Source organism: Bidens hawaiensis, unplaced genomic scaffold (genome assembly GCF_021521415.1).
Source record: "Bidens hawaiensis isolate Kalapana, Puna unplaced genomic scaffold, B.hawaiensis_p1.1 tig00024620_1, whole genome shotgun sequence".
NCBI classification, from domain to species: domain Eukaryota; kingdom Viridiplantae; phylum Streptophyta; class Magnoliopsida; order Asterales; family Asteraceae; genus Bidens; species Bidens hawaiensis.
This window is the reverse complement of record NW_027493887.1, coordinates 19,200-163,378: the sequence shown is the minus strand read 5'-3', so window position 1 is coordinate 163,378 and position 144,179 is coordinate 19,200. Positions and strand designations below refer to the sequence as shown.

The following is a 144,179-nucleotide window of genomic DNA, read 5'->3' as shown; positions in this document are numbered from 1 at the left end:
ACATGCTTTCTAGGTACACTCAAATCGGAATGAGTGATATGTGTTGGATGCTGTGTGCTATTTTGTGGAAGTCTAGAGATCTATATTTTGCATTAAATATGATAATGTACTATCGGTAACACTTATGTGATAACGCTTAGATGGTTATGAAACTCAGAACAATGTAATATGTTTAAATTAATGTAGTGGTGTTTTCTTTATAAACAATGTTGTTGATATCAGATGTGTCTGTTGCATCCCATGTACGTTTCCGCTGCGGTTACGGGGTGTTACAAAAACGAAAGATGGAAAACGGGGTATGAAAGTACTCACATTCAAGTAAGAAACTTGGTTCGGAAAAAGTCGGGTATCGGAAGAACGGGTCTAACGAGCAAAGCCTAAATAAAAGTAAAAGCCTTGAATTAGAAAGGTTGTTTTGGGAAAGCTTTAAAATAAAAGACGAGAAATGTAAACAATTTAAGTTAAGGTTTATAAAGTAACTATTTAAGAATTTATAGAAATAATCCTTTAAAAAGTAAGTTTGCTCGAAATCGGGTTAGAGTATCTAACCCTAATATTTACTCAACCTATGTTAAGTAATAAGGTGGGTAAAAATGCAAGAATGCAAGTCCCTTTAGAATAAAGATACTAAAACGGGTTTTAACGAGTGTTCGGGTTGTTTGTTCGGGTCTTGATAATTGGTCAAACCCAAAGTCAACTTTCTCAAATAATGAATGTTATGAGATAACTCAATAAAATATTTTAACACTTAACCAAGTATGTAGTTCTATTGTTTTAGAACTAACAATGCACGTTAAGCGAGTGTTCAGTTTTGTCGGTCCAACTTTGTTATAAGATCAAGTTGGATTCAACATTGCAAGTACTTAAAACAATTATTTTTAATCAGTTTGTAAAGTATTTTTAGAGAAATATACAAGTCTTTATAGCTAAAAACACACTTGTGTGTCTTAAGCGAGTCAAAATTGGTTTAGTTCGGTTTGGTTGGGTTTCCATCTTACAATAAGTTCATAGATGGTTTCCACATGCCCAAATATCAAAGAACTTTTTAATAACTTATAAATGTTGATACTTAAGTTTTATAACCAAAAAGTTAACAATAAAGTCTTTAACCGAAAGTTCGGTTTTTGGTTCGGATCTTGGTTCGGGTTAAGACCGATGTAAGATTCTACAAACCCATAACCATAGAACTTATAAAAATGTATTTAGAAACTTAAATCTAACCTAAAGCATGTTTAAACAACTATTTAACAAAACTAGTAAACAAAGTTCGGTTTACGGTTTAGAGATATTTACGGTTAAACCGAGGCTAGGCTATTCAAACCCATAACCATGGAACTTCATAAATATGATAAACAAACTAAAATGAGCAGAAGTTAGTCATGTTTAGTATGTATAAACAAGTTATATAGTTATATATACCTATATATTATATATATATCAAGAACACGAAGTCTTCAATGTAACCTTGCCTTACGAGGCCTGGAACTTAACTAACCGAGGCTGGATAAGTAACTACCAAAGGTAAAAAGGGGTGTATATTATATATATGTTGTGCCATATGCTTCAAGTATTAATTTAGACTAAGTAAACCAATTAAAATTGCAAAACTAACTCAGTTTGACTTTGGAAGTCAATCTTTACATAAACTTGAAAATAACCTTGAATGATTCTCGAATTTGAGTGAGGAAAGAGTTTATGAGCAGGGATTAATGTGGGAAAGGGTTGGGTATTTATAGGAGGTGATTAAAGAGGATAAACAAGAGGTTTATTGGTTAAAACTCGGATTTAATGGACAATAAAACAAGCAAGGAGACAACATATGCAGGTCTGGTCTAGGGACCTTCGTGTCGCGCAACGTCAATGGCTTCCCCCATCGCGTAGCGCGATGGGTGATGGTTGGAATAATTTAAAATGTTTCAAAAGTGACATAATGGCCCCCGGAGTTCGTTTTAAGTGATTTTAACACGTTTTAATGACCGTAAAGGATGTTTTCAAGACCCAAAAAGTGTAAAACAATATTGTAACATAAAATCCATCATTTTGATTAAATCATAAGTTTCGGTTTACAAAACGGGTCGGTTAACATGATAAACGGATCATAAACGAGTACAAGCGGGACCCGATTTTGACGAATGTCACATTATGACACACTTGTTGCGGTCAACAAGTGTTTTCAAATTAGGCGGCTATGGTTATGGACTTGGGATTATTATTTATGCTTGTGTGGTTGATGTATGTTTTGTTTTATCATATTTGGATATGTATGTTAACAATTAAAATCAACAACTTGCATAAAAATGATTCCTTAGAAATTATTAAGTAATAAAATTGGTTCTGGAGACCTTCGTGTCGCGCAACGGAAATGGCTTCCCCCATCGCGTAGCGCGATGGGTGATGGTTGGAATAATTTAAAATGTTTCAAAAGTGACATAATGGCCCCCGGAGTTCATTTTAAGTGATTTTAACACGTTTTAAGGCCCGTAAAGGATGTTTTCAAGACCCAACAAGTGTAAAACAATATTGTAACAAAAAATCCATCATTTTGATTATATCATAAGTTTCGGTTTACAAAACGGGTCGGTTTACATGATAAACGGATCATAAACGAGTACAAACGGGACCCGATTTTGATGAATGTCACATTATGACACACTTGTTGCGGTCAAAAAGTGTTGTCAAATTAGGTGGCTATGGTTATGGACTTGTGATTATTATTTATGCTTGTGTGGTTGATGTATGTTTTGTTTTATCATATTTGGATATGCATGTTAACAATTAAAATCAACAACTTGCATAAAAATGATTCCTTAGAAATTATTAAGTAATAAAATTGGTTTTATTAACAATTAATGATTTCATAATAAAATGGGTTTTATTAAAGGAATTTTTAAAATTAGTTTTTTAATGGTACCATACATTTGAATGCATCCTTTTTACCGAAGTAAGACACTTTAGACACTGAAGATGAAACCTTTTTACAGAAGTTTGTCTGGAAGGTACATAAAGATTTTTCCAATCTAGAATTTAGAAAACACAAATCCCTTTTAAAATAAGTTGAACACCATCCTTTTATACGACACTCGAATCACTTGTGAACTTGATGTGGGATAAAGGTCACCTAACCGCATTGAAGGAAACTTGTGAGTTTGAGGTGGATTTGCAAATACTTGTGGGATAAAGGTCACTTAACCACGTGTGCGTGTAAGTAGGATGACTTGATTTAGAAACCATGTCAATAGGGTCACCGAAGCATGGCGTACAAAGGTGTTGATGGGATTAAACATGCCAACTAAACATATGATGTTTAACCGATCCCATAAAACTAGAAGTTGCAAAGGGTTGGAATTGTGAAATGTTGACTACCTTGTTAATTTGAATAGTGGGATAAAGGTCACTTAACTACTATTTGAATGAAACGTTGGGTTATAGATTGTAATCATTAATTGTCTTGGAGACATTAAAGGGTATTAACGATTAAAATTTGTTAATGATATCGAAAATACTAAAATTGAGCTTTGTTAAATTTATAGATGGCCACAAACAACCCACCGAACGCAATTATCCCACCTGTGCATAATCTATCACTAAGATCCATTCTGGACAAGGATCGTCTGAATTATAACAATTTCATGGATTGGTATCGAAACTTGAGAATTGTTCTCAAGCAAGAGAAGAAATCCTATATTTTGGACGATCCTATTCCTGATGAACCTGATGATCCTATTCCTGATGAATTGTTCTCAGTCGGGATATGTTTTCGTTTTAAATGGTGGAGCTGTCTCTTGGAAGACCGCAAAACAAGATGTGGTAGCATTGTCCACCACTGAATCTGAATACATCGCCGCCTCATTGGCAGCTCAAGAAGCTACATGGATTAGAAAGTCCGTGGCCGATCTAGGGGTAGTCCGTACCATTCAAGACTCTCTAGAAATCTTTTGTGACAATGAGGGTGCGATTGCTCAAATCAAGGCCCCCGTGCACATCAAAAGACTAGGCACATTGAGCGGAGATTCAACTACATAAGGGATGAAGTTGAAAAAGGAAAGATATTTATTCGCTAAGTTCACACTGATCAAAACATTGCGGATCCACTCACGAAGCTCCTAAAAAAGGCCAAAGCATGAAGGTCATACGTGTGCCTTAGGACTTCGATATTCTAGTGATTGGATTTGAAACAATTTTGTATTTGGATATCGGAACAATTTTTATTTTGACTCAATTATATGATTATGGTTTGTGATTATGCTTTTGAGTTATGTTCCATTTTAGCATGTTTAAATCCATGAATAATTTAATTATTCTAAATGTTTGTAGTCGATCATATTTGTGGGAACAAATGTGAAGGTAAGACTATTATGAACTTGGATTGGTAGATATTCATGAGGCATGAATATAGCAAGGGTTTGTTGCCAAGGTTCATAAATATTTATGAAATAAATATTGGACTGACCCGCTCTCAAATTTTAATAAATGGAATCCTTGTGATTTGTGATCATAAGTAAATTTGAGTAAAGGTGAACATCATAGTATCCTCTGACCTGAGATACATATTGGGTCTAGATATTCACCAAAAATTATATTTTGACTTAGTTCTTCGATGCTCTGAAATATGTCAGTACATAAGGCTAAGCTCAAGTATAATATGAGGTGATAGTGAGAGACGTATGTATTCAATAGGGGATTTGTCCCTCTTATTCGCTGAGAGTTAAATGTCTAAGGCCTGATAAGTTAAATCAACAGAGAATGATCACTCTGTGTCTCTGGATTTATCATGACATTTGAGGCAAAAGGATAAATGATAGTTTCACTTAATTCATTTTCAAGTAAGGGACTTGAAGGGGATGATGTTATTGAATGGAACTTCATCATACGTATTAGGGATAGTAAACCGTTGTTAGGCAGAATTTGCTATTTGCATCAATCTTCTATGTATCTTGTGCAAGTGAGAGATTGTTGGAATCGATCTGCCCAAGACACATATTTGATGTGGCTATTACGTTATGATCCAAGTCGGGTCATACCCAATAATTAGCTAGACAAACACCACGGTATTTATAATTAGATATGATCTAGTTAATAAATATCAAACACGTATAATATTTGGAAAAATGGTTTTCCTAATATTTTGCACTTGTGTGATATGTAAATTATGTGGATAATTTATATATTTAGGAGATGTTATTTATTTGGACAAATAACTTGTATGTATTAATTGAAATATAAATTTGGTGGGTTTTTGAACTGGGTGGGGACCCAAGTGGCCGGCCGCTCCCCCCCCCCCCCCCCCCTCTCTATCCCGTTTTATTGTTTCCAAGACATGCAAGATTGTTGGTTGGTAGATCAATATTATTGAACAACTCCAACACACCTTCTCACACACACACAAGACTCTCTCTTTTCTCTCTTCTCTTCTCGGCCGAAGGCAAAAGGTAAAGAACAAGAAGTCGGAAAACAAGGAGATTTGCAAGTGTACAAATCCTAGCAACTTGGTGTTTGTTGAGAGGCTTGTAACGGGTATACATGCTTGAGGTTTTCTTATTTGGAGACTTGTCATTCACAAATTCATCCCTTTCAGTTTCAGGAAATTAAAGGTATGTAATCAAACACCCTATGGTTGTATTTGATAGCATGATATATCGTATATGGATCCTGGTTTGGGTTTAACATAAAACGGGTTTTATGTGTATTCGGTAAACAATATTTAAAATAAATTTCCGCTGCATTTTCCATATAATGGGTTATATGGACTTTGATAATCTTGTAAAAACCCAACAATGGTATCAAGAGCCGCTTATACGATTACATGCTTCAAAAATGGGACCTAAAGTGTTTGGGTTTTATGGTATTTTTTACCATATTGGCCGAAAACTTTAGGCATATTGGTTACCCCTTGGTTTCTCAAGATTGTACTACAAATGCATGTGGAAATCTGGAAAAATTAAGTTATTTGAATGACAAATTTTGTTTAGACAAAACTGGGTTTTTCAGCTTTGGCCGAGACCCTTGGTTGGAAACCATGGTTCTCGGTCTGGCCGAAAACACCAAAAGACCTTGTTCTCGGTTGGCCGAGAACTCATGGTTGTGAACCATGGTTCTCAGTCCGAAAACGCGTTCTCGGTTGGACCGAGAACTCATGGTTGTGAACCATAGTTCTCGGTCAAGATTTAAAACAAATTTCCACTGCGTTTTCCATATAATGGGTTATATGGACTTTGATAATCTTGTAAAAACCCAACAATGGCATCAAGAGCCGCTTATACGATTACATGCTTCAAAAATGGTATCTAAAGTGTTCGGGTTTTATGGTATTTTTTACCATATTGGCCGAAAACTTTAGGCATATTGGTTTACCCCTTGGTTTTTCAAGATTGTACTACACATGCATGTGGAAATCTGGAAAAATTAAGTCATTTGAATGACAAATTTTGTTTAGACAAAACTGGGTTTTTCAGCTTTGGCCGAGACCCTTGGTTGGAAACCATGGTTCTCGGTCTGGCCGAAAACACCAAAAGACCTTGTTCTCGGTTGGCCGAGAACTCATGGTTGTGAACCATGGTTCTCAGTCCGAAAACGCGTTCTCGGTTGGACCGAGAACTCATGGTTGTGAACCATAGTTCTCGGTCAAGATTTAAAACAAATTTCCACTGCGTTTTCCATATAATGGGTTATATGGACTTTGATAATCTTGTAAAAACCCAACAATGGCATCAAGAGCCGCTTATACGATTACATGCTTCAAAAATGGTATCTAAAGTGTTCGGGTTTTATGGTATTTTTTACCATATTGGCCGAAAACTTTAGGCATATTGGTTTACCCCTTGGTTTTTCAAGATTGTACTACACATGCATGTGGAAATCTGGAAAAATTAAGTCATTTGAATGACAAATTTTGTTTAGAAAAAACTGGGTTTTTCAGCTTTGGCCGAGAACCCTTGGTTGGAAACCATGGTTCTCGGTCTGACCGAAAACACCAAAACACCTTGTTCTCGGTTGGCCGAGAACTCATGGTTGTGAACCATGGTTCTCGGTTGGCCGAAAACGCGTTCTCAGTTGGACCGAGAACTCATGGTTGTGAACCATAGTTCTCGGTCTTGACCGAAAACATTGTTCTCGGTCTTGGCCGAGAACTCAAAGTTCTCGACTGACCGAAATCTTCGGGCCGAAAACTCTGAAGCTTTGGTCTTCTGGCAGAGAACTCAAAGGGTCAAAGGGGAACCATTCTGGTCAAGGGTTGACCTGTTTGTTTGGATGTTCATAACCTAGCCATGATCTTGGGTATATTGAAGTGATGTGTTGTGATTTATTCAATTTGATTGTAGTATTCTTTTATTCGGGTTTGTAATTTATTTGTTTATTTCAAATTGTTTTGTAATAATAACTAGAATAGTTGTATTTCTTTTACTAGAAGAATGTATTAGGATATGTTTTGTAAAAGAAGATGCAACTACAATACCATTTTGGTTTTGGGCCTTAATGGACCTAATAGTCCACTATGGGATTTTAGCCCAATGGCCCAAGCCCAAAAGAGGCCCAAGGAAGCAAGGAGCTTAAGTTAGAGCCCAAATAAAGAGAAATGATCACAACAAGAGGTGGACACTTGAAGCATGTGGATGCGGAGTCAAGTGGGAGTTTACCATCACATACCTTATGTCATGCTTGTCCCTTAGGAGAGACCTTATGTCACACTTGTTTTGGTTAACAAGTGTTGTCAAATTAGGTGGCTATGGTTATGGACTTTTAATTATTATTTATGCTTGTGTGGTTGATGTATGTATTGTTTTATCATATTTTGATATGTATGTTAACAATTAAAATCAACAACTTGCATAAAATTGATTCCTTAGAAATTATTAAGTAATAAAATTGGTTTTATTAACAATTAATGATTTCATAATAAAAATGGGTTTTATTAAAGGAATTTTGAAAATTGGTTTTCAAAATGTACCATACATTTGAATGCATGCAAATGGAAGGTACATAAATAGTTTTCCAATCTAGAATTTTTAAAACTCAAATCTCTTTTAAAACAAGTTGAACACCATCCTTTTATACGACACTCGAATCACTTGTGAACTTGATATGGGATAAAGGTCACCTAACCACATTGAATGAAACTTGTGAGTTAGAGGTGGATTTGCATATACTTGTGGGATAAAGATCACCTAACCACTTGTATGAGTAAACTCACACGTGTGTGTAAGTAGGACGACTTGATTTTGAAACCATGTGAATAGGGTCACCGAAGCATGGCATACAAAGGTTTTGATGGGATTAAACATGCCAACTAAACATATGATATTTAACCGATCCCATAAAGCTAGAAGTTGCAAAGGGTTGCAATTGTGAAACGTTGACTACCTTGTTAATTTGAATAGTGGGATAAATGTCACCTAACTACTATTTGAATGAAACGTTGGGTTCTAGGTTTTAATCATTAATTGTCTTGGAGACAGTAAAGGGTATTAACGATTTAAATTTGTTAATGAAATCGAAAATACTAAAATTGATCTTTGTTAAATTTATAGATGGTCGCAAACAACCCACCGAACGCAATTATCCCACCTGTGCATAATCTATCAATGAGATCCATTATGTACAAGGATCGTCTGAATTATAACAATTTCATGGATTGGTATCGAAACTTGAGAATTGTTCTCAAGCAAGAGAAGAAATCCAATATTTTGGACGATCCTATTCCACTACTTATTTTATTTTCCACTACTTAATTTTAAGCGTTTCAAAAACGATTTAATTTACGCGGGTAGGTTTATTTCAAATTTTCTCGTAAATTATTTTACCACTTAAGCCGACCCGACATATCGCACTCTCATTTTAGTGCAAAATTTTTGGCAAGGAAATTGTTGTAATTCACAAACTTGAATCTCAATATTTAAAAAAAAAAAACTTTTAAGTTTCAAACATTTGTAGGAACCTCCTAATAACTTTCTCTAACTGTTATAACAACCTTTTCACGAACATGAGTTTGCTAAAACGCGAACAATCCGTGGTGGTTCACGAAAGTTCCGTTGTCGTGCAAAAATATTAACTTGTAATTTTATTATCAAAAATCTCATGAACGTTTCAATCATTATTTTATAAATTATAATACTTTCATTTTTAATATTATTATTAGTCAAAATTTCCTTAAACGCAACCACAAGGTTCCAAACACCCGTATTCCATCTCAAACTACCACCTTAAATCAAATCATCCTTCCACTTCAAAAGTTTTCCCACACAATCAAATCTTTCCTCAAGATGAACGAAACCTAACATACCAAAGTTATACCCTCACCAACTCAAACCCCATGCAAATCCAAGATGTACAAAATCAACCCAAAAAAAATCTCTAAATACCAGCACTTTTACGCCATGAAAACCTATTAAACTCATTGTCCTGGTATTTCAAAGACACCGACAAACACATCTACAAATGCCTTGAACGAACATATACAAACCAAAGTTTACCCAACTATGACTCAATCCTTCGACCCATGCTATGTCAAATAACAAACCATATCGTCACACAGTTTCCATCCAACCATACAGTTTTGTATCGAAATAGTAACCCAAACACTCCTTGCAAAATACATGTATAAACCGAATCTCAACCCAAACTATTCAAGGTCGACTTATCCAACCCATCAACTTGACCGTAACTCAAATAAGCAAACCTTATCCAAATGCCCAACCACTACTCACACAAGTCATCTAAGCCTAACCTACTCAAACGACCTAAACTCAACAAACCCATCAATCCAACTCATGAAAACCCAACTACGCAAGACACCCAAAACACACTCAATCTTCACCAAATTCCAAACCATTCACCATTCAAAGACTAAAACGTATCCATACACACGCAAACTTCATTTTTACCCTAAATATATATATATATATATATATATATACAACTAGTGTATTTATAACGGCCTCATGTGCTCAAATATTTATAAAATTATAAACTCTTTCAAGAATAACGATTTACGCTCATATTTTATAAATCATATTTGTAGAATATAATATTGTCATGACAACTATACACACTCAAAATTCTATTATGAGGATTTGTTTTCAAAGATTATCAAACGATTATGTGCGTGTTTTCAAGATTATAAATATTGTCACCTAAGGTGATAATCCCATAATAACTTTATAAATATGAGGTACCATCTATGTTAGATAGCATAGCTCCTAGAAGAAGATGTTTTGGTTCCAGAAGACTTATCAGCATCATTTCCATTTTTCCCAGACAAACTTCGATCTTGACTTCTAGGACCAGTATACTCCTTCTTTGGTTTATCACACTCTTTGGCAAAATGTCCAAACTCTTGACAATTATAACACTTAACTTTCAATTGATCGAACCCAACCTTCTTGTTTAATGATGGAAGATCATTGCCAGATATTTGCATAAACCTCTTCACCTTTCTGACTATCATTGCCATATTCCATTTCAAATCCATGAGTTCCAAATCATCAGGATCGATTTGGTCATAAACTTCATCAGTTAACTCACTTGTGGCAATTTACTACCAACCAAATTCTCATAAGAAGACATGAAAGCACTTAAGAAGGCAAAATTTTGTTCAGCTTCCTTCATATTCACAGTCAGTGGTGTTGAAAATTTATTTGCAGCAGCTGAAGTTCCAAAATTACCAGAAGATCCAGAACCTCCAGAAGCATAGAAACAAGCACGCGAGTCACTATAAGTTGTTGTGGAGTTTTCTTGTGCATTTTGACAGAGAAATGTAGTGATTGGAGCATTTGTCGAGCTTAAAGGCATGCTAGCACCATAAAAGGCTGGATCTTGACTTTATTTAGAAGACTTTTGACATCTCAAGTCATATTCTCGAGCTTCAAATTTTTACATAAACTCAGAAGCAGTCAAATCCTCATTCTTGAAATAATTATTCTCTTTCAACACCATTAAAAATGTCAAGTAAGAACTAGGTAAAGCATTCTTGACTGTATCAATCTTTTCAGATTCCGATGGTTCAATCTTTAACTTATCCATCTCAGCAATTAAATGATTGAAACGAGTAGTCATTTCCTCAATAGTTTCACCTTTGAGTATATTAAAGTTTCTAAACTGAAACTTTAACATCACCTTTTTACTTTCCTCAGTGTTGAAACAACAAAGCAGTAATCTTGATACTTCCCACTTGATGAAATATGTTATTTGGTAAAGCCATAGTGAGAGTCGAATGAGCTTTTTCTCGATTTCTGATGCCTTTTTCTCCTATTGAGAATATTGTGAAATAGCCTGAGGAGTAAAACTGATAGTCTCATCTCCAATCAGCGGTACAGTATAAACCTCATCAAGACAATAAGAACAGTCAGGATGAACAAAACCAAGATGAGCACGAAAACGAGGTTCCCATTTAGCAAAGTCACTAAATATTATCAATCGAGGACACTTGGAATGAGATCCAATTTCAGTATCCAATTGTAACATTTGTTGCATGAGTGCGTTTTGAGAAGGTAACGCATAAAAACCAGCCATCCTGATAACAAATTTAACGAACTGTGAACACTAAGTACAACGAACTAAGATAACGAATCAATTATACGAATTGAATGTTATCTGAGTAACGAACAAGGAACAGTATCACACGAATTAGCTTATAACGAATTGGTAACTAATCACTAACGAACTGAGTCAACGAATTAGGTCAAGTTGACGAATCAGTCTAACAAATTAGATTAACGAATCTAAATTCATTGTAACGAACCAAAGTAACGAATCTGCGATTCAACTTAACGAATCAGAGTAACGAATCTCTGATTCAAGGTGACGAATCAAAGAGTACGAAGTAGCTGCAGTTGGTAACAAATTAACTACAGTTAGCTAACGAATCAGGTTGTTATAACGGTTATAACAAACTCTGACAAACTTTGCCACGTGGCAAAAGTTTGTTAGATACGCGGCTAATGAATCAGATCACGTGTCTGACGAACTAAATAACATGAATTGAACTTGGTAATGAACTAAGTAACAAATTAAGTGACGAGTTAATGAGGCTTAACGAACTACAATAACGAATTTCTTGAAGATATAATGAATCTTCAACAGATGATGAAGATTTTCAAATCTTCATCATCAAATTCCAGTTTTCTAGAAATCCGATAAATAACAAAAACCAACACAAATATGTAATTCTTGCTCAATACACTACCAAATCGTGCCAATCATGTATCAAATTATTCACAACCTCATCGCGAAACAAACTCATAACCTCTCGTAAACCAATTAAATCAATTCCAAATCCAATTGAGCCAAAATCAAACCTCTGTTTTGGCCAATATAAGATACAACCAAAAACAATACCAAACCAATTCAATTTCCAATTCCACTCAACCACACACTTTCAATACCTTACCGATCACAAATCCATCTTAATTCAGTCCATAACCAATCAAATCAACACTTAATTTGATTAAATCCAAACCGAACCTAAATAAAACCAAACTTATACGAATAGACCTTCAATTAACAAATTAAAACACTAGATCAAGAGCAATAGAATCCCGAAAGCTCTGATACCACTTGAGAGCGTCTCAGATCTGAGATCTAAAACCTAAATACGAATCAACGGATCTAGTTCATGTTACTCTTAATTAGTATATATATATGTTATATTAGGTGTATTATATATATGTATATTAGTAATAGGTTAATTATATGAAGCTTTGATTGAGAGAGATGATGGACAGAGATTCAATACGTTAATGTCAAAACTTAAATTAACAGATGGATCTAGTTCGTTACACATTCCGTAACGAACTAGCTTCCACTTTGTTACAATACATTATAGACTAATAACCTTAACGAACTAAGCTCCAATTCGTTAAACATCCTTAACGAACTAGTCTATAATAATTATGTTTTACATTATAATAATCAAACGATAAATACAAAGACTCGAGACGTAAAACCGTGCACCAACATAATTGAAGGGCCAAGTGAATTTAATTCTGAGAGTCCAAGAGTGTTCGTGGCAAGCCAATCTGGAAGCCAAAATGGACAGCAAAGGTTCAATGTCTAGATGTTGGATGATAGTGATACCTCTTCAATAGCAAGTGGGCATGCTTCTTATGTTCCAGTAAACACAACTCAAGGGAATGATTAACAAACACTATTCTCAATGTTCACTGAGTCATACAAAGCATCTGTGGCCAAGAATTTGATACACACAAGTGTGTTGCAAGAAGACTTAGAACAAATTGATGCTGATGATTTAGAAGACATGGATCTTAAGTGACAAGCTGCAATGTTGGCTTTGAGAAGCAAGAGACTATACCATAGAACAGGAAGGATAACATTTTCTAGACCAAGTGATAGAATTGGCTTTAACAAATCCAAAGCAATATGCTACAACTATCTACAACCAGGTCATTTTACAAGAAAATGTAACCAACCAAGGCAATTCTAGAATAACAATCAACAGAGAAACCAATTCCAGTATCAAAATTAAAACCAAGGTCAGCATATACAATTCAACAACAACAACATCAAGCAACATAATCAACAACAAATTGTTCCTCAACAACAGCCTTTTCAAAGAAACCAACAAATCCCTCCACAAGTTCCTACTAATCAAAATAGAAACAGTGGCACTCAAACTAGAAACCAAGGGAATGTTGTTGTAGCTCAACAATTACAAGATGGTATATTTGACTGGAATAACCATGATGAAGACATTGAGAAAGCAAACGTTGCTTTTATGGCAAAGATTGGAGATCAAGTTGAATCTTCTTCATCACATATATATTCAAATACTACAACTTTTGAATAACTTGAAATGAATGATATTTTGAGAAAGGAGGTTGGTGAGTTGAAAACTAAATATTTCAAGAAACAGAGTATAATCAATGTGTATGAGATGAGTGAAATAACATATGAAAATCAAATCAAAAGCTTAGAATAAGACTGCATGGACAGTTATGAAACTCAGTCCAGATACACTACAAAGATTGAAGGATTAAAGAAGATGTACCTTGATGAGAAGTTGAAGAATACCTAACTTCAAGTTGAAGTTGAGTTTCTGAAAAATCTAGTGTCTACTGGTAACATCTGTGGACCCCGTTTAACGTATTGCGTAATTTAAATATTCAAACGGACCCCGTTTTCAATACTTTTTGTCAGACATTGAACGAAATCAAATTCATGACAGTGTGGACCAGAAAAAACCATTTTCTTGAAAATAGTTTATGTGGGGTCCTTTCCGGGTCCTGTACTGGCTCGTGTTTGCTTATTTTCCAATTTTCGTGATTTGAGTCTTCCTAAATTATATTTTTATGTTGTCTCACATTCTTTCATATATAATTTTAATTTTAAAGATTGTTTAATCAATCTAATGATTTATTTACTTTCGGGCTCGCTGCCCGAGGTTTTTGCACGTTTTTCTCATTTTGTGCCGAAATTTGGACTTTTTATTGACTTTACAAGATAATGAACCTTAATAAAGAGAAATTTTATTAATAAAACGATATTAGAATGGATAAACATGATTACATTAGTGAAAATTTTTGCCAGGTGTTACATTCTCCCTTCCTTTAACAAATTCCGTCCCGAAATTTAGGAAGTGTCACTGGCTTCAGACTCTATTGGAAACAGATGAGGATATTTTCATTTCATCTGGTCTTGTCGTTCCCAGGTGAACTCGGGACCTAGTCTTGAGTTCAAACGAACTTTGACCAGCTTGATTTGATTCCGTCTGAGCTTTTGTATTTTCCAGTCCATGACTTCTACAGGCTCCTCGACGAATCGAAGCTTGTCGTCAACTCGTATATCCCCAACAGGAACAATCAATGATTCGTCGAATAAGCATTTCTTCAAGTTTGATACATTGAATACATCGTGTATTCCGTTCAATCCTGAAGGTAATTCGAGTCGATAAGCCACTGGACCAATTCGATCAATGATCTTGAATGGTCCCACGTATCTAGGACTCAGCTTTACTTTCTTCCCGAATCTGATTACTCCTTTCCAGGGTGAGACTTTCAATAGAACTTGATCTCCCACTTGGAATTCCAACGGTTTTCTGCGATTGTCAGCATAGCTATTTTATCGGTCTGATGCAGCCTTTAACCTGTCTTTGATCTGGAAAACCCTGTCGGTGGTCTCCTGAACAATTTCAGGACATGTTAGTTGTTTCTCTCCAACTTCTGCCCAACAAGAGGGGATCGGCATTTTGTCCCGTATAAAGCTTCAAACAGTGCAGCCTTAATACTGGAGTGGTAGTTGTCATTGTAGGAAAATTCAGCTGACGGTGAATGAGTATCCCAGCTTTTGCCGGAATCGAGAACGCATGCTCGTAACATACCTTCCAAGGTTTGGATGGTTCTCTCGCTTTGACCATCGGTCTGGGGATGATAAGCGGTGCTCATGTCTAAGCGTGTGCCTAAGGATTCGTGCAGGGATTGCCAAAATCGAGAAATAAAACGACTGTCTCTGTTAGAGATTATGGAAACAGGTACGCCATGTTTAGCCACAATCTCCTTCAGATAATCGAGTTAACTTTTCCAGGCTATATTTCTTGCGGATAGGAATGAAATGAGCGGATTTTGTCAATCAGTCTACAATAACCCAAATGGAATCGTGGTTATTGGGGGTAGTTGGCAATTTAGTCACAAAATCCATTGTAATGTTTTCCCATTTGCACTGTGGAATCTCAGGCTGCTGTAACAGTCCAGATGGTTTTTGGTGTTCAGCTTTTACCTTTGAACATGTCAGACACTTGCTAACGTAGACCGCTATATCTCTTTTCATGTTTGGCCACCAATAGAATTCTTGGAGATCTTTATACATCTTGGTTTCTCCTATGTGAATTGAGTAATTGGATTTATGAGCTTCATCCAGTACTAGATTCCTTAAATCTCCATAACGTGGTACCCAAACTCGATCGATCAAGTATAATGTACCATCAGACTTCAAATTGAATTAACACTCGAGACTCGATTTATGAGCTTCATCTCCATAACGTGGTACCTAAACTCGATTTATGAGCTTCATCTCAGTTCTTATGTTCTGAGGTTTCAAAGCTTCTTTTTTAGCATCACGGATTCGAGTGGTAAGGCTCGTTTGAATCGTCAATCCTAATGCACGGACACGAAATGGTTTTTATCTTTCCTTTCTACTCAAAGCATCAGCTACAGCATTTGCTTTACCTGGGTGGTAGCGAATGTCACAGTCGTAATCATTGAGTAGTTCCACCCACCTTCGTTGCCTCATATTTAAATCCTTTTGATCAAATATGTGCTGGAGACTCTTGTGATTGGTGAAGATCATGCATTTGGTGCCATAGAGATAGTGTCTCCAAATCTTGAGTGCAAAAACAACTGCTCCTAATTCCAAATCATGAGTTGTGTAGTTTTTCTCGTGCACTTTGAGTTGTCATGATGCATAGGCTATCACCTTCTCTCTTTGCATGAGCACGCATCCAAGGCCTAGTCGTGATACATCACAATAAACTATGAATCCATCAGTTCCTTTTGGAAGGGATAAGATTGGTGCACTACACAACTTTTGCTTAAGAAGTTGGAAAGCTTCTTCTTGCTTTTTTGTCAACTCATATTTCTTGTCTTTCTGAGTCAATTGAGTTAAGGGTTGAGCTACAGAAGAAAATTTCTCAATGAATCAACGGTAATAACTAGCTATCCCAAAAACTGTCGCACTTCAGTGGGTGACCTTTGTGTCACCCAATTCTTAATTGCTTCAGCTTTTGCTGGATCAACATGGGTACCATTTTCATTAATTACATGCCCTAAAAATTGGACTTCTCGAAGCCAGAAATCGCACTCGGAAAATTTGGCATATAGCTTTTCTTCTTTTAGTAATTCTAGAATCAATTTTATGTTTTCTTCATGTTCTTTCTTGGTTCGTGAGTAGATAAGTATGTCATCGATGAATATTATCACAAATTTATCCAAGTATGGCTTACAAACTCTGTTCATAAGGTCCTTGAATACAGCGGGTGCATTGGTTAGACCAAATGGCACGACCAGAAATTCATAGTAACCATAGCGAGTTATGAAAGCAGTCTTATGAACATCTTCTTCTGCAACACGTAATTGATGATACCCGGATCGCAGGTCGATCTTTGAGTAATACCTTGATCCTTGCAACTGGTCGAACAAATCATCAATCCTCGGTAGTGGGTACCGATTCTTAATGGTGAGTTTGTCCAGTTCTCTGTAATCAATACACATTCGGAAAGAGCCTTCCTTCTTTTTCACAAATAAGACTGGAGCTCCCAAAGGTGAGAAACTTGGTCTTATAAATCCTTTGTCCAGTAATTCCTGAAGCTAATTAGATAGCTCCTGCATTTCCGATGGTGCCAATCTATATGGAGATCGAGCTACCAGAGCTGCATCCTGAACCAGATCGATTCTGAATTCGACTTTACGCTGAGGAGGTAATCCAGGCAAATCTTCAGGAAAAACTTCTGGGAAATCTCGGACTATAGGGATATCGTCTATTTTTCGTTCCTTAACCTTTGTGTCGACCACGTTGACAAGAAACGCCGGACATCCTTTCCTTAACATTTTGCGGGTTTTTGTGAGGTTAGAGAGTTTTACCTCTGTGTTACTCCGATCTCCTTGAATATTCAGACATTGACCAGTTGGGGTTGGTAAATGAACTACCTTTTCGGAACATACGATCTCGGCTCCATTTTCGGATAACCAGTCCATTCCTACTACTATATCAAAACTGCCTAATTCTACGGGTAGAAGATAGGTTGGAAACCTATGGTTTTCTAACAGAATGTTGCAGTTTCGAACTACTTCACTGGTCTTGATTAGTTTTTCGTTAGCTAATTCAACTGGATAGTTATTGTCTAACTTCCTAGGTTTAATACCGATAAGAGGTTCGAATTGGTTTGAAACAAATCTTAGATCTGCTCCTGTATTGAATAGTAAATAAGCATATTGATTATTAACGAGAAGCGTACCGGTGACTACGGATGAGTCCTTCCGGGCCTTCTTCGCGTTCATCTCAAATGCTTTGCCCCTAGCGTTTTGACTTTTGAGTTTGGGGCAGTCTCTTCTAAAATGTCCTACGACACCACATTCAAAACATCCGGGAGTTTGGCTTCCCACAGACGTTGCTATCCTTGCGTAATAGTCATGGGTCATATGGCCAAATCGATTGCATCTGTTACACTTCCAGCATTCCCCACCATGGGTCTTCCCACACTTGTTACAAGTGAGTCCCTGTCCTGAGCTTCCTCCTGGTCCTTTTGTGTTTGCTGCAAACATCCTTCTTTCTCCTTGGTTTCTCTTGAACTGTCCTCCTGAGTTACCATTCCACTTTCGTTTGAGTTCTCCGGATTTCTGATTCTCGGTAGCTGTTTTTCATTCGGGTTCGGCGGTGGCAGCTTTCTTTCCGGAATCTTTCAGAGTTCCCATGAGAACTGCATTATCAGTTAAAGATTTTGCCAGCTCTCGGGCTGACTGGATGGCGGTTGGTTTGGAGGAGGTGACCATTCCTCGAATCTCGGGATCTAATCCCCAGATATACCTCTCAATTCTTGCATATTCAGGCGTAACCAGTCGGTGTACAAGTTATGCCAATGTGTTGAATCGGGAAGTATATCCTCCGATGTCAGCACCTTCCATCTTTAACTACCAGAAGTCATATTCGATCTTCTGAAGTTCGTTTCGGGGACAATATTCTTTTAGCAACATTTCATTCAGTTCTTCCTAGGTTAGACGGGAAGTGGCATCTTCTCCAAGATTTGGAATAATAGAGTTCCACAACTCGAGTGCTTCATCACGGAATGAACACACTCTGTATTTAATTCGTTCGAGAGGAGTGCAATCATTGATTTTCATGACAGATTCCATCTTCTCGATCCATCGGATAATTTCCAAAGGTCCTTCGGCACTGGTAAATTCTTTTTGTCTGCAACCTTTGAAAGTTTTGTATGAGCACCCGCGTACCGACTACCCGAGGGGTTTTCGTTTAGATTTTCGGTTCTAGGTGTTCCTCTATTTAGGTTATTAGTTGTATTTTGGGGGTTTTGGTTTGCGTTGTGATTAGCCTCATGTTGCTCGAGTGCCGTATTTACATGTTAAGCGATTAATTGAGCTAACTCGTCTTGAGAGGATGGTAATACGGACTCTTGATTATTAGTCGCTCGTCTTGTTTTGGGCGCCATGTTCTTTTTAGGAAAAGAATATAATTTTGTTAGTTTTGGAAAAAAGAAATATTTTCTAAACTTTTATGAGATTAACAACATGATTTATAACACACATATATATAGCCATCAAACTAGGGAGGTTTATATAATTATCAAATCCTACCAAAATTAGGTGTAGTACATACTTACACGTTTAATCACCCACCATAGTTTATAAGTACCTACCAAAGTTATCACAACCATACAAAATTCATAACTAAGTTACACAACATACTACCCAAACTACCAACATTACTTATGAGCTATATCTAGTGTATGCTCATTAAGTAACACAAGCAAGGCTCAATCACACCATTCTTCATCTCTAAATCTCCCACCCTAGCCTCCGTATTCAGCCCCTGATTCTTCATATCAAACACATACTGGCACAAAGCGTTGTGCGAGTGGTCGTCGGTGCCTTGTTTGTTTTCTATGGCGAGGACGCGGTTTACGAGATTGTGAACGATATTCTCACAAGCCGCAAACTTGCCTAGAAGAATCATGGTCATCTTGTGATCAGTAGGTCCTTCCTCTACCACGGGCTCCGGTAGGGAGGTGGTGGTGGAGGTGGGATCACGACAAATGGGGTCATAGTAGTGGAGGCAGGTGCATCACGGGTGGCTCTGGTTCTCTTTTGGGAATACACATTCAGAGGTGCGGTTCCTGAAGTAGAACCAGTGTGCCCAGATGCAACCACCGAACGAAACTCGACAAGTGATAATGGGGTGTTGTCACTGCTGGAGTCGGAATCGGTCACAATCACTAGTGATGTAGTCATCTGAAAAAGAACATATATCAATTCAAGTTAGTAATAATCAATTATTAACATATATATTGTTACCTTTCTGTTTCAAGAGGCAGGAAAGGAGCGTGTGTTTGAACATACGGTTATAGTTTAGGAAACATTCTATTTTCTAATTCTCTATAACTATTGGCTCTGATACCAACTTCTGTCACACCCCGAAATCTTAACTTAACACAGCGAAAGACTTAACTTAAGTCATTCGGGTTATGAAAGATGTCGATAGCCAATAACAATAGATAATTAATAATAAAAGCATTATCTTTTATTAAAGAAAATATTTTACATTATCAGAGTTTCTTACCCGTGCTATTGCACGGTTTACATTATTCCAACTTTATTCAAACACGACACGCCTTCCTTTCCATGCCTTCTCGAAATCCTCACTTACCTGAAAAGCATATTAAAATATTGATCAACACAACGTGTTGGTGAGTTTCCCTTTATATCAAAAATAGTCCATATGTATATATATATATATATATATGAATCGAAAACAACATCCATAAAATGATCTCTCGTCATTATATCCGATATCAATTCGTGTGTAATCGTCACTACACCCCGAATTATATCCATAATATCTCGTGTATAATGGCTTACCACCATTATAACACCAATCGTGTGTAATGATCTACCGTCATTACATCACGAAAAACAATAGGCATTTTACTTCTTAAACAAATCGTGTTGTTGTAAACTAGCTAAGAAAACAACATTACGTATGACTATCATAGTTGATAACACGATACATACCAGACTCAAAATATTCCCACTTTTAACCCAACGAGATTGGAAGTGGGGGGGCGTCACCCCAATAGATCTACCAATATTTTTGTGCTCCTTTCTAGGGTTAACCGTTATTTAGCCAACTAGACTCATCCCGAGTTTGACACGGTTTGTAAAATATGCCTTAACAATATCAATAAAATACATATGAAATGAAGAATATGCTTTTCCCCAAAACACAATTAAATATCGATTTGAAAACAATTCCAGTTAAAAATCGAGGGGGTTCGATAGAGAAACTCACTGTTTGTAGCTTTTTGTTTCCAAAAATCCCTGGTCTTTTAATAGTACACGTTTTGTTAATAAAAACTTGATTTTAGTTTTTATACAATACTCTTTTTTGTTTATTAGTCCTACTCTAGTATTCACATAAACACATAAGCACATAAGTGAGTACACATAGTTCGGTTTGCCGTTAACTATTATTTAATTAATTAATGAACAATTAAAATATGGTAAAATATTTTAAGTTTCAGTTGCTGGAAATTTTTTAAGAAAATATTATTCTTCTAATTTTCACAAAACTTGTTGGTTTTATGTTTAAAATGAATCGTGTCGGTTTTTCGTTTAAAATGTAACTTATTTTCTTGTAAAACACTTGTTGCATATATCTTAATCAAGTTTTACAAGTTATCTTGTGAAAATATATTATTTTCATTTTTGTTAATATTTTCTTAAAATAGCAACTTTTTAACGTTTTCGTGTCGATTTTCGCGACACGAACCGTTTAAGACTAAGTTTTATCATCTTGTCATTTTCTCATGTATTAACTTATGTTATACATGAGTATTTTACTACTTTAGAGGCTGTTTTAAAACAGTCCCTAATAGGTCTGTCGGTTTCGTTTTAAAAGCCGATTTTTCAACCGTTAACATTACCGACAAGTCAATTAAATTGTACAAATCTATACTAATCATCTTATGGACTAAACACACATATAATGACACATAATTCACCATAAATTTCAGTTTTAGCCATATAAGTTCATAAGACACATTTAATCGAGTTTAGGTTCCTAGTTCGTATTTTAGGTTTCATTAGCAATGTTACTAGTTAAGCTTGTTTTTTTATATATGCAATTTTTATTAAATATTTTTAAAAATCCAGATCTTTAACCTATTTTATAAATTCACAATAATCCAAAATTTCACTTTTAATTGAAGGTTCTTATTCTCTATTTAAAAGAATCTAATTTTCATGATTTTGAACATTGTCTTTTTCAACAAAGTCAAGTGTGATTCTTTTAGATGATTCCATTCTTTCTTATCTATCATTTTTACATCATTCCTACCTTTACCAATCTTTATTCAATCACTTAATTCACAAGATTATGGATTTTCATAAATTTTCTAAGTATGGTTCTAACAAAGTTTCCCATTTTAGTAACTTTTATTATTTGATAATTCTAATATAATTCTTCCACTTTGATTAAATGAAATTCTAGGTTTAATTCATTCAATTAGTTTGATAGGGTTTCATATAACCTAGGTGTTCTATTTTCATTTTATTCTTTTCAATTTACCATTCAACAAAGTTTCTATCCTTAGTAAGTTGTTTATTTATTTTAAAAATGTGTTTCTTAATCCAAGTTTCTAATAAGCCATTCTATCTTAGTTTAAGTTGTTATTAATCACTTATTGATTTCATCTATTACAAGTATTCACATTAAAATCCAATTTTCATCTTTTCTTAGATTAAAGTTTCCCTATTTAGTAACTTTAACATATTTTCAAGTTCCATCTATTATTTCTAACATACAGCCTATCTTATTTTCAATTAAGTTGTCCCACAACACCTATTGATTCAAAAATTCATTCAAAACCTCCTAATTAATTCAATACCAAAAATCCCCAATTTCACAATTATGAAAATGTTCTTATTTTATCCATTTCTAATAACAATATTTAACAATCTAAGTCCATACTAACAAGTTTATGAACAATAATTAATCCAAACTTCATTCTAACAACAAACCCTAGAATCAAGTTCCTTCAAATTCATTAAATATTCAAGAGATTACTAATACCCAATATCAAATCTAATAATCAATGTGAGGTCTTTGAGATGTATGTATACATGTGTAATCGGTTTTGATCCTCCCATACATATATACATATACCCACGGCACATACATACATACATACATACATACATACATACATACTCATTCACATTGTCAAACTTTCAAGCTTTCAATCAAACTCAAGAACATTAACCTCATACATTCATATCAAATAATCAATCATTCATTACTTACTTGTTTCCTTAAGATTGTTAAAGATGAAAATGGTGTTAATAGTGAATGATAGTAGTGTGTTCCCTAGCTTTAATCCTTCCTATTGATCTTCAAATCTCTAAACCTCCATTGATCTTGATCTTGATTATTATGTGTGTGTGTGTTAATATTTGAATTTGTGTTTGTGTGTGTGTAGAGGGTGTTTGGGCCGTAGCTTATAAGGAAGAGGGAGAGGGAGGGGTAGAGTGTAGATCTCTGAACTATTCCAATTGTTGTTCTAAAAACCCCTCTCATCCCTTTTGTTTCTAAAAAACCCATTTTGTTCCAATTGCAGACCTGTTTCTTGGCCTATCAACAAGATCCCAGACATGTAGATCTCTGAACTGTGCCAATTCCTCCTGCATTACCTCCACCCAACTATTGTCCTTTAAAGCTTGAACAATGTTCTTTGGTTCTATTTGGGATAGAAAGCAGGAGTACAAACAGATATTTGTAGTTTCAGAATGGCTTCTTGTGACTCTTTCATGTATATTTCCAATGATGTTTTCAGAAGGATGATTCTTTTCAATATAAGGGGTTTGAACTATCATATCAGCAGACACAGTTGTTTCAAGATTTGATTCATTGAGTTATGGTTCATCAATGATCAATTCAGCATCTGCATCATGAAACTCTGGTGCTTCTTCATTGTTTTGTCTTGAAGTGGATGCACCATTGTTTTCCATATTCAATCTTTCAAACAGATCTTGAAATCTTGCTGTTGTTACAGCTTCTTCTTCATTTGTTTGGTTGCTTAGGTTTCCCTCAGTCTGAACTTGATCATTTTGTACTTCTTGATTGTCTTGATTGAAATCTACATGATCTTGTTCTGGACTGTGATAGTTCTCTTGATCATTGTCTTGAACTTGTTCAACAATATCACTTGAGGGATCCTTTACAAATGTATACTCCTTTTCTTTACAATCTACCTTCTTCCACAAATCTTCTAAGTCCAATGTTTTCTTCTTTTTCTCTTCAAACACACTGGTCTTGTAGAATGAGTCATCAAAGTCTTCAGGATAAATCTTGAAAGACCTTATCAATTTCTCATGATCAAACAGCCATGCTGCACCATCAACTGTGTTGAACTGATTTTCATTAAAGATGATGTCAGATGATTCAATAACACTCAAATGGTCCTTCACATATACTCTGTATGCTTTTGAGTGTGTAGAATATCCAACAAAGAAACAGTCCAATGATTTTGTTGAAACTTGCTCAAGTAATCTCTGGTGTTTAGAAGAAAACATTTGCATCCAAAAGGCTTGAAAAACTTGATATATGGCTTTCTATTAAAGAAAATTTCATATGGTGTCTTGTTATGCCCTTTGTTGACAAGTACCCTATTCTGAACATAGCAGGTAGTATTTATGGCTTCTTCCCAAAATGTAACTTGTAGATTAGCATCTGCTAACGTGGTTCTTGCAGCTTCAATAAGTGTCCTGTTTCTTCTTTCTGCAACACCATTTTGTTCAGGAGTTCTAGGAGCTGAGAATTGCTGAAGTATTCCCTTTCCTGCACAAAATTCTTCCATGACTCCATTTTTGAACTCAGTACCATTGTCACTTCTCATCATTTTAACCTTCTTACTCAGTTTGTTCTCAATCATTGTCACACAGCCCTTAATCAACTCTGCAGTCTCATCATTTGTGCTTAGGAAATAAACCCAAGTATATCTTGAGTAGTCATCAATGATCACAAGACAATATCATTTCTTCCATATACTTGGCACACTCACAGGACCAAAAAGATTCATGTGAAGTAATTCAAGTACTTGATCAATTGAATTGATGAGCTTTGTCTTATGAGAGGATTTGTGTTGCTTGCCTTTCTGGCATGAACTACAAAGATCTTCCAATTTGAATTCTCTTGTAGGTAAGTCAATTACATGCTCACCTTTCACAAGTCTGTTCATGTTCTTCAGATTCACATGACACAATTTCCTATGCCACAATTTTGACTCATTTTCAGTGGCTTTGGAAACAAAACATGTGCCACCCCTTGAAACAGCTTCTTTCATATTAAGCTCATATAGGTTGCCATTTCTTGGGGCCATCATCATAATCATTTCAGGTGGGATTACAAATTCAGGTTTTAAGATGAAGCAGTGTGAGTCATCAAAACCAAATTTGTAACCCTTATCACACATTTGTGATATGCTCAGCAGATTATACTGTAGACCTTTAACATGAAACACATTATCAAATGAAACCTTTCCATTTGTTAAAATTCCCTTTCCAACTATCTTTCCACCATTCTCATCACTCTCAAATGCCACAGGACCTTCAAACTTTTCTTCATAGTTGACAAGTGATCTCCTGTCACAAGTCATGTGCCTAGAACCTCCACTATCCATGTACCATATTTCATTCAGAGGAGTGGACTGTTCCTACACAGAAGAAAGAGTTTGATTAGTTGAGTGATGAAGTGCAAGCTATCTCAACTTGCAGATCATCATATTCAATTTTAGTGGCAGCATGGGAAGTGAGTGTTGTTGGTTCAGGATCTTCATGAGTGACTTCAATATTGTCTGAATTTTCGGTTTCATAGCCACACTCTCTTGGATTTTTAACAAATGAGGTTGTGCTCTTGCATTCTTCTTGTGCAATGTCATACTCTTGTACCACATAGTCTTTCTTTTCTGTGTAGTCTCTTACATCAGCAACTTTATCCACCTTAGCCTCAACCTTAGGTTTCCAAAGGAATCCTTCAGGTTCATAACCATGTTTCAATAAAAACTTCTCATCACTAGTAAGTTCAGTTGGTTTCTTTCTAGGAAAGATACCTCTGATTCTTGTCTTCTCACTGCTTGGTGATCCTTGAGAGCTATCAGCCTTCACTGATTGTGTATCCCTTTTAGGAATGATTCTCAGGGGCTGAAAGTTCTTCTTGACAGCTTTCTCAGGTTTCTTAGGAGATCTGCTACTTTTAGCTTGTTCAGCCACATGTTTCTTGGTTTCTTCATCAGTCTTCTTTTCTCTCTTGGTCTTTACTGATGGTTTCAAACTATCTTCACTCAATGACTCCTTTTCACAAACCTTTCCCTTTACTAGGTATTCATCATATTCTTGCTTGTACAGAACAAAGTCTTGTCCATACTTTATCTCATCTGGGACATTAAAAGGCTTGAATTTGAGTCTCTCATTACAAGAATCTGTGTGATGATCATACTCATCACATTTCTTGCACCAAACCTTTCCCTTGTATTTTTCATGATCACTTCCCTATCTGAATGTAACGATTCCGGCAAATTCAGGTATACCCTAGCCGGTATATACTATTTACATGTTATTTAATACCGAATATATGAATTATAATGTGTTTATACGAGTATATAAGATTCACAGTACGAATTATACTCGAATGTACAGCTAGTCGTATTGGAATTACGATTAACCGATGAACGGTTATTGAAACCCGAACGAATCGGGGATTACATTATAGAAGAAATATATGATGTTTAGTAAGGTTTACGAAGTATTAAAGCTTCGGGATAAGTGAATTATAGCACAGAAAAAGGATTTCGATTTAATGGTACGTCGGTACGTTAAACGAAACCTTTAATATCAAACCAAGCAAGAGACGATCGATCAAGCCGAAAAAGATGCACAATTACCGACAATATGATGTGTTAAATCAATAAATGTCATGGTTTAAATTTTTAAAGTTTTTAAATTGGTTTTATATAAATTTCATTTTTAAGCCGAAAAACGACCGTTTTAACCTCGTTTTAAGCCGAATTAAACGTTTAACCGAAAAAACGAACTGAACCAGATTATCCAAAACATTATCCAGATTGCGTAATCTGAATGTGTGGCTAGTATTGAAGGTGTGGGCCCCACCCCACACCCTTTAACCAAGCCGATCGGACCAAGGGGTAATCCCCTTGGCCTTCATTTCTTTTTTCCAACAACAAAAAACAAACTCCATCACTTTCTCTCAAGTTCTCATCCAAAAACCCAAGTTTTTAAGCAAGAAAATGGGGTAAAGATCGGATTATAGTCGTGTTCATCTTCTTTTCTCGAGTCATTTACAAGAAAATGAGGTTTCAAATGAAGAATGGGTGAAAACCCGAGATGAAACCGATTCTTGCAAGATCAAGTGATGTATACAAGTTATACAAGGGATCTTGGTCCAAGAAAGGGGTTAAAAGAGTCAAAAACGAATTTTTACGGTTAAAATCTTTGTTTTGATGTCTTAACCGAAACCATGAAAGAAATGGCTTGATTGTGGGTGTAACTTGCTTGGTGTGGTGTTATTGTGCTTGTAGGTGTTATATCTAGTTGCTAGCAAAGGCTAGAAAGCAAGATCTTGGCGATCTAAAGCTAGAAACACAAGGTAGTTCGGTTTTTCGTATGATTTATATGATTTGGACAGATTGTGATAGACTTAGAGTTGGGTCATAAAATTTCACAGAGATGATCTACACATGAAAATATGAGATCTGTGAAAATTTGGTAATTTTTGGATAAAGTATGAATATTTGGTGAATTTAATGCTCGGATTTGGCTAAAAATGGTGAAAAATAGCTAAACATCAGGAAAAATTCTGGATAATTCCAGATAAGCTTTTTATAACATGTAAAAGTCACACACAAAATTTCAGGTCCATTGGAGAAGTCTAAGTAGGCTTTTCGGTAAAACGAGTTCTAGGGTTTTCTAGCTCGGTTTTGGTGAAAATGGCTTGAAAAATGAGATTTTGGTTCTGGAAAAATTACAAGGAACTATGTGGATGGCAGGGGTCATACCAGAAAAATTTGGGATTTTTCTAAGGTCGTTTGGTATTTTCGACATATTTGGTGTTTAAATGACGTTTAAAAATAGATAAATAAATGTTAAATATAAAAATTAATTCTGGAAATATTTTTATAAAATTCCTTACTGTCAAAAAGTGATTTGTGCAAAATTTCAAGATCCGAGACTAAACGGATAATTATTTGTGCTAAAAAGAACATAAAAACAAACTTTTAAAGCTTAAAACGCGTAAACCGGCAAAGTTCGCCTAAGCGAGCTGACTGGTGTATAAAAACCCAAAAAATGGACTATTTTCATGAAACTAAGTAATCAAGTAAAAATAAATCATCCGAAAATAATTCGGATGATTTGGGTAATTTTACCCGATTTAGCAGTTTCCGGTGTATTAACGACGGAAACGGGTCCCGCGGCCAAACGGGGCGTCTAAACCGAGCTCTAAATTCACGGCTTTAACTAAAAAATTAGTCAAACACTATTTTCGGGTCGTGTGTGACCAAACTCATTTTTGAAACATAAAAACAGATAACAGTGCTAGGCACGCAAAACGAGGAAAACAAAATAATAATAATTTTGACGGTCAAACTCTAACGATATCACAATCTAAGTCCTGAGAAGTGTTTCGGGGTTAACATTGTCCCCGGATCGTGTACGGTACTGGGTTAACAGTGTCCCAGACGTACCGGTTAACACGAATTCAAGTTATATTAATAGAAATTGTATAGTAACGACTTAGGGATCGTATTACAGATCCGGACCGGTAGCCGTGCACAGTGTTACATATTTGCTCACGAAAAGGTGAGTTTCACGAGCCCCTTTTTACTGAACTGTTTTAAATATTTTCCCGGGGCGGAAAGCATGTTTCTATCAAAATGTTTAAGTACATGCTGATCGCATGGAAATGAATGTATTTATATAATGTTTATTGTACGGGAATCGTACGGTAATGTATTAAGATGGTAATTGTCTGAGTTGTTAACATTGTAAGGCCCGAAACAGTGTTCTGGGTTAACAGTGTCCCCAGAGGATATTAAATGGGTTTCTGGGTTAACAGTGTCCCCAGAGGGTATTAAATGTGTTTCTGGGTTAACAGTGTCCCCAGAGGTTATTAGATGTGTTTCTGGGTTAACAGTGTCCCCTGGGGTTATTAAATGTGTTTCTGGGTTAACAGTGTCCCCAGAGGTTATTGGATGTGTCTCTGGGTTAACATAGGTTTCACTTGTGGACTCAGCATAATTTCATCGCTAATATATGATTACTATAATGATTTTTCATGGTTTATTTAAATTAGTGAAACTCACCAACTATTCGTAGTTGACCCGTTTTCTTTACATGCTTTCTAGGTACACCCAAATTGGAATGAGTGATACGTGTTTGATGATGTGTGCTATTTTGTGGAAGCTTAAGGATCTTTACTTTGTATTAAATATGTTAACGTACTATCGGTAAAACTTATGTGTTAACGACTAGACGGTAACGAAACTCGGAACAATGTAATACGTTATAAATTAATGTAGTGGTGTTTTCTTTATAAGCAATGCTGTTGATATCAGATGCGTCTGTTGCATCCCGTTTACGTTTCCGCTGCGGTTACGGGGTGTTACAGAACTTGGTATCAGAGCCATTGGTTATAAAGAATTAGGATGTCTTTAAAAGATACCTAAAATATAACCAGTAGCTCAAGTGTTATAGGATCTGAATATCAACTAATAATTTATTGTGACGAGATCGGGATGAACTTGGATGGACAAGTGAGTTATTATGGTCCGGAACATAATAACAGACTTGTCCGCACAAGGGAATTCAGGGGAAGTCACGGGGGACTTTAATAGGTAAAATTGGCAACATATGTGTAAATATATGATAATATTGTTATGTGGCAAAGTTGTATAATAAGTGTATATTGATTTGATTATGATTTACACTATGGAAAGAACTATATGTTTGTTAACTTGTGTGCAGGTAAGAATGTCGAGAACTCCTAGTTTATCAATGGAGGAGGACCCGGAGGAAGTCAGCTCCGGGAACTCTGGGAGTCTACGCATATCATCCAGCTCTGAGCCTAGCGAGGCTAGTCGTAGGAGCTCTAGCCAGTCCTCTCCAGTCAGGATTGCCAGATCCCCTACCCCACCCGCACCACAGGCCACCCCTATCCCTCCCGGATTCGGACCCCGCCTCACGGCGCGGATCAGTGTCCCGCATGTCCCACCTACCTCTCCCCCACCCAGACCTGCTACCCGTCGGGGCGAGTCCTCCCGCTCCCAGCCCGAGCCTGTGACTCCACCTGTGTGGGGTCTCCCTAGGCAGGAAAGGGACGCGGCGGCATGGCTTCGAGTGCTCACCGAGCAGGTGAATGAGCACTCCGCCGCCTTGACAGTGGGAGTGCAGAGGCGGATGTATCTGGGGGACTGCATACTGGACCACCAGTATGCGATTGCGCAGTTGAAGAGGGAGTGCTCATACTCCCAGTGGATGATCGGCCGGATGGAGATGCGGATCCGGCGTATGTTGGCCGTGATGGTGGTGTTGGTGGCTGTGTTGGTGGGGTTGGTATACCACCGTGTTTAGTTGTGTTAGGATGGGAGTAGACATGGACCGCTTTTTGATACTCTGTGTAAGCAGTTAGTGGTGATGCTAACATAGAGTGAATCTTGGGTAGTTATAATACAACCACTGGCCCTTAGGGGGTCTCTTATGGGGTATATCATTATAGATACTTTTGGGTATCATTCAAGCACTGACCCATTGTGGGTTATGTCGAGATGATGCCGACATAGGCCCTATGTATGAAAACTTAACCTATGTAATGGTGACAGGGAAGTAATGTGAACGGATGTTTGTGTAATATGTACTAATGTTTATTAATGAATGGAATGTGGGTTATGTTTTATGATTGGAATTTGTATTAATTACATGTATTTTTCTGAATGTTGTGTAGAATGGCACCAAAACGATCAGCTCAAATGTCGGAAGTGGATGTGAGCCGTTTGATTGCTCAACAGTTGGAGGCGGCGATACCGGATATAGTATCGCGCATCGCCGCCAGTATTAACAATTCGACCAATCCAACCCCTCCGAGCAATCAAACGACCACCAATAATGACGGGGAACAAAATGCTAATCCTCCACAGAACGATAACACGATTCCGAGTAATGACGCACCGCCTAGGGTGGTCGTTACGGACAGTAATTGCCCTATACCAACTGTAGAAACGAACCGCACTGAACCAATTCCTGCATCCAGGGGTTGTTCAATCAAAGACTTTATGTTGTGCAAGCCCCTAGAGTTTAGCGGGTCTAAAGGACCAAATGGGTTGATAAGTGGATCGAGAAAATAGAATCAGTTGTGAACATCAGCAACTGCCCCGAGGATTGTGTTGTTAAGTACGCCACCTGCACATTCACGGACCATGCCTTGACATGGTGGAACACCATAGTGCAGACTCGCGGTCAGGCGGCGACAAACCACATGATCTGGACAGAGCTCAAGGCTCTTGTACTGGAACACTTCTGCCCGAAAAACGAATTGCAGAAATTAGAAAATGAATTGTGGAACCTGGAGATGCAGGGGGCAGACCACTTGGGTTACACGAACCGGTTTAATGAGTTATCGCGATTGGTGCCATGGCTGGTCACCCCAGAGTCGAAGAGGGTTGAGCGTTATATTTGGGGACTAACTCCAGTTGTAAGGAGTATAGTCAATTCTGGGGGACACCAGACGTATGAGGGGGCGGTGACGCAAGCTGGTATCGTCACGTATGATTTCGTAAGGAGCGGATCACTGAAGGTGACAGGAGAATCCGCTGGGGGAAAGCGGGGTACAGATGACCATAGGATCCAGGAAAAGCAGCAAAATAAACGTGCTAGGCCCACTGCCCAGAACTACGCCATGACTAGTTCGGGCGGAAGGCAGGAACCGCAGACAAGGACGTTTCCCAAGTGTGGGAAATGCGGTTACCAACATGGTGGCGAGTGCAGGGTGGTAGTGTGCCATCGGTGTGGCAGGGAAGGGCACTCCGCACCGAGATGTAGGACAAACCTGAACAATCTGAACCGACAACCTCAACCTATCCGTGCGCAACCAGTTAGGACCCAACCAGCCCGACAACAAAACCCACAAGGAAATCAAGTGATGACCACCAGCCGTGCTTGCTTTGAATGCGGCAGCACAGATCACTTCAAGAGAAACTGTCCGAAACTGAACCAGGGAGGAAATGGGCGGCAAACCGCGAGTCAGGCATCGTCGTCCAACCCGGCAAGAGGCCGAGCATTCTTGATGGGGGCGAACGAGGCACGCCAAGACCCCAGCGTAGTGACAGGTACCTTCCTCGTCTCTGATCATTACGCTTCTGTATTATTTGATACGGGCGCCGATAGAAGTTTTGTCTCCGTTAAGTTCCTATCGATAGCAAACCTTCCAATTGGTGAAACCATAGAACCTTATACCGTAGAAGTCGCTAACAGTAAAACCATGATAGTTAATCGAATAGTTCGGGATTGCCCTTTTATTCTGAACAATCAATCCCTTCCGATTGACTTGTTACCGGTAGAATTGGGTAGTTTTGACGTGACAGTGGGAATGGATTGGTTAGCACGTAACAAAGTAGAAATAAACTGTGAAAAGAAAATCGTCAAGATCCGGGTGTCGGATGACGAAGAGGTATTAGTGCAAGGAGAAAAGTCAGGCACCATGATACCATTTATATCCCACCTCAAGGTGTTAAAATATATACGCCAGGGATGCGTGGCGTATCTAGCAAGCTTGACGGCCACTGATTCTGAGGAGAAACGAGTGGATGATATACCAGTGGTACGCGAATTTCCACAAGTTTTCCCAGAAGAACTTCCTGGATTACCGCCAACCCGCCAGGTTGAATTCAGAATCGATTTATTACCTCAAGCTGGCCCTGTTGCTAAGGCGCCCTACCGGCTTGCACCGTCTGAGATGCAAGAACTATCCAATCAGTTGCAAGAATTGTTGGATAAAGGGTTTATACGTCCTAGTTATTCCCCGTGGGGTGCACCTGTACTATTCGTGAAAAAGAAGGACGGGAGCCTTAGAATGTGCATTGATTACAGGGAATTGAACAAGTTAACAATCAAAAATAGGTACCCTCTTCCCCGAATTGATGACCTGTTCGACCAACTACAAGGTGCGAGCTACTTCTCAAAAATAGATCTTAGATCGGGATACCATAAGGTTAGAATTCAGGAGGAGGATATCCCAAAAACCGCATTCCGGACTCGCTACGGCCATTACGAGTTCTTAGTTATGCCTTTCGGGCTAACAAATGCGCCAGCAGTGTTCATGGATCTCATGAATCGAGTCTGTAAACCCTACCTCGACAAATTCGTCATCGTGTTTATTGACGATATTTTGATATACTCGAAGAGTAGAGAAGAGCACGAGCAACACTTAAGATTAATTTTAGAGCTTCTTAATCAGGAGAAGTTGTATGCAAAATTCTCCAAGTGTAACTTCTGGTTACAAGAAGTGCAATTCCTTGGTCACGTTATAAACCATCAAGGAATACACGTTGATCCGAGTAAGGTGGAAGCAATTAAGAATTGGCAAGCACCTAAATCTCCAAAGGAAATCCGCCAATTCTTAGGCTTAGCTGGATACTATCGTCGATTTATAGAGAACTTTTCCAGCATCGCCCAACCTTTAACCCTCCTGACCCAAAAAGATCGAAAGTATGAATGGGGTGAAGAGCAGGAAACGGCATTTCAAACGCTAAAACAAAGATTGTGCCAAGCGCCGATCTTAAGTCTTCCCGATGGAGACGATGGTTTTGTCGTGTATTGTGACGCATCCCGTAGAGGGTTAGGATGCGTGTTGATGCAGAATAATAAGGTCATAGCCTATGCTTCCCGACAGTTAAAAGTACACGAGAAAAATTACACTACTCATGACTTAGAACTGGGAGCAGTTATCTTCGCACTAAAAATCTGGAGACATTATCTCTACGGTACAAAGTGCACCATCTTCACCGATCATAAAAGTTTGCAACACATATTCGATCAGAAAGAACTGAATATGAGGCAACGAAGATGGGTCGAGTTATTAAGCGACTATGACTGTGACATCCGTTATCACCCCGGCAAGGCTAACGTCGTAGCCGATGCCTTAAGTAGGAAGGATCGGGTTAAGCCGTTGCGAGTGCGAGCGCTGGGAATGATAGTCCAGTCGAACCTTTCGGACCTGGTTCGAGTCGCTCAACGCGAGGCGTTGAAAGAGGAACAATTGGAAAAAGAGGGACTTTACGGTAACGAGAAGAATTTCGAACAGCGCGTGGACGAAATTCTCTATTTCAAAAATCGGATTTGGATCCCGACCCTCCATGACCTTCGTGAATTAATCATGGACGAAGCGCATAAATCAAAATATTCCATACATCCAGGATCGGATAAGATGTACAAGGATGTGAAGGAGTTCTACTGGTGCCCGGGTATGAAAAAGGATATAGCCACATACGTCGGCAAGTGCACGACGTGTGCGAGGGTTAAGGCGGAGCACCAGAAACCCTCGGGGATGTTACAACAACCGGAAATTCCCGAATGGAAATGGGAGAAAATCACGATGGATTTTGTGACACATCTCCCTAAGACGTCCCGTGGACACGATGCAATTTGGGTAATCGTGGATCGATTAACCAAGTCGGCACATTTTATTCCGATTAGAAATAATTATAACACCGAGAGACTTGCGCAGATTTATATAAATAAAATTGTGTCTCGTCATGGTATACCCATCTCGATCATCTCCGATCGGGATAGCCATTTCACCTCCAATCTTTGGCAAGCTGTCCAAGAAGCGTTGGGAACGCGTATTGATCTAAGCACAGCTTACCACCCTCAGACCGATGGTCAGTCTGAGAGGACCATTCAAACCCTGGAGGATTTGCTTCGTGCATGTGTACTGGATTTTAGGGAAATTGGGATCAACATCTCCCACTCGTTGAATTTTCCTATAATAACAGTTACCATAGCAGCATAAAGGCAGCACCTTACGAAGCATTGTATGGACGGAAGTGCCGATCACAACTCTGCTGGACTGAAGTGGGCGACACACAGGTTATTAGATCAGACTTGGTCCAGGAAACGACCAGCAAAATCCTTGAAATTAAGAGCAATCTGAAGGCCGCACGGGATCGGCAGAAGAGTTATGCCGATACCCGTAGAAAACCGTTATCATTTGAGAAAGGTGATAAAGTGTATTTGAAAGTATCACCTTGGAAAGGAGTAGTCAGATTTGGAAAGGCGGGGAAGTTAGCCCCTAGATACATTGGACCATTCGACATTACTGCAAAAATCGGTCCTGTAGCATACCGATTAGAACTGCCTGATGAACTGAGTGCAGTTCACAATGTGTTTCACGTGTCGAACTTGAAAAGATGTCTGTCGGAGGAGACATCGGTGTTACCCTTAGAGGGTGTCCAAATAAGTGATAAGCTTAATTTCGTAGAGGAACCCATAGAAATAGTGGACGGGAAAATCAAGCAACTTAGACACAATAAGATCTCGTTGGTCAAAGTTAGATGGAACTCGCAACGAGGCCCAGAATATACATGGGAACGAAAGGACAAATTTCGGAAGAAATACCCCCACCTATTTCCTCAAAAGGAAGTAGTTGACGCATAAAATTTCGAGGACGAAATTTTTGTAACGGGGGGAGAATGTAACGATTCCGGCAAATTCAGGTATACCCTAGCCGGTATATACTATTTACATGTTATTTAATACCAAATATATGAATTATAATGTGTTTATACGATTATATAAGATTCACAGTACGAATTATACTCGAATGTACAGCTAGTCGTATTGGAATTACGATTAACCGATGAACGGTTATTGAAACCCGAACGAATTGGGGATTACATTATAGAAGAAATATATGATGTTTAGTAAGGTTTACGAAGTATTAAAGCTTCGGGATAAGTGAATTATAGCACAGAAAAAGGATTTCGACTTAATGGTACGTCCGTACGTTAAACGAAACCTTTAATATCAAACCAAGCAAGAGAAGATCGATCAAGCCGAAAAAGATGCACAATTACCGACAATATGATGTTAAATCAATAAATGTCATGGTTTAAATTTTTAAAGTTTTTAAATCGGTTTTATATAAATTTCATTTTTAAGCCGAAAAACGACCGTTTTAGCCTCGTTTTAAGCCGAATTAAACGTTTAACCGAAAAAACGAACTGAACCAGATTATCCAAAACATTATCCAGATTGCGTAATCTGAATGTGTGGCTAGTATTGAAGGTGTGGGCCCCACCCCACACCCTTTAACCAAGCCGATCGGACCAAGGGGTAATCCCCTTGGCCTTCATTTCTTTTTTCCAACAACAAACAACAAACTCCATCACTTTCTCTCAAGTTCTCATCCAAAAACCCAAGTTTTTAAGCAAGAAAATGGGGTAAAGATCGGATTATAGTCGTGTTCATCTTCTTTTCTCGAGTCATTTACAAGAAAATGAGGTTTCAAATGAAGAATGGGTGAAAACCCGAGATGAAACCGATTCTTGCAAGATCAAGTGATGTATACAAGTTATACAAGGGATCTTGGTCCAAGAAAGGGGTTAAAAGAGTCAAAAACGAATTTTTACGGTTAAAATCTTTGTTTTGATGTCTTAACCGAAACCATGAAAGAAATGGCTTGATTGTGGGTGTAACTTGCTTGGCGTGGTGTTATTGTGCTTGTAGGTGTTATATCTAGTTGCTAGCAAAGGCTAGAAAGCAAGATCTTGGCGATCTAAAGCTAGAAACACAAGGTAGTTCGGTTTTTCATATGATTTATATGATTTGTACAGATTGTGATAGACTTAGAGTTGGGTCATGAAATTTTACAGAGAATGATCTACACATGAAAATATGAGATCTGTGAAAATTTGGTAATTTTTGGATAAAGGATGAATATTTGGTGAATTTAATGCTCGCATTTGGCTAAAAATGGTGAAAAATAGCTAAACATCATGAAAAATTCTGGATAATTCCATATAAGCTTTTCATAACATGTAAAAGTCACACACAAAATTTCAGGTCCATTGGAGAAGTCTAAGTAGGCTTTTCGGTAAAACGAGTTCTAGGGTTTTCTAGCTCGGTTTTGGTGAAAATGGCTTGAAAAATGAGATTTTGGTTCTGGAAAAATTACAAGGAACTATGTGGATGGCAGGGGTCATACCAGAAAAATTTGGGATTTTTCTAAGGTCGTTTGGTATTTTCGACATATTTGGTGTTTAAATGACGTTTAAAAATAGATAAATAAATGTTAAATATAAAAATTAATTCTGGAAATATTTTTATAAAATTCCTTACTGTCAAAAAGTGATTTGTGCAAAATTTCAAGATCCGAGACTAAACGGATAATTATTTGTGCTAAAAAGAACATAAAAACAAACTTTTAAAGCTTAAAACGCGTAAACCGGCAAAGTTCGCCTAAGCGAGCTGACTAGTGTATAAAAACCCTAAATATGGACTATTTTCATGAAACTAAGTAATCAAGTAAAAATAAATCATCCGAAAATAATTCGAATGATTTGGGTAATTTTACCCGATTTAGCAGTTTCCGGTGTATTAACGACGGAAACGGGTCCCGCGGCCAAACGGGGCGTCTATACCGAGCTCTAAATTCACGGCTTTAACTAAAAAATTAGTCAAACACTATTTTCGGGTCGTGTGTGACCAAACTCATTTTTGAAACATAAAAACAGATAACAGTGCTAGGCACGCAAAACGAGGAAAACAAAATAATAATAATTTTGACGGTCAAACTCTAACGATATCAAAATATAAGTCCTGAGAAGTGTTTCGGGGTTAACATTGTCCCCGGATCGTGTACGGTACTGGGTTAACAGTGTCCCCAGACGTACCGGTTAACACGAATTCAAGTTATATTAATAGAAATTGTATAGTAACGACTTAGGGATCGTATTACAGATCCGGACCGGTAGCCGTGCACAGTGTTACATATTTGCTCACGAAAAGGTGAGTTTCACGAGCCCCTTTTTACTGAACTGTTTTAAATATTTTCCCGGGGCGGAAAGCATGTTTCTATCAAAATGTTTAAGTACATGTTGATCGCATGGAAATGAATGTATTTATATAATGTTTATTGTACGGGAATCGTACGGTAATGTATTAAGATGGTAATTGTCTGAGTTGTTAACATTGTAAGGCCCGAAACAGTGTTCTGGGTTAACAGTGTCCCCAGAGGTTATTAAATGGGTTTCTGGGTTAACAGTGTCCCTAGAGGGTATTAAATGTGTTTATGGGTTAACAGTGTCCCCAGAGGTTATTAGATGTGTTTCTGGGTTAACAGTGTCCCCAGGGGTTATTAAATGTGTTTCTGGGTTAACAGTGTCCCCAGAGGTTATTGGATGTGTCTCTGGGTTAACAGAGGTTTCACTTGTGGGCTCAGCATAATTTCATCGCTAATATATGATTACTATAATGATTTGTCATGATTTATTTAAATTAGTGAAACTCACCAACTATTCGTAGTTGACCCGTTTTCTTTACATGCTTTCTAGGTACACCCAAATTGGAATGAGTGATACGTGTTTGATGATGTGTGCTATTTTGTGGAAGCTTAAGGATCTTTACTTTGTATTAAATATGTTAACGTACTATCGGTAAAACTTATGTGTTAACGCCTAGACGGTAACGAAACTCGGAACAATGTAATACGTTATAAATTAATGTAGTGGTGTTTTTTTTATAAGCAATGTTGTTGATATTAGATGCGTCTGTTGCATCCCGTTTACGTTTCCGCTGCGGTTACGGGGTGTTACACTGAACCTTTTACTTGGTCTAGGTGCTTTGACTCCAAGTGTCTTCTGAGGTTTTAGACTATCAAAATCAATTGAGAAAGGAATAAATTCCTCAATCTTGATGTCTTGTCTTCCAATCTTGCTTTTTACAAACACAATTTTCTGCATGTTCAAAGGTTCTTCATCTTGACTTTCTCTATGTCTTGACTGCCTCTTCTCATATTTTTCCATTGTTTCCACCTCCCCAATGTCAAACACCTCATGACTAGAGAAAACAGGATAAACTGGAATAAAGTTCTCAACATTAAATTCTTCAATTTGTCTTTTCTTTTTGTTTTTACTTATTCTCTCCAATACATCCTTGCTTGGTGGCTTGACTGCATTGTAGTTTACCTTCCTTTTCTCACATATATCAAAGGATACATGTTCTCTTCTAAGTTTTTCATTCATTTTCTTCATCTTTGGTGTCACTGGTGGCAGTTTTGGCAGCTTTTCTATTGAATCTGGTTTCTTGTATATTCTTCCTCTTTCAGCAGCTTTAATTTCTTCATCAGTGATTTGATCACTCAAATCACTTAAGTCATCTTGATTCAGATCAACAGAATCAAAGTCATCTTCAGAGACTTGAACTCCAATTGACTTGTCTTCTTTCACTTCCTTTACCACAAATTCTCCTTTTTCATTCACCTCAACTGTCTTGTACAAATCAACAAACTCTTCTTTATCTTGAAGACATCTCTGAATTGTTGTAGATATGCATCTCTTTTCTCTTTATCAACTTTTGGCATAAAGTTGTTGTTGAATGGTGGTGGTATTGCTTTGTATTTGTCTTCCTCTTTTACTTGGTTTAGAATTCCAAAAATATTTCCCGTGGAAACCAAGTTTTTCAAGAATTCATTTTCAACCTGCATTTTTGTGTTTTGCACTTTTTCTTCAACAATCATCTTCTTCAACCCTTCTATTTCAGTGGTGTACCTTTTCTGAGCTCTGTAGCTGCTTACACAGTCTTCTTCTAAGCTTTTCATCCTTTCTTCGATTAGCTCACTGGCCTCATACCCATTGATGATACATTGTTTCCTAAAACACTCACTTTCCAACTTGCCTACTTTTGCTTTTAAATCAACAGTAGGAGCAGAGTGTACCTGAGATGATGATCCAACTTCTTTCTCAATCAAGGCCATAAATGCCACATTTGCTCTCTTGATGTCATCTGCAATATCTTCTTCATGATTGCTCCAGTCAAAATTACCCTCATGATGTGTAGTTACAGCCACATTTCCTTGATTTCTGGGTAGATTTTGGTTGGTTTGGACTGAGTTGCTTGAAACAGTTTGAAGGTTTTGGTTGTTGTTTCTTTGAAAACTTTGACTTTGTGGCATAACTTGATGATGATTGTTCATTTGAGGCTAGAAGTTGTTGAAGTTGGGATTATAGTTATTGTTGTTGAAGTTGTTGTTGTTGGGATTGTTTGTTCTCTGTTGGTTTTGTTGATATTGATGCTGCTGGTTTCTTGACTGATTTTGGAATTGGTTCATCTGAAAGTTTCTTGGCATGTTACATTCTCTGGCAAAATGACCAGGCTGTTGGTAGTTATAGCAAATGGCTTTTGACTTATCAAATCCAATTCTTTCATTAGCCCTGATAGAAGAGATCTACCAGTCCTATTGTATAACCTTTTGCTTCTAAGAGCCAGCATGGTTGCTTGCCATTTCAAATCTATTTCCTCCAAATCATCAGCATCTATCTGCTCAAGGTCATCCTGGATGACACTGGTATGAATCAGATTCTTTGCTACAAAAGCACTATATGATTCTGTAAACATGGACAACAAAGCATGTGTTTCACTTCCTTGGCTATTTCCACCACCAGTGTAAGGTACATACCCACTTGCCATTGAGGCAGAATAAGTATCATCAATCAATTGGACATTGAACCTTTGCTGGTTACCAAGGTGACTTGTGCTACCACCAACAAAAGACTTTGGTGTATCAACACCATACTCAACTAGTTCCTCTATGATGGGAATCGGTTGTTGGTTTTTGAAAGTTGCCCATAGGCGCAATGAGAGCATTGGTGACCTGGAAACATGGCTTTTCTTCTTTGATAATCTCATTTTCAATCATTTCTATTTCTGCAGCCTGAAGGAAGCACACTACATCATCCACTTTCAAATCATTGAAATTGGGCTTTTGAAGGATGAATTTGCAGGCAGTGTACCATTCCTTAGGCATTGAGTTGAGCCGCTTGGTATTCAAGTCATAATCAGTCATGACATAGTCAGTTGTTCTTAGCTCATTTACAATTTCTAGAAATCTTTCTGGAATTGACTTCAATCTCTCTCCATCCTTGTACTTTAACCTTTCTAGCTGCTGTTTTAGCCTTTGCTTTTTGATGTTCTTCAACTCAGTGTTTCTCTCAAACATCTCAAGAATTGCATCATACATTTCCTTTGCGGTAGGATGATGTGCAACCTTGGTCAGTATTTCCCAAGACAGTCCTAGGTTTATCATTGCTAAGGCCATGTCATCTACTTTCCTCAATCTTTTACGCACAGCTGCAGTTGCAGCTGGATTTGCACCCTCAGTTGTGTCTTGTGGACCATTCTTAATTGAGTTCCACATATCCACATCATTATAACAAACAGCTGCTTCAAATAAGACCTTCCACTTTGTGAAATTTTCTTGTCCATAAAGTCTAGGAATCTTATTAGTAGACACCTCTTGTTCTTCGTAACCAGACATTTTTGAAAATTAGAAACAGTTAATTTGAAAAAGACAAATTTAAAAATAATCAGATCTGAGAACCGGTTTTTCAGATATGATGAATCTGGTGTGATTAGAACAAGATTTAGAAGTAAATATTCAAACTTTAATCGAAATAAGGAAAAGAAAACACCGGAAAGTTGTAGATCTTGACGGAAAAGAAGAACAGAGCAGCTGATGTCACTCTCCAATGGAACAGGTCATTGTTCTTCAGATCTTCAATCAGCAACAAATTTCTTACTAAAATAGCAGTGACACGGCTTTGATACCACTTGTCAGGTCCCCGATTGTAGGTAGATATTAAACAAATCAAGTCATAACTCACACAATAATGTGTTGACAAGAGAGTTAATGACGGGTTGCTATATTTAGAAAGAAAACCGTTTGATAAAGGCGGAATCAATAACAAACGATTCAGTTTCTGAACAATTAATCAAAGGTAACTAACACACAAGATTCACTCAACAGACCCTAATAATATCTTCGAATGAAGAGAACAGACCCTAATAATATCTGCGAATATAGGGAATAGACCCTAATAATATCTACGAATGTAGGGAACATACCCTAATAATATCTGCGAATGTAGGGAACGAGTTATCAATAGTTGTGTTACTTAAATCCAATTTGAGTCTTTTGGTGCTAGATTGGTACAACGAGTTATCAATAGTTGTGTTATCATGAACTAATTCATAAATTCCATTAGACGGCATTGCTTTAAAATAAAAGACATCATTTGTAACACCCTTGGCAAACACAACATCGTCCCACTCTTAGGCTATCCCACATCGGCCGTGGACAAGAGAGATCCCTAGTTCATAAGTAATGTCCTGTCTCTTAACATCACCAATGCGTTTTGGGCAACCAAAAACAAATCCGGTGAGCTCTTCGTAGGCAGAGCGGAAAATATTGGTGGTGCGAGGGGCGGGGTGTTACAGGTGGTATCAGAGCCACCCTTGTGTCGTTCGAGATGATGGGACATGCCTCATCGAGGACGATGAGTCCAAAGGGGGGTTGTTTGTAACATCCTTGACAAACACAACATCAAACTTATTAGATTAGTTCAGAATCAAACTATTTATGAAATCTAAAAGTATGAAAAGGATATAATTAGTTAATTGATACTTGCAATTCATATACAGTTAGCCGTGCATGATTAAAGAAAGGAATTACCACTAACTCCGAAAGTAACCGCATTTAGGTGAGTTTCTAGCCCCATTTCCTTGTTATGCTTTCGGGGCTGTGTGCATACTCGATGTGAATAGTTAATACACTTACTTTAAGTGGTAAGTGTATGCCATATGATATGTGTGATAGTTATCAAAGTTATGAATGAATGCTTTTAGGTACGTGAACGATCTTCGGATATTGCACGTATCGCCAAGGAAGGTGAGTGTTAGAATATGTAAATGTGTATAATGTATGTATGAATGATAAAGCAGGGTATGCATGAAATCGTATGAATTATAGTATGAAAGTATGGTTAAGCGAAAGTATGGAACAGACCCTAATAATATCTGCGAATGTAGGGAACAGACCCTAGTAATATCTGCGAATGAAGAGAACGGACCCTAATAATATCTGCGAATGTAGGGAACATACCCTAATAATATATGCGAATTGAGGGAATATACCCTAATAATATATGCGAATGTAGGGTGCATACCCTAATAATATCTGCAAAGGTTATAGGGCCATTCGAATAGAAAGTCCATTAGATTAGAATATGTCATTCGAATAGAAAGTCCATTCGAATAGAATCTGCCATTCGAATAGAAAGTCCATTCGAATAGAATCTGCCACTCGAATAGAAAGTCCATTCGAATAGAAAGGTGAGAATTCGATTAGATTAGTTCAGAAACAAACTTATAATGAAATCTAAAAGTATGAAAAGCATATAATTAGTTAATTGATACTTGCAGTTAATATACAGTTATCCGTACATGACTAAAGAAGTGGATTACCATTAACTTTGAACGTAACCGCATTCAGGTGAGTTTTTAGCCCCATTTCCTTGTTATGTTTTCAGGGATGTGTGCATACTCAATGTGAATAGTTAATACACTTACTTTAAGTGGTAAGTGTATGCCATATATGATATGTGTGATAGTTATCGACGTTATGAATGAATGCTTTTTGGTACGTGAATAATCTTCGGATATTACACGTATCGCCAAGGAAGGTGAGTGTTAGAATATGTAAATGTGTATAAAGTGTGTATGAATGATAAATCAGGGTATGCATGAAATCGTATGAATGCTAGTATGAAAGTATTATTAAGCGAATGTAGGGAACAGACCCTAATAATATCTGCGAATGTAGGGAACATACCCTAATAATATCTGCGAATGAAGGGAACATATCCTAATAATATTTGCGAATGTAGGAAACAGACCCTAATAATATCTGCGAATGTATAGAACATACCCTAATGATATCTGCGAATGTAGGGTACAGACCCAAATAATATCTGCAAAGGTTATAGGGCGAAATGTTCTTTAAAACATATAGATAGTTATGCATGAATGAAAGTATGAAAGAAAGAAAGTATGAGAGTATGGAACAATGCAAGTATGAAAATATAGAAGTATGAATATATGTATGAGTGTATGTATGATTGAAAGAAGCAAGTTAAGTATGTAATATGTATCTACGAAAATGTATATATATATATATATGAATGTAATGTATGTTGTCTGATTAACTAGAACTCACTCAACATAGCTGACTTTTAGTATGCATGCATGCAAATATGATGAAGGAGCTAGCTTGAGGGGAACACATGGCGTGGACTAAGCTGACTGGCATTTAATGAAGAAAAGTTATGATATTTTATGTAAAGATAATTTGAATGTTTCAAACAAGAATGTTATGAATTTTTAAAATATGGTTGAAGTTATTATATTCCGCGAAAACTTTTAATTCACTATGATATTTAGAACTGTGTTTATGAGTAAATCCAACGCTAAAGTAGGGTACCGGAACCGGGTCCTTACAAGTTGGTATCAAAGCATTAGTTCGAGAGACTTAAGCATCCTACAAGCTTAGACTCGAACAAAGAATGGGACTTAATGAAGAAAAGAAAGAAGAAGCCATATCATGAACCATGTGTCTCTCGGGCAAGCTCGATAAATATAAGCTATGTGTTTAAGTTCATGTAAAGATTTATAAATATATGTATATGCATCTTATATAAAAGAGAATGAATGTATGAATGTTAGCTTAATTTCTAAAGAAAGAATGTGTGTATGCTAGCTTAATTGCTAGGGATAATAATGTTGGTTATATGTATGTTTACATGATTGTGTGAGAAGCTGAAACTAGCATAAGTGAAATCATAAAAGGAAGTACTTAGAACCTGAGGAGTAATATAAAGAGTTAATTACACTTGGCCACTGTCATTAACTACTTACCTTACGAATCATGTGCTAAATATTTCCTAGAGTGATAAAGTTTGTGTTTCCTTAGAGATAAGATAGCATTACTGAGGAAAACGATCAAGCACGAAGAAGTCGTACTGGACGCTGTGGTAAGACATTTGCCAACAAGACACCGTCTTTGAAGAAGGTGTGACAAAGCGACATACGAAAGTAGTTGGACTCCGACTTTAGGAAGCAATGAAGAAGGATTACACTTGGAGCTTGTAGTCATATACACTAAGGGAGTTGCTCAATTTTTTTTCACTACAATGCCAACAATGTTCGCTAAAGCTTCAAAGGCAGCCCGAACTGGGAAGTCCAAATGGAACCAACATGATAGAAAAGGAGATAAGCCAGCTAGAATGAGTCAAGACAAGTAGTATGTCTGCAATATTTAACTCCATAAAGGAACTTGTTGGGATCGTGAGTAACGAAGCGAATGATGCGAAAGTAGAGATGATCTCGAAGGACAGGTGATTGTCAAGGTATCCTAATTGAAAGGCATAAAAGGATGAGGCTACATAGTGTAGCGAATATGAAAGGAAGACGCCAAGAAGAATGTAGTTGTGTACATGAGACTTTATGGAAGAGACCACTAGCGATGCTTTGATTGAAATATGAGAATGGTTAGGAATCTAAGGTAGAACTAGAGGGATGTGAGTTCCATGCTACTCTTTATGTTTGACCTTAAGAGAGTCTGATGTTGTTTGGGTATGGATTTTGAGTTTGAGGCCCATATAGCATGTAAGAGTAAGTTGATAAGGTTTAAGTCTTCGGATGGCGGTACAGTGACGGTTTATGATATTAAGGAAAGTTCAGGGCTTAACGTCATTTCGATGATAAATGCCGAAGGTTTGTTAAGGCGAGTGTGCCGTGCCTACTTGGTGTATGTTGATGTGCTAAAAGTAGTTATAATATTATTAACTAAAATTATGCTAATCTAGACACTAAGTAATAATTCTAGACTCTTAACTTAACTAAAACTACTAACCGGCAAATGAACTGGTCGACTCTAGTACAGCTAAAGTAAGTCCGGATATCGAACCCACGAGACTCTTTAAATTACGTAAATTAACTAGACTAGACTCAACTACAGACACGACTATTTATTTATTATTATTGGGGTGTTTTACTAAAAGCTAATATTAAATTAAAATTAAAACTAATTAATAAAACTTAAGACGACTTAAACCTGGACTTAAATCAGATGATGACGAACAACCACCTAGGCTAGAATCCCTAATGCATCAATTATCAAATGGTTGGAAAATGCTACGTTATAGAACCGAGATCTTAAATTATTCACTTAATGGGAAACCGAGCAAGACCCTTGAACTTTCTCAAGAAGTCACCTATGGAATCCTAATAAGCTATTAAAATTACCTGTTTTAATTAGACTCATTTACGATCGCTAATTTATTTTATGACAAGTACCTCTATAAGAAATCCTACCTTATAGCGGAAATCAAAGGTAGTTTAATGAAATCACTCTACTAGATAGACAAAGCTGATAAATTAAACCTAAACGGACTCCTTACGAAGAACTAAATCTAGCAATCTTAATCAACAAAGACCTATCAAATAATCTATCACCTTACAACTATTTAGATTAGCAGCACACTTAGGTCTACTTGATTTATTAATATTGTTCATATGGTATTATTGCAAATCAACCATAAACTAGTCAAAAGCACACAGTAAATGACCTAACAGAATCCTATTATATGACAGACAATCACCAAGGAAACCGTGAAACAATAAAACTCACCAAACAAACTTAAGCACATATATGCATCGAACGAAAAATCAAGAAACCTGTTACTTAGTCATAAACCATAACAAAAACAAAATCCAGGCTAAAATTCAAAATCAACAAAATTTCATCATAAACCTAGGCGGTCTAAAGGTTTAGCCAACAACCATACTCAAGAACAAAAGAATATAACTAAGTTCAAATAATAAATTCATGACGAAAACAATAAATTCAAACCAAATAAGAATGATGTTTGGATGAGTAAGTGTTAAACCCAGGCGTTCTCTCCTCGAACCAAAGACTTGCTCCTCCTATTTTTTTCTTTTTTCTCTTGTCAAACCCCAACAGCCAACAGGGGCGCCTCGTTTTTTTTTACTCTCGTCAAACTTGTAACCTTAGTATTCTTTTTCTTTTCTTGCCTCGAAAGATTCTTCAATTGTGTGATTACATATTCATATGGGCCCCTGCATATTTAATAATTTCTTAATTTAACTATATAATAATAATTACTTGATGTTTGAATTAAAGTCAACAAATTGTTGACATAAGAAAGCAATATCGCATATTACGTTTAGACAATTTTAGTTTAATTTAATTCTTTTATTTTATATTAAAAAATATATATGTTTAAACACAAAGTGTATATTTAATCTAAAATATAGCATTGAGCTCGTAATTTTGTGAAACTTTTAAAATACAAATATGAGACACTTAAGAATAATATTTACTAAAAACCTGGCCCGTATATTGGAGGTGGGTTGCGGTAACCCATCATCATAATGTCGTAGTGGTTTTTCGGGTCAGGGTATGGAGTTGCAGTCTCTTCAGAAGGATAATTGAAGAATGCATCGGCTGCTTCATTTTGCTCACGGATTTCATTGGCCTGTTCTTCAATGGATGGAATCTCGCCTTGGTATGGTGGAAAGCTTGATGACGCCTTACCCTTGAGTTCATGAAGAAACTTTATATATGGATCTACGGAGCCATAGATTGGAGTTGAGAGTTGTTCCTTTTCTGGTGTAGTCACTTCATTTGGATTGTCAGGATACTCCTCTTCAGGATCAGTTTCCTTTTTCGGTTCTTCTTCCTATTCTTCTTCTGGTTCCTCTTCTATTTCCTCTTGGGTCATTGCTGGAATATGGATCTTCTCATGTGGCATTATTACCCTCATCTTGGGCTTGCGAGAGGGTCCTTCATTGTTGTGTTGTAAGATGGCGGAATCCATAGTTGAATTGCCGATATGCCACCTTCGCTGATCGGAGTGGCATTGCATCCAGTCGGATGAAGAAGATTTTGGTTCCTCCTTTATTGGTAAGTTTGAGAGGAAAGCATACGAAGGATGTGGATTTGGTGGTACATATCCGGTCGGGAATTGTTGTGGTATCTCCGAAGGTTGATAAGTTGGAATCTCCGATGGGTAATATGTCAGATCTTCCGATGGTTGGTACATAGGTAGACTTGACGGATGATAGCTTGAATGCCATGGTGGTTGATATACTTCGTGTGGAGTGTTGTCAAAGTGGTAGATTGGACTTGGATTGGGATTTTGATTGTGTTCCTCGTTGGAGTTGAAAAATGACTCGAAGTAGTCTTTACTCATGATGCCTTGTGGAAATTTGTAATACTTCCTTGCTCTTCTTGCTTCCTTGTCATAATATTCCATTAACTTCTCATAAGACATCTTTGATAGGTGGTTTAGATTGAGGAGAGGGAAAGAAAGGGTTACCAACCAATCTTATCCCTATTCACATTAACAAGTAAATATTTCCTACGCTTGAATCGAAGCTTGGGTATTGTTTTATGATACCCAATTCTCTAAGATCGATGGCTCTGATACCAACCTGTCACACCCCCATTCTAGGCCTAGGGGTATGATCCATAGTTGGTACCATGTTTGTAAATAAATCAGAGTTACGGGTTTTAGCGGAAGACTTTATGAAAAACAAAGGATCGATATTATAAATATTTACAATACAAAAGACGAGACGAAAGTCTCGTTTTAAGTTTACTTGTTTATATGTTTCACAAAACCACCATATTTTATATTTACACAAAATTATCCGAGTCATCGGATTCTTGAGTTTCTTCGTCTTGCAAGATCTATTCCTGATTACCTACAAAATGTTAAATAAAATACGTCAGCAACGAATGCTGGTGAATATGCTGACACTAAAATATTTTCTTTACTTAATTACCCCTCGAGACTACGTAAGTCTCGGCCCATCTTGGCTTAGGAATAATCAAGTTAAAACAATCATCATAAACTCGAGTCTCTGCACTAGGTCACCTCAGCGAAACACCGAAGCGTTTATGACATAACTTAGGTACCATAAATATACACATGGCCATTCCCCACTCGGACGTAACTTAGGTCCGGCCCATCGTAGCTGGAGGTCGTGACCAAGCTTGGTGCGATGTGCCCACCGCGTTCCACATATGTAAGGATCCAGACAAACGTATACCATAGCCTGAGGGCTAGCTTATACTCTTATTTATAATGTTTTTAGAGACACGTAGCCTCATGTAAAGTTTTACACATAACACGTTTGTTTGTTTGAAAACAAGTTTGTAAAAGTGGGGCGTATTCACCTTTCAATGTGATCGGCTTCCAACACCGTCCGTTAGTCTTTCCTTCGCTATCTCACACCTATAGTACGAGTATAACATTCATTAGTCGGATACACGATATGGCTTAAGACCTTTAGTCTCATTCATCTCGATGAACCTTTAGTTCATTATTTTACTTTAAACCTTTAGTTGAAAAGTAATATTGATAAACTTTTAGTTTATAAAACCCTACGTTTCTTCTTTATTAAGAAACGTATTTCTTTATTATTTAAGTATACTCATTATAGTTAAATAACATATTTCATAACAAAGAATAATTATATATATATACATCTATATATATTTTACCATTCTTTTCTTTATTTTCTTTGTTATATCTATCTTTGTTTTATCGAGAATAATTCCGACTTAGGCATTAAGCCATTATAATATTTTATTATTATTTTGGTCGGGCATTATTGTAACACCCCGTAACCGCAGCGGAAACGTACACGGGATGCCACAGACACATCTGATATCAACAGCATTGCTTATAAGGAAAATACCACTACATTAATTTATAACATATTACATTGTTGCGAGTTTCATTACTGTCTAGGTGTTACACACATATTTTACCGATAAGACATTAATAAATTCATTACAAAACATAGAGCAGCAAGCTTCCAACAGGTAGCACAGATAGTTAAGCACATATCAATCATTCCAACTTGGGCATACCTAGAAAACATGTAAAGAAAACGGGTCAACTACGAATAGTTGGTGAGTTTCACTAATTTAAATAAACACTGACAAATCATTTTAATAATCATTTATTAACAATATAATCATGCTGGGAACTATGTTACCCCAGAACATTTCCATTAACTTCCTGGGAACTATGTTACCCCAGAACAATAATAACCCCTGGGAACTATGTTACCCCAGAACAATAAATACCCCTGGGAACTATGTTACCCCAGAACAATAACAACCCCTGGGAACTATGTTACCCCAGAACAATAACAACCCCTGGGAACTATGTTACCCCAGAACAATAACAACCCCTGGGAACTATGTTACCACAGAACAATAACAACCCCTGGGAACTATGTTACCCCAGAACAATAACAACCCCTGGGAACTATGTTACCCCAGAACAATAATAACCCCTGGGAACTATGTTACCCCAGAACAATAATAACCCCTGGGAACTATGTTACCCCAGAACAATAACACATGATAAACATTTTATATATTCTGTGCATCAGACCATATATATATAAATGTACAAGTATTTTCATACGATCGGTATGTACTTAAATACTTTAAATAAGACATGTTTTCCGCCCCGGGAAAATATAATTAAAATAATTCATTAAAAGGGGCTCGTGAAAACTCACCTTTTTGTGAGTCGGTGAGTAATATAAGGAACAGCTACGTGCCTGGATCTGTAATATAATATCTAGTCGTTACTATATAATTCCCATAACTTAAATACGTATCAATCGGTACATCTGGGAACATTGTTAACCCAGTACTGTACTCGATTCGGGGACAATGTTAACCCCGTGACACTTCTAAGGACTCAGATTGTGACATTGCTTAGAGTTTGACAGTCAATTTAGTTAAGGTGATGAAATTATAGCTCGGTTTGACACCCCGTTTGGCCGTGGGGCCCGTTTCCCGGTATTTTGGTGCCGGAAACGGTAAAATCGGGTAAAATTACCCAAATCATCCGAATTATTTTCGGATGATTTATTTTTACTTAATTTACTTAGATTTATGAAAATAGTCCATTTTTAAAGTTTTCGTGTACCAGTCAGCTCGCTTATGCGAACTTTGCCGGTTTACCACGTTTTAAGCTTTAAAAACTTGTTTTTATGTTCTTTTTAGCACAAATAATTACCCGATTAGTCTCGGGTCTTGAAATTTTGCACAAAACTTATTTTGACAGAAAGAAAATTTTACAAAATTTTTCCAGATTTATTTTCTTATATTTACATTTATTTATCTATTTTTAAATCTTATTAAAACACTAAATATGTCAAAAATACCAAAACACTTTAGAAAAATCCCAAATTTTTCTGGGATGATCTCTGTCATCCTCATAACTTCCTGGAATTTTTCCAGATTTATTTTCCTATATTTACATTTATTTATCTATTTTTAAATCTTATTAAAACACTAAATATGTCAAAAATACCAAAACACTTTATAAAAATCCCAAATTTTTCTGAGATGATCTCTGTCATCCTCATAACTTCCTGGAATTTTTCCAGATTTATTTTCCTATATTTACATTTATTTATCTATTTTTAAATCTTATTAAAACACTAAATATGTCAAAAATACCAAAACACTTTAGAAAAATCCCAAATTTTTCTGGGATGATCTCTATCATCCTCATAACTTCCTGGAAGTTTTCCAGAATTTAAAACTTATTTTTCAAGCCATTTTCACCCAAAACCGAGCTAGGAAGCCCTAGAACTCGTTTCACCGAAAAGCCTACTTAGACTTTTCCAACTGAGCTCAAATTTTGTGGGTGACTTTTATATGTTATAAAAAGCTTATCTTAAATTTTCCAGAATTTTTCATCAAGTTTAGCTATTTTTCACTATTTTTGGCCAAAACCGAGCATTAAATTCACCAAATATTCATCTTTTATCCAAAAATTACCAAAAATTCACAGATCTCATATTTTCATGTGTAGATCATCTCTGTGAAATTTCGTGACCCGACTCTAAGCACACGAAAATCTGTCCAAATTTCATAAACACACGAAAACCGAACTATCTTGTGTTTTCTAGCTTTAGATCGCAAGGATCTCGGTTTCTAGCCTTTGCTAGCCGCTAGATACAACACTTACAAGCACCATAACACTATACCAAGCAAACTATACCAACAATCAAACCATTTCTTTCAAAGTGTCGGTTTTTAAGTAAAAACAAAGGTTTTAACCGTAAAAATCCGTTCTCGACTCTTTTTACTCATTTCTTGGACCAAGATCCCTTGTATAACTTGTATACATCTCTTGGTCATGCAAGAGTCGATTGCATCTCGGATTTTCACCCGTTTTTCACATGGAAAATTCATTTGACAAGATTTCAACCGTAAAAATTCATTCTAAACACTTTTAACTAATTACTTGGATCAAGATCCTTTGTATAAATTGTATACATCCCTTGATCATACGAGAACCGGTTCCATCTCGGGTTTTCACCCATATCTCACTTGGAACCTTTTGTTCTCAAGAATTATGAAATTAAAACAAGATTCAAGCCTCAAATTATGTATATACCTTGAAGATCTTGGTTAAAAATGATGATCTTGGTTGTATACTTGAAAGATATGAAAGGATTTTGGGAGAGTTTTTGATGGAAAAAGAAAAAATGAAATGTGTGTGTGCATAAACAAGGCCGATCGGCCTACATTATGTGTGGGGTGGGGCCCACACATCCATTCTAGGCCACACACTCAGATTTTCGTAATCTGGATAATGTTTTGGATAATCTGGTTCAGTTCGTTTCTCGTTTAAACTCGTAATTCGGCTTGAAACGAAATTAAAATGGTCGTTTTTCGGGTTAAAGTAAAATTTACATAAAACTGATTTAAAAACTTTAAAAACTTAACTCATGACATTAAAACATCATATTATTAATAATTACGCATCTTTTTCGGCTTGATTGATCGTCTCTTGCTTGGTTTGGTGTTAAAGGTTTCGTTTAGCGTACCGACGTACCATTAAATCGAAATCCTTTTTCTGTGCTATAATTTACTTATCCCGAAGCATTAATACTTCGTAAATATCACTAAACATTATATACTTCGTCTATAATGTAATTCCCGATTCGTTCGGGTTTCAATAATCGTTCATTGGTTAATTGTAATTCCAATATGATTCACTATATAATTGGGTATGATTCATACTGTGAACCATATATATTCGTATAAACGTGCTATAACTCATATAATCAATATTAAATAACACGTAAATAGTATATTCCGGCTAGGGTATACCTGAATTTGCCGGAATCGTTACATTCTCCCCCCGTTATAAAAATTTCGTCCTCGAAATTTTATGCGTCAACTACTTCCTTTTGAGGAAATAAGTGGGGGTATTTCTTCCGAAATTCATCCTTTCGTTCCCAAGTAAATTCTGGGCCTCGTTGCGAATTCCATCTAACCTTGACCAACGAGATCTTATTGTGTCTAAGTTGCTTGATCTTACCGTCCACTATTTCAATGGGCTCCTCTACGAAGTTAAGCTTATCATTTATATGAACGCCCTCTAAGGGTAACACCGATGTCTCATCCGCCAGACATCTTTTCAAATTCGACACATGAAACACGTTATGAACTGCACTTAGTTCCTCAGGCAGTTCTAATCGGTAAGCTACCGGACCGATTTTTGCAATAATATCGAATGGTCCAATATATCTCGGGGCTAACTTCCCCGCCTTTCCAAATCTAACCACACCCTTCCACGGTGATACTTTCAAATATACCTTTTCACCCTTCTCAAATGACAACGGTTTTCGACGGGTATCGGCATAACTCTTCTGCCGATCCCGCGCAGCTTTCAGGTTGTTCTTAATTTCAAGAATCTTGCCGGTCGTCTCCTGGACCAGATCCGATCTAATAACCTGCGAGTCACCCACTTCAGACCAGCAAAGTGGTGATCGGCACTTACGTCCATACAATGCTTCATAAGGTGCTGCCTTTATACTGCTATGGTAACTGTTATTATAGGAAAATTCAACGAGTGGGAGATGTTGATCCCAATTTCCCTTAAAGTCCAGTACGCAGGCACGAAGCAAATCCTCCAAAGTTTGAATGGTCCTCTCAGACTGACCATCGGTCTGAGGGTGGTAAGCCGTGCTTAGGTCAATACGTGTTCCCAATGCTTCTTGAACAGCTTGCCAAAGTTTGGAGGTGAAATGGCTATCCCTATCGGAGATGATCGAGATGGGGATGCCATGACGAGACACTATTTCATTTATATAAATTTGCGCAAGTCTCTCGGTGTTATAATTGTTTCTAATTGGAATAAAATGTGCCGATTTGGTTAATCTATCCACGATTACCCAAATTGCATCATTTCCCCGGGATGTCTTAGGGAGGTGTGTCACGAAATCCATTGTGATTTGCTCCCATTTCCATTCGGGAATCTCCGGTTGTTGTAACATCCCCGAGGGTTTCTGGTGTTCCGCCTTAACCCTCGCACACGTCGTACACTTGCCGACGTAGGTGGCTATATCCTTTTTCATACCCGGCCACCAGTAGAACTCCTTCACATCCTTATACATCTTATCCGATCCCGGATGTATGGAATATTTCGATTTATGCGCTTCATCCATGATCAAATCACGAAGGTCATGGAAGGTCGGGATCCAAATCCGATTTTTGAAATAGAGAATTTCGTCCACACGCTGTTCGAAATTCTTCTCATTCCCGTAAAGTCCTTCTTTATCCAATTGGTCCTCTTTCAACGCCTCGCGTTGAGCGACTCGAATCAAACCCGAAAGGCTCGATTGGACTACCATTCCCAACGCTCGCACGCGTAGTGGCTTGACTCGATCCTTTCTACTCAAGGCATCGGCTACAACGTTAGCCTTGCCGGGGTGATACCGTATGTCACAGTCATAGTCACTTAATAATTCGACCCATCTTCGTTGCCTCATATTCAGTTCTTTTTGATCGAATATGTGTTGCAAACTTTTATGATCAGTGAATATGGTGCACTTTGTACCGTAGAGATAGTGTCTCCAGATTTTAAGTGCAAAGATGACTGCTCCCAGTTCCAAGTCATGAGTAGTGTAGTTTTTCTCATGGACTTTTAACTGTCGAGACGCATAGGCTATGACCTTTTTATTTTGCATTAACACGCATCCTAACCCTTTACGGGATGCGTCACAATATACAACAAATCCATCGTCTCCGTCGGGGAGACTTAAGATTGGCGCTTGGCACAATCTTTGCTTTAGCTTTTGAAACGCCGTTTCCTGCTCTTCACCCCATTCATATTTCCGATCCTTTTGAGTCAGGAGGGTTAAAGGTTGGGCGATGCTGGAAAAGTTCTCTATAAATCGACGATAGTATCCAGCTAAGCCTAAGAATTGGCGGATTTCCTTCGGAGATTTAGGCGCTTGCCAATCCTTAATTGCTTCAACTTTACTCGGATCAACGTGTATTCCTTGGTGGTTTATAACGTGACCGAGGAATTGCACCTCTGGTAACCAGAGGTTACACTTGGAGAATTTTGCATACAACTTCTCCTGATCCAAAAGCTCCAAAACTAACCTCAAATGTCGCTCATGTTCTTCTTTACTTTTTGAATATATCAAAATATCGTCAATAAATACAATGACGAATTTGTCGAGATAGGGTTTACAGACTCGGTTCATGAGATCCATGAACACCGCTGGCGCATTTGTTAGCCCAAAAGGCATAACTAGAAATTCATAGTGGCCGTAGCGAGTCCGAAACGCGGTTTTTGGGATATCCTCCTCTTGAATTCTAACTTGGTGGTATCCCGATCTAAGATCAATTTTTGAGAAATAGCTCGCACCTTGTAGTTGGTCGAACAAATCATCGATCCGGGGAAGAGGATACCTATTTTTAATGGTTAACTTATTCAATTCCCTGTAGTCAATGCACATTCGAAGGCTTCCGTCCTTCTTTTTCACAAATAGTACAGGTGCACCCCACGGGGAATAGCTGGGACGAATAAATCCCTTATCCAACAATTCCTGCAACTGGTTGGATAATTCTTGCATCTCGGACGGTGCAAGTCTGTAAGGGGCCTTAGCAACAGGGCCAGCTTGTGGTAACAGATCGATTCTGAATTCGACCTGTCGGGTTGGCGGTAATCCAGGAAGTTCCTCTGGAAAAACTTGTGGAAATTCGCGTACCACGGGAATATCGTCCACCCGTTTTTCCTCAGAATCAGCGGCCGTCAGGCTCGCTAGATACGCCACACATCCCTGACGTATATATTTCAACACCTTGAGGTGGGATATAAATGGTATCATGGTGCCGGATTTTTCTCCCTGCACTAATACCTCCTCGTCATCCGACACCCGGATCTTGACGATTTTCTTTTCACAGTTTATTTCTACCCTGTTACGTGCCAACCAATCCATTCCCACTATCACGTCAAAACTACCCAATTCTACCGGTAACAAGTCAATCAGGAAGGATTGTTCGCTCAGAATAAAAGGGCAATTCCGAACAATCCGATTAACTATCATGGTTTTACCGTTAGCGACTTCTACGGTGTAAGGTTCTATGGTTTCACCAATAGGAAGGTTTGCTATCGAAAGGAATCTAACGGAGACAAAACTTCTATCGGCGCCTGTATCAAATAATACAGAAGCGTAATGATCAGAGACGAGGAAGGTACCTGTCACTACGCTGGGGTCCTGGCGCGCCTCGTTCGCTCCCATCACAAATGCTCGGCCTCGCGCCGGATTGGACGACGATGGCTGACCCGCGAGTTGTCTCCCGTTTCCTCCCTGATTCAGTTTCGGGCAGTTCCTTTTGAAGTGATCCGTGCTGCCGCATTCGTAGCAAGCACGGCTAGTGGTCACCATCTGGTTTCCTTGCGGGTTCTGCTGTCGGGCTGGTTGAGTTCTAAATGGTTGCGCCCGAATAGGTTGTGGTCGTCGGTTCAGGTTGTTCAGATTTGTCTTACAATTTGGTGCGTAGTGTCCAACCCTGCCACACCGGTGGCACACCACCTCCTTGCACACGCCACTATGGTGGTAACCACATTTCCCGCACCTAGGAAACGTTCCCTTCTGCGGTTCTTGCCTTCCGCCCGAACTAGTCATGGCATAGCTCTGGGCAGCGGGCCTAGCTCGTTTGCTTTGCTGCTTTTCTTGGACTCTATGATCATGCGCACCCCGTTTTCCCCCAGCGGATTCTCCTGTCACCTTTAGTGATCCGCTCCGCAAGAAATCATACGTGACTATGCCAGCCTGTGTCACTGCACTTTCATACGTCCGGTGTCCCCCCGCGTTGACTATACTCCTTACTACTGGAGTAAGTCCCCAAATATAACGTTCCACCCTCTTCGTCTCCGGGGTGACCAACCACGGTACTAATCGTGACAGTTCATTGAACCGATTGGTATAACCCAAGTGGTCCGCCCCCTTCATCTCCAGATTCCACAACTCATTTTCCAGTTTCTGCAATTCATTCTTTGGACAGAAATGTTCCAACACAAGAGCCTTAAGCTCCGTCCAGGTCATGTGGTTTGTCGCCACCTGACCTCGAGTCTGTACTATGGTGTTCCACCATGTCAAGGCATGGTCGGTGAATGTACAGGTGGCGTACTTAACGATACAATCCTCGGGACAGTTGCTAATATTCACCACTGATTCGATTTTCTCTATCCATTTAACTAACCCATTCGGTCCTTCAGACCCGCTAAACTCTAATGGCTTGCACAACATGAAATCCTTGATCGAACATCCCCTGGATGCACGAATTGGTTCCGTACGGTTTGTCTCTACCGTAGGTATAGGGCCATTGCTGTCAGTAACGACCACCCTAGGCGGTGCGTCATTACTCGGAATAGTGTTATCATTCCTTGGAGGATTAGCATTTTGTTCCCCGCCATCATTTATGGGCGTTTGATTGCTCGGAGGGGTTGGATTGGTTGAGTTATTAATACTGGCGGCGATGCGCGATACTATATCCGGTATCGCCGCCTCCAACTGCTGAGCAATCAAACGGCTCACATCTACTTCCGATATTTTCGTGGATCGTTTCGGTGCCATTCTACACAATCATCAAAGAAATATATATAATCAATACCATCTCAAAACATAAAGCACAATACATATTTCATTCATTAGTAAACATTGATTCATATTACACAACATCAGTTTACATACTTTCAGTCAACATTACATAACTAGTTTTATTACAAGGGCCCTATGTCGGTATCATCTCGACATAACCCGTAAAGGGGTCAGTGCTTGAATGATACCCAAAAGTATCTATAGTGATATGCCCTACAAGAGACCCACCCTAGGGGCCAGTGGTCGTATCATAACTAACCAAGATTCACTCCGTGTTAGTATCACCACTAACTACTTACACAGAGTATCAAAAAGAAAACGGTCCCTGACTAACCCCAACCAAACATAACTACTAAACACGGTGGTATGCCCACCACATCATCACTGCCACCATCGCCACCACTGCTGCCACCACCCCCCGGAGCCACGCCTCCAACCGCTGAACCATCATTAGGGAGTACGAGCTCTCCCTGGTCAACCGGTCGATTGCATACTGGCAATCCAGTATGCGGTCACCAAGGTACACTCGTCTCTGTACCCCCACGGTCAGGGCGGCTGAGTGCTCATTTACTTGCTCTGTGAGCACTCGTAGCCAGGCTACCGCCTCCCGCTCCTGTCTGGGAAGGCCCCAGACAGGTAGAGCCATCGGCTCGGGCTGGGATGAGGACTCTCCCCGACGAGTAGCAGGTCGGGGTGGGGGAGAGGTCGGTGGGACACGCGGAATGCTGATCCGCGCCGTAAGGCGGGGACCAAATCCCGGAGGGACAGAGGTGGCCTGCGGTGCGAGGGGAGTAGGGGATCTGACGATCCGGGCCGGGGAGGACTGACTCGAGCTCCTGTGACTCGCCTCGCTAGGCTCGGAGTCGGATGACACATGTAAGCTCCCGGAGTTTCCGGGGCTAACCTCCTCCGGATCCTCCTCTACAGATAAGCTATGCGGGCTTGACATTTTTACCTGCACACAAGTTAACAAGCATATAGTCCTTTCCATAGTGTAATTCATAATTAAATTAACACATACTTATTTATACAATTTTACCACATAATAATATTATCATATATTTACACATATGTTGCCAATTTTACCTATTTAAGTCCCCCGTGACTTCCCCTGAATTCCCTCGTGCAGACAAGTCTGTTATTATGTTCCGGACCATAATAACCCACTTGTCCAACCAAGTTCATCCCGATCTCGTCACAATATATTATTAGTTGATATTCAGATCCAATAATACTTGAGCTACTGGTTATATTTTAGGTATCTTTTTCAGACATCCTAATTCTTTATAACCAATGGCTCTGATACCAAGTTCTGTAACACCCCGTAACCGCAGCGGAAACGTACACGGGATGCCACAGACACATCTGATATCAACAGCATTGCTTATAAGGAAAATAACACTACATTAATTTATAACATATTACATTGTTGCGAGTTTCATTACTGTCTAGGTGTTACACACATATTTTACCGATAAGACATTAATAAATTCATTACAAAACATAGAGCAGCAAGCTTCCAACAGGTAGCACAGATAGTTAAGCACATATCAATCATTCCAACTTGGGCATACCTAGAAAACATGTAAAGAAAACGGGTCAACTACGAATAGTTGGTGAGTTTCACTAATTTAAATAAACACTGACAAATCATTTTAATAATCATTTATTAACAATATAATCATGCTGGGAACTATGTTACCCCAGAACATTTCCATTAACTTCCTGGGAACTATGTTACCCCAGAACAATAATAACCCCTGGGAACTATGTTACCCCAGAACAATAAATACCCCTGGGAACTATGTTACCCCAGAACAATAACAACCCCTGGGAACTATGTTACCCCAGAACAATAACAACCCCTGGGAACTATGTTACCCCAGAACAATAACAACCCCTGGGAACTATGTTACCCCAGAACAATAACAACCCCTGGGAACTATGTTACCCCAGAACAATAATAACCCCTGGGAACTATGTTACCCCAGAACAATAATAACCCCTGGGAACTATGTTACCCCAGAACAATAACACATGATAAACATTTTATATATTCTGTGCATCAGACCATATATATATAAATGTACAAGTATTTTCATACGATCGGTATGTACTTAAATACTTTAAATAAGACATGTTTTCCGCCCCGGGAAAATATAATTAAAATAATTCATTAAAAGGGGCTCGTGAAAACTCACCTTTTTGTGAGTCGGTGAGTAATATAAGGAACAGCTACGTGCCTGGATCTGTAATATAATATCTAGTCGTTACTATATAATTCCCATAACTTAAATACGTATCAATCGGTACATCTGGGAACATTGTTAACCCAGTACTGTACTCGATTCGGGGACAATGTTAACCCCGTGACACTTCTAAGGACTCAGATTGTGACATTGCTTAGAGTTTGACAGTCAATTTAGTTAAGGTGTTGAAATTATAGCTCGGTTTGACACCCCGTTTGGCCGTGGGGCCCGTTTCCGGTATTTTGGTGCCGGAAACGGTAAAATCGGGTAAAATTACCCAAATCATCCGAATTATTTTCGGATGATTTATTTTTACTTAATTTACTTAGATTTATGAAAATAGTCCATTTTTAAAGTTTTCGTGTACCAGTCAGCTCGCTTATGCGAACTTTGCCGGTTTACACGTTTTAAGCTTTAAAAACTTGTTTTTATGTTCTTTTTAGCACAAATAATTACCCGATTAGTCTCGGGTCTTGAAATTTTGCACAAAACTTATTTTGACAGAAAGAAAATTTTACAAAATTTTTCCAGATTTATTTTCTTATATTTACATTTATTTATCTATTTTTAAATCTTATTAAAACACTAAATATGTCAAAAATACCAAAACACTTTAGAAAAATCCCAAATTTTTCTGGGATGATCTCTGTCATCCTCATAACTTCCTGGAATTTTTCCAGATTTATTTTCCTATATTTACATTTATTTATCTATTTTTAAATCTTATTAAAACACTAAATATGTCAAAAATACCAAAACACTTTAGAAAAATCCCAAATTTTTCTGAGATGATCTCTGTCATCCTCATAACTTCCTGGAATTTTTCCAGATTTATTTTCCTATATTTACATTTATTTATCTATTTTTAAATCTTATTAAAACACTAAATATGTCAAAAATACCAAAACACTTTAGAAAAATCCCAAATTTTTCTGGTATGATCTCTATCATCCTCATAACTTCCTGGAATTTTTCCAGAATTTAAAACTTATTTTTCAAGCCATTTTCACCCAAAACCGAGCTAGGAAGCCCTAGAACTCGTTTCACCGAAAAGCCTACTTAGACTTTTCCAACTGAGCTCAAATTTTGTGGGTGACTTTTATATGTTATAAAAAGCTTATCTTAAATTTTCCAGAATTTTTCATCAAGTTTAGCTATTTTTCACTATTTTTGGCCAAAACCGAGCATTAAATTCACCAAATATTCATCTTTTATCCAAAAATTACCAAAAATTCACAGATCTCATATTTTCATGTGTAGATCATCTCTGTGAAATTTCGTGACCCGACTCTAAGCACACAAAAATCTGTCCAAATTTCATAAACACACGAAAACCGAACTATCTTGTGTTTTCTAGCTTTAGATCGCAAGGATCTCGGTTTCTAGCCTTTGCTAGCCGCTAGATACAACACTTACAAGCACCATAACACTATACCAAGCAAACTATACCAACAATCAAACCATTTCTTTCAAAGTGTCGGTTTTTAAGTAAAAACAAAGGTTTTAACCGTAAAAATCCGTTCTCGACTCTTTTTACTCATTTCTTGGACCAAGATCCCTTGTATAACTTGTATACATCTCTTGGTCATGCAAGAGTCGATTGCATCTCGGATTTTCACCCGTTTTTCACATGGAAAATTCATTTGACAAGATTTCAACCGTAAAAATTCATTCTAAACACTTTTAACTAATTACTTGGATCAAGATCCTTTGTATAAATTGTATACATCCCTTGATCATACGAGAACCGGTTCCATCTCGGGTTTTCACCCATATCTCACTTGGAACCTTTTGTTCTCAAGAATTATGAAATTAAAACAAGATTCAAGCCTCAAATTATGTATATACCTTGAAGATCTTGGTTAAAAATGATGATCTTGGTTGTATACTTGAAAGATATGAAAGGATTTTGGGAGAGTTTTTGATGGAAAAAGAAAAAATGAAATGTGTGTGTGCATAAACAAGGCCGATCGGCCTACATTATGTGTGGGGTGGGGCCCACACATCCATTCTAGGCCACACACTCAGATTTTCGTAATCTGGATAATGTTTTGGATAATCTGGTTCAGTTCGTTTCTCGTTTAAACTCGTAATTCGGCTTGAAACGAAATTAAAATGGTCGTTTTTCGGGTTAAAGTAAAATTTACATAAAACTGATTTAAAAACTTTAAAAACTTAACTCATGACATTAAAACATCATATTATTAATAATTACGCATCTTTTTCGGCTTGATTGATCGTCTCTTGCTTGGTTTGGTGTTAAAGGTTTCGTTTAGCGTACCGACGTACCATTAAATCGAAATCCTTTTTCTGTGCTATAATTTACTTATCCCGAAGCATTAATACTTCGTAAATATCACTAAACATTATATACTTCGTCTATAATGTAATTCCCGATTCGTTCGGGTTTCAATAATCGTTCATTGGTTAATTGTAATTCCAATATGATTCACTATATAATTGGGTATGATTCATACTGTGAACCATATATATTCGTATAAACGTGCTATAACTCATATAATCAATATTAAATAACACGTAAATAGTATATTCCGGCTAGGGTATACCTGAATTTGCTGGAATCGTTACAATTATGCCTATCTTGCTTGGCTTGGCAACACCCTCGACACTTGGGCAGCACTTCGACGCCGCTCAATCAACACTCTTTCCTTGCAAAACTCCTTCCCTCCACTTGGCACGCATTTCGAGACACCGATGGCACGTACTTCAAGGAAATTTCTGGGTCGTCGGGCAGCACTTCTTTCTTGTTCGGGATGTCGGGAGTGGCACGGAAATCGAAGTAACGGGCACGGAAAACGAGGTTTTTGGGCACGTTTATCGAGATAGATTAGTAGCACGTAGTTCAAGGTAGTAAGAGAAAGGTAGAGAGAGAGTAAATGTGTGTATTTGAGGTGTGTTTGGAATGAACCCGTGGCTGCCCTATTTATAGTGATTTTTGGACCCCATCGCGGTACGCGATGGGTCACTTGGCAGACCTATCGCGTACCGCGATATAGGTCTGCTGTGTCGCCACTAGACCTGCCACGTGTCGCCACGTGGCAGACGTTGTGCCACCATGTGTCGTATGTGTTGCCACGTGGTGACACGTGGCAGCAGACACTGCCACCGTGTGCCACGTGGCACACGTGTCACATTGTGTCAGACATCCCATCGTGATACGCGATGGGTGTCTTTCTTGACCTGTCGCGTAGCGCGATGGGTCAAGAAAACAGATTTTTTTTATTTTAGTCCTTGGAGTTTGGAAATTGGCAGAATTGGTCCTTTTACTTTAGAAATTGACATTTTTGGCGCGAAAATTACGTGATGTTACATGTTTACAACCATAGCTCATCAACTATCTCATAAGCAACCTTGGAACAACCTGCAAGTAAGAGAAGAAACAACCGACAGAGCAAAGAAGAAAGAACAAAATAGAAATAAAAATAAAAGAAAAAGATAGTACCGGGTTGCCTCCCGGGAAGCGCTAAGTTTACTAAACGTCTTCAGCCAAACTTACTCCCGAAACCTCAATCAGGAGGCTTCTCCTTGATCCTCTTCCCATCGGTGCTCCTCAACACTCTCCTCTTAAAATCAGTTGGGAAGAAACTAATTTTCAAACACATGTAGGCCCAAAAATACACATTCCGCTCGATCCACCAATTATTTAAATTCTCAGGATTTGACAATGTAACATCCTACTTTTGGTTATAATAATAAAATAAATTTCGTCTATTTTATAGCGGGTCGTTATTGGTTTAGATAAATAGAATACGAGTTGGGCTAGTGTTGGGTTAAATGGATATGGGTTATGGACTTGGGTTATGAAAGAAAGAAGGAAAGACCATGGGCTTAAGCCCATGATCCATAAATATATAAACCATAATCACCACTTAATTCCTCATTTACACATATTCCATACACCACCAAAACACACACTTAAGATTTCTCTCTAGATTCTTCCTCTCTCTAAACCGAAACCAAGAAGGAAACCGAGCACCGACCTGAGGTAATGGTAGTTTAATGTTGTTTGAGCTTAAACCCGTTAGATATGGTCACGAAACGACGAGCCGACACCGTTAAACCGTTTAAGTCACGAGATCCGGGTGGAATCGGGTATAAACCGAACCTAAGATGAGCTTAGGGGTCACCCTAGCTCAGATTTGGATCGAACGGGGCGAAAAACGGTGAAAAACGAGTCAAAACTCGTTTTTTCCGGCGAAATCACGTTTTTCCGGCGAAGGCGCCGGAAAAGTTAATACGAGGTAAAAGGATGTCAAGGAATGTTGTGACATTCCCTGACCTAACCCTAATTCGCTAACAGGAAGTTAACGAATTAGAGGTAATTCGTTAACGGGAAGTTAACGAATTAGAGGTAATTCGTTAACGGGAGCGATTCGTTGAGGATAAATAACGAACTAGCTTCTGATTCGCCATGACCATTTGTTAAAGAAGATAACAAATTAGATTATCCAATTCGCTACATTAACTGATTCGTTTAATAACCAGTTCGTTAAGGGGTTCAATTCGTTACAAGAACTAGTTCGCTATGATAAGCCAATTCGTTAAGAACCAAGTAACGAACTAGAACTAGAAGTTTTATGAAATGACAGAATAGTCCATAGACTTAGAAAAGGATGATTTAATTACAAAGAAGCCCTTGAACTTTTTAAGTCAGCTCGACCCCAGCCAGGGGCTGTGCCCCTTGGACCCTGCTAGGGGCTGCCGCCCCTAGACCCCGCTGCCAGGGGCGCTGCCCCCGGACCCCCGTTCGTTAAGGGTAATAATAAAGACTAGAAAGACGATATAAGTAGTGATAGTTAATTGATACGTGTAATTGTTATACAGTTAGTCGTGCACAGCTCAAGAAAGGAATAACCATAAACGGTGAACGTAAGCGCATTCAGGTGAGTTTCTAGTCCCATTCCTTGTTATGTTTTCGGGGCTGTGTGCATACTCGATGTGATTAGTTAATACACTTATCCTAAGTGTGTATGCCATATATGTATTATGTGAAATGTATGAATGCTTTCTTGTCGGTACAGGAACGATCTTCGGATATTGCATGTACTGCCAGATAATGGTTGATGTTATATGTATGATGTAAGATGAAGAATGAATGATGTATGTATGTGCAAAACTTACGATTATGTATATAGAAAGTATATTATGAAGGTATGGAAGAAAGGGTACCGGACCCTAATAATATCCGAGGATGAAGGGTGACCGGACCCTAATAATATCCGAGGATGGAGGGTACCGGACCCTGATAATATCCAAGGATGAAGAGTGACCGGACCCTAATAATATCCGAGGATGGAGGGTACCGGACCCTAACAATATCCGAGGTATGTAGGGCGAATGCTCTTTATAACGTAAGGTTAGTTATGAATGTATATGAAAGAATGATGGACATGTTAAGTATGTAATACGTACCTACGGGCACGTATATGTGTATGTAAAGTAAGTTATGTGATTAACTAGAACTCACTCAGCGTAGCTGACTTTTAGTACGCACGCAGGCAAATAGGTTGAGGCAGCTCGCGTGATTGAAGACACATGGCATGGAATCGAAGATACTGGCATCTCGAAGAAATGCTGTGATGTTTTAAAGACTATGTTTTGTTTTAAATGACTATGAATGTTTTATAAGACAAGATTTGAAGGTTATGTAAGATATTATGGTTGAAGTTTTATATTTCGCGTAAAGTTTTAATTAATTCTGATTTGTAGAACTATGTTTATGAGTAAATCCAACACCAAAGTAGGGTTACCGGTAACGGGGCTTTACAGACAAATTCGGCACACTTTGATTACTGAGCCCAAATATCTTCCTTCTTGGGGCCCTTGATTTACGTGGCGATCCACGAACAACTATTTCTAAAAACATATCCGCTTTACCATGCAGACGTAATTCATCTTTCACAATGAGATACAATTATTTACTCTTCAATTCTTCAGATATCTCTTGTGATTCCTCTTTGACAGTTAGTTTCTTAACCGGCTCCCCGAATAACAAAACTTCAAGCTCCTCAATATCTCTTTCGGGGTTAAAATAACTCAAATCCACATCAGCTAAACCCGTCAAATCTTCACCAAATTCATCCTTAAACTCATCCTCCCAAGAGGGAATACGATCCCCTATCTTATCCTGCAACCCAACATCCTCAAACTCGATCGTCGGCTCGTTAAACTGTATTTGATACTTTAAGCCCGATCGGAAATCATCGATGATATCTGAAAGTGGTGCTTTTGGATTAATGCTATGGATGGCACGTAAAACATCGTATAATATCTCTTCTGGATGTGGTATGTGATCCATCATTGGGCCAGCTGAGTCTTTACAACCGATAATATTCCCCATCCTATCATACACCACGCAGAATTTAGGCTGGTAGATGTTTTTATCTAGGTGGTCCATAATTTCCTGTATTTGTGACTCCCATAGAGTTAAACCTCTTTGATCTTTATGAGGATTTTCTTCAACTCTGGCCCCGTAGTAACAATCCATGAAGATCACTGCAAAGATAAACTTAAACAGAAAATGATCACGAGCACCAAATAGTAGTAAAATAAAAAATATATTAAAGAAAACTAAACTAATTAAAAGAAATTAAACTAAACTATATTACCTAACTCCTACGACTCAAAATAGACTCGAAAAAAAAACAAAAAGAAAAAATTTAAAAAAAAAAGAAAAATAAAATAAAATAAAAACTACATAGACTCCTACGACTCAAACGAAAATAAAACAAATAGCACGTATGTAGCAAATAAGTCCAAGTAAAACTAATAACGCAATCGCCAAGAGTCCCGGTAACGGCGCCAAAAACTTTATGTGCTAAAAGTAGTTATAATATTATTAACTAAAATTATGCTAATCTAGACACTAAGTAATAATTCTAGACTCTTAACTTAACTAAAACTACTAACCGGCAACTGAACCAGTCGACTCTAGTACAGCTAACTAAGTCCGGATATCGAACCCACGAGACTCTTTAAATTACGTAAATTAACTAGACTAGACTCAACTACAGACACGACTATCTATTTATTATTATTGGGGTGTTTTACTAAAAACTAATATTAAATTAATATTAAAATTAATTAATAAAACTTAAGACGACTTTAACCTGGACTTAAATCAGATGATGACGAACAACCACCTAGGCTAGAATCCCTAATGCATCAATTATCAAATGATTGGAAAATGCTAAGTTATAGAACCGAGAGCTTAAATTATTCACTTAATGGGAAACCGAGCACCCTTGACCTTTCTCAAGAAGTCACCTATGGAATCCTAATAAGCTATTAAAATTACCTGTTTTAATTAGACTCATTTACGATCGCTAATTTATTTTATGACAAGTACCTCTATAAGAAATCCTACCTTACAGCACGGAAATCAAAGGTAGTTAAATCACTCTACTAGATAGACAAAGCTGATAAATTAAACCTAAACGGACTCCTTACGAAGAACTAAATCTAGCAATCTTAATCAACAAAGACCTATCAAATAATCTATCACCTTACAACTATTTAGATTAGCAGCACACTTAGGTCTACTTGATTTATTAATATTGTTCATATGGTATTATTGCAAATCAACCATAAACTAGTCAAAAGCACACAGTAAATGACCTAACAGAATCCTATTATATGACAGACAATCACCAAGGAAATCGTGAAACAATAAAACTCACCAAACAAACTTAAGCACACATATGCATCGAACGAAAAATCAAGAAACCTGTTACTTAGTCATAAACCATAACAAAAAATAAATCCAAACCAAAATTCAAAATCAACAAAAGTTCATCATAAACCTAGGCGGTCTAAAGGTTTAGCCAACAACCATACTCAAGAACAAAAGAAAATAACTAAGTTCAAATAATGAATTCATGACGAAAACAATAAATTCAAACCAAATAAGAATGACGTTTGGATGAGTAGGTGTTAAACCCAGGCGTTCTCTCCTCGAACCAAAGACTTGCTCCTCCTATTATTTTATTTTTTCTCTTGTCAAACCCCAACAGCCAGCAGGGGCGCCTCGCTTTTTATTTACTCTTGTCAAACTTGTAACCTTAGTATTCTTTTTCTTTTCTTGTCTTGAAAGATTCTTCAATTGTGTGATTACATATTCATATGGGCCCCTGCATATTTAATAATTTCTTAATTTAACTATATAATAATAATTACTTGATGTTTGAATTAAAGTCAACAAATTGTTGACATAAGAAAGCAATATCGCATATTACATTTAGACAATTTTAGTTTAATTTAATTCTTTTATTTGAGTAAACTGCGGTTTTCGTCCCTGTGGTTTGTCTAAATTCGCAGTTTTAGTCCAATAGTTTCAAACTTGCGATTTTCGTCCATGTGGTTTCATTTCACCTGCAATTAAAACCGAATTCATTAACCCCGTTAAGTATGGTCGCTAAACCCATCAGAGTACCTTTCACGTGAGGGGCACTTTGTCGTTTTTCCCCAACTAAACCCGAGCCCCTCACGTGAGGGGGGGCTTGCGAATTACGACTGAGTTTATTTGGGGAGAAAAGGGGCAAAAATGCCCCTCGCGTGAGGGGCACGCTGATGTGTTTAACGACCAAACTTAACGGGGTTAATGAATTCGGGTTTAATTGCAAGTGAAATGAAACCACAGGGACGAAAATCGCAAATTTGAAACTATTGGACTAAAACCGTGTATTGGGACAAACCACGGGGACGAAAACCGTAGTTCACTCCTTTTATTTTATATTAAAAAAATATATGTGTTTAAACACAAAGTGTATATTTAATCTAAAATATAGCATTGAGCTCGTAGTTTTGTGAAACTTTTAAAATACAAATATGAGACACTTAAGAATAATATTTACTAAAAACCTAGCCCAAAAATTATTTTAAAGTGTAGGAAACATTTATATATTTATATGTATATTTTAGACCGCATCAGTTGTCAAAGCTACGGCTGAGACGAAAGAAGTGAAAGATGTTCCTATAGTGTTTGACTATCCGGAGTGTTCCCATTGGACCTTCCAGGGTTACCACCAGAACGAAGAGTAGAATTCTCGATTAAAGTAATACCAGGAGCACAATCCGTCGCAAAGGCACCTTACCACCTGGCACCGTCCGAGATGAAAGGGTTAATGTCCCAACTGCAAGAACTCCTCGACGAAGGTATTTTAATCATGAGTATTTCCCTGCGGGGTGTACCAATGATGTTCATGATGGAGAAAGTCGGAAGTATGAGAATGTGTATAGATTACTACGATTTAAGCAAGCTTACTGTGAAGAACAGATATCCGTTGTCACAATTGGATGGTTTGTTTGATCAAATGCAAGGTGCGAATTGGTTCTCGCAAATAGACCTCAGAGCAGGCTATCATCAGTTGAAAGTGAAAGAGGCATACATTCCTAAGACAACATTTCAGATGCGATATGAACACTACGAGTTTCTCTTAATATCATTTGGATAGACGCATGCTCAAGCAACACTTATGGTTATGATGAATAGGGCATGTCATCCAAAATTTGGACAAATATGTCATTGTCTTCACAGATGATAGTTTTGATAAGTTCGACCATGGTGAACACTTGAGAGAAGTGTTGGAAATGCTGAAGAAATAGTAACTGTATTCTAAGTTTTCAAGGTGTATCATTAATACATGTCATAAAAGGTTGGATATCTCTTCAAGCAGAAAGAACGGAATATGAGACAGGAAGATGGGTATTGTCCTAGTGAGGCTAACGAGGTCATTGACGCAATAAGTCGTAATGGTGGAGAGGTTATTACGACGATTAAGTTGTATAAATTAGTTAGCACTTCGAATTTAATGAACAGATTTGCGAGACACAATAGAAGTTATAAAAAATGAGAGCAAGATAAAAAAAAGATAGGAATGAATTATCAGGTTACATAGAGATTTGAAAGATAATTCTTACGATGTGAGAATCAGATTTGGTCACATGTGGATTCTGTAGACATGCGAGGTCCACCAAGATGTATCAAGACTTGTAGATTGACTACTAGTGGCAGAGTATGTAAAACGCAGTGATATGATATGTCAGTAAGTGTTTGACTTGCTTGCAAGTCAAGGCAGAACATCAGAAGCTGCATGGAAAGGAACAACCATTAGAAACACCAGGATGGAGACGGGAACGCATCACAACGGATTTCATAACTAAGCTACCGTGTATATCTAGAAACCATGATACTATATGGGTGATTGTGGACCGTTTGAAGAACGGTGCTCACTTTATACCAATACGATAAGCTATCTCATCGGAAATGTTAGTTAAGGAGCTTATTAGCAAGATTGTGACAAGCCATGGAGTGTCGTTGTCAATTGTTTCATATATAGATAGTCGGTTTACATCGAGGTTTCGAAAGGAAGGAATTTGAGTACAATGAAGGCATATACTGATGAAAGTGAAACCCTTAAGTTAAGTCAAATGAAGATGAGTCCATGGTATGTGATAGTTGTCGAACAACATGATACTTTGCCTACACGGACTAGAACAAGTGTTACGAAGGTGAAACCGGCAGTAATGCAGCAAGAGGATGCAAGAAACTAAGGACAAAATATGGAAAGACATGCAAGGAAAGCGTGGATATGGTTTAGACTTATGTATACTCGAATTGAGTCTTGACAAGAATGATTAGTAGGTAACAAATTCCTCTAGAACGGAAAGGATGGAATGGTGTTATAAATGTTCATATAAAGGTCAAGACATGTCCGGAAAAGAAGTCGGTTCATATGAATAGTTGTAAAATATCAGGCAGCCTGATATGCAACAGCAAACAACAATATTCAGAGGACCACATGAGACTTGATTAGTCAAGAAAGGAAGATGTATCATCATGGACTTTATGATTAAGCTACCATAGACATCTATAACTCATGAACCCTACGTGTTGATGCAGAGCTGAGAATGAAAGAAGGTTTAAGTGGTAACTTAAGTTGTTTTCCGACAAGTTATGCAATGGTGTGCTCAAGAATTGCAAGAAGTGTTCTATCTCAAGGAATAGACAAAGGAGGAACTGGAAAGGTTTCCTTTTGGAATTAATGTGTTTTGAACGCATTGCAAAGCAGTATATTTGCAAAAGATTTTAATTGGACGGAATGGTCATTCAGTGCTAAGTGTAATGATAGTAAGTGCAATGTTTCTATTTAAAGGACAAGAAAGAAGAGCATGCTTGTGGAAGTGATATGCACTTGCAAAGTCTGGATAAGGAAGCGTATCATTGAGGACTTCATGGACAAGATACCTAAGAAAGCTAAAACTAATTGACATCACTCACTGATTTTAAGACAAAGTATAAACCAGTAAGTCAGGATGCTAAAGAAAGGATGTGAATAAAGGAAGTATTCATTTTACAAGGACTAAGTATGTTTCGAGGACAAAACCTCTTATAAGGCGGGTAGACTTGTAACATCCCGAAATTTCTAAAACTAATATTTAATATATTATTTATTTATGGTGGAATAGTTTACTTGAGTTAGTAGGGAAATAATAAAATAATAAAGATGGAAAGATAAGTATTCTAATTAGATGGAATTAATTTTATGGACAAAAAACGAAAGATGTGACTAAGGTCCATGGGCTTAAGGGAGTATAAATACCTATTAAACCTTAATCCTTTCCATTTTCATCCATCTTTACACCATAGCCTACACCATAAAAAACACACACTTCTCCAATTCCCGTTTTTGAGAAAATAGCCCACAAAGACACGATGATTCCCGGATATCTAACCGTCGGATCGGTTATCACACCCCAACCTACGGCGGAAATGTCGGGGGTGTGAATTGATTGTCACAACTCTCAAGGTACTATTATGCAATATTAGAAGTCTCAATATCTATTAAATTCTATTAAATAGTCAAGTACATCAAACTCATAATAAATAAAATAAACATCCAAAATTTAATTCTTGTATCTTCTTCTCTAACATGCATCCTAAGTTGCTTCAAACAATCTTAATAATCACGTCACACGATAACCTACATATGCGTTAAAATGCAAATAGGTTTTATCAACACTAGTTTGAGTGAGTATAACACCAAATTTGAGACACTATAATAATAATAAGTAAAAGTGCAAACTATTCCTGTGAAATATACAGTTAAGCCATAGCACATAACAATCAAACAAACCATAACATATAAACAAGCAACCAAACCATAAAGAAATTGCTCAACCAATCCATATAAATGGAAATTTGTTACCAAGCAAGGACTAAACCGTGTCATGAAAACGGACATCGGTTGCCGAAGTAAGCAAATAGCATTCAAATAAAGCAAGTAAGCAAATAGTAAGTTAGGTAAAATGATAAACACACAAGGATAAACAGTTGCAGTTGAGTACTATATAATATAAAAATATCTACGAACGCATATGTCCCCAAAACGTTTAAAATAAGTAAAAGAGTGGAGTGAAATACTCACCTTAGCGATTAAGCAAAAGATGATGATTAAATAAGAAAGCGGTAACTTAAGTCTTCGGGATTTACCAATGAGAATCCAAATTACAATAATTGAGAAAATAAATATGGAAAGAATAACGAAGCTAAAGTAGGTGGAGGTTCGGGATTTGATGATCGAGTGTTCTTGCCGAGAATATTTATTATTTAATTTCGTTAGATTTAATATAAATTTTATTATCGAAATTTTATCGTAAATAATATGATTTAGTTATATAATTACTCAAAAATACTTAATAAATATTTATAAAGATTTTATAATCTATAATAAGAGTTTAATTTATTTCAAATAAAAAAAATACTTTTTTTATATATACGATTTCTTTTAAATAAGTATTAATAATGGATGATAAATAGTAAATAATACTATTTATATATAATATTATCCCCTGTTTTTTATAAAACACTTGAATATATATTATATTTTAATTAATTAACTAATGTGATAAAAATTTAAATATATATATATATATACTTTATATTTTAATAACTAAAATATATATGCATATATACACACACACACATATATACGATTTTAACTAAAGTTCAGAAACGTGACTAGATAACATGACGGTTTTTAACAAAATATTAATTAGTTACAAGATTTATAACAATTATAGCATTTATATTATAGATATATGTTTTTATATGATCTATTAATAAACAATACTGCATTTTCCAAAAATAAAGGTGAAAAACGAGGATGCCGGGACTCGAACCCGCGCAGGAGGCCGTCTCAATTCAACACACAGACAGACAATACCAACTGATCCAACGTGACAATGATTTATAAACGAAAACTGTGTATTTTAAACAGTTACACCCAAACCTCCAAAACCTATAAACCCTAATACTTCAATTCGTTAAACCAGTTTATGATTGTTAAATTAACGAGAGGGTTATTGTTAAGCAAGTTGGCGCGAACACGATGTATAATATAATTACCTTAAACGATGCAGAATTGGAGGCAAACGGTGAGGCGACCCGACAGCCATAAACCTTTACGAACAGGGGGGTTAGGATGCAACTTAAAGCAATTAGTGTTAGGGCTTTTGATCGCGATGTCAAGAAGGAGGTGTAAACAAGTTTAATTGTGTTATTATCATCTGTGATAGTATATACGAATCTTTTGATATTGACGAGTTGCTTAATATAATAAACGAGATCGTTTTTGATCGAATTTCTATAATTACAGTGTCGGTGTTAGACGTATAAATGATTTGTAATAATCAATTCCATCTATAGAGCAAAGATTAAGGTGCAAGATACGTAAACAGGTCAATTGCGGGTTTTGGATAAAGGTTTGGGTAAATGGGTAAAATACTTATAAAATATTAATTATTCAGTTTTGCAAAAAGGTCCCTCGACTTCTTGGATGGAAGCATAATGAGGTTAAACTACAGTTTAGGGTTAGTTTTTAATATATTTTAAAGATAAAACGGGTCTACTTAATAAATTTAATAACATTATAATATTAACTCGATAAACGTGATTTTTACTGTTTAAATTATCCGAAAAATTAAAATAGGTTGGGTTACAAATACAGTCTTAATTGAAAATTTGTTACAGTCTCCCCCTACTTTAGGAAATTTCGTCCCAAAATTCGAGAAAACTATAACAACACCATTAGATTTTGAGGAAAAGAAAATTTTAAAATAAAATTTAAAAATTTATCATAGCACATAACATTGAATAGTTAAAATAACGCTCCAAATGCAAATCCGACAAGGGCACTTATATATAGGATGTACCAGCGGCGTATCCACCATGTCCTTATCATTTTTACATTTGTACCGTTATCTCAACTTATATAGGATGTACCAGCGGCGTATCCACCATGTCCTTATCATTTTTACATTTGTACCGTTATCTCAACTATTTTCGATTCTATATTATGACACACAATCTTACACATCATGATTTCCATACGAGGACTTCAATAATTATGTTCCGGACCATAATTATTTAGATCGTCGGATGGTCCACATAACTCGTCTTATCATGTGGATTTACAAAAATGTTTGAAAATATAATTTCAATGAAAATCTTTTTAGGTAAAAGAGTTATAAGTGAGACATATTTTAAATAAATAAAAGTTTATAGTTTGGCTATTTAATAATAAGGAACTTAATAAAATAACCCTTCGATAACTTTTACTTTGCTCGAAAGGCATAACAATAGAAAATCTTAATTAGTACTTCAATAACTCAAAAAACATTAATCCAAAATTTATTAAATAGTCGATACAAGAAAGAAAAGTCATCTTCAAGTAAGATAGAATATGACGAGCGGCAAAGTCTTCTAGTAGTTTAAATCTTCAGTAGCGCATGTCTTGAAACTTAAGCGTCTTGGGTGATTTGATCCATGAGGGCTTGAGCAGTCATGATAGATTGATCGGACATTGCTTGGGGAACTGGAGCTCGAATGGTTTGCAAGAGGGTTGATTGGTTAGGGTAGGCTTGGTAAACTTGTTTTTGCGGGTGCAGAATCTGATAAGTTTGGACTAAGTATGAATGATCTAGCTTGACGAAAGGAGCTTGAAGGACAAAGGGTCGACAAGTTGGGACTTGATGGGTAATGTAGTAGGGTGTAACTATAGTTTGAACTTGATTGGCATGGATAATATGAGGGTACATATCATTGAGAGGATTAGGGTCCTTTGAATGGTAGCAAGCATGGGTAGTAGGGGCATCAGGTTGAGCATGAGGAGTAAGTTGTTGCGAGACGGCTTGTGCATTAGGCGGTGTAGGGCAAGTATATGCAAAGATGATCGAAGCGATTACATTGGGTGCAAAAACGACATGAGGATTGGGTCGAATGATGAGAGTTACTAGTGGGGCATATCGATTGAATACCGATGGAAAGTTTCTTGCTCTGGATACTTTGTTTTTGTCAAGGTTGATGATTGATTTGATTAACAACATAGTTTTTATGATTAGACTTGTGCTTGTTGTTGTCGCGAGGATGAGTATAAGTAAATGAATTAAATATTCAATCAAGGAAGTTAGTGAACAAGTTTGAATTGGTTGTATTAATATTTTGAATTTGATTTTATATTTTAGAGGTTGCAGTAGTTAACTACTTGGCTATACACGCGGTGGTCATGAGAACCAAACGATTGATGTCGAGGACGACGGTGGTTACTTAAGTGAGACATTCTATGAGGACCATAAATAAAGATTTACAAGATGAAGGATAAGTTGAGGAAACTAATAACAGTTTAATTGAGTTAAATAACTTATAATAATCTTGCTTTCAAGAAATAGGGGATTGCGTCGCATCATGAGGATTAAAAGTAAAAGATTATAAGATGAGAGGGGTAGATTGCGTAAATAGTTATTAGATAATGTAGTTAATATGATTAATGTGTGATGACTACACGGGGGGATAAGTCAGTTTAAAATTTAGATTTTTTTTATTAAGTAAATTTTACAATAAACTAACGAAATATATTTGTGGATGTTGGTCTCCCATGAGCTTTCCATGGCAATTTGAATGGCCCAACGAAACTAACGAATAAAAACAACTGAGTTGGGCAGCCCATGAGCGTTACATGGCATTTTGATTGTCCTAACTAATTAACGAATTAACAATACAACATAGTTTGTCGGCCCAATGAGCGTTACATGTTGTTTTAACCGGCAATACTAAATAACGAACAAACGAAAGAAATATGAGTAGTTGGAACATCCCGTGAACCACCATGTATGATGAACTCCAACAAAAACATAAAAAAAACTGAGAAATGGATACTATGAGTGCCCATGGGTTCCATGGATTTTTCACCCAACTAATCATTTAAATAACAAAACACAACAATCGGGAAAACCGAGTTTAGCCACGAACCACCGTGAATTCGGTTAAAATCAACCTAAGATGTTGGTCGTATGACAGTTGTGTTCCTCTTTGGCCAAGAGGAACTTGTCATGCTACATAGCCTTAAGATGAAGGAGTAAAAACAAAACTAGGGAATTCTTAAAGAATTTCCCAATAACAAAAAGGCAATCTACTTTGATTTAGAATATTCACGAAAATTTTTTTTGAAGGTTGAGGCATAGCCTTAGAGTTGTGTGTGTGTGTGTGAATGATAATACAATAATATATAATCATTAAATAATTATCTAAGAAAGCTGTAAACAATTAATTTCGAACACATAAGGCAAACCGATAAGCAAGTATGGGGCTCCTAAGCATGTTACTATGGCACCACTAACGATCTATCTTAAACCTTCGGCTTTGATACCAATCCGTCACACCCCAATCTACGGCGGAAATGTCGGGCGTGAACTGACTGCCACAGCTCTCAAGGTACTATTATGCAATATTAGAAGTGTCAATATTTATTAAATTTTATTAAATAGTCAAGTACATCAAACTCATAAATAAACAAGTAAAATAAACAACCAAAATTTAATTCTTGTATCTTCTTCTCTAACATGCATCCTAAGTTGCTTCAAACAATCTTGATAATCGCGTCACACGATAACCTGCATATGCATTAAAAATACAAATAGGTTTTGTCAACGCTAGGTTGAGTGAGTATAACACCAAATTTGAGACACTATAATAATAATAAGTAAAAGTGCAAACTGTTTCTGTGAGATATACAGTTAAGCCATAGCACATAACAATCAAACAAACCATAACATATAAACAAGCAACCAAACCATAAAGAAATGGCTCAATCAATCCATATAAATGGACATTGATACCAAGCAAGTCCTAAACCGTGCCATGAAAATGGACATCGGTTACCGAAATGAGCAAATGGCGTTCAAATAAAGCAAGTAAGCAAATAGCAAGTTAGGCAAAACGATAAACACACAAGGATAAACAATTGCAGTTGAGTACTATATAATATAAAAAAAATCTACGAACTCATATGTCGCCAGGACGGTTAAAATAAGTAAAATGAGGTAGTGAAATACTCACCTTAGTGATTAAGCAAGAGATAATGATTAAATAAGAAAGCGGTAAGTCAAGTCTTCGGGATTTACCAACGGAAATCCTAATTACAATAATTGATAAAATAAATATGAAAATAATAACGAAGCTAAAATTAGTAGAGGTTCGGGATTTGATGATCGAGTGTTCTTGACGAGAATATTTATTATTTAATTTCTTTAGATTTATTATAAATTTTATTATCGAAATTTTATCGTAAATAATATGATTTAGTTAAATACTTACTCTAAAATACTTAAATAAATATTTATAAAGATTTTATAATCTATAATAATATATTAGTTCATTTCAAATAAAAAAATAACTTTTTTTATATATACTTTATTGTCAATAAGGATTTCTTTTAAATAAGTATTTAATAATAAATGCTAAATAGTAAATAATACTATTTATATATAATATGATCTCCTTTTTTTATAAAACACTTGAATTTATATATTATATTTTAATATATTAATTAACGTGATAAAAATTTAAATATATATAAACTTTATATTAAATCTCGTTAAAAAATTTTAATTACTAAAAAATATATATGCATATATATATACACACACACATATATACGATTTTAACTAAAGTTCATAAATGTGACTATATAACATGTCGGTTTTTAACAAAATATTAATTAGTTACAAGATTTATAACAATTATAGCATTTATATTATAGATATATGTTTTTATATGATATATTAATAAACAATAATGCATTTTCCAAAAATAAAGCTGCAAAACGAGGCTGCCGGGACTCGAACCCGCGCAGCAAGCCGTCTCAATTCAACACACAGACAGACAAGACCAACTGATCCAACGTGACAACTGAGTTATAAATGAAAACTGTGTATTTTAAATAGTTACACCAAAACCCCCAAAACCTATAAATCCTAATACTTCAATTCGTTAAACCAGTTTATGATTGGTTAATTAACGAGAGGGTTATTGTTAAGCAAGTTGGCGCGAACACGATGCATAATACAATTACCTTAAACGATGCAGGATTGGAGGCAAACGGCGAGGCAACCCGACGACCATAAACCATTACGAACACGGGGCTGGGATGCAACTTAAAGCAATTAGTGTTAGGGCTTTTGATCGCGATGTCAAGAAGGAGGTGTAAACAAGTTTAATCGTGTTATTATCATCTGTGATAATATATACGAATCTTTTTATATTGACAAGTTTCTTAATATAATAAAGAGATCGTTTTTTATCGTATTTCTATAATTACAGTGTCGGTGTGAGTCGTGTTAGACGTATAAACGATTTGTTATAATCAATTCCATCTATAGAGCAAAGATTAAGGTGCAAGATACGTAAACAGGTCAATTACGGGTTTTGGATTAATGTTGGGGTAAATGGGTAAAAGAATTATAAAATATTAATTATTCAGTTTTGCAAAAAGGTCCCTCAACTTCTCGGACGGAAGCAAAATGAGGTTAAACTATAGTTTAGGGTTAGTTTTGAATATATTTCAAAGATAAAACGGGTCTATTTAATAAATATAATAACATTATAATAATAACTCGATAAACGTGATTTTTACTAATTAAATTATCCGAAAAATTAAATTGGTCGGGTTACGGATACAATCTTAATTGAAAATCCGAGTTGTTACGTCGGTCTCAAATTTTAATTGAGTATTCATGGAATATAAATGAAGATTTCAACCGATCAGATCTTCAATCGGAGGTCGCGAAGTCCGGTTTTTATCAGCAAAACCGTTACAGCTACAAATGGAGTTTTTCGGCGACTGTATCGGCGGATTCCGGCATCAGTGGGCGGCACTGGTAGGGCTCGACAACCCGGTGGCGTGGCGACTTGAGTCACTAAAATCGGATTTTGTTGATATGGTTTTGGTCTTCTCGAGTGATTTCAGACATAAACCTCAAAGGTACACTTTTGTTAGAAAAGCTTACTTACGTGCACGGATTTGCATGAAACTTAGTAGGATGATAGATCGGGTCATGATTATTGATAAAGTAATGAACTTGATAGTAAACGGTTTAGTTGGTTCATTTGGGTAAAACGAGTAGTGTTCGGTTTGCGAAAAGGATGGGTAAACGAAGTCGTTTTTGCATGAAACTTGGTATAATAGTAAATCGGGCCTTATTATACAAGGAAAATATAAACTTGAATGTAAACGAGATGTTGGAATGAAACGGCCAATATGGATGATGTTTGGGCCAAGTTAAAGGATAAAAAGAACTCGTTATGGCTCATAACCCGTTTCATCGTTTAAACGGGTAAAACGAGTATAAAGGAGATATTAGAAAGTAATCGAATAGAAAAGTAATCGAATAGAAAAGTATTCGAATCGAATAGAAAGTAATCGAATCGAATGGTCATTTGATTAGAATGCCATTCGATTAGAATCTGCCATTCGAATCGAAAGTCCATTAGATTAGAATATGTCATTCGAATAGAAAGTCCATTCGAATAGAATCTGCCATTCGAATAGAAAGTCCATTTGAATAGAATCTGCCACTCGAATAGAAAGTCCATTCGAATAGAAAGGTGAGAATTCGATTAGATTAGTTTAGAATCAAACTTATGATGAAATCTAAAAGTATGAAAAGCATATAATTAGTTAATTGATACTTGCAGTTAATATACAGTTATCCGTACATGACTAAAGAAAGGGATTACCATTAACTTTGAACGTAACCGCATTCAGGTGAGTTTCTAGCCCCATTTCCTTGTTATGTTTTCGGGGCTGTGTGCATACTCAATGTGAATAGTTAATACACTTACTTTAAGTGGTAAGTGTATGCCATATATGATATGTGTGATAGTTATCGACGTTATGAATGAATGCTTTTCAGTACGTGAACGATCTTCGGATATTACACGTATCGCCAAGGAAGGTGAGTGTTAGAATATGTAAATGTGTATAAAGTGTGTATGAATGATAAATCAGGGTATGCATGAAATCGTATGAATGCTAGTATGAAAGTATTGTTAAGCGAATGTAGGGAATAGACCCTAATAAAATCTGCGAATGTAGGGAACAGACCCTAATAATATCTGCGAATGTAGGGAACCGACCCTAATAATATCTGCGAATGTAGGGAACAGACCCTAATAATATTTGCGTATGAAGGGAACAGATCCTAATAATATTTGCTAATGTAGGAAACAGACCCTAATAATACCTGCGAATGTATGGAACATACCCTAATGATATCTACGAATGTAGGGTACAGACCCTAATAATATCTGCAAAGGTTATAGGGCGAAATGTTCTTAAAAACATATAGATAGTTATGTATGAATGAAAGTATGAAAGAAAGAAAGTATGAAAGTATGGAACAATGCAAGTATGAAGTATAGAAGTATGAATATATGTATGAGTGTATGTATGAATGAAAGAAGCAAGTTAAGTATGTAATATGTATCTACGGATATGTATATATATATATATGAATGTAATGTATGTTGTCTGATTAACTAAAACTCACTCAGCGTAGCTGACTTTTAGTATGCACGCATGCAAATAGGATGAAGGAGCTAGCTTGAGGGGAACACATGGCATGGACTGAGCTGACTGACATCTAGTGATGAAAAGTTATGATGTTTTATGTTAAGATAATTTGAATGTTTTAAACAAGAATGTTATGATTTTCTAAAATATGGTTGAAGTTATAATATTCCACGAAAACTTTTAATTCACTATGATATTTAGAACTGTGTTTATGAGTAAATCCAACGTTAAAGTAGGGCACCGGAACAGGGGCCTTACAAAGGCGTAAAAATCGTGCATGAACCACCATGACTTGACGTCCCGACGATAAATCTTAAATAAAAAATGAGATAAAAGGTGGAGTCGAACATGTGCACGTATTACCGCGTCTTTCATGTTTGCGACTCAAATCACGATAGTAACAACCAAATAAAATTTTAGATACAACGAGGTGTTAAAAAACTAGTCCACGTAGCACCGTGGCTTTTATGTCTTAACATTAAAATGTAAGGAGGCAACCGGAACGCTTGCATTCGACAGCTTAAAGTGGTTGTCTAATATGAGACAATCTTTAAGGAGATTTGAAACAACATGATCCAAGTTAAGCTCGTGATCCATAAAACACAATAAAAACTAATGTTTTTGCGGTGAGGTAAGGATACCTTAGATTATTATGAGAGTGTATGTATGTGTATATTTACGATTTGATAAAATAAATAAATGTAATGAACAATCGAGTAGGGTAAACACATATAGGCAACACGTATAAGGACCCTAAAGCATAAACTATACTAGGTCGTTAGTCTAACCACCTATCCTATAGTCATGGCTAAGATACCAATCTGTCACACCCCGACCAAAGACGGCGGAACATGCCAGGGTGCAACCGATTGCCCAAGAACACAAGACACTATTAAAGTGACAATATTTAATCAACTCATTAATTTCATAAATCAATAAACACATCTTGTTCGTACAAAACAAATTGAATACAAGTAAATAAATATATATTGCTTATTCAACTAATTTTCTTAGTGGTCTCAAAACAAGCTACGTTCCTCAATTCTTCGTTCAAGCAATTATCAAACCTGTAACATTGTATAAAATAAACTTTGTCAACACGAATATTGGTGAGTAATTTTCATAGTTTTGAACAATAACTATATAATAGATGAAATCCACAACTCGTATATGGAACAATAAAATATAGCAACGATTTAGATATGTAAATAGTAAATAGTTTGAGACACCTTTCTATATGGTAACAACCAAATATACTCGGATAATAGTTGCCCTATGCTACTAGCAATTAAGCTAAAATAGTTAGGGGAGCGTATGATCGTAATTAATAGTTTCATAGAGGCCAACCCGCCTAAAGCAATAAACATATATCATGTAATCATGTAAAGATATAACACCAAATCGAGCATTTATTGAAGTAACATATACTAAAGAGTTTGTGGTTTGAGACATAAGTATAAATCATTTGAATTTGAATAAGTATGCAATGCCACCCTCAAAACGTAAGATGGAAAACGGGGGATGAAAAAGTACTCACATGAAGTAAATAACTTGAAGGGTTGTTTGTGATAAACCGGGATAATAAGTTCAACGAGTGAGGTCTAGGTTAAAAGGGTTTCGGTTTTGAAGATGGTCTTGAAAGACTTTAAAGTAAAATATAATGACAAGTTAAATAATTATTCAAAGTTTGAGGTTTAAAATGTAAATACTTGAGAAATTAAAGTAACAGTTTTTGAAAAGTAAGTTTACTCAAATTGAGTCTCGGTATTCTATTCATTAGTTTTACTTAACATATGTTAAGTAACTATGTGGGTATAAATGCAATATTGCAAGACCCTTTGTTAGATATACCAAAACGGGATTTTAATGAGTGTTCGGTTAGTCGGTTAGGGTCTTGATAAATAGTCAAGTCTGAACCTGACATTCCAAAGTGATACATGTCATGAGATAACTCAATAAAATTTAAAAGAAACTTAACTAAGTGTGTAGTTCTATTTGGAAGAACCTCAACGTCCGTTAAGCGAGTGTTTGGCTTTATCGGTTCAACCTTGTTATAAGATCAAGTTGGATCCGACATACCAAGTATTTTAAGAAAACATTTAAAATTATTTTATAAAATAGTTTTAGAGAAAATATGAGATTCGGTGGCTCAAAACACACTAGTGTGTCTTAAGCGAGTGAACTCGGTTTAGTTCGGTCTTGGTTCGGTCCTTGAGTCGGAATAAGACCGAGGATCATACCCAATATCATAGAACTTATTAAAACGAACTTAGAAATTATAATAGACAATTTTTGCTTGTAACATATTAATAAATCATTTTAAATATAAAGCATTTAAACAAAAGTTCGGTTTTGGTTCGGTCCTTGACCCGGAATAAAACTGAGGATGGTTGCCACATATTCAATACCATAGAACTCATTAAAATAAACTTAAAAATAATACTACTCAAATCTTTCATACAATATGTTAACAATAAAGTATTAAAACAAAAGTGCGGTTTTGGTTCGGCTCTTGACTCGGGATGAAACCGAAAATGGTGGTCACATACCCAATATCATTGAACTATTAAACATTATTTGGAAACTAAAAGTAAGTAAGGACTAAACAATATTAATAAGCATAAACAAAATTAAAGCATAAATTAAAGTGTTTACCAAAAATTATAATAGTCCTCCATGAAGCCTTGCCTTGTAGCACGACACCTCAACCGACCGTGACCGGAGTAGTGAAAGCCGAAGGAAAACAAGGGGTGTATATTGTATATATGTTGTAACAACAAGCTTTAATTACTAAGAAGTTAGTTAGAATGTAAGATTAAACTCAATTTGACTTTAGAAAGTCAAACTGCCAAGAACTTGAATAATAAGTCAAACTGCCAAGAACTTGAATAATAACCTTAGAAATCTTAGATTGAGAGAGAGATTTGATGAAAAAAGCAGGGAAAATGAAGGGAATAGGCTTGCATTTTTATAAGGTAAGTTGAATAGGTCATGCATGGGATTTAATTCAAGTGTTTGCATGCAAATGGGTGGAGAAAAAGGAGGCAAAGAAACACAAAACAACAAAATTCGTATCCACCGCTGCAGAGCTCTTTAGCGCGGCGCTAAGGGCTCTTCCCTTTCCACTTAGCGCGGCGCTAAGTGTCACAAAGGGAAAATCTGATTTTTCAACTTTGGTAGTTTTAGCCCCTGAAGTTCGTTTTGAGCGTTTTAGAGGCATTTTAAGGGTTGTAAAAGATGTTTTTGAGATCCGACAACCATAAAACAAATATGTAGCATAAAATTCATCCTTTTTCTGATAAAGTAAAATGTCTAATACACATGGCGGCTGTAGAATGCCTCTCTGAAGCAAAATCCCGCTGGGTCGGGTTATGTTAAATATATTTGAAACCCACACAAAATGGATCTTATATATAGTCTCTCTAACCTATAAAACTCATAACACTCAGCTGCTCTCCTAGGGTATCTAACGACATCGATATGTTATGACAAATATCTTCACCGATTTGTTACACTACGACCTCGTGTTTCCTATTAGAAACATAATATGTTTGTATCGATCTTTTACAATGATTTTTAGATAGCCCTCTTTTCGTTCGATCTACGAAGAAGACATCGATTTTTTCAAGTAACAGGTAATCTCGATTCTTATCTTCAAATTGATTTTAAATGTCAAAATCATCGGCCATAAGTTACTTTAATCACTTTCGTTTGTTACTAAATGAAGTAGTGTAATTTCGTATGTTAGTTGTAGACTTATTTACGGCTAACGTTTCAAGTGTGTTGTAGGGGTATGGTACTAAACCCGGTTTTACGACCCTAAATTTATTATGTTTGGCTTATTTTATTATATGGACTAATACAATGTTATTGGGCTGAGGGGGTTTTGTGGAGGTAACCCTAACTGGGCTAGGCCCATTAGGGTACCATGATGGTGGCCATGAGGCTCCCTATATAAGGAGGTCTCCACCTCCTTATTAGGGGTTGGTTATTCTCAATAAGAGCCACCACCATATTTTTGTATCTGTGAACAAGAGATCCTGGAGATTTCTTAGCGGTCACCTCCACACCCCCAAAAAGTCATTGCAGATCCCAACCAGCCGGAGAAGAAGATCAAGACGTGGTTCGTTCATCTCGAAATCCGTGGAAACATCGTCATGGATCAGGTCAGATTCATCTCGTGCTTCGACATTGGCGCCATCCGTGGGACGGCAATGAACCACGCTTCGCTTCTCGTCTCGGCCCTCCGATCTGTTCATCAATATCTCGGGTCTACGGTTTCTTCTTTCAGATATGTTCTATGGAAATCCAAAAATCCGTAGATCTAAAAAATACTTCCAGATCTGGAAATACACAGGAAGAAATACCACCGAACTTTTGGGGAAAACCCTTAGATCTGTGTTTTTTCTAAGTGAAATATACCAAATCTAGTTATGATTTTTTCAGATCTGGGTTCGTTTGAGCAACAGTCACACTTCATATTCATAGATCTATAAATCCTATTAGATCTGTTGGTTTTACATAAAACCTACCTGATGTGGATATTCAAAATCTCTAGATCGTGCGCGCCACCGCGGATCAAAATCGCTCCCTGTGGATCAACTTCGGATTCCGCATGCGCGCTCCCGGCGATCACTATACGCCACAGCGGGTCGCATGCGCGCTCCCGGCGATCACTCTACGCCACAGCGGGTCGCATGCGCGCTCCCGGCGATCACTACACGCCACAGCGGGCCGCATGCGCGCCCCCGGCGATCACTCTACGCCACAGCGGGTCGCATGCGCGCCCCCGGCGATCACTCTACGCCACAGCGGGTCGCATGCGCGCCCCCGGCGATCACTCTACGCCACAGCGGGTCGCATGCGCGCCCCCGGCGATCACTCTACGCTACAGCGGGTCGCATACGCGCCCCTGGCGATCACTCTACGCCACAGCGGGTCGCATGCGCGCTCCCGGCGATCACTCTACGCCACAGCGGGTCGCATGCGCGCCCCCGGTGATCACTCTACGCAACAGCGAATTGCATGCGCGCTCCCGGCGATCACTCTACGTCACATCGGGTCGCATGCGCGCTCCCGGCGATGTAACGATTCCGGAAAATTCAGGTATACCCTAGCCGGAATATACCATTTATGTGTTATTTAATACTGAATATATAAATTATAATGTGTTTATACGAGTATATAAGATTCACAAGTATGAATTATACTCGAATGTACAGCTAGTCGTATTGGAATTACGATTAACCGATGAACGATTATTGAAACCCGATCGAATCGGGGATTACATTATAGACGAAATATATGATGTTTAGTAAGGTTTACGAAGTATTAAGGCTACGGGATAAGTGAATTATAGCACAGAAAAAGGATTTCGATTTATTGGTACGTCGGTACGATAAACGAAACCTTTAACATCAAACCAAGCAAGAGAAGATCGATCAAGCCGAAAAAGATTCACAATGACCGACAATATGATGTGTTGAGTCAATAAATGTCATGATTTAAGTTTTTTAAAGTTTTTAAATCGGTTTTATATAAATTTTATTTTTAAGCCGAAAAACGACCGTTTTAGCCTCGTTTTAAGCCGAATTAAGTGTTTAACCGAAAAACGAACTGAACCAGATTATCCACAACATTATCCGGATTACACAATCCAAATATGTGGCCAAGGTTTGAGATGTGGGCCCCACCCCACACCATACATGGACCGATCGGTCCATATGGTGCACACACACATATCATTTTCTTTTTTTAACACTTCAACTCCACATTTCTCTCAACATTCTTCAACATTCATCCAAAAACCCAAGTTTTTAAGCAAGAATCATAAGGTATAAACATGTTATTATGGTTTAATCTTGGTTTTTAATTCCAAAATCTTGAGAAAATGAGGTTTCAAGTGAAAAATGGGTGAAAGCCCGAGATGAAACCGATTCTTGCATGTTCAAGTGATGTATACAAGTTATACAAGGGATCTTGGTCCAAGAAAGGAGTTAAAAGAGTCAAAAACGAATTTTTACGGTTAAAATCTTTGTTTTGATGTCTTAACCGAAACCATGAAAGGAATGGCTTGATTGTGGGTATAACTTGCTTGGTGTGGTGTTATTGTGCTTGTAGGTGTTATATCTAGTTGCTAGCAAAGGCTAGAAAGCAAGATCTTTGCGATCTAAAGCTAGAAACACAAGGTAGTTCGGTTTTTCGTATGATTTGTGTGATTTGGACAGATTGTGGTAGACTTAGAGTTGGGTCATGAAATTTCACAGAGATGATCTACACATGAAAATATGAGATTTGTGAAATTTTGGTAATTTTTGGATAAAGGATGAATATTTGGTGAATTTAATGCTCGGTTTTGGCTAAAAATGGTGAAAAATAGCTAAACATCATGAAAAATTCTGGAAAAATTCAGATAAGCTTTTTATAACATATAAAAGTCACACACAAAATTTCAGGTCCATTAGAGAAGTCTAAGTAGGCTTTTCGGTAAAACGAGTTCTAGGGTTTTCTAGCTCGGTTTTGGTGAAAATGGCATGAAAAATGAGTTTTTGGTTCTGTAAAAATTACTGGGAACTATATGGATGGCAGGAGTCATCCCAGAAAAATTTGGTATTTTTCTAAGGTCGTTTGGTGTTTAAATGACGTTTAAAAATAGATAAATAAATGTTAAATATAAAGATTAATTCTGGAAATATTTTTATAAAATTCCTTACAGTCAAAAACTGATTTTTGCAAAATTTCAAGATCCGAGACTAAACGGATAATTATTTGTGCTAAACAGAACATAAAAACAAACTTTTAAAGCTTAAAACGCGTAAACCGCCAAAGTTCGCCTAAGCGAGCTGACTTGTGTATAAAAACCCTAAAAATGGACTATTTTCATGAAACTAAGTTAATCAAGTAAAAATAAATCATCCGAAAGTAATTCGGATGAATTGGGTAATTTTACCCGATTTAGCAGTTTCCGGTATATTAAAGACGGAAACGGGCCCCGCGGCCAAACGGGGTGTCTAAACCGAGCTATAATTTCACCACTTTAATTAAAATATCAGTAACAACTATTTTCGGGTCGTATGTGACCAAACTCATTTTTGAAAACATAAAGACGGTTAACCGTGCTAGGCACGCAAAACGAGAAAACAAACTAATGGTAATTTTGACTAAAGAACTCTAAGTGATATCACAATCTAAGTCCTGAGAAGTGTTTCAGGGTTAACATTGTCCCCGGATCGTGTACGGTACTGGGTTAACAGTGTCCCCAGACGTACCGGTTAACACGAATTTAAGTTATATTAATAGAAATTGTGTAGTAACGACTTAGGGATCGTATTACAGATCCGGACCGGTAGCTGTGCACAGTATTACATCTTTGCTCACAAAAAGGTGAGTTTCACGAGCCCTTTTTATTGAACTGTTTTAAATATTTTCCCGGGGCGGAAATCATGTTTTTATCAAAGTGTTTAAGTACATGCCGATCGCATGGAAATGAATGTATTTATATAATGTTTATTGTACGGGAATCGTACGGTAATGTATTAAGATGGTAATTGTCTGAGTTGCTAATATTGTAAGACCCGAAATAGTGTTCTGGGTTAACAGTGTCCCCAGAGGTTATTAAAAGTATTTCTGGGTTAACAGTGTCCCCAGAGGTTATTAAATGTGTTTCTGGGTTAACAGTGTCCCCAGAGGTTATTAAATGTATTTCTGGGTTAACAGTGTCCCCAGAGGTTATTAAATGTGTTTCTGGGTTAACAGAGGTTTCACTTGTAGGCTCAGCATAATTACATCGTTAATATATGATTATTAAAATGATTTGTCATGGTTTATTTAAATTAGTGAAACTCACCAACTATTCGTAGTTGACCCGTTTTCTTTACATGCTTTCTAGGTACACCCAAATTGGAATGAGTGATACGTGCTTGATGATGTGTGTTATTTTGTGGAAGCTTAAGGGTCTATATTTTGTATTAAACATGTTAACATACTATTGGTAAAACTTATGTGATAACGCCTAGTCGGTAACGAAACTCGGAACAATGTAATACGTTTAAATTATTGTAGAGGTGTTTTCTTTATAAGCAATGCTGTTGATATCAGATGTGTCTATTGCATCCCGTTTACGTTTCCTCTGCGGTTACGGGGTGTTACAGGCGATCACTCTACGCCACAGCGAATTGCATGCGCGCTCCCGGCGATCACTCTACGTCACAGCGGGTCGCATGCGTGCTCCTGGCGATCACTCTACGCCACAGCGGGTCGCATGCGGGCTCCCGGCGATCACTCTACGCCACAGCGGGTCGCATGCGCGCTCCCGGCGATCACTCTACGCCACAGCTCACGCATATCACATGCTCATGAAGACAGCCAAAACCTATGCTCGTGGCGCATATCACATGCTCACGCATCACGCATGCTCACGCGTATCACGTATGCTCACGCATACCACATATGCTCACGCATCACGTATGCTCACGCATCACGTATGCTCACGCATCTCAAATGCTCACGCATCACATATGTTATTGGGCTTCACGTACGCTCATGCATATTAGATGCTCACGCATCATGCACGCTCACGCACCACATCTGCGCGTGAGAATAAAGGAGACATTGCGCAGGCCGCGCGTAAGCGACATAACAAATGAACAGTCTAATCCAAATCAGGATAAGAACAACCATGATTGTACTCATATGGCTACGCGCCATACTTAAAGGTTGGGAATCCTCATAATATCCCATATGGCTACGCGCCATACTTAAAGGTTGGGAATCCTCATAATATCCCATATGGCTACGCGCCATACTTAAAGGTTGGGAATCCTCATAATATCCCATATGGCTACGCGCCATACTTAAAGGTTGGGAATCCTCATAATATCCCATATGGTTACGCGCCATACTTAAAGGTTGGGAATCCTCATAATATCCCATATGGCTACGCGCCATATTTAAAGGTTGGGAATCCTCATAATATCCCATATGGCTACGCGCCATACTTAAAGGTTGGGAATCCTCATAATATCCCATATGGCTACGCGCCATACTTAAAGGTTGGGAATCCTCATAATATCCCATATGGCTACGCGCCAAACTTAAATGTTGGGAATCCTCATAAATCCATAGGCCACGCGCCAAGCTTAAAGGTTGGGCACACCTCATAATTTGCCCGAGGATGGGAACCATGCAATACATCCACTTTTAGTTGACATGTTTTTGCAGGTTCGGCTACGAGCCGCACAAACATCTATGACATCATTATTATTATCTGGTCATTGTGCCTCCATTATTATTTTGAAAACAGGCCGGGATATTCATCCTGCGCGGAGGAGGCCCTTGTGGGCCAGTCATTATCATCATTTTATAGCTCGTAAGTCGCCTCGCGCGCAAGCTTTTATTATTCTTATAGCTCGTAAGACGCCTCGCGCGCAAGCTTTTATTATTCTTATAGCTCGTAAGACGCCACGCGCGCAGGCTTCATTATTCTCATAGATCCGTAAGTCGACTCGCGCGCAGGCTTCATTATTTTTTCAGCTCGTAAGTCGCCTCACGCGCGCAAGCTTTATTATTCATATAGCTCGTAAGACGCCTCGCGCGCAAGCTTTCATTATTCTTATAGCTCGTAAGACGCCTTGCGCGCAAGCTTTTATTATTCTTATAGCTCGTAAGACGCCACGCGCGCAGGCTTCATTATTCTCATAGATCCGTAATTCGCCTCGCGTGCAGGCTTCATTATTTTTACAGCTCGTAAGTCGCCTCACGCGCGCAAGCTTTATTATTCATATAGCTCGTAAGACGCCTCGCGCGCAAGCTTTTATTATTCTTATAGCTCGTAAGACGCCACGCGCGCAGGCTTCATTATTCTCATAGATCCATAAGTCGCCTCGCGCGCAGGCTTCATTATTTTTACAGCTCGTAAGTCGCCTCACGCTCGCAAGCTTTATTATTCTTATAGCTCGTAAGTCGCCTCGCGCGCAAGCTTTTATTATTCTCATAGCTCATAAGTCGCCTCGCGCGCAAGCTTTATTATTCTCATAGCTCGTAAGTCGCCTCGCGCGCAGGCTTTTATTATTCGGCGTGCTATATCTTATTCATGCTAGTGCACCATCATTATCATAAAAACCACAACACGTCACCATCATGAAGAAAACCTCCCAAAACTCAAAGACAATAAAGATAAGGCCGAAGAAAAGGGAAAAAACCGCCTCACGCCCTAACACACCTCATAAAGTCCAGCGCTCCACCTAAACGCTTGCGCGCCCAGGAGCAACGCTGGACTTGGGGGGGCTTGTAGGGGTATGGTACTAAACCCGGTTTTACAACCCTAAATTTATTATGTTTGGCTTATTTTATTATATGGACTAATACAATGTTATTGGGCTGAGGGGGTTTTGTGGAGGTAACCCTAACTGGGCTACGCCCATTAGGGTACCATGATGGTGGCCATGAGGCTCCCTATATAAGGAGGTCTCCACCTCTTTATTAGGGGTTGGTTATTCTCAATAAGAGCCACCACCATATTTTTGTGTCTGTGAACAAGAGATCCTGGAGATTTCTTAGCGGTCACCTCCACACCCCCAAAAAGTCATTGCAGATCCCAACCAGCCGGAGAAGAAGATCAAGACGTGGTTCGTTCATCTCGAAATCCGTGGAAACATCGTCATGGATCAGGTCAGATTCATCTCGTGCTTCGACATGTGTAATCCAAGGCGTTTCTCAACATTCTAATCCATCATTCTTTAATGTTTAGCATTGTGGTTTTGTGTATCGATCTTCTAGGTACCATGTCGTGCTATATTATATATCTATAATCGTTTTTTTGCATCTATTAGTTATCTATTATTCGCATCTAATCGTTTTGTTATTGGTATCCTATTTTGGATTTTCGAAATTCGTATGGAAAATCTTCAATTGTTATGTTCGTTCATAATTGAGATGCTCATTCATATTCCTAAGATGAAACATCACTTGATATATTTGTTTACAGTTATTTTAATTGCGATGTTCATTCATAATTGAGATGTTATTAATTTGCTCCGTAATTTGGTATGGTTGCTTGATGATAATCGTATTGTGTTTTGTTGTGATTTTGTGAGGAGTGAACTCAATAAACTGTAAAACTTGAAGAATTTTAATTGCAATGCTCATTCATGATTGAGATGTTATTAATTTGCTTCGTAATTTGGTATGTTTGCTTGATAATAATCGTATTGTGTTTTGTTGTGAGTTTGTGAGAAGTGAACTCAACAAACTGTAAAACTTGGAAAGCATATGCTAATTTGATATTATTGTATTATTTCATACAACACATTTGATATGAATTTCATTACAAAGTTCAAGTTAAAGTTTTCATCTGAATTGATCATTAAAAGCATTTACAAGCTGATTGATTTCATTGCAGGTGTGTTGTTCACCTGTAGGCGTTTCGTCATTTGCATAACATCCAATTTTCTGAATTATTGAATTAGTTGCAAATCCTATAATTCAATTATATAAAATATTTCCCCTCTCTATTGCTAAAGAGCAAGTGTCATGCAATGCAGCGGTTGAAAGTGTCACGAAATGCTGAAGAGGCTAATTGCCATGATGACTGGTATGAGTTTTGTAAGTAAATAAATGAATAGGTATGATTTCAAATGCACTTTTGCTAAAATAATATAGAGTTTAGGATATTGTAGATATTAGAATGCAATTCAAGTGCTTCTCTACTCATTTACCCAAAAACATGGTTATTTATAAAATCTATATAGAAACAAAATCATATGTAGTCAACATAAATAAGAGGAAACAGTTTTTGTAACTTGAGTTAATGTCATGCATATGATAATATTTTCTTTAAAGAGGCATTTAGTTCCCAACATTGAGGTATAAGTCCAATTAGATGCTGCTCTCTAAGGGAAAAGATAAAAAATTTAAATAATTTATAATCAGGATGAAATAAGATTTACATGTTCTTTAATGCTAACTAATTAAACTAACAGATGCCAGCCATAATGGTTTGTTTTGGGTGGTGTTTTAGGAGGCTGGTGATGGGAAAATTTTAGTTTGATCAGAAATATCACTAATCTACTGGTTTAGAAATGTTTAAAAGCTAGGTTTTGCATACAGGTCTAACTGTTTTGAAATTTTGATCGTTGTAACATGTTTAATTGCAACTAAAGAAATGCTTCGGATAGACCAACCTGGTTCGCTATGTATTTTAACTTCAACCTATTTTTATATTTCCAAATGCTATTTTTTACTTTTTCTTTCTACACTCGGTCGGATTAACCAAACCAATTTATGTTTAAAATATTGACAACTTTATATAAATAATTAGTGCCTTAAATATGACTACTAAAACTAAATTATCATAATCAATATTCAACATTTGAATGGAGCAGTTTGGTAGATTTTATGCATTAAACATGTATTATGGAAGACTTTCAACCCATTTGACCAAATTGGGCCCATTACTTTTTTTACCAAAACTTTTTTGTACACGTAGTATAGATAGATCATTTGAGTTGATAAAACAATATAAACAATAAGATATATTATATAGTTTTGTTACTCATACTTTGTTTTTGTTGTTTAAATCACTATAACAAGAATAACCGAAAATGGACACTAAATCTCCACTATATGTCTAATATAGAATCTAGAAATGAATAATGATAAATGAAAACAAGCTAAATGGTAGGAAAAAGGTGTTATAGTGGCATTTAAGCAAAAGAAGGTTAAGGTTCATAATTTTTCAGCTTTGGCATTATCATTATTCTGCACCCAACCACATCATAAAAAATTAAAAACATATGAATTCATTTTTAGTAACTTGTATGCATGTGTTTAGTGAGATAATATTGGATAAGGTTACTGTTGTGCATTACATCAGCTCCAAATATTCTGCTTTGACATCAAACTACGCAATTTAATATATATATATATATAATAGTTAAAGGAAATTAAAACGATTCAAATCAAAAGAAACTTATGCTTGCATCAGATCAAAAAGTCAATAAGCAAAGTGGTTGTGAGCCTGTGACTGCATAGATCATTTTAATTTTGTTAGTGTTAAAATATAGATGTCTTTAGGTCAATTCGTACTTTCAATTCGTACTTGGTTTATTTTCAATCTTGGACTTATTATATGAATAGAATTGTTTAAGGCTTGGGTTACAAAATAAAAGGCTAGAGATGTTAAAGGACTAAAGGTGAAAGCTGTTAAAGGTGAATAACAAGATGTGCAATGACTAACTTGAAATGTTGGAAGATGTGGCTCATAAAACGATCCATCTCTTGCAAATGTATAGTTGACCTTGTTAATCGCGTTCTTAGTTTTTATGTTGAAACCGATCACGGGTTTAGGTAGAAATGTGTCAGAATGATTCAAGTTAAAACATAACACTTTTTTCCAACATGTCAAATGGGTCAGGTTGATACAGGTCAAACGACTTCCTGTTGGATAAAGATGGAAAGACTATAGATACAACTTTAAATGTGGTATACAAAGAGAGGTTTTTAAATTTGTAATTGTCTATGAAAAACTTATTTGTACAAATGGTATAGTTAGAACTATATAAGTAATACATATTTTTTATGTTCACTATGTAGTTATTTCTTAAATTTGTTTGTATTTTTAGTTGTTTTGATCATCCCGTGTATCGCACAGGTTCTAAAGCTAGTCAAATTAATATTGGTACTAAATGATATATGTTTTTAGTAACAATCGTGTGTTATTGGTAGGAAAAGTTAATTAAATAAATTTTAAACATTACATACAAGAAAAGTTTTTAGAGATTTATGTTGCATTTTATAGATTAAAATTAGAGATGGAATCAATATTCTAATAATCAATGAAGAGGATAACTATAAATGTTGTACATGAAGATATTTTTAGAGATTAATGAAAATTTATCATCTAATTTTCTTTTTCTTTATTTTATTTTATTCAATGTTGTAATACATATTCATATTCAGTCATCTAATACAAAATTAGTACAAGTATTTCACATTGATTTGATTTTTTTAATATAGTTTGCCCAACTCGTGTATACATGGGTATTTAACTTAGTTAAACATAAAGTCATTTGTTATTACAAAATTTTAGAAATAAAAATACTTGTTTAGGGTTTAAGATTGTTTTAATGTAAATGAAACATTTTATTGTTACGTGATAATAAAAAGGTAATATTTCATTATCTCATATCAACATGATTTTAATTTTATTATTCGAAAGGTAAATTTCTTTTTCTTCCCTTATTCGAACCCATAATCTTTGGATGTTTAAAAGATTTTGTCAATGCTACCTGGCCACCAAACCCAAAGTAATAACTCTTGTTACACTAAAATACCTAGTTTCTCGTTTCAGGTTATTAAACTACTTATCTTGCGAACTTAATTAAACGAAAAACTACTATGATATTCAATAATTACATATTCAAACAACAAACATTCACACTTCAAAAAAATGTTAGTTAATAGTTAGTAACACACGTTATAAAAAAGGTATACACAACATATGCTAGAGATCATCACAAAACATAAGAATAAAATGCATGTTACTATATTAACACGTAAAATGGAAAATTACAACATTACTCACTTCGTCTCATCATAAAAAAATAAAAAAAACGTAATGCACGTCATTATATTATCATGCCATGTCACTTTGCACGATTTATATATTTTATAGTTGCACCCTATCAGTTTGTGCAATTTGTATTATATTTCATAATTTTGGGTCCAACATATTGATTTATATATTTGGTACAATACATGCAAAACCAAAGGAGGTTAGAAAAACTTGGATATTATGACTTAGTCTTAATAATGATCTGAATTAATCTAAAAAGGGAGTGAAAGATTGAAAAGGTCTGCCTATAATTTGTGGACATACAAGGCATGAAATCCTTCAATTCCTTAGGCCGGATTATGGTCTTGATCGCAACTACATAGACAAAACACAAACAAGTAAACAAAACATTAAATACTAGAAGATCGAATTAAAATTTTGCGCACAATGGGAGATAAAAAGGGTAAAGACTTACGAGTATCCATACTCACCTCTCTATTCTGCGTTTTCGTAGTCATCGGTGGTGTGTTTCTTGTTCTCTATATTTTCGATCCGCATGCGACTCACCCATGGTTTGCAGTTGCAGCCATACTCTTTATAGGGTCGCCTTGGATCTTTTGGGTTTTGACCTATACATACATGTGCACAAAGGCTTCTTGTCGATGGCTAGTAGGACCAAAGGGTGCAATACCTCAAGAATCAAGACCAGCACTATGACCCCACTCCAATGTGGTTCATGGGCATATTAGGTGGCCATGACATTTGTTGTGGTAGTGGAGGATGACCAGGGGCGCAGCTTCTCAAGGGCCAGGGGTGCACCCCTCCCGTTTTTCCGCTTAGTAGTGTATATTTTCCGATGTTCGGCCGAAAATTTGTATACGTAGTGTAAATTTACCCGTTTTTGGCCGAAAATTTGAGCCCGGCCCCCCCGAGTTTATGATTTTCACAATACATTACCCGTTTTTGGCCGAAAATTTGAGCCCGGCCCCCCCGACAAACTTGTCCAAGCTTCGCCACTGAGGATGACCGGAGCCGAAATTCGAGTTCATGAGAATTAAGTAGAGGTCTAGAGATTCCAAAAACATTTGCTTGTAACATTTTGATGGATGAAGAACTCGTCATATTGATATTGTTTTACGTTTTCTAATTGGTTCTCCTGGTTAAGTTATGTTGCGTCATATAATATGTCTAGATTTATGTATTGTTATTCTTGTAAACGATTATTATTCTAGTGTTGAATAAAGAGAAATGTGTCGTAGCTTGTGATGGTTTAACTTGATGATATTTGGTGATGATGTTTGTGCAAATTGTGAGTTAATTTTATTTGGAAAGTGGTACATATAATTTGATTAGTGTAGTGAAGAGATGTCAATATGATTCCGGGTATGAACATAAATAAGCAGAAGTGTAAAAGAAGAGAGAGGGTTGGTATATGGTGTGATTTATTTAAGGGGAAAAAGAAAAGAGAAAACACAGAGTCAACACTCATCTGTGTGTGTGTGTGTGTGTGTGTGGAGAATTAGAAGATGAACGAAATAGAATTAGAGGGTGGAGTGAGAGCCCTAAGTTACAAAGTGAAGGCCATATCCCGTGAATCCCCATCGCAGAAGTCCTCGACACTGACCTCCGTAATCACTGGTCCACCAACACCAACACCAACACCAAAGAATGGATTCTGCTAGAGCTACATGTGTGTATTTCTTCCTTCATTCTACTTAATAATTGTCGAGCCCTAATTTACCTTTGCAGGAACCTTGCCTCTTATCACACATAAGGATATACAATAAATCTGTCTTGGAATGGGAAATTTCACTTGGCTTGCGTTACAAGGTAAAAAAACAGATTTCATTCTTACTATTTATTTATTTATTGTTAATTAATCACCCCTTTCTTTTGCAGCCAGAGACCTTCGTAAAGGTCCGACCACGCTGTGAAGCGCCTCGCCGCGATATCATCTACCCTATCAACTATACCCCGTGTCGTTATGTGAGAATATCTTGTTTAAGGGGTAATCCCATAGCTATCTTCTTCATTCAGGTACTATCCCATAGCTCTATCGAATTTATAGGCGATTCCTTTTCTTAAATCTTTTCATATCTTGCAGTTGATTGGTGTTCCGGTTATTGGCCTTGAACCAGAATTTCAGCCTCTTATTAATCATCTATTGCCTCACATTACTTCTCACAAACAAGATGCCGAGGACATTCATCTTCAGGTGGAACACACACGTGTATATATATATATATATATATATAATCATAAATCACCAAATCACCCGCAAATAATGTTAAATATGTAAAATAAATAAATAAAATGATTGTTTGTTGTAAAGTTCGTAAATAATTTCCACGTATCCTCATCTTAAAACACACGCATATGTATATTTATGCATTATATTTTTATCAAACCTACTACTGTATAGCTTCTTCAAGATTTGACGACTCGGTTAACGGCATTTCTTCCCCAACTTGAGGTATATTTTTCTGTTAGTTTTTGAAAAATTTTCCTTTTTGTGTTTTATTTTATTCATATTTGATAACTTAATGAATATACTTTTGTGCAGGCAGATCTCAACAGCTTTCCAGATGCTCCCGAAACTACTCTTAGGTTTCTTGCAATGCTTGCGGGACCCTTTTATCCAATTCTTCACATACTGAACGAGAGGTTAGTAACTACTGATTCTTGTTATTTATTATTCAAGTATTTAATTAGTTTTTATGTATTCTTTCTCATTCTAATAATTACAGAGAAACCGTTAAATCATCTAGCAATGCTTTGGAATTTGAAGCATCTAAGAACAGTCTTTCATCACCTGCTTTAACAGTTTCCTCTAATTTTGAGGTAAAAAACTGAAATTGTTCAAGTTTGACTTTAAGTTGACTAAGTATTTTTCATTTTTAGCCAAGGAGATCACGTAACACAATAGCCACATTCTCTCACACTACAACTCCAACTGTTTTCTGGCCCGATGCGATCTGTCTGTTGTTAAGAAAAGCTTATAAAGATTCTCATCTGGGAGCCGTTTGTAGAACGGTAATAACTGATCTATCATCTAAATTTAAACTTATAAGTGATAACATGGAAACAAATTTCACTTATAATTATTACAAACTTTATTTCAGGCTTCTAGGGTTTTACTGAAGCTTGTACATCCCAACATACCTGAAGCAACAGATGATGCTGATGAGGAGTTCGGTGCTCTTAAAACTACTGATTATTCAAACTTGTTTGGGGAGGAGTTTAGAGTAACTAATGATCATTGGGACTTTAAAGATCTGCAACTTTTGGACATTAAAGCGGTTGAAGAAGGGATATTACACGTTCTTTTTGCTTGTGCATCCCAGGTGGGTGATTTTATTTTGAAATACTTACTAAAGTGACCTCATTTGCATTACATTTTGATAAGTTTATTTATGTTTCAGCCTCTGCTTTGCAGCAAATTGGCTGGAAACAGTTCTGAGTTTTGGTCCACATTGCCACTTGTACAAGCTTTACTGCCAGGTGTACTAGCCAATTTGATTTCAATGTGAATATTGTTTTACTTCATTAGTTAGTTATTATACTAATTATTATTATGATTTATTATTGTTCTTTTTTGTGTGTGTGTGTGTGGGGGGGGGGGGGGGAGGGGTGTGGTTTTCTAATTGCTGTTTTTAGCCAACGCTAGATTAACAATCAAATCAAATTTGGATTGAAAAAAAAATTGTACTAAAATGTCCGGGGTACACGTTATTTCGCGTTTGGGGTTGAAATTTTTGGGTCGAAGAAAATCTTAAATCTTTTTGTTAATTGATTATTATACATTTTGACTAAAATATTTGGGTTACAATATTTTTAAATTTTGTAAATTACTTAAAATTAAAAATGAAAAACCATAAGTTTGATTCGTCTTAATTACATGCAAAACCAAAACTGAAAGTTCGGTTTGCGAAACTATAAAACCAATGTCAGTTTTTGTTTGGATTCAGTTATTTCAGTTCGGTGTTTCGGTTTCATGTTCACCCCTGGTTCTAGTCCTTATTTAGAGTTAATTAAGGGGATAAATTGTTACTTATTTTAACAATTTAAATACTTTAATTGCCTCTTTCAGCACTTCGTCCTAATTTTAGCAGTTCTGGTCAGTTTGATGATAGTTTTTCGGCATGGAGACAACCCTTGGTGCAACATGCATTATCTCAGGTTTTCTTTTTTTCTTTATATCAATTTTATTACATATGTCAATAACAGTAACAATGCCCAATTTTACTTTATTTGTTTTACCAGGTTGTGGTGACATCAACTTCTCCCTTGTATCGTCCACTTCTTCATGGATGTGCTGGATACTTGTCTTCTTTTTCACCATCACATGTTAGTTATTTTCTTACCAGTTATCTTATATATGCATTCTCATTAAAAGAAAACCGCCAAATTTTAACATGTCGCGCAGGTCAAGGCTGCATGTGTTCTTATTGATCTCTGTACGGGTGTGCTTGGACCATGGATCGGTCAAGTTATCGCAAAGGTCGTATACGATTAAATTGTATATCTCAAAATTCAAAAGTTACACATTTTATAAATAAAAACTGTTTTCAAAATTTCAGATTAACTTAGCTGTGGAGCTTATCGAGGACCTTTTGGGTGTAATTCACGTAAGTCAAACTTTGCCAACCTTACAAAATTTCAAAATTGTTTTCAAATCGATAAATTTGAATTTTTTAGGGTGCTCGTTCTGGGATAGATGATGCACGCGCTGCTTTAAAGTACATTATTTTGGCATTATCTGGTCATATGGATGATGTAATGGAAAAATATAAGGTTAGTTTGTTTTTCTTACATTATATTGTTTTTTAGCAAATAACTTGCTCTACGAAGATGTGAATGTGATTCTTTTTTACCTTTTTAGGATGTTAAGCACCAGATTCTATTTCTTTTGGAAATTCTGGACCCGTTTCTCGATCCAGCTTTAACGCCTTTAAAGAGCACGATCGCGTTTGGAAACGTATCTCCAATATTCCATGATAATCAAGAACAAAATTGCACTGTCTCATTGAATATTATTAAAGCAGCATTAACAAAATCTGCCATTCTTCCATCTTTGGAATTTGAATGGAGACGTGGTTCAGTTGCCTCAATGTAAGCCTCACCTTTTATTATATATACATTATATATAGGGGAAGTATTCAAATCAGAACCGAAATGTATGTTGAGATCTGCGAAAACCGCATAATGCATTTGTACCTTTTGCTATAAATGTGGTACATCTGGCCATTATGTAACCACCCATATTTTTTGTAGTTTTTAACATTATACCGGCTCTGAAAAGATTGCATCCCTATGTAAATATACACACACATACAAAAGGGATCATTAGAAAACCACTTTTAAACCAGATTTTTTTTTCATTCTTTATTATATCTTATTATCCGTTACAAAAAAAACAATATGTAGTTAGCGATATATGTATATATATGTAACTCGTGAGCTACATATATGTACCTCGTATGAGATACATACATGTAACTTCAATATATATATATATATATTATTTTTTTACAATACTAATATTATAATTAAAAGAAATGAAAAAAAAACTTGATTGGTTGGTAGTAGATTTCTCTGAAGTTTGTGATTTTCTAATAAACCCTCAATATGTATGTATTTGAGTTTTCGATCTTTAGAATTTTGATCTTTATTTATGTTGCAGTGTACTTCTCTCGATATTGGAGCCTCATGCGCATTTGCCACCTAATGTTGACCTTGGCAAATCTCAACGGTCGGACATTTCTATTAATGAAGCTGGGGTTTCAAAGATTATTGACCAAGATGATACTGATGAAGTCAAGCTTGAATCATTTGATGATGCCAGCTTTCTTTTTGCCCCGCCTGAAGTACGAGACATGGCGCCTACATATGTTTCCAATGTTCCTGATCAAACTACCTCTGATCCGACCAACACAGAAGAAAAACAGTTAGTTGAAAACAAAGCAGCCAATATTGAGTACTCTGAGTTGCATACAGAATGTCTACACCTTATGAACTTTGCAGATTGTGAGTTGTGGGCCACCGAATTTCGTCGGGTGGCGCTCGATTTACATTCACAAAGTGATGTTATTACACCCGAAGGTCATAATGCTGCTATTGATGCTATGCTGTTGGCTGCAGAGTGTTATGTTAATCCGTTTTTTATGATGTCATTCAAAGAGGATCCTAAGTTAATTAATAATAATAACTATGGGTTCACAGAAATCAGAAGGATATTGGAAAAAAGTGACGGAAATTTGGAAACGATAGCGAATATCGAGAAAAAACGAGACATAATAGTTCTTGAAGTTCTTCTTGAAGCTGCTGAATTGGATTACAAGTATCAGAAAATAGGACCAAACGATGATGAAAGCAATGATGTCATGCAATTTTCCGTGCAGGATTCATCATATATGGATGCCATCACTTTAGTTAGACAAAACCAAGCGTTATTATGCAAGTTTTTGATTAATTCGTTGCTTAAAAAACAGCACATGAAGCGTGAGATTCTGTTACAAAGTTTGGTATTTCTGTTACAGTCAGCAACTAAACTTTATTGTCCTCCTGAACAAATAATTGAAATCATATTAAGTTCTGCTGGATATTTGAACAATTTGCTTGTATCTTATTGTCATCAAGGGGTTTCGAAGTTGGAGTTAGTTAAGGTACACGAGGTTGAACGCCACTGGATTCTTCTTCAAAGACTGGTGGTAGCTTCAAGTGGCGGTGAAGAAGGGCGTTTTAGTAATTTGGTTCCTTCTTCAGTTTGGATTAGGAAAATACGATATTTTTCTTGTTCTTCATCTCCACTTGTTCGGTTTATCGGATGGATGGCCGTTAATCGTAATGCAAAGTATTATCAAAAGGAAAGACTCGGTCTTGCTTTTGATTTGTCTGAATTAACAACTTTGTTGTCGGTTTTCACTGATGAAATGGCGGTGGTCAATGACACTGTTGACCAGAAAGACCAGTCTTTTCGTGTAATCTACCCTGAGATAAGTCAGTTTTTTCCTAATTTTAAGAAACAATTTAAAGAATTTGGGGAGGTTATATTGGAAACGGTTGGATTGCAATTAAAACTTCTTCCTTCGACCGTTGTACCAGATTTATTATGCTGGTTTTCTGACTTTTGTTCATGGCAGTTTTTTGAAAATCCGGAAGCTTCTAGAAGATCTTTATTTATTAAAGGGTTCCTTGCAAAGAATGCAAAAGCAACCATTTTGTACATACTTGAAGCCATAGTAAGTGAGCACATGGAAGCAATGGTGCCTGAAATGCCTAGAGTTGTACACGTGTTACAGTCTCTATGTACAACTTCATATGCTGATGTGGCGTTTCTTGACTCGGTTTTATGTTTGTTGAAACCGCTCATCTGTTATTCGCTAAAGAAGGCGTCTAACGAGGAAAATCTTGACTTTGAGTCTTTGTGTTTTGATGAGCTTTTTAGGAACATAAGCAACCGTTTGGAGAATCAAGTTACATATTCACGGGCCCCAACAATTCTCGTTTTAGCCTCGGTTTTTCTTGATTTATCATTAAAAAGAAAACAAGAAATATTACAGTCACTTGTATTTTGGGCCGACTTTGCTACCTTTGAGTCAACAACTTTCTTTCATGACTATCTTTCTGCATTTCAAATTGTAATGGAAAACTGCAAAACTTTGCTCATTGAAAGATTACAAGTATTGAATACCATTCCCATTAATGGAAATTCTGATTCAAATTCATTATTCCTAATTGATGCTTTCAAAAGTCAAACCGTAAGTCAAACTCAAGACCATCATCAGTTATTGGCTGAAGATATTTCAGAATTCACAAAAAATCTTGAAATTCTTATTTCCAAGCTTAATCCAACGATCGAGCTATGCTGGAAGCTTCATTTTCAACCAGCTAAAAAGCTCACCGCCACGTCAGCACAATGTTATGTCTACTCAAGATGTTTATCATCCGTATTAGATAAAGATAAAGATAAAGATAAAGATTCGGTTTCACATACTTTAGCTGATCATTTTCATTGGAAAACGAGTCTTGAACAGCTTGCTGAAAAGGTTCTTAATTTACAAGAAAACAGTTGCTGGGAGGTTGCATCCACAGTTATTGACTGCATACTGGAAAGCCCTCGGTTTTTCGGCTTGGATAATGTAATTGGGCTTCTTTGTTTAGCATTGAAGAAGTTTTCACAAAACGCACCAAAAGTTTCTTGGCGATTGCAGACAGATAAGTGGTTGTCATTGTTATTTAACAAAAACATCCAGAGTCTTCTAGAAAGTCAGCTTTCGTTGGTTGACCTTTTATCGTCAATGATGAGTCATGTCGAACCAGAACAACGTTTTACTGCAGTTAAACATTTGGGACAGTTGGTGAGTCAAGAACGCGACGGTGAAACGATAATTGAACAAAATAATTTATGTGACGAGTCGATATTATCTTCAATTGTTTCAAACACATGGGATCGAGTTGTTGTGCTAGCTTCAAGTGACACGTCAGCACTCTTGAGGACACATGCGCTGGCACTTCTAGTTAAATGTGTCCCGTTTGCTGAGAGACCACAGTTACAATCTGTTCTTGGTGCAGCTGATAATTTTCTTCCATGTTTAGTCAACCTTGGTCAACAGACTTGTGAAGGACCTTATATGCAACTCTCATTAGCTTTGATTGCCACTGTCTGTTTGTACTCTCCTGTTGAAGATGCTTCTTTGATTCCTCAAAATATTTGGAGAAATATTGAAACTTTGGGTCTTTCAAAAACGAGTATAGTTTGAATTTTGAAATGCTTAGCAGGGTTTTTTATGTTGTATTAATTTATCTTTTTTTATGATTATTGTAATTGTTTTATACAGGAAAGAATGAAGATCTTGTTCAAAGTGCTTGTAAGGCTCTTTGTAAGCTTAAAAATGAAGGAGATGAAGCCAAAGGGGTATTTTGATTATTATTTAAAGTTTATGTAATCTTAATAAAAATATTTTAACGTGTCAATTTTGGCGTGAATAGATTCTCAAGGGTCTTCTCACTTCAAATATTCCAAAACAAGAAGACTCGGATTTCGGAAGTACACGCGAGTCACTTCTTCAGGTATATGTTATATAATTCATTGTTCACTAATATTAGATTCTAAAGACTATATTTGTGTTTATTATATATAATTTATGTTATAGGTTCTTGCAACTTTGACTTCTGTACGGTCATACTTTGACTTCTTCTCCAAGAAAACTGATGAAAAACTCATGGTAATATTTGTATTCACAAGATTTCAGTTACTTTTTAAAAATAACTAACGGATGTTACTGTATCACAGGAAATTCAGGAGGCTGAGATTGAAGTAGCTTTAATACGCAATGAGCAGCATGCTCACGAGTCATCGAATGATTTCACAGATTGGAGAAAGCTTCCTTTTCTAGCAAGTAATTTTCTTAAATCAACATAAATATTCTTTCGACAATATTTTTATGTTATTTTGTTGAATTCAGGTTATGGGAAGGAAGATAAACGTCTTCAAGAAATCAAAGATGAAATCGAGTCTCTGTATGTTGGATATCTTGTTACTTTGTTTAATATTCTTAACTAATATGGTTGATCAATTTACATGTTGGAAATTATTAATATAGTTTTTTATGCGGATAGTGAAAAGGCGAAGCTTAAAGAAGAAATTGTAGCGCGCAGACAGAAAAAGTTGCTTGTAAGACAGGCACGCCAAAAATACTTGGAGGAAATTGCTCTGCGTGAAGCAGAGCTTCTTCAAGAACTTGACAGGTTACTATTTTTTATGTTATAAAGTTTAATAATTATTTTGTAGAACTTTTATATAAAATGATGTGAAAATGGATATCCTGTTTTGATAGAGAAAAGGCTGCGGAAATGGAAAATGAGATTGAGAGACAAAAAATGCTGGCGGTTGAACGTGCCAAAACTAGTGAGCTTCAGCATAATCTTGATATGGAAAAAGAAAGGAGAACACAAGTAATTGTTTTTATTTCTTTTTTATATTTTTAAAACACAGTTTAGCTGAGCTGTAAACGAGCCAAGCCAAGATCGAGTTTGCCTAAGCTTGAGCTTGGCTAGTTTGGAGCTCTATATCCAAATCTTGAGCTCCGCTCGTGAGAAAATTTTCAAGCTTGAACTCGGCTAGGCTATTACTTTATACACACAAATACACACACATACACATATATGTAGAGAGAGGGGATGATTAGAAAACTTAAAAAGATACGAAAAAACTATGAAATCCACTTTTAACAAGAATTTGTTTATTTTTTATATCTTATCAATCTTTGCCAAAAAAATAAAAGACTAAATTACAACTTTTGTCCTTTGAATTACTCAAATTACGGAATGGATCCTTTCCGAAAATGACTGTTACTCTCTATCCTTTATTTGCATATTCATACTCGTCTCAATTTTAGTCCTTTACACCAACGCCCATCCATTTTTTAGTTAAGTATTGACATCTGCCAGGCACATGAGGGCATTGTGGTTTCTTACATATATTTATTATTAAAAAAACCTAGAAATAAAATCAATAAAAATAATCAGTAAAGGATACCTTTTTATCTTCATCAGCCTTCTTCCTCCTGACCCTAGATTTGTTGCTGGCCACCACCACTTACAGAAGCGTTGGCCATCAGTCCACCACAACCAGCAGGAACCTCCGGCCACCACCACCAACAGATAGGGCCGTCCAAACCGCTCGCCGCTCGCTTGGAAATTGCTTGCTCGTTTTTTTCACTCGATTGTAAACGAGCCGCTCTGCTTGGTTCAGTTTGTAAACGAGCCAAGCAACGAGCAAGGGCTCGCTCGGTTCGGTTCGTCTCAAATGTTTTTAGTTTGTTTTATTAAATATATATGTGTACATATCATTATATATACAATTAAAATTATATATGTACAAAGATATCATTTATTATATTTATAAGTAATATTGAAATATTGAATTATATTATATTTAATTATATTTACTATTAGTGCATTTGAATATTAAATAAATAGAAAATAATATGCAGTGGTATAAATATCATAAAAACCCTAAATGACCAAATTTCACAATATGTCCTTATCCTATGTATTCATAACCGTCACAATCCGCTTCAACACTCCAAATCCCTAAATGCTAACCTGCATCAATACCGGCACCATCACAACATCAGGCCACCATCACAACATCAGGCCGTCACCCTCTCTATCTACACCGTCACAGTCCACGCCACGGCTCCACTCCTCTCAATCAACGCCGTTGATGGAGAAACCTAATAAGAATCGCACGCGAACGGCTATTCACTTGACGCTCTCCGTTTTAAAGTTTGTCCTCTCGTATTCTTAATTTCTGTTTGAGCGAAAACGAACCGAGCCGAGCCGCTCGGTTTCAATTTGAGCCGAGTTTGAGCAACGCTTTCTTACTCGTTTACTTAAATTCGAACCGAGCTGAGCCGCTTGGTTACGAACTGAGTTCGAGCAGACGCTTGCTCAGTTTGGCTCGGCTCGGCTTGTCCAACAGAGGAGCGGCACTTGACCCTTTTTCAGATCACCGGGGCTTAAATTCAGGCCATAGAATTCGAACCCACTGGACCTAACTCCTCAATTTCCAATCGAACACTTGAAATTAGGGTTGCGATATACATCCAAAATCCACCTGATCGATTGAATGTTATGGAAGAGGAAGAAGGGGAAGAACAGGCTCGGGACGACAATTTTTTTCCCCTCAATAGGCTCAATTATTAAGCCATCATATCCAACCCAAACACCACCAACGACTAGTATGGCAACCTCGATCACAGACATTTTTGGAACACCTCTAACAGAGGGACAAATAGTCAATTTTGAAAGAGCTTATTGTTAACCTCTTTCAGATATGAATCTATCTGATTTAGAAGGGAAGAACTTGTATCAGTATCTCAATTTCAATTCAAACATGGGTTTGATTCACACTCCATGTTCTGAGAAATCTTTATCATCCGAAAAGAGGGAAAAAACGGAGTTTTTGTCTAAAGAAATGCGTTGAGAAAGGGCAGATGTATAGAACTTTTCAACGAGATAGTGAACCCTTCCGCAACACCCAACAACCAAAATGGCCCATTAGGCAGACCTGAAGCGTTTTCTGACTTGGTAAACAAAGACCACCCCACAATCCCCACCATCACCAGGTAGTTGACACCTACCAATGCACCGATGAGTCCTCTGGGCCCGGTCAGTGGTCTTGAGGGTATAGGCCATGCAATTACTGGCATGGTAACTTGGTCGTTGGATTGGTTTGAACATGGATATGATGATGAGACACGGCGAGAGGGGCGGCGAAATTGGTTGTGGAGAAAGCATTATGGTCGGTTGTGGTGAAATGCTTGATGGTGTAGATCTGATGGGGGTGGGGTGGGGTGGGGTGGGGTGGGGTGGGGTTGGATTCTTAGGTTTACTAGTAACAAAAAAATGATATTATTTAATTATCTATTAATAATTGATAACAAGGGGCTGGAAGTTACATTTATGCCCTCATGTGCATGGCGCACATGCTTCCACTTAACAGAGAAAGTGGATGCACGTCAGTGTGAAGGACTAAAATTGAGGCGAATATGCAAATAAAGGATAGAGAATGAAAGCCATTTTCAGAAAGGTCCCATTCCATAATTTGGGTCTTGGTCCAAAAAACCGAAGCGCAAAGTGAGGCGAGAGCTTCACGTACATGAGGCCCTCGGTACAAAAAATACTAAAAATTAATTATACACGACATATTTACTTGATAATAAGTCATAAAGATAAAACATATTTATAAAACTAAACATGAATACTTATACGTAGTTTAAACACTATAAAAACATACTTAAAAGTTGCAAAACACTTAATACATTCTTAAAAAACGAGCTTATTAAATATAAAAAAATGTATTACACAAGCGTTTAATAGTAAAAGAAAGTATAAATCTATAGTAAAAAGGAATAATGAAGAAAACATACCTCGGGTCATGAAAAGATGTGTAATAATTATGATAAGATAAGCTTGAACTGATTAAAAAACACGGGAGTAATAATTGAGGAGCAGATAAACTTTAAATATGAAAATTAAAGAGAGTTTGAGTTAAAGATAGAATGGTAAATATATATAATATGGCTGGTAATGTTTTACATATGGGCCCCAACGTTAATATTTTAAGCAAATGGGCCCAAGCAGATACATTTTTAATTTAATACAGACTGCATCACATGAAGCGCTGCCTCACCCGCTGATGCGACGCTTCAGGGCGGCTTCATGTTATTTCTCGCCTCACGTAAAATAAGGCGTATTCCATAACGCCTCGAGCGCGCCTTTTTAAACCAAGATTTGGTTAATTCAAAATGAGAAATTGTAATTTTAGTCAATAAAAACTATGCGCAGTTATCAAGATACATATATGTAATTCATAGCTACGCATATGTACCTCGTATGAGATACATATATGTAACTCGTAAAGCTACATATATGTACCTCGTATGAGATACATATATGTAACCTTGTGAGTTATATATTTTTTACAATACTAACCTTATTTGAAAAGAATTGATTGGTTGGTAGTAGTTTCCACGGTTTTCTCGTAATATTGTGGTTTTCGCATGAACCCTCCCCTATGTGTGTGTGTGTATTGTTTAGTCATTTTATCATATTTATATGCATTGTTATTTTTATTATGTAATATATATTTATTACATTGAATATAAGGTAGCCTATTTCTGTAAGCAATAGGCTTGTTTAGCTCACTAACCTAGCTACGCTCGGTATATGAAGCTTGGGTTTGTTTACTAATGAGCTTATTTTTAGGCTCAAGCTTGTTCAAGTTCGACTCCTTTAGCAAACCAATTATAGAGTATCTCACGAGCGGCTCAGCTCGTTTACATCCTAGTTTCATTACATTATATATAATTATTTTAAAGCATACACTTGTGTAACATATTCTTGTTTTTTTAATACATTTTTGTAGAGGGAACTCCAGCGAGAACTAGAACAGGCTGAGTCAGGGCTTCGGCAAGGTTCACGAAGGGAATTTCCCTCTAATAGCAGGTATACTTTAGTGTCTACTTTCGACCCGTATAACCCATTTAATTTATATTGTTTGAGCCAGACCCCAAATCGACCCATTCAAGTAAAGGGGCCAATCTTTAGTTTCTAATTTTCTCAATGGTGCATGCAGTCGACCTCGAGAGAGATATCGGGAGCGGGATAACGGAAGACCAACAAACGATCTAACAAACCCTAATTCTTCTTCAATGCCAGCTGTCGTTCTATCAGGGTCAAGACAGTTTTCAGGCCAACCACCAACTCTTCTGCAAGCACGTGATGATGGAGGCGATGAAGAAAACTTTGATGGTAGCAGAGACTCGGGTGATACGGGGAGTCTTGGTGAAGCGGATCTAGTAATGGCATTGGATGGTCAATCTGGTCAACGGAGAGGAAGTAAGTCGAGGCAGGTTAGAGAACGACGTGAAGGCAAATGGGAAAGAAGGCATTAGGCAGATAGCGAATAGTCATGTTCATGTAATGGTTTTAGCTCTTTTAGTTTCGTTTTGTTGTCTTCAATATGTGTTCATGTATCCTATTTGCCTGTTAACATCATTTTGTAAAACCTAATTGTTGGGTCTGAATGTTTCATTTGTATTTGAATGTTGGGAGATGTATTTAAAAATTATTCAACAGAACTGTTGCATGTAAATATGATTGCCAAACCAACTTGGCCATCATAAAATATGGTCTATTTATGCTGTGAAACTGGCATATAAGAAGAATGATATGACTGATGTTTATTTTATTGATTGTCACACATAAATCAATGAGCAATACATATGATTATCTATACAATGCTGCACGTTATCAACTTAACGCGCTTAGTGATATTATCTTAGCTAGGACTTATTAAACTTAACACGTTTAGTGATATTATCTTAGCTAGGACGGGGTTTCTTCCGATAACGAAGACGAGGGTGAAGACGAGAATGAAGACGAAGAAAAGTTGTAATTTGTGTTTTTTGTTTGTTTTAGTAAAATTATTTGTAACTTGTTCAACTAATATTTAGTTTTGATTTGTTTAATTATAATTACTTTTGTTACTCATGATTAATTTTTTGTTACTTTTTTAATAACGACGAACATTTTATTTATTTAAACAATAACTATTACAAACATTATTAAAACATAAACGATACTAAACATAACAACTAAAACTTAAAAAACAAAGTCCGTCGTTTTAATTCGGGAATACTTATTTTTGGGTTGTAGAGCCGGACGATTCTCCCACTTCCGTTTTTTTAGCATCCAAACTTCTTTTCTCTCGACAATACTTATTCGTATGTTTTCGTAATGTCGAGTTGGACCCTGCTTTAAGAAACTTCGAGCAATATTTGCAACGTGCCATCTCATGTGAGTCGGTCATTAGACACAAATCGTAATGAACCCAAACATCGGGGTATCTTGTTGTTTCGATCACCATAACAACGTCGTCATTAGTTGCCATTTGTTGTCGGTTTAAGCTTAATTGTGTTTTGGAGTGTGTTTTATAGTTTTGGAAGTGGTTTAACAAGTACACACTCATATATTAATATTTATAGAATGAAAATTAGCTAAATATAGTAATAAAACCGGTTCCAACGGTCAAAAACGGCTATATAGCCATTGGAACCGGTTTCTAACGGCTATAATGTTTGAATTTCAAAAAAAACCGGTGGCGGTTCCAACCTTACCCGGTTCCTAAAAGTTTGCATTTCTGGGCATCGGTTTGGGTCGGGAACCGAACCGGTTCCTGACTGGAACCGGTGTCATTTTCTACCCGGTGTAAAAAATACCGGTTCCGAACCGGTTCGGGTTTTCAAGGTGAACCCGATTTGTGCACGTCTAGCTAGGACTAATTAATCGTTAGATCAATTAACCATTCTATCATTCGTAAGCATCGAAAGAAAAGTAACACAAAGAAGCTGAGAAACACAAGACTGGAACAACAAATCAATTGAACTCGATGACAAACCAGTCTGCTGAGGACAATACTCTGAAATCCAATCAATAGATCAACGTTCCAATCTTTAGAATCTCCGTCCGATGATGATCAATCAAGATGCGAACTCCATACTTAACCATTTTTCACATGGTTTATACTCAAGCTTCCTACCACGTCTTCACATCTGGTTTAAGTGGGGCCAAGTTCACAATCTAAACACCACTACCAAATGTATCAAAATATTTGTTTTACCTCATTCTAATATATCCTTGTTGGACACGAGCTATATCTTATTGGTAAATTTAAGAAATGATATATCAAGTCATTTATAGCAATAAACATTAACATGCCAATTCACAATTCACTTATCTATAGTACTTCTAGGCCGATGTATGTATTCATTAGTAGGAGATAGGTAATTTAATATATCAAGTCATCTATACTAAGAGCATCCACAAAGTAGCATTCACAAAGCTGTACCTTCAAAAATGCTACATCAACGTCACATCAGATTATTAACTTTTTAAAAAAACCTTAACTTTCTTCCACAATACCATACATTCACAAAGCCAGCTAAAATTATTATTAAAACTATATATACAATATGTATGTATATATTGATGTGAGATGGGTGTGATGACATGGCGCTTCTATCTTAGTTTGTAGCCAAGGACTTAGGCTCAGCAACGCTACAATCCCGCCCCTTTTCCGTCTCCTTAACCACCTCACATGGACTTGGCCACCTAGGATGCGTGGTGCATGCTCTAAGAAAATGACCTATGTCCATATCAGTTGCGATATCTTTTGGACATGATTTGATGATTGATATAAATGTCATTACATAAATGCGTGATCAACATACCAAGATACAATTATGTTTGATCATATATCATCTCAAATGATTTCCTTGATAATTTTCCTTTTTTTTTATATATTTTCAAAAGATACGATGAGATCGTCAACATAACTGTTTATAACTCATGATAATATACCACAATTAACTATTTTAGTCAATACAAATCATGTCAACTTTTTAGATACATTCATTGAGGTTTGATATTAACTAGTGGTTAACCAGTCGCGCTTCACGGCGGCACTATCCGATGTAAACACGCAATCAACGAATAAAACATAAAACAATGTTTATGTCTTTTTAAAAGTTAAAAAGTAAACATAAATGCTTTAAATATTGGATATTATCGATTTCGATGAATTAGTGCTCCCTCATGTCTTCACCATTATTTATTTCTCTCATCAGAATTCAGACAACAAGTAATAAATTAATAAAATTGTTAAGTAGTAGACTTTCACTTAAGCATTAGCCTTTCTCCATAAAAATTATGTTACTTTTATTTGGAACTCAAAGATTTTGCTACTAATGGAGCAAACCATAATTATAAAACTCATCGGGGGCCAAATCTGATTGTTAAAATATCAAAGGACTAAAGTTAGTATATCTTACAAGAAGCCAACGTTTCTTAACATCGTGACAATTTTTTTATATAAATATCAAAAGAACATGGTCGGTATTGGTTCTGCTCATTACAGTATTAATACAATATCGATACTCGGTATAGGTTATGATAGAAAATGCTACTCTATTGCGAATACTGCTACATTTTCAACAAAATTTACACACTTTATTGTGATTTTAACGACGTGACATAGGTAAAAATAAACATGTTCTAGAGACACAAGTAAAAATAATATAATATCATATTTTACACATTATAAAATAATAAAAAATGTAAATATATAAATATTAACAAAAGTTAATTTGGCATAAAAACAAATGTAAGGGCATAAATTAAAATTATGAAAACCTTAGGAGGCTAAAATGCAAAGTAAATAAAGCCTTGCTAGAATATGTTAGGGTACAAATTGTTAAAGCATCAAAACTTTGGGGGGCTTGTGTCACTGTCAATATCTTTTAATATGTTTTTTTTGAACGACCAACAAACATAGAATGCTTAGGTACTATGTACGGGGTGTGACCTGGCAAAATACCACTGCCAGCTGGCCCAACGCAGCCGCACAGAGCCCTTAAGCGCCTCCAAGTTATCTCCAATATCGTGGAAAAGCCATCCGCAATGTCCACTAGTGGTAAAACCCGGACACCCTCAAGATCGAATTGGAGATCATAGTCTTCCTTCATTTAGCCATCTATATCCCCCAAAGTGTTGTAAATGAAGATTAAACTTGAGTATCCATTAAGAAACCGATACTTCATTCCACTGAGCAATATTAGAAAGGACTCATCTAATAATATGTAGTATAATGCTCTAGGCATTTACAACATATTTGTTTTTTATAATGAACAATATTTTAACACCTAAAAAGAATATTTCATCCGACAAGCACGGTTTTTTATGCTCAAGCCATTGCCCATATGGCTGTAAACGAGCCGAGCCGAGCCGAGCCAGAGTGTGCTCGAGCTCGAGCTCGAACTTAATCGAGCTGGCTCGAGCTCGGCTCGTTTTCTTTATCGAGCTGAAAAATCGAGCTCGAGCTCGGCTCATCGGCTCGAGCTCGTCGAGCCAGTCTCCTTTAATTTTTTTTGAATTTTTTTATTTTTAATTTTTTAATTTCTTATTTTACAAATTTTGATATATAAAAGATAAATAATATAATTTTAACATATATATTATAAAAAATTAATAATTAGAACTTTATATGTTTTATTTTCATTATTCGTTTATAAGGTTTTATGTATCGAGTGACATACTATATGTATAAGTATGATATTATTATATATAGATATTAAAATTTCGGATTTAATCTAAACGATCCAACGAGCCGAGCTATCGAGTCGAGCCAAAATCGAGCCATGAGCCGAGCTTACCCTGGCTCGAGCTCGGCTCATTCAGAAATCGAGCCGAGTGGAGCCGAGCTCATTTAGAATCGAGCTTTTTCGAGCCGATCTATTTTCGAGCGAGCCACGAGCCGCGAGTTTTTTGAACACCCCTAATTGCCCAACACAGTAAATTAATATTATATATATTACTTTTCAACAATCTTAACACAAAACACTGTTTGTTACAATTATGCATATAAATTTAGTACCTTAGGGTTTTCGTGTTGTACATTTCTCATTTAACTTTGGATACTATTCCAACCAATTACAACTTCTATCTACTCTCATCTTTCTCTCTACAAATCATCGCTCGGAACCACAACCTCATCTCCGCTTTGGCATATGGTTTCATGAGACAAGTGTAACATTTTGGATCTTTCGTATTTGTGTTCGTATTTGTTTACCTGATTCGGGAACGTAATTTAGGTATTTCGAATTAATAAAAACTTGTATTTATTGGTATTTAATTTGGCTTAACTTGTTTTATATTTTCATAACTTTTAGATTGGTCAAACAACAATTAGAAATTCTTAAAATTACTTAAAATTGACCAAAACTGAAAGTGCATACCCCCCCACCGCGCCGCGCGGAGAGAAAGGTCTCACCTGGCCGCATAGCGCGGACAAGGTACTGCAGGTCAGTTTTCTTATTAGTTACGGGTTTAATGCAATATCGTTTATTTCGACCCAAATCTCGTGTTTTAAGCTCCAAGAAAACCCCTTTAGTCATGGTTTATGTCCACATTTATTTTCCCCTCCTAAAAGAATCAATCTCTGTGTTTTATGAACCGATTTTGTCTTAATTACATTATTCGGTAACCTTAATTGAGTAATTTCTAAAACGATTAGTTATAATCTGTGCATTATTAACCAAGTCACAATCGTAAACCCAAAAACCTTTTATCTCAGCCATCTCAAGCTAAACTCATGAAATTCCTCTCCTCCTTTCTTCATCTTCTTCAAGAATTGATCAAGTTCTTATTTACTATGTTGACTTTCAAGTTCAAGTCATCTTTGATCACGTGTTTCTCTTAGTTCTAATATGTGTTTGGGTAAGTTGTCCTTCGAAATTTTGTTCACTTGTATTCAATAATCAATAACCCTCAATCAATTTATGAGATTGAAGGGATTTACCATGTCAATTGGACTCCGACCCGTTTAAGGGAAAAATAATTAACAAGATTGACTAATCGATTTCAAACACTTCTAATTGGAACTATCATTCGGACCAGACGACTTTTATGTTTATTTTAATATGTTGAGTGTATAGACCTAAATCCGGCTCCTGAATCGCAGTTCAGAAATCTGTTCAGTACCAGCTCGCTTATTTATTAAAAATCTCATAACCGGAGTTTGATACATTCATTTGTATTAATTCCAACAACTATGTTCTCGGTTTTTACTCTATTTATATAGTATAAGTCTCATGTCTGTTTGGATCAAAATACTTGTCGCGATAACCTTGCTCGTTTATTTTATCTCTCGGTTTACTCGTTTAATCGTCAAGGTGTGTAACCACTCCCCTATTTTATTGTTTTCAAATACTTTTGGGGACTTTATGCTTATCTATTCTTATTTTTCATACTAAATATTACCCATTATACAAATCATGATTATTGTGTTGTTGATCAATTAAATGTTTATTTGCTAATTGCTTACTTGCTTATCTATTTAATTATAGCATTCGGAGAGGTCCATCATAGATTCTAGCATGTCTTGATTCAAGCATGTCGTCTTAGCAGCCAAATCCCGTTTCGCTAGGCGATGGACGAACGACACCCATTTACTTGCTTTCATTTAATTGTTGATACTTACAATATTGGGTTGCATTATTTATCTTATATTGTATTCAGTGTCGAAAATTGGTGATTTTCTCATGCAACATATTGTTGACAAAATATATCTATGTTTACGCATATTGCAGGTTATACTTTGTTTTGAATATAAGGTTAAGAAACATTAAGAGATGCCTTAAGATGAAATAAAAACAAGACTACTTGTGTTGATTTGGGATTAAATTGTAATTTGATTTGAACATGTGTACTTGTATGAAAATTTTGGATATAATAGGTAATTAATTAGATATTGTCATATTTACATCGCATAATGGTACTTTGTGAGCTGTGAGAAATCAGTTCGCGCCCCAACATTTTTATCGTAGGTTGTGGTGTGACAGATTGGTATCAGAGTTGTAAGATAGGTTGTTAGAGGTGCCCTAGTAACATGCTTAGGACCTCATACGTGCTTACTTGACAACCTAATGTGTTCTATTTTTATGTGCTACAACTTACTTATTTACTTATTTATTTATTGTATCATACACACAAACAAACTCCAAGGCTATGCCTCATCCTCAAAAGTCTATTTTTTTTTGTTTTTTTTTATAAAAAATAGTAGATTGCTTTTATTTTGGGAAATTCCTTAATAATTTCTTTTTTTGTTTTTACTCCCGTAACTTAAAGTATGTGGGGTATGATAAGTTTCTGTAGTAACTGGAAGGTGGAGAGTACTGTGAGTTGGGCCTTGGCAAAACGATTTCGAGAATCAAAGGTAAGACACTATTCCTTACCTGTAGGGTACCGGGCTGTTATACTCGATCTCATAGGTCAAAGCGGATCAAATGTCACACGACCGGAACTTTTAGTAGTTAACGTAGCCGGCTAAACGGTTGCATTCCTTATTTACAAATCGAATTCACGATGGTCCGTGGCTAAATTCGGAAATTCCAAATATTGTATTTTTGTTATTTATAAAAAAAATGCTTAGTTGGGTGAAAAAAATCCATGGGAAAAACCATGGGCATTCCAACTATCCATTTCTCAACCCGTTTTGATACATATATTTTTATTGGAGTCTAATTATACGTGGTGATTCACAGGATGCTCTAACTAACCACATTTAAATTCGTTAATTCGTTTTAGTTGGGACAGTTAAAATGCCATGTAACACTCATGGGCTGACTAACTCAATTGTCTTGTTAATTCGTTAAATAGTTGGGCAATTTAAAATGCCATGGAACGCTCATGGGAGGCCCAACTCACAAATTAATGTTATGTTATTTAGCTAGGCCAATAAAATGTCATGGAAAGCTCATGGGAAGCCCAACTCACAAAGTTATTTTAGTATGCTAACAAGTTAGGAAAATAAAATGCCATGGAAGGCTCATGAGAAGACCAACACACCGAAAGAAAACAAAATCGTTTATTCATTTATTTATTTACTCGATTTCATTTAAATCAAAATTTTATGATTTGATTAATTCACTTACTTCAAACTACTTTAATTCTCATGATCCGATACAATTCCTTCACTTATAAGGGCACAGTTATCAAGATTTATTTAAACAATTACATTTTATTATTTATATGCCATGGAAGGCTCATGAGAAGACCAACACACCGAAAGAAAAAAAATTGTTTATTCATTTATATATTTACTCGATTTCATTTAAATCAAAATTTTATGATTTGATTAATTCACTTACTTCAAACTATTTTAATTCTCATGATCCGACAAAAATCCTTCACTTATAAAGACACGGTTATCAAGAGATATTTCATTTTATTATATAAATGGTTTCCTCATACTCATTTTATCATATTTTCAAAGTATCAAACACATTTCAAATTTTCACCATCAAATTTTAATTTTTTTTTAGCATTTTAATACTTCATGTTTTGGTAAACCTCGTGCTACTTCTCATTTTTCTCAACTTACCCTTCACATTATAAATCTTTATTTTTGGTTCTCGTAGAATGTCTTCCCTAAGAAGCCATCTCCAATCATCTGGTTCCCATGAATGCCGTATGACCACTTGTATAGCCAAGGAGATAGCTGCTGTGATCCCTAGAATAGTAACTAAAATTCAAAACATCAATGCAATCGGTCCAACCTTTTCCACTAACCTCTTTGCTGATAAGTACAAACTATTCACCTCCACTCACCCTCACAACAAGAAAGGTAAGAACCTCACTGCAATCATACATACCCAACTACAAGCCTCTTCAACTTTTCCGAACAAGAAAACTTATAAGGGACCACATCCCATTTGAAATACTTGCAACCTGTTTCACCACCCGTCCAACTCCACATTTCGTCTTTAAAAAAATTGTAATCGTTATGACCATTTTACTAATACTTGCCGTTAAATCCCTATTGCACCAACTGCTCCACGACGATTTGTGATGCCCATTTCTCGAACCTGTATTGTGCCGTCTGCTCAACCTGGTGTTGCAACTACGCGTGTCTGCTACCATTGTGTAAAACCGAACTGATGTGCGAAAATGTAACTATGGAAATTACGACTTGCAGCTAATCTTTAAATTAAAACGGATTAACTTAACAAAACTACACACAACCGACAAGTGTACCGATCGTAAGTAGTAAAGACTAAGGAAGTCCAAGTATCGAACACAAAGACACGTGAAAACGATTTTGTTACTAAACCATAACTAAGACTTACCTAAGGATAATATTTTGATTGACTTTATTGTTTTTATTTGATTTAAACTAATTTGACTAATTAACTTAACTTAACATACTTGACGAAACTAAAACGAAACTAACTGTAAACTTAACGGGATTTAACTATAATAATATAGGGAATCACCTAGGTAAGATGAATTAACGGATATTGGATGGCTCAGGTGCTAACAAGTGTTTGAAACCGGCTTCTAAAGATGAACTAAGATTGATGGAATAAAGACAACTGGGTCCCCACGGTCATTTTTACCAGAAAACCCAAACAACGTCTTTTAATTCATGGCTGTTTATTTACGTACCCTAGTGATTTATTACTTGGTCTGTATCAAAATCACAATCCTCACTAAGGCTCGAGCTAATTACAAATCTAGGAAGAAAGTGGTAATTCACTAATAAGGACAAAATTACTTAACTTACAAACTATTCTAGTCGAAAGCTATAAAACCGCACGTGGTCTCGCAACGGGTAACTAAATTAACTAAAGCAGAGAGATAAGCTAACCCCTAAGGTCTTGGTCCAACTCAAAGAGGATGATCCTACTAAACTAAATGATTCAAGAAACACAAACCCTAATGGCACGCGTCTAACATAATCAATCAACACACTCAGTATTAACCGAACTAGCAATTAATGGCTACACGAAACTAATTCATGAAATAATTAACTACACGGGGCTCATGCAACCTAAAATACATCTAATAGCAGCAAAGTTCATGGAATAATATCACAAATTATGAACTTTACAATAACTAAACAATCAAACACAAAGATTATCATCCGAAAACTGATAAATCAGCCGTTAAACATCAAACCTAGGAGATTCAAACAAGTTTAGCCAACCATAATGAATGAACAGCAGATAAAATAGATAAATATGATAAATATGTTCATAAGTATCTGATTACAACTTGTTTGAATGTCTAAAACTCAAAAACGAACTCACAATCGTTAAAATACTCAGAACTGACAACCGGGTGATGAAACAAGGAACCGGCTGCTTCTCCTCTTTGTAAACTCATTTAGAACTAATGTGGGACGGCTGGAATGATGTTAAAATTCGTTTGTAGGGTTAAAACCTTTTATATATATGTTTAAACACCTCCTTCCTAATATAAAATTAATTAAAACAAGCCCACAAGGCCCACTAGAAGACAAAATAGTCGTGCATAGCTGAAATATAAACATCTTGGACATGTGGGGTGCCGCGTAGCGTGGCCATGATGGCCCAACCTGGTCGCGTAGTGCGGCCAGGCCCTCAAGGTGCGATTTCTTCGTTTTTCAACTCGTTTATCTTCGTACGCGCATACCGGCTCCACTTGTTTTCCGTTTCTTAATGGTAATAAGACGCGATCAGGGAGACCTCATATGGCTAACATTGTGGTTTGATCAAGTCAGTAATGTAATTTGTACTTTAAAGAACGAGTGATCAAGTTTTATGACTTTTGATTTAGCAATAAATTGCGGGTTTGCTATTTAGTTTATTTAAATATTCACAAATCCACTTAGGCGATGTGAATACCCAGAAAATGATTCAGTAAAGTGAAGTGGGGAATTCAAACTTGTCATCAAACCATGATCCTTGAACCCATATATCCTCCTTCTAATTCATTTAGCCAACTTATTAAACCTCGATACGTCCCGGATGGAGATTGAGTACAGTTCATGGTTTGGTTTGTCACAATCAAAGTGCAGTGGTAGAAGGACTGATTCACCAACCACCTCATGGCTCTCCTCACAAGGCTCCTTCTTGATCCCCGCACTTGACTCGTCAAACAATAGATCCTCAAGCAACTTTAAATCGTCAAGTGGGTCAAACTCTCCTTCATCTGTAACGGTAAAATCCGTCAACTCTTCACCAAACTCACCCCTAAACTCGTCCTCCCATGAAGGAGCATATTTCTCAATTTGACTTTCCATCCCATCAACCTCAAACTCGATAATGGGCTCACTAAGTTGTGACTGACTCATTAAACCAAGCCGGATTCCATCTAAAGCTTCTTGGGTCGGAAATGGGGCATTTGGATTTGTATCATTGATGATGCATAACCAATCAAACATTACTTCATCCGGATCTGGTATTTTCTCAATGAATTCACCAGATGAGTTTTTATAACCTAGAAGATTCCCGCTTAAATCAAACATCAAACGTAACTGGGGTTTCACTAGAATTTTTCGCTTTGCAATAAAAAATCCTCTGTATCTCCATCTGCCAAATGGTGAAACGTTTTGGTTCTTTGAACCCATTCCTGTAAGTCTCCATTACTGCAAACTTAAACAGAAACAGATCACGGGCACCAGATAGTAGCATACGAATATTAACTAAAACTAAAACTAAATTAAAACTAAACAACTAATAAGATAAAATAAAAACTAAACTAACTATATTAGTCTAGATATATGAAAAAAATACAAAAGGCAAGTCCCCAAACTCAGGTCGCTCTCTAATCGCTTCAAACCATGTCCCCTTTAACGGCGCCAAAAAAACTTGATGTGCCATGGTCTCCGGACCCGAAGCGTTCCATCAATACAAGAATTAATGTTATAAAACCATACGCCAATGAAGTGTAAAACAATAAAACTAGGCAGTTTAATATTTATATCACCGGCTACACGACATACTCTAACGTTAAACCTACCCAAGCATAATATGATAACGTATTCAAATTTTAAAATTCATAATATTTATAACATTTTCATACCAATAATTGAGGCTTGAGTATGGACCGACCATTCATTACTTATCTTCCACGGACAAAACGCTTTACCCACAATAGATTTCCGTTTACCATTTTATCAAATTGCCCTTTCATTCTCAAGGCTGAGCCTACCGACACATCCCAAGTTAAATGCGTTTTCTTTTATATTATCTCATATTATTAGTAGTTTGAAAAACTAATTTTCGATAAGCATCATCATCTCCCACTTTATCACAAAAAACTATATTCAAGGGACATTTTAAAAACATTTTTCAAATTTATTTTTGATTTTTTTATAATTTATTTTTGATTTTTTTATTTTTTATTAGTTAGAATTAAACTATGACTCAAATATCCTATCCTCACACTTAAATTTTGCATTGTAAGGTTGACTAAAAATAAAAATAAAGATAAAAATAAAATAAAGTCGGACTACAAAAAAAATAAAAATAAATAAAAAACCTAAAAATTAAAACAAAATAAAAAGTTAATAAGCTAGATAATGGAAAAGACTTAGCTGATAATATGCGCATGAAACATGATGCTAGAGTCTTCTTCCATAAATGCCCTCCAACTACGAACGTGCTCCGCAAACAATACCTCATTCTCTCACACACGAACGTAAGCGGCAAAATAAAACAAACATATCTAAGATGTATCTTATCATAATGATAAATATTAAATGCAATTAAAGTGTTTCACCAATAAATATATAAAATATAATAATCAGGAGAAAATAAATAAATATAAAGTATACGACACCACTACAACTCCATCCCCATACTTGTCTTTTTCATTAGATTCTTTCTTGAGGATCGTCTCTCTAGCTCACTCAATTTCTCTTCAAATTTAGCAAATCTTAAAAACACAAAAACAAAGAAGAACTACAAAAAACTATGTTAGTGACTCGATGAATTATACAAACTCTGCGAAACCTCCCGACACTTGAACTTAATCAGGAGGTTTCTCCTTGATCTGGACCTTATCTAACCCGTTTAGTTCCATCCGGAATTTATCAAACAATAATATATCAATGATGGAACCGCAAAATATTAAATTAAAATTAAAAATCAGTAACGGGTCAGACCACCTATATTTAAAATTACCTGGCAAGAGCCGAATGCATTGTAAGTATCAAGAAGACCGGTTGTGTTTGACATGCAAAGGCTTTTTCATTCCTGTAGACCATCTCTTAAAATATACGCAAGTTTATTTTTCAGGTAATTTCTCATCCTCGACCTTCTCCTGTGGTGCTATCTCCTGATCAACATTCAAAACACAGTCCACGGGCAGGCAATGGTGTTCTTCCTCTAACACCACATCCTCATCTACACTGTCCTCTACAAGTAGGGCCTCGAAAAATGAAACATCCTCATTAACGTCCAATGTGTTTCCCACGTCATAATCCGACAATCCATCCAACTCCAGATTCAGGAATTCATCTTCCTCGTTAAGCTCATTATCAACCTTAACCATATCCTAAACACCAAACATTAGCTCGAGTGACTATCCCAATTCTATCTCTTCTTCAAACACAGGTTTCACCATAATTGATCTCAGATATGCAGCCCACTCCTCCTCGTCACAATCATCATCAGAGTCACTGCAAAACTCAGTAAAATTAGCAACACATACCTGTGTGGCTTGAGGTGGGACTTTATCAGCCACTCGTGTCTCCGTATTTGGAATGTTCTCCTCTGAATCATCAATATACTCCATGATTGGCTCTTTCCTTTCTTCTAGAAACATCGGGAACAACTCGCCCAACCGATTCATGTATCCCAAATAATTTCCTTCCGCATCATACTTATAACCAGGTGTCGGTTGCTGCTCTATTTGCATGCTCTCCTCTTTGGTTTCTCGAATAAATTCTCTATCTGACTCGTACACGCATTGGGAGATCTGCTTTGATCGTTCTTCCGCCTTTGTTAGTATACCAGAGATTTCTTTAACTGCATCCTGGAGACCTTCAAAAACAGATAGTTGATTTCTTAGTATAGCATCATGTTCAGCTATTTTTTGTTGGTATTGGGCATCCTTCTCCAATGGTCGGGTCAACAACTCCTCGATCTTATTCAAATACGCCTCAACACCCTGTTGGGGGTTGCTCTCGGAATGTTGACCATAATCTAGCCCTTATTTGTATTAATATCCCCGATCCGGTTCGTTATAAAAATATGACGGGACCCATGTGAAAGATAATATTGTTGCTGCACATAGGGGTCAGTACGATTATATGGACATGCACGAGTCATATGAAATCCACCGCATCTATAACAAATAAAGCTAGAACCCTTGTATGGACAATCATGGGGTAAATGAGGATCACCACACGCATCACAATTAAGGTTACTATAGTGTGAACATTTATAGGTAAGGTGAGGTCCATTACAAATTTCATATATAATTACAAGAATCTAAACAAGCAAAAGACACGGACAATTAGACACCCACGATTTAAAGAAAAAAATAAACACGTAAAAATCTAATTAACTAAAACCCTAAAAGTCAAAAGCAAAACACAATAGCACGTATATAGCAAGTAAGTCTAATCAAAGCTAATAACGCATTCGCCAAGAGTCCCAGGCAACGGCGCCAAAAACTTGATGTGCTAAAAGTAGTTATCTATGTATTAACTAAAAATAAGCTAATCTAGACACTAAGTAATAATTCTAGACTCTTAACTTAACTAAAACTACTAACCGGCAAGTGTATCGGTCGACTCTAGTACAACTAAGTTAGTCCGGATATCGAACCCACGAAACTCTATAAATTATGAAACTAGCAAATTAGACTCGACTAAAGACACAACTATTTAATAATAATGTTTGAGGGGAGTTTTTAAACTAATTAATTAAACAATAAACTAAACCCTAATTTAATTAAATAATAATAAAACATCATGATTACTTAAACCTAATTAATTATTCTAATAATAAACTTAAAACCCTAATTGAATAAAAGATTAAGAAACTATTAAAAACACTTAGATTAATTCAAATGATAAAGATAACTACCCAGGCTAGAATCCCCAATGTGATAGGCTGACAACAATCAATCAAATGGGAAACTTAAGTTATGGAACTGGGATCGTAAAATAGACATTTGACAGAAAACCCGAACAAGACCCTTGACCTTCAAGAAGACACCTATGGATTTCTAACAAGTTTTAAGACACACCAGTTTTACGCATTAAAATTCCTTACGATTATTTAATAATTTATGTTTAAGTATCTTTATGACGAAATCCTACCTTACAGCGCGGAAATCAAAGATAGCAAAGCAGACTCAATTGACTTAATAGACTAAGCTGACAATCAAACCTAGACGGACTCCTTACGAAGAACTAAATCCAGCAATCCTGACCAACAAAGATCTATCAATAACCTATCACCTTACAGTTTTCTAGGCTAGCAGCTCACTTTTATCTATTTGATTGATTTATTGTTTCTATGATCTTAATCGATATCAATCAGACACTAGTCAAGAACACACAGTAAATGACCTAAGAAAACCCTATCCTATGAAACAATCACTAAGGACAATGTGAAACAATAAATCCAAGTAAATAGAACCAAGCAATCATACGCATAAATTAATTCAAACTCAACACTTTACTTAAAACATAAAATCCATAATGAAAGAAATCCCAATCAAACTCAAACCAAACAAAGGTTCATCACAAGCCTAGGCAGTATAAAAAGTTTAACCTAACATCTTGAATTCAAATAAAACAAAATAATTAAGCTTAAATAACCAAGCTCATAACTAAAATAATAAATTCAAACCAAACTATGATGAAGCTTGGTTGAGTAGGTGTCGAACCAAACGCTATATGCTCGAACCAAAGGCTTTCTTGTTATTCTTTCGTGGCTGCCCTCAATTTCAAAATAAATCTCTACTCGAATTCCTTGCAGTTGACCTTCTGTCCCTCCTGTCCGTAAGGTTACTTTTTTTGCCTCCAATCAGCCTACCCTCCTTGTATCAAAAGCAATCCTCTTTTAATTCTTTTTGATGTCGGTTTAACATGCACGGCCCATTTATGGGTGTATCCAAAACCTACGTAAAATGGGCTGCATTTAATTCAAAGTAGCTATGGATATTTAAACCTCAACATACTCATAATTGGAGTCCACGTTTTTTTTTAATTTCAATTAGTTGTTTCAATTAAACATAATAATTTATTGTAAAACAAGAAACCATCTTTTTCTCTTCATACTAACACTCACATATTAAACGAAAGATGTTTTATATAAATTATGACACTTTGTTATGATATTATTTTCATGCCACCATATCCATCAACTTATCATTATTTTTCAAGCCAATTTAATTACTTTATCTTGTTTCCACTATTGCAATAAAATATAAACATAAACTAATTAAGAGCAATACTTAATAAAAATATCTCAAAACTACTCAAAAGTGTAGGAAATACTATTATATATATATATATATATATATATATATATATATATAATTTAGCTCATATCAATGTGCGAAAATTTATCTATGGAAATTATGAATCGCAACTAAGCTTTAAGTTAAAATGGATTAACTTAACAAAACTTCACACAACCGGTAAGTGTACCGATCGTAAGTAGTAAAGACTAAGGAAGTCCGAGTATCGAATACAAAGACACGTGAAAATGATTTTGTTACTAAACCATAATTAAGACTTACCAAAGAATAATATTTTAATTGATTTTATTATTTTTCATTTATTTTAAACTAATTTGACTAATTAACTTAACTTAACTTACTTAACGAAACTAACAGTAAACTTAACGGGATTTAACGATAATGATAAAGGGAATCACCTAGGTAAGATGAATTAACGGATATTGGATGGCTCAGGTGCTAACAAGTGTTTGAAACCGGCTTCTAAAGATGAGCTAAGATAGATGGAATCAAGACAACTGGGTCCCCACGATTAGTTTTACCAGAAAACCCAAACAACGTCTTTTTAGCTTTTAATTTACGTACCCTGATGATTTACAACTTGGTCCATATCAAAATCACAATCCTCACTAAGGATCGAGCTAATTACAAAGCTAGGAAGAAAGGAGTAATTCACTAATAAGGACAAATAACTTAACTTACAAACTATTCTAGTCGCAAGCTAGAAAACCGCCAGTGGTCTCGCAGCGGGTAACTAAATCAACTAAAGCAGAGAGATAAGCTAACCCCTAAGGTCTTGGTCCAACTCAAAGAGGATGATCCCACTAACCTAAATGATTCAAGAAACACAAACCCTAATGGCACGCGTCTACCACAATCAATCAACACACTCAATATTAACCGAACTAGCAATTAACGACTACATGAAACTAATTCATGCAATAATCAACTACACGAGGCTCATGCAACCTAAAATAGATCTAATGGCAACAAGGTTCATGAAATAATATCACATATTATGAACTTTACAATAACTAAACAATCAAACACAAGATTAGCACCCGAAAACTGATAAATCAACCGTTAACATCAAACCTAGGCTATTCAAACAAGTTTAGCCAACCATAATGAATGAGCTGAAGATAAAATAGATAATTATGATAAACATGTTCATAAGAATTTGATTACAACTTGTTTGAATGTCTAAAACTCAAAAACGAACTCACAATCGTTAAAATACTCAAAATTGACAACCGGGTGATGAAATAAGGAACCGGCAGCTTCTTCTCCTCGTTTACCCAAGATATTATAGATCAAATCATACAAGATGTTCAAGTTCCAAGGTTTCAAGTCATGCGCAGTTAAGGATTCAATCTACTAGAAGACTTTCGTCGCTCGTCGTATTCTATCTTATTTAATTTTAGTTTTGCATTGTATCGACTCTCTAAGGATTTTTGGATTGATGTTCTACGAATCATTAACGTGCTAGTTATTTATTGCATTCCTATTTCTACCTTCTATGTCTCTCGAGTTAAATTTATCTTACCCCCTAAACTAAATGTTTGTTCTCTTATTATTATCTGCCCTGATAAATTTGTCTTGTAATCTTATTCAAAAAATTTAATTCAAAGAATTTTTATTATTATCAAGTTAAAAGTTTTTTTATATTTATCAAAGGGTTGTTTTACAAAATTCACCATTTTAAATAACCAAACTATAAATTTTAGTTTTTTAAAAGATGTCTTACTTATAACTCTTTCACCTAAAAGATTTATATTTTACCAATGAAATTATATTTTCAAACGTTTTGTAAACCAACACGATGAGACGAATCATGTGGACCATCCGACGATAATAGTAATTATGGGCCGGAACATAATTATCAAAGTTCTCGGATGGAAATCATGCTTTGTGCAATTACGTGACATAATCTGGAACCGAAAGTAGTTTTGGGTAACAATACAAATATTAAGATGATAAGGACATGGTTGATACGCTGTTGGTACATCTTATATATAAGTGCCCTTATCGGATTTTCATTTGGAGCGTTGCTTCGACTACTCAAAGTTCCATGTTATGGTAAATTTTATCTAAATACTTTTCCTTAAAAATTTAATTATTTTATCACTATTTTTTTTAATTTTCTTTATTTTTGTGACGAAATTCCCAAAAGTAGGGGAGACTGTAACATTTCGGATCTTTCGTATTTTTTACCCGATTCGGGAACGTAATTCAGGTATTTCAAATTAACAAAAAACTTATATTTATTGGTATTTAACTTGGTTTAAGTTATTTTATATTTTCATAACTTTCAAACTAGTCAAAAACCCCTTAGAAAACCTTAAAATAACTTAAAATGACTTAAAAACGCATTTTTGGAACTTCAGGGACAAAAAATGAAAATGCAGACCACCCCCCACGCCGCGCCGCGCAGGGAGGAAGGTTTCACTAGGCCATGTAGCGTGGCCAGGGCACTGTAGGTCAGTTTTCTTGTTAATTAGGGGTTTAATGCAAGATCGTTTATTTTCGACCCAAATCTCGTGTTTTAAGCTCTAAGAAAACCCCTTTAGACATGGTATATGTCCACATACATTTTCGCCTTTTACAAGAATCAATCTCTGTGTTTTATGAATTGATTTTGTATTAATTACATTATTCAGTTAACTTAACCGAATAATTTCTAAAAACAACTTGTTATAATCTTTACATTCTTTACCAAGACATAATCATAAACCCTAAAATCTTTCATCTTAGCCGTCTCAAGCTAAAACCATGAAAATCCTCTCTTTTCATAATCTTTTGTCAAGATTTGATTAAGTTCTTATTTACTAAGTTGACTTTCAAGTTCAAGACATCTTTGACCACGTGTTTCTCCCGTTTCTAATCCGCGTTTGTGTAAGTTGTCTTTTGCAATTTTGTTCACTTTTATTCAATAATCAATAACTCTCAATCAATTTATTTGATTGAGGGGATTTACCATGTCAACTGGACTCCGACCCGTTTAAGGGCGAAATAGTCAACAAGACTGACTAATTGATTTCTAACACTTCTGGCGGTCTAGCTTTCGGACTAGAAGACTTTTATTTTTTTTAAGTTCTAAGTGTACTTACTTAAACCCGGATCCCGACCTCAGTTCAGAATTTTGGTCAGTACTAGCTCGCTTATTTATTAAAAATCTCATAACCGGAGTTCGATACATCCTTTTGGATTAATCCAACAACTATGTTCTCGGTTTTTTCTCTATTTTATTTTGTATAAGTCGCAGGCCTGTTTGGATAAGAATACTTGTCACGATAACTTGCTCATTTATTTTATCTCTCGGTTTACTCGCTTCAACGTCCAGGTGAGTAATCACTCCCCTATTTTACTGTTTTCAATACTTTTGCGGAATTTATGCGTATCTATTCTTATTTTTCATTCACATATTATCCATACTAGAAAATCATGATTATTGTGTTGTTGATCAATTAAATGTTTATTTGCTAATTGCTTACTTGCTTATCTGTTTAATTCTAGTATTCGGAGAGGTCCATCATCGATTCTAGCATGTCTTGATTCAAGAATTTCGTCTTAGTAGCCAAAGCACAATTCTCTAGGCAATGGGCAAACGACACCCATTTACTTGCTTTCATTTAATTGTTGATACTCACAATATTGGGTTGCAGTTTTTATCCTATAGTTTATTTAGTGTCGAAAACCGGTGATTTTCTCACTTAACATTTTGTTGACAAAATTAATCTATTTTTACATATATTGCAAGTTATACTTTGGTTTGAAGCTAAAGTGAAGAAACATTTAGTGATGCCTTAAAATGAAAAAAAAACCAAACTACTTGTGTTGATTTAGGATTAAATTATAATTTGATTTGAGCATGGATTTAATAAATAATTAATTAGATATTGTCATATTGACATTGCATGATAGTACCTTGTGAGCAGTGAGCAATCAGTTCGCGCCCCAACATTTTCGCCGTAGGTTGGGGTGTGACAACAACTATTGTTGAGGATAGAGAATTAGAGGGTTTCAAGCTCTGGTACCACCATCTTCAACCCCACCTACTGTTGGCGGTAGTGTAAGGACGACAACATCGTCTATGCGTTGGTGTGATGGGACAGATGGGTTCGTTGGCCGGTGGATGTGTTGCATATATTCAGCAATAGAGCCAGCCCTTGATTCAACTGTTTAAATAGATAATTAGTACATTCAATGGAAAAACCAATCCCAACCCAAACTCATGTTTGTAATTCTATTACATACATGATTCAATCTCACATTTATCTCTAACCTCTCTACCACCGGTTACAAACACGTCGCCCCTCATCTCACTCATGTTCGAATGCGTAAGGTCTCTCACCAGTTGACGACTTGCCTCTAGAATCCCTTCCTTTGCCACAACGGTGACGCTGCAGTTGACGAGGCCTGAAACACCTTCGCACAACCGTAGGAGATCTTATCATAGTTTAATTTGCTTCGAGCTGTTGTAATCCTTGCATATTTATTTTGTTTTACATTTATGTTGATGGTTATGAAGAAACTGTGGAGATGAACAAAATGGTTTAAATGCTAGAATGGATCCACGAAATAAGGTTTGTTTAAATAAACCATGACTTATACCATGTGAAACATTCTATTTAAGAAAGTTTCCTTTTTTAATTTTGATTCTGATGTATATGCAGTTGAGTTGGGTATCCAATGCTCTATGTAGTAGTTGTATATATTTTGCTATTATTTTAAAGACAATAATGATATGTTTATGAGAAACCATAGTCTGATTAATTATGGTCAATATATGATTAAGATCGAGAAACTTGATATAATTATACGATTAGGTCACACTTGAATTATGTTAACTAGGTTATGAGAGAGTAAGTGTAACGAGGCTCAAACGATGAATAAGAATAACTGCTTACATTACTGAATACATTATATATATATATATAGACAATGAAGTCATTCATTATACATTCCATAACGAATTAGCTTCATTCGTCATCATACGTTAAGCACAAATACTTTAAACTAACGAATAACACATTCGTTGTCCTCATTCATTAACAGATCTAAAAAATGGACCAAAATAGATACGAATGGACACATTCGTTATTGACTACTCTAACGAATGTGTCATTACATGACGAATGTAACCAGTACATTTTCTAATAAACCCCTATACTTTAATATAAAGACCAAATACAATTAAACAAAGACCGAGGCGACACAACATGTACTAACAACCCCCTTGTCTTGAGCTCTTTGTCTTGATCACTTGAAATGATTGGTCTTTCACTCCGCACAACTATTAATTCCGAACACATGACAAACACGAACCACACATTGAGCTTGTATAGCGGCTTCATTATCTTTAATGTCAACCCCACGAATCCAATTTTTGAATAGGACTTCCTTGTCTTCAGCCCCGATCCCAACACGATCACAGCTTCACCAGTACGGTTATCATAATACCACCTATTTAATTTCTTGTAAAGACTTTGGGAAAAAGTCTCAACAGGAACTTTCTTTAGCGTACGAGGCGGTTTTACTTTAAGAACTAGTTTTCTCCAGCCAGTTTTGGATCTATCTCATAAATGTACTTGCGCGTCGGAACTTGTGGCTTGAAAAACTTAAAACCATGTTTTACCTCATGTAATAGATGCCTGTAGAACCAATCGGACATCTGGTTTTCACCACGATTCACGAACGGTCTGTTTGCCAGTGTACGCATGTCCCACCTCGATAATGTAAGAACATCGTCAGTACGTTGAAAGTATTGGATGCCGTGTTCCCATTTGCCGATACAAACCTTCAGCTCAAAATCATAAAGCCAGAAAAATATATCATCCTTTACGGTCTTTGAGTCCTTGAAATTCTTCATCTGATAAGCAGTAGCATGAGCTTTCAACTGCTTTTTGTATTCCTGTTCAGTATACCTTAAAACACCAATAAGCTTGTTCATCTGAGACTTATTGTGTCCAAAAATTCCCTCGAATACATTCACTTCTGAATCTTTCGAATCAGAACCCACTTCACTTACTTTATCTTCTTTTTTTTTCTTCAAACACTCTTCGAAAACTTGATAATGATGTGTTGTAAACAATGGAATCCATTCATCTATATTAGTACAAGTGTACAGATAAGGATATTCCTCTACCGTCACGTTTTTTACCTCCACATCGTCATAATTAAATGACTTATTCCCAGTTGGAATTCTCATATCAAATCTTACATTCCCGTCGTCCACGACTTCCACGTTGTCTTTTTTCTCCAACTCATATACCGCTTCCTCATTTAGTCCTAGAAGCAAGGCGATTTGATCTTTTGTTAGTGAATGATCAACAAACTCACCTTCTTTGATCTCGTCTATTAGTGCATGATTTTGGTCGTCTTGGTCTTTGTAATAATTGTAATTTATTTATATTAATGTAAAAGGGCATTTTGGTAAATTTACCAAGTCCATTCATTAGTTTAAGTGTTCATTCATTAAGGATGTTTAACGAATGAACCTATACGTTATATTTAATGTCCATTTGTTAAGGATGTTTAACGAATTGACCTAATTGTTATTAATATGTTACCATTCGTCATGTAATGTTAACGAATGATGTATAGTGAATGAGTCATTCGCTATACTATTTAAGTTATGTTAGGAATGAAGACGAATGAGTCCCATTCGTTATGGACTGTGTAACTAATGGACTTCGTCTTTTATATATAGGTTGTTCCTGATTCATAATTTAACAAGTGCTGATAATTAATTTCCGTAAGTCGTTACTCTGTCCAATTCACTTCTCAGAAACACACACTTAGTTCATTCAATTAAGTCAATCACCTAATACATATGAAGAACTAGATCCGTTAACGTATATCAGTATGAATTGATTCGTATTAAGCTCATTCAGGCTCTCTCAAGTGGTATCAGAGCAGAGTTTTCGATTGTGTAGGTGATTTTAATCATTATAGTGACGAATTGTTGAGAATTCAACAGGTAATTGTTACATGTTTGAATCTGAAACTGTCTGTTTGATTTTGATGCTATTTGTTGGAACCCGGGAATCAATCCCATAACAATAACAGATCTCAGATCTATGTTAATACGAATAATACCTTAATAAGGATCTAGCTCATAATTACGTTTGATTATGTGTTGTATGTGTATATATTATCAGTATTAGTAGTTGTATTTGAATAATATTAAGATGAATATTGAGAGAGATTCGGTCAGCGTATCGTTAATTAATTCTCAAAGCTTAAATTAAACGTGAACAATGTTCACATATAGAAGACGGACCTAGTTCGTTAACATCCCCTAACGAACTAGAGTCCGCTTCGTTACATACTTAAACGAAATAACTTAGCGAATCGCCTCTTGATTCGTTAGACATCCTTAACGAATCAGAGGAATATAACTTATATCTAGTTTGCTAAACATCCTTAGCGAACTAGACTATTACATTAGTGAACTACAATATAACTTAATTGTTTATTACATTAAGCTAAACGACAAATACATTAATGATAAATACAAAGACTCAAGACGCAAAACCGTGCACTAACAGACACCCCCTCGTCTTGAGCTCTTTGTCTTTGGTCTTCATTTGAAACGCTTGGACTGCCAGTCTCTGCAACTATGAATTCCATTTTTCATAACAAACACGCACAACGCGTTGGAATTGCATAGCCAGGTCGTAGTCTTCATTGCGCTCGATCAGAATCTGGTTCTTGTGTAGCACGTCATTGTCTGTTTCAGATAAATTAACCAACCACATAGGGTCGATTATCTTGATAAGCTCAGTCTTTAGTCCTTTACCAAGCACAATGACGGCCTCGCCAGTACGATTGTCGTAGTACCAGCGGTCAAACGAGAGATGCATGTGTTGGGGCATTGTCTTCACAGGCACCCGCTTCATCGTCTTTGGCGGCTCTACCTTAAGAACAAGTTTCCTCCAGCCAGTCCTTGGATCAATCTCGTTAATACATTTACGTCTCGGGACCTGGGGCTTGAAGAACTTGAAGCCATGATTGACCTCGAACAGTAAATGTTGATGAAACCACTCAGCTGTCCGGTAGCCACCACGATTGATAAATGGACGACGTTCGAGGGTACGAACATCCCAACGCGGTAATGTAAGAACGTCCATTATCGTTTCGTAGTACTGGATCCCCTTCACCCATTTAATTATACATACCTTAAGCTCGGAATCATCTAGCCACGAGACGATATCACAATGTACCTTGGATACAGTCTTGAAGGTGGTCACTTGGTTTGATTTGACCCAAGCTGCAGCTACATCTTTTCGTTCTTGATCAACATACCGATACGCCTTGATAATCTTACCCGCCGCTTTGTAGCTGAACCACTTAAGCAATATTGGCATCAGTTGGGTTTTCAATCGATTTGAACCGAGTGTCCACAGCTGCTTTAACCGTCTGCTCATCATACACTGGAGCACCTTAATCAACGTTTGTGTGTTGAAACAAGTCCGGATACTCCTCAACAGTGACGTCTTCCATCTCAATATCCTCGTCTTCATAAATAAAATTCATATTCATTTGAATAGACGGATCCTCTGATATACCTTCCTCATTCACCACCTCAACGTCAGGCTCAGTCTCTAACACAGTTAACTGTTCATCATTCAACCCAAGCAGTATGGAAATCTGCTCTTATGTCAGAGACCTATCAACAAACTCACCAACCTCGATCTCATCCCTATTCACCACACTTCTAACCACCCCTGATCCATCCATAAATATGACAGTGTTGGCTTCAATCATTTCAATTGGCTTAACAACAGTTGTATCCTGATACACAACAACCTACTTACCCGAGTTACACCACCACTTGTACCAGCACCGAAAGATGAGCCGTGCGGTTGTTTAGGCTCACCTCCTGCACCAGAATCTTCAGGATCTTGATCATCATTCTTGAGTTTCTTTAAGGCATCCTCTTTGCAAGTCAACTGCAAGATTAGATCCTCTTGTTCCTTCATTTTCACCCCCTGAGACTCAACAATCGCACGTAGTGCTTTAGTCTCCTTTTGACAGAATGAAATATAACTCATCATCCGTCTTTGATTCTCCAATAAACGTTCTTGATTCTGACGGTCAGCAGACATTTGATTTTCGTACAGATGAAGAAGATTCAACAACATATCTGCTTGACGGTTCAGTGACAAGTTGTACAGGGATGGATGAACATGTTGGATCGGTCCTTGAGGCCGAGTAATTCTCATAAAAGAGACATCACTGGGAGGAGGAGGAGGAAGAGGAGGCCTCATGGATGGTGTTGGAGAGATAGTAGACGATGCAGCAGGAGGCCTTGGAATTTCAAATAAAGCCATCTGTGAAATTAAACCAAGCCTTTCATGAGACACCATCGTCATTGTTAATGTGAGCATCGGAGTGCTAGTAGTAGACGGCACTACCGAGCGTTGAGTCGTTGTTTGAAGAGGTGGTGGCACACAGATAATTACCCCAGCCCCAGCTGACACACGTCTTTTCTTTGATGTCTCTCAAGTTGCCACTTCTTTCCCTTTTCTCTTTCTTTCTTGTTGAGCTGCAATGGTGGCAGCTAATGCAGCATTTACAGCATCTTGTTGCTCTTGAAAAGCAGAATCACCAGCTCCACCATTACTACCATCTCCATCATCATTATCATCATCATCGTTTCCACCTTCCCCCCCTTCACGCTCGGAATCCGAGTCGTCATGGATCCAGCGTTCGTTAGTAGGACATACAAAATTCAGATTAATTATATGACCAATCATTCGTTTATCCTTTGGCTTCTCCTTTCTATAGACCAACATTCGATGCACGGTATCAGCCTTCATGTGTTCCATAGGAAGCACATCATTCACTAGAGTTTGATCAATAACTAAATTGGGAATTAAGTCTTGAATGATCAGTTGTAGAAATCGAGGATACATTAAAAATTTCTTCTTTTGAAGTGTTTGCTGAACTTGTTCTTTCAGATGATCGAAAACTAGCTCGGAATAGTTGAATGGCTTGTTGAGGATAAGTGCAACAAAAGCCGATTGTATACCGCTTCTGCATTGGTCAAATCCACCACGACGACCACTCATACAATAAATCAAGACATGGAGAAGATACTTGTATGGTGGGCATACTCCATTCTTGTTCAACATAAATTCATCAATACCACCACCGTAACGTAGACGAGTAAACAAACCCTTGATCAGATGCTTGTCAAATTCACTTGGATTGTCATCATTGTCATCAAAACGAACTACTTCCACATTAATTGTAATAGGAGTTCGATTAATCGTGGCTGGAATGTGATTCTCCACCTCAACAAACTCAGCAGTATCCCAAAACTGCCTAATAATGCTCAAATAAACTTTAGGTCGAGCAGTGATCGCATAATGTATCACTGAGCGTCTTAAAAATGCCAACATGTCTCCGAACACAGCAACATCAGCAACATCTTGATCAACATAAGCACAGATGTTGTGTTTTGTGTCATAAGGTAATAAAATAACTTCTTCCTGCTGTGCTTGAGGTGGTTGTTCTTGTGGTGGTTGTTCTTGATGCCCTTGATCAACAATCGGTGGATCTTGATTCAATTGATCAACCATTTTACAGAATAAATTAGAACGAGTATAAGTAATGTGAAGATATAATACAATTAACATTTATATATCTATTTATCTATATATGGTGTATTTAATTTTATATGTCGTGTGTAATTAATATATTTACGCGTTTAGACGATCGGAATAAATCATTAATTACGAAGGTTTATTAATGTCAATAATTAAAAAAAATGTCATTCGTTAGGTTATCACTCTGATTCGTTACAAACTTGTAACGAATCAAGTGATTCGCTATCAGGTAAATAAGTTAACGAATTAGAATTAGCGAATTACTATAAAGAGGAACGAACTAGAAACTAGTTCGTTATGAATGGAAAAATCCACATCTGATTCGTTAGACAAATTATTCGCTAATTCAGTTCGTGTAAATCTTTAACGAATTGGACACATAGTAGTTCCAATTCGCTAGAGTTAACGAATGGCCATCATGGCTTAATCTTTGACTTCCCGGTCAAAGTTAAAATTAGATAAGAACACCGACGGTCAACATGATAAAACCATGTTCGATTATCCCATACTTATCGTTGAATAACCTGATTGTCATATGAAACGATCTCGTAAACACATTGCAAATCAAATGGTGTTGATTTGAGGTTCAAAAACATGAAATAAATTAAGTTTACTCGAAGTTTTAACAGAGCTTAAAACCCCGAAAACAAAAATATTCAATCGACCTGGCAAACAATAATCAAACATTGATTAAAGTCTACCAAGGGTTTCAGAATCACATTCCGATCACAATGAATCATAAATAAGCTATATCAACATAGTATATTATCGATTACATAGGGTTTCAACCTCATAAAACCCTTATACCAAAAAATACATAATTATTCTATCAATACAATGTCATTTTTGACTTAAATCACAAAGATGTGATAATCTATACCTTAGCAACACACTGGTATGATCAAAAGTGTGAATTTTAAAGGTCGAGAAAATCAAAAAAAATTTGAACAGAGTGACAATATGTATAAAGAAGAAAGAGTAACAGTGAAGGACGGTTCGTTCTACGCTTGTGCTTTTATACACAGTCCTTGCACATTTTCCAATAAACGAATCAGACTGATTCGCTGTGAATTTGAACTAACGAATTTGCTAACGAATTAGCTAGTTCGTTCGTCAAATTACTCACGTAGCATAGCGAATTAGATTTGATTCGTTGTTGGATTCGTTAAATATGTATGACGAATTAGAAGTAGTTCGTTATAGAGTGCGGAAGCGAATTAGGTGAGCGAACTAGAAAGTAGTTCACTAGAGAATCACCTAATTCGTTATCCATACTTAATGAATTAAAGTTTATTTAATTTTAACATAAATAATTAAATAAAATAAATAAAGAATTTATTAAATATTATCCAAATAATCAATAAATGATTTAACTTAAAAGAATTATCGAGGACCTTTATCCCGATAAACAAATACTCTAAGAACGTTTCACGTTTTAGAAACATAACTTAAAAAAAAAATTAAATAATATGTAAAGTAAAAGGATAAATTTTTTTTGGTATTTTGTGAAAAAATTAAAGAATGTATTTACAGAAATATCCGAACATTAAAAGAAATAGACAATCCTTATGTGTTTTTCTATGATTTTTCCAAAACCAGTACATATTTTATTGTTTTTGTTGAGTTTGAGCAGAGAATCATATTGACTAAAATGCCCTTCCATCACAGTTTTATATTTCAGCGATATTATGACTGGCGTTAAGTCGGTCATTGATATTGTTGTCCACTTAAATCTTATAACAAACCTTCAAGCATTTTTGTGATATGATTTATGGTTCAATTAGCGCACAGAATATCAGAAACTATCAGCCCCAAATCTCGGTTCAAGCTTAATTTGATTTTTGCCAAATCACCCCAACTTGACTTAAACCATTATAGTGTTGATCAAAATTTTTGAATACCAATTGTGAAATTTTAAGCAATGTATCAAGTTTCCTTTACCGTGAGTGAGTATGCACGAGTCCATCTGTCGGCTTACATAGATTGTATCCCCTGGGGTCCTTTTATTATTGGTATTGAGACGCACGCAAGGGAGGAACAATTGTATGACTAACAGTGGATTTTGATCAAGTCAGTAATTTGGATTGTACGAAGTACAGCAATGATCAAGTTTAATGACTTTGGATTTGCTCTAAAAGTGAGTGAAATATTCATGCATATGAATACCCAGATGATTAAGCCGCATAAAGACTCACAGTGTCCAGAATCCTAACGCTTGTTATTTGCTTTATTATATTTTTGGATTATCAACAACTACAAGGCTTGAGTATAACCGGTTATTACATTTTTGCCATCCTCACCGAGACTTTTGCTAGGACTAACACCTCTTTCAATTTGGCTTTTCTTTAGGTTTATATCACTTACTTTACTCTAACAGTTTGTTTAAGACCTATCAATGTACCAATAATTAAGCACACAACCTTTTAAGCTTATTTCTTATTGGATTTGGGGTCAAATAATCAATGTACTATCATTTTCTCTTTTTTGCTTCAAAAACTCAAAATTTTGAGGAGCATAATAAAAAATGAATTTAATCGCCCTAGTTACTTTGAGTCTATAGATAAATGGCTATCCTATCCATCTACATGTAGATAACATGACCAAAACATGCAAGCATGCTCCACAAACTTAAATAACTGATAAAATTTTCAGCGAGAAAATAAAGTAGAAAGCTTAACAAACACCCCAAGTACTATCCATTTGTCAGATAAATGGCTAACCCGAATATTTACGAGAAATTATCAGGACCATACATATACAAGTATATGTCGTTCAAAATAGAAGCAAAAGACATAATTTTCAGCGAACATAAGCAAAAATCTTTTTGGTTTTTTTCTTTACAAACTAAAAACACAATCTTTTTGTCTTTTCAGATTTTTCTTTACAAGATGAGAAATTCACATTCTTTTTGGCCTTTTCAAAATTTTCTGTACAAGCAAAAATCACAATCTTTTTAGTATTTTCTAATTTCAGGATGTTTTTGGTTTTTCAAAATTTTCTAAAGTTTTTTTTATACAAACAAAAAGACAATATTTTTGTATTTTCTAAGATTCACCCCTTAAAACCTAAAAACAAAATAAAAATTGAAACTAGAACAGACTAAAAGATAATCATCCTAATTTTAGGATCTCATCAAGGGTCTTCAATCTATTTAAAGCAAGCAGAAAGTTAAAACGTGTTTTATCAGAAGCTTTGGTAAATAGATCGGCTTTCTGAAAATCAGTATGTACTTTCTCAAGATCAATTAATTTCTTTTCATAACAATCCCGTATAAAATGTTATTGAATTTCGATGTTTCGTTTTAGAATGTTGAAGGGATTTTTGGTGATACTAATAGCAGCAGAATTATCAATCAATATGGGAGTAGTAAGAAACTTCAAACCGTAGTCGCGAAGATGTTGTTGTATCCACAAAACCTGGGAACAGCAACACGAGGCTGCAACATACTCAGCTTCGGCGGATGAAGTAGAGACCGTTGTCTGCTTCTTACACTGCCAGGAAACAAGCCGGCTTCCTAAGAATTGACATCCCGTTGTAGTAGACTTGAAATTGATCTTGCATCCTCCATAGTCTGAGTCTGAATAAGCGGTTAGATCAAAAGAATCATCCTTGGGGTACCATAACCTGATGTCAGGATTTCCCCTTAGATATTGCAGAATACGCTTGACCGCTGCCAGGTGAGTCACTCGGGGACTAGCTTGTTACCTAGCACATAAACAAACAACAAACATTATGTTGGGTCGAGAAGCAGTTAAATACATTAAAGAACCAATCATAGCACGATAGAGGGTCGGATCAACGGTATCCTCCATTTCATCTGGTGATAAATTGTGACCCACGGGAAGAGGAGTAGAAGGGATTTTTCCGGCAGTAATCTTGAATCGGCTCAAGACGTCGTTCACATATTTTGTCTGATGAATGAAGATTCCATTCGTAGACTGATGAACCTGCAACCCTAAAAAGAAATTCATCTCGAACTTGGTTTGCATAGACTTCTCGAACTCCTTACACAACGTGTCGTTTGTAGACCCAAAGATAATGTCATCAACATAAATCTGAACGAGAAGGAGATCATTGTTGGTGCATAATGTCAGTAGTTCATAGTCTAGTGTTTGTAATCGAGTCTGTAATGTTTAATTATGTTTTGTATGTTTAAGCGAAGTTACTGAAAAGTTCGCTTAACAGGCGAACTTGTTAGTCAAGCGAAGTTATGGACAACTTCGCCTGAACATACCAGGCGAAGTTGTCGTGTATTTATATACCTAGCTTACGGCTTGGTTAGGTTAATCGTGAAGTTGTTTGTTTCAGTAGTTCGAGTTCATTTGTAACGTGAGGACGAGAGTCTGTAACAGTGATATTACATCACGTGTTTGAGTTATAATATATAACGTGTGTTCGTTTCGTGTGTTCGTGTGATTCGTGTTCTTTACTCGTAACGATCTACGCAGGGATTCCGCACCTGAGTTGATCGAGATATCTCGTGCGATCCGTCCAGGGAACCTACAATTGGTATCAGAGCGAAGGAGGCATCATAATCTCTGAGTTGTTGCCCACTTAAATTTTGAGGCATAATGGAACCTAACTCGTGTTTACTGTCGCCGATTCAGACTTAATCAGACACTATGGGTCAATCGTCAATCTTGTGTTTCAATAACTCCTTAAAATCTTGAAAGTTCAATTAGGAGTTATTGAAACATTCTATAGCTGAAAATGTCAAGACTTCTCAATCATGGAGTAAGAAAGAGAACGGGAACCAGATGAAGAGTACTTACAAACTTAATCAGACACTATGGGTCGAGGTCAATTCGGGGTGACTTGGGGAAAGCCAAATACGCTTTGAGAATAGATAGGAGGCATCATAATCTCTGAGTTGTTGCCCACTTAAATTTTGAGGCATAATTGAACCTAACTCGTATCACAGAAACGATGAAAACCATCTTAAGTTATTTACCTGCTTACAACCTGTCTCTTTATGTCATAATACAGCTAAACACGGATCTATGTGACAGTCACGTAATTAGTATGATTCCTGTTCGGATCTTTTCTAAAACGTAGTAGTCCCTATCGAGACTAAAATTTGATCCCTTATACTTTAATTTTTAAAAGTTTTTTGTACTTAGGTAGTTTTATGATTTTGTATATGGTTACTTGGACTTGATCGTATCATTTAATTCTTAAAGGGAAGTTTTTAAAAGTTAATTGAAAAATGTTCAAATTATAAGGTTTGATTTTGTAAATATAGGCGAGGTTGTTAAACAGGCGAACTTGTGAATAACTTCGCCTAGGCGAAGTTAACCGTAACTTCGCCTGTGTAATTCCGCCCCTATATAAAGAATTCTTAAGGTCAATCGTTCTGTATTTTCAATATCAGCGAACTTATACTCTCCGTTTATTCAGCGAACTTATCGATCTTATCTTTCGATCTTCTTTGTTATCTTTCTTCGATTTCAATCAGTATTCAAGGTGTGTTTGGGTTCTTAAATATGATAATCGATGTTCATTGATGTTAATCTGAGGTCGTTTCGACCTGTTTCGTGACCTCGGTCGATCGACCTTTATTACCGATTTTCATAACTTGTTTTTACGTGTTCATAATCATTCTGATCGTCTACATATCCTTAAAATCTTGTGTTTTAGAGTCCTCAATCGTCAATCTAACCAAAACATCAGATTTTCCGGATTTTAATCGACCTTACTGTCGCCGATTCAGATTCAGGCGAACTTAAGGTTTGGGCGAAGTTATCCGTAACTTCGCCTGAGGCGATGTTGTGGTGAGGCGAAGTTAACATTAACTTCGCCTGGACATTTTAACTTATTAGTTATCAGACGAACTTAAAGATGAAGCGAAGTTGTTCCCAACTTCGCCCCAACTTTAACTTCGCCTATACAGATTTTATCACAACTTCGCTCATGGTAACAAGCGAAGTTGTGTTATGCTTTAACATTTATCTAACTTGATTCGTTTGTTGCAGATATGGCTGCAGTAGCAGGTGCTGGAGGTGCTGGAGGAGATGACGGAGATAATCAGAGGCAATTCTTCCCGGGTCACAATATGTTTATCACCTTAGACCCGGAAGCGAGTGGTGTGGAGGATTACCGCGAGATAATCACATTCCTCCTTCGCTCGAGGATATTCCACGCAATCACTACGACTCTGCCGATTTCCTTACCCAATATTGAGGATTTCTGGCAGACAGTGGAATACGATTGCCGCGTTGAGCCCCCGGTTATGCGAGCAACCGTCAACAATCAAGAAGTTCAGTTCTCTTCTGAACAAATTCGGGTGGCTTTACGTTTTGGAGAGGAGACTAGGGATGACCCTACAGAGTTTGTTGCTCCGTTCCGCGATGGAGCATTTCTACGAATGGGCTATTCTGGTCCATTGGGCGATACACAACGGAGGAAGGGTTTCCTACTTGATCAGTGGCGCTTCCTCATGCACGTAATGATTGTCTGCATGTCTGGGAGGAAGGCGGGCACTGATGGTATGGGTGCGACCATGCAGTCAGCAATGACTGCTCTGACTTATAACAAACGTTATAGCTTTAGTCAGATGGTCTTTTACGAGATCGATAGACAGAGAAGAGCGATGGCCCGTGAGAGGTTCATCATGTATCCAAGATTCATTCAGATGATCTTGAATCATGTTGCTCCCACGTTGCCTCAACGACGTCCAATACGATACGTGGAGAGTGTGAGCAAACGTATCTTCGCTCAATGCCGAACATCCAGTGCGAGGAGCAAGCCTGAACTGCGTCCAAGGCATACTCCACTCTTTGGGTACTTAATAAACCCGGGGTATGTGCCAGCTCGTGGGGATGAGTTCAGAGACCCGGCACCACAACAGGCAGGAGCATCTCATGCTATACCTGCTGCTCCTGTTGTGTCACCGAAGGAGGAAGTGGACCTTGATGCAGAATTCGGAGGTCAAGGATTCTTCGATATGGATCGGGTGGATCCAGAGGAGAACGTTCAGATCCCAGTTGAACGTGTCTCGACTGTACGTATTACTAGAGCAGCTACGACGGTGGCTGACTCAGATCTTGATGATGTTATGGATGAGGCGAGAAGGATGTTGGTGACTCAAGAGAGAACATTTGGGAAGAGAAAGAGGACAGTTGATGATAGCGAGTCAGAAGAAGAAGAGGATATTCACAAGTTGATTAGACGTTCAAGACGGGAAAGGATAGGTGCAGGTATGTGAGCTGGAGAGACTTCAAGAGTTGTACGTTTCGCTCCGCCCGCACTGTCAGGTATGTCGATTGTTCCTACATCACTACAGGTCACAGGTTTAAGCGCCGCGGATGTTCCCGTGGTGGCTACATCATCAGCTTTTGGCATCCCAATCACTACTATCCAGCTGACGACTCCGGATATTGTGTCTTTACCACCTCCAACGCTTACTCCTTTAGAGGTGGTTGCACAATTTGTAGAGTCCACAGTCGTTGCAACTGCAGGGTTGTCGGTCATGATACCACCTGCGGTTACGTCCACAACTACTTCAGATGTCCCGGTTACATGTGAAATCCCACCTCAGTATTCTCAAGACACATCTCACATGAGGTTTGATTTCGATGCAACCCTCT

General features: G+C 36.6%; 1 protein-coding gene across 1 annotated transcript; it reads left to right on the top strand.

Annotated features, from left to right (window-relative positions):
• The first annotated feature begins 69,348 nt into the window (after nt 1–69,348).
• On the top strand, nt 69,349–110,283 carry LOC143569591 (uncharacterized). The gene is made up of 27 exons (XM_077055465.1): nt 69,349–69,463; nt 97,210–97,292; nt 97,352–97,432; nt 97,502–97,639; nt 97,707–97,817; nt 98,025–98,075; nt 98,166–98,266; nt 98,350–98,443; nt 98,504–98,635; nt 98,725–98,946; nt 99,025–99,103; nt 99,693–99,781; nt 99,866–99,949; nt 100,029–100,103; nt 100,183–100,230; nt 100,301–100,396; nt 100,485–100,714; nt 101,286–104,353; nt 104,443–104,519; nt 104,594–104,674; nt 104,758–104,829; nt 104,898–105,003; nt 105,070–105,124; nt 105,224–105,352; nt 105,442–105,559; nt 109,539–109,618; nt 109,749–110,283. The coding sequence occupies exons 1-27, from the start codon at nt 69,349–69,351 to the stop codon at nt 110,065–110,067; spliced, it is 5,934 nt and encodes a 1,977-aa protein (XP_076911580.1). The 3' UTR covers nt 110,068–110,283.
• The last annotated feature ends 33,896 nt before the right edge of the window (nt 110,284–144,179 follow it).

Bases quoted from the DNA above. Each gene is read 5' to 3' on its own strand.
- LOC143569591 (XM_077055465.1), top strand. From the start codon at position 69,349: ATGGAGAAAGTCGGAAGTATGAGAATGTGTATAGATTACTACGATTTA. The intron at 98,636-98,724 runs GTAATAACTGAT...ACTTTATTTCAG, and splicing joins TGGGAGCCGTTTGTAGAACG to GCTTCTAGGGTTTTACTGAA. The intron at 100,104-100,182 runs GTCGTATACGAT...TCAAAATTTCAG, and splicing joins TCGGTCAAGTTATCGCAAAG to ATTAACTTAGCTGTGGAGCT.